We start from the raw sequence: 121,896 nt of genomic DNA on the forward strand, positions 1-121,896 counted from the left end.
TCAAAATAAAAAATAGAAAGGACTGGGCATGTAGCTCAGTGGTAAAGTGCCCCAGTTTAAAAAAAAAAGTGCTTGGCATATAGTAAGTGCTTCATTAATCATAGATATTATTATCTGTCCTTCGAACTTACCCTTCTTCCTGTCTTGGTGAACAAAACCAGCATCCAAGCCAAAATCCTGATCACTACCCACAATTCCACCTTTTTGCTTCTTCTTTACATTTAATTGGTAACCAAGTCCCCTCGATACTCCCTCCTTAATATCTCCACCAACCACTGCCTTCTCATCATAGCCACTACACCTTTCCTTCCTGAGAGAGTAAGTTGCTGTTCACCAAGACAGGAAGAAGGGTAAGTTTGGGGGACAGATACTAACACTTATGATTAATGAAGCACTTACTATATGCCAAGCACTTTTTTTTTTTTTGTACTGGGCACTTTACCACTGAGCCACATGAACATGCTGGATTGAAGATGCTCATGACCATCCTAACAGACTGAATTTGCCAGAACCAACCTGCAAGAGGTTTGAGGTAACTTGAGGACACAAAGAATATTTTAATCAAGGAGAGGAGAAGAACAGCACCCTGACTCAGTGGAGCAAGGGCTTCCTGAAAGCTAGGGGAGAAGAGGGAGGGTACCAGCAGCAGCTCCATGATACCACGTAGGAGGGGAATAGGGGAGACCATCAGTTGCAATGCAGGCTTATCTCATCCTGGTTCTGGGTGTGTGCGCTGCTGCTGCTACATCCAGATTGTGTGTATATTTGGGAGGCTGAAGTGAGGGTGTTGGTGGGTGTAAATGCTCCCCTCAACTATCCCTTGCAAATGTTTTCAGTAATTTCCAGGGACAGAAGCTGCAGAAATGTAAAAAAAAGATGAGATGTTCTGCCAGTGTGAGCCCTTAAAGAGCATTCACTGGTCAGGGTCAGGGGAACATGAGACTTGTCTTTACCAACCTCTGACATAGTGACAAAAATCATATGTTTCTCTGGAATCTGGAGGGAAAACAATCTAATGCATTGTCATGCCTTGCCTACTCTGGCATCTTAGGAAAAATATGCCCAGTATGATGGAGGTCTCAAGAAAATGTCCAGGATGCTTGAAAGGCCCAAATGTCTATTAAGGAATATTTCTATAGAAGCCTAATTGCAAGATAAGGGTGTTGCCTGTTGGTTAATTTTGGGTTGCATTGGGGCTCCTTCTGGGATCTGCTGCTTCCTGAGTGTCCTTTTCTAGCTTGTTCCTCCCGTCCTTGTCAGGCAGTGAGTGGCATGCCTGGGCGTCAGGCACAGATGGGAACTGGAGCTCTTGCTGTGGTCCAGAAATAGCTTTGCAAATATCTGACTGCAGGAGCTTTATGTTTCCATCCCCACCTCTCCCTGTCCCTACCCCCTCAATTTCTCCTTCAAGGCTTGTGAGTTTTGTGTCCTCCAGATCAGTGACTTGGTCATTGGCCCCTTATTCAAGTGTGGAATCCTTCCACTGTGGTTGGCAGGTGAGGCTCTCCATCCTCCTGGTCTTCCACATGCTGCTGGTTACCTGGGCAGGAGATGTGTCTATGGGCGCCATCCAAGTTCCTGTCTGGCTGCACCAACCACTCCGTCTGCTTCTTGCCCTTTCCCTCTTCCATTTCTGGGCTTTCTGGAATATGCTAGTGACATGCCCTGTACCTTCTGTGATGTCTGGGTGAGAGAGGAGAGAATGGATATAGAGAGGAGGTGCCTGCTGGAGACCTCTTTGCAAAAATCAGCAGGCAGGGACTCCTCAGTTCCTCTTCTTTCCTAGAGGGACAGCTTAGTAGAAAAGGAGGACTTTCCTAGATGCCTCAGGGCTATAGTCTGGTATCCCAGCCTTCAAGTCACATGGGATCTTGCCATTCACACTGCCCACATGGTGCTTCCTGGTGGAGCATTTCTCTCTGTTTAGATTTGGTGCTTCATAGGTTTTACTGCTGGTCCTCTCTCTCTGTCCCACCAGTGCCCACTACTTTGTGTCCAGGACCATGGAGGAGTTGGTCTTTCTGAACTTCCTGTTCAGGTGAGATATGCTGCTTCCTCCTGAACCAGATTGGGATGTACTACCTGGGCTGGGTCTTGGCTTGCCAGGAACTCTTTGTGGCTTGTGACCTACTACTCCAGCTTCTGAGGCTGCCTGCCTATCCTCTCCTGTTCCACTGTGCTGAAGAAGGACTCAGCTCCAGGTACACTCCTGCTGGTCAGTGCCTGGGCAGGGCAGGCCCCAGTGCCACCTGCTCACATCTTGGTGGTGAGAAGCAGCCAGCTGAAACTTAAGTTCTGACGAGGCAATGCCACCCAGTGAAAAATCCTACCATCTTGCTTGATCCTAGAGAGTGGGGGATGTGGGAAGCCCTTCTTCCTCTTGAAGCTGTTGCCTCTACAGATATAGTGTAGTAAAGTGTTTAAGAGCAAGGCCTTTGGAAACAGACTGTCTGGGTTCAAATCCCAGCTCTGCCACTTGCCATCTGTGTAACCTCAGAGAAGTTGCTTAACCTCTTTGCACCCAGGTTTCTTTACCTGAAAAATGGGAATAGTAATAGATCCTATCCATAAGAATGTCATGAGAACCCATTAATTCATAAACATAAATATTTTTAAGAGTTAGAAAAAAGGATGTCATGAGGATGAAGGTTTATGCTTGTAAAGTGATTACCAATTGTAGCAGATAACAGTAACATCAGTCCTTGTATTAAACGTAGCCATTTGGAGCATAGCTTTGACCTTGCTGCCTGGTTTGCTCAGAATGGTGGAATCCATTGTCAGCTCCTCCCTCGGTGACTCTGATAGCTATTAGTAGATAAGTCTCCATAGAAATCTTCCTTCTTCATCTCTCCTACACCTGTCCCCTGCATCATGCCCTGCTTCAGGCTGCCATTCTACTTTCGCTGGACTGCTATTTCTGAACCTGCCAAGCGCCTCTCTGCATTGCCTACTTCTTCCATTCCAACCTGCACTGCCTCCCCTTGAGCTCTCCTGGAATAATTCTCTTGAAGCTCTTCAACATCTCACATCTTCTGTGAGACAACCCAGACCTCTCCTGAACCAGATTGGGATGTACTACCTGGGCTGGTCACCCACTTTTTTCCATAGAAGCTCTCAATTTTGGCTGCCCGATGAGCTAGTCGGGAACCTCCATGGGCTTCCTCATCTCCCATCCTTTGCTGATGCATCTCCCAAGGAGCTTTGACCTTTGAGGTGTCAGAGCCAAACAGAGTTTAAGTCCTGCTGTGCCATGGCTGAGCATGGTGGTGTTTGCCTGTAATCCCAGAAGCTCTGGAGTCTGAAGCAGGGCGATCGGAAATTCAAAGCCAGTCTCAGCAATTTAGTGAGGCCCTGTCTCAAAATAAAAAGTGCTGGGGCTGTGGCTCAGTGGTTAAACACCCCTGGGTTCAATCCCTGGTACCTTATAAATATCTAAATCCTGCCCTTCTATTTGCTGGCCTTGGGCAGGCTATCTAGTGCTTTGGGGACAGTTTGCTTATGTATAAAAAGTGACTAATAATACCTGTGGTGAGGACTAAGTAAGAAAATGCAAGTAAGTGCCAGGCACATACACTCCTCAATAAGTAGAATTTTAATTCTGGGATGTTTCAGTGGTAGAGTGCTTGCCTAACAGCATGTTGATCCCAGGTACCAAAGGAAAAATTTTAAAAAGGAAAGAAAAAAGAAAGAAAGAAAACCCATCAGATGCTCACACACTACCTTTTTTTTTTTTTTTAAGCCTTTCTTGACCACTCCTCTGCTCCTTTTCTCCTCTGAGACTTCACTTGATAATTAGTCATGCATAGTTTTGTGACTTCCTCTTTGTTGCAGTCTTGAGCAGTTATTTAAATCCATCCTGTGTGTGTAACTCTGCACGTGTCTCTGACTGGCCTTTTCATCTCAGGGTCCCAGAGGACTGGTAGTAATGGGCTTTGCAGAAGGACACACAGTTCTTCTTCCACTTAGTGTTTTGCATGGAATAGGGGTTGCACTCACATATGTCAGTTTCATTCCTCTGAAGCAATTCTTGAGCCTAAAAATGACAAGGAGCAATATCTTTTTTTTTTTTTAATTTTAATATTTATTTATTTTTTTAAGTTTTCGGCAAACACAACATCTTTGTTTGTATGTGGTGCTGAGGATTGAACCCGGGCCGCACGCATGCCAGGCGAGCGCTCTACCACTTGAGCCACATTCCTAGCCACAAGGAGCAATATCAAATATAACTAGAGATGTGAAACTCCTGGTACCCAGCCGTTTGTGTCTTTAGATACAGAAAATCTCTTGCACTGTTAGCACCTGGAAGGTATGCTTAAAAATGCTAGGCACCTGTGGATGTAACTTAGTGGTACAACCCTAACCTAGCATGCATGAGGCCCTGTGTTCAATCCCCAGCACTCTGGATTCTCAGAAGGCTGAGGCAGAAGGATTGCAATTTGAGGTCAGCCTGGACAACTTAGTAAGACCCTGCTTCAAAATAAAAATAGAAAAGGGCTGGGGGTGTAACTCAGTAATAGAGCACTTGCCTGGCATATATGAAGCCTTGGGTTTGATCTCAGCATGGAAAAAAAAAGATTTTTTTATATGGAGCCATTTTCCAAGGAAAAAAATGAGGGTGATATAACATTTTAATTCACTCTGTTTGCAAGAAAAATTATTCCTTTTCCTTTATAGCTGGGAAGTCTGAGATGGAGAGGGTTTAAATGACATGCTAGAAGCTACGTGAGAAATCAGGAGACCTATAATGGTGCCTCTTCTTTGTATTTGTGGAAATTGTGTTTTTTGAGCTAATGAGACCTGAATTCTGTTCTGTTCTGTGTTCTCTCTGTCTCTCTCTCTGTCTCTCTCTCTCTCTGTCTCTCTCTCTCTCTCTGTCTCTCTCTCTCCCCTTCCTTCCTTCCTTTCTTTTTTTCCCTCTCATTCTCTTCTTCTCCTTCTCCTCCTCCTCCTCCTCCTCCTCCTCCTCCTCCTCCTCCTCCTCCTCCTCCTTCTTCTTCTTCTTCCTCTTCTTCTTCTTGCTGCTAGGGATTAAACCCTAACCCTTATGTGTGCTAAGCACAAGCTCTAGCACTGAGCCAAACCCCGACTCCCTGGACCTGGGTTTTAGTCCTGCCTCTGACACTACCTAGCTATTGGACTTGGCCAATCCCTTTAATGCATTAGCCTCAATTCCCCATTTATCTACCATAATGAGATCCAGCATGCAGAATTATTGGAGGATCCAAATGGAGATAGTTCATAAGGCATCTTGCTCTGTGTTCTGCATGTGGCAGGGATGTAACACAAGTCCCCCTTTCCTCAACTCATTGTTGGCTAATCAATGACCTTCTTCTCCTGGGCCCCTATTGTTTTCAGGGACCTTAACCAATTGCTTCTCCCAAACTGGAATTGGGGATCTCTTCTGAAAGGACAGCTACTTTTCATATGACTTTAATATCCTGGCACCATAAAAACAATTAATACATTTATTCTCTTGGGAAATATATTAATTCTCACCAGACACAGTGACGTATGCCTGTAATTCCAACAATCTGGGAGACTGAGGCAGGAGGATTACAAGTTCAAAGTCAGCCTTAGCAACTAAGAAAGACCCTATGCAGCTTAGCAAGGCCCTAAGCAACTTAGCAAGATCCTGTCTCAAAAATAAATAAATAGGGCTGGGGATGTGGCTCAAGCGGTAGCGCGCTCGCCTGGCATGCGTGCGGCCCGGGTTCGATCCTCAGCACCACATACAAACAAAGATGTTGTGTCCGCCGAGAACTAAAAAATAAATATTAAAAAAAAAAGTATTAAAAAAATAAATAAACAAATAAATAAGTGAAATTTTTTTAAAAAGGACTGGATAGGATGGTGGTAAAGCACACCTAGGTTAAATTCCTCATACCACAAAAATAAATAAATTCATAAAGTTTCTCAATAGCTGTTACTAGCCCATCATGATCCAGGCAATGAACTTGGCATGAGGAGGGAGGGAGGAAGAACTATGAGCAAAACTGGTCTTAAATATCATGGTTGAATGATGGTTACAAAGAAATGCACTCAGAATGATAGGTGTGGCAACAGAAACAGGTAGAAAGTGCTGGAATAGGTGAGGGAGAACCAATCCTTCCCAAAGGAGTTGTGGAAGTGATGTTTGAAATAGACCTTGAAGAATCATTAGACACCCTAGATTTAGGACGTGGGGAAGAGTGTGATGTATTCAGGGAAGAATAAGGCATTTCCATTTCTGCTGTAAAGGGCCTTTGGTTATGTGATGAAGCCTGGATTCTATTCCCGAGGCTAGAAGTTGGCAAACTATAGTTCTTAGGCCCAATCTGTCCCACCACCTGTTGTGTTTCCCCTTTCTTTCTTTCTATCATTGTTATTGCAGTGCTGGGCATCAAACCCAAGGCCTTCCACATTCTAGCCAAATGCTCTGCCACTGAGCTATACTCCCAGCCCCTACCACCTGTTTTTGTAAATACTGTTTTATTGGAGCACAGCCATGCCCATTCATTTATGTATTGTCTGTGGCTGCCTTTGATGCTATTTTTGAATAGTTGAGACAGAGACCATCTGGTCTACAAAACCTAAAAATTTTACTGACCCCTACATTAGACCATTGGGAAACTCTCAAGAAATCCAAACCAGGAGGCAACATGATCAGATTTGTATCTTAGAAAAATAACTCTGCCAGCCACATGGAGAACGGGTTGGAGAGGATGAAGTAGAAGCAGATAACTGTGGTTGCTGCGGTTATCTAGACAACAACTAATGAGTCCTGTAAAGAGGCAATGACAGTGGGGATAAGCAGATGATGCAGATTGGAGTGTTATTATGGAGTTGAGTCAATAGGCCTTGGTGCCTGAGTGGATGGGGGCTGAAGGAGATGGAGGTGGTAGGGAGAATGAACTTGTGCATCACTGACGGAGTGTTAGGGTCATTATTAAAGAAAGAAGTTGGAGAGTGGCTATACATTTGGCTTTGGGCACAACTGATTTGGGGACTTGCAAATGATGCTGGCAGTTTGACCTGTCACTAGAGTGGTGTCTGCTAATAGAGATTTTTATCCATTGTGTGGAAAGTAACTGGGAGGCCTGGGAATGATCAAGATCTCCTACAAAGGTATAGGATCATAAGAGCAGAAGACAAAGAAAGAAATTCTGAGAACTGCCAAGATTGAAGTTTGAATAGAAGATGTATATCCAGCATGGAAATTCAGAGTGGGTTTGGAGGCCAATTTTAGATAGGAGATAGATCAAATATGCAAAGGTCAGTGGGACTGAGAGTTCATTCCTAGAATTAGCAATTGAGAGATCACTGTTGTTTTGGTTTTTATTTTGGTACTGAGCCCACGAATGGTTTATTACTGAGCTGTATCCCCAACAATATTTATTTATTTAGTTATTTAGTTTTGGTATGGAGGATTGAACCCAGGGGTGCTGAATCCCTGAGCAACATCACCATCACTTTTTATATTTTATTGAGAGACAGGGTCTCACTGAGATACTTAGGGCCTTGCTAAGTTGCTAAGACTGACTTTGAACTCAAAATCTTCCTACCTCAGTCGCCCTAGCCACTGGGATTATAGGCATGCACCACCATTCCCAGCTTCCCTAACCGTTTTTATTTTTTACTTTAATACAGGGTCTCACTAAGTCACTTAGAGCTTCACTAAGTTGCTGAGGCTGGCCTCGAACTTGTGATCATCCTGCCTCAGCCTATCAAATCACTAGATTATAGAGCTGTTACCACACCCAGCAGGTGTTCACTGTTTGAAGTACTAACTCACACCTGGGACTTTCCCAGTTTTAGCACTGAAAATCCCATGTCCTCAGTCTCAGGCAAACCAGAACTGTTAGTCACTGAATTATTAGCCTTACTAAGAGTGATATCACAGGAAAATTTAGCTTGCAAAGTAGATGACAATTTTCCAATGAGTTTATAACCTAAATCCTAGGTTGATCCCCTTTGAAGCATTCCAAGCATAATAGTGAAAAGCTCTCTCTTTGTACAGTACTTGGCCATTATATGACCTAATTCAGTCTTTATAAAAACTCTGCGAGGTAAGAGTTTGTAGTCCAAGTTCATAGGAGTGGCAACTGAGTCATTTGATGAAGCTCTCATGGAAAGCAAGTGACAAAGTTAGGGCCCAGTTCCACCCTTTGGATTCCAGAAACACTTGCCCTGGCGACCTCCACAGTCCACCTTGTAGATGTCTGTGGTCTGGGATGCTGGGTTTATGGCTGGTGGGAATATGGATTGCTGTAGAGTCAGGCAGATGTCAGGAAGTTCTTGGAAGATAGAAGGAGTCCCATAGTTATGTGTAGGTAAGTACAGGAGTAAGGCTGCAGATTCAGAGAAAGGCCAGCACATAAATGGAGGCCTTCATGGGTTGTAAAAGGGGCCATATTTTATGCAATGACTGGGCTCTTAAAAAATGTATGTATGTGTTAAGGGGCTGGGGATGTAGTTCAGTTGGTAGAGTGCTTGCCTAACATGCACAAGGCCCTGGGTTCAATCCCAGCACCATAAAAATGTATGTGTGTGTTAAAGTATTAATAACATAAATCTTACCATTTTAACCTTTTTCTTTTCAGTGCTGGGGATCGAACCCAAGGTCTCACACATGCTAGTCCAGTGCTTTCATCCCTGGTTCCTTTTTAACCATTATTAGATGTACAAGTCAGTAGAATTCACCATGACTTATGTTAAGTACGTTCACAATGTCATATAACCATCACTGCTGTTTCCAGAACTTTTTCATCATCCCTAACAGAAACTCTGTACCCATTAAATAATGACTCCCCATTGCTCCCTCCCACCAGCCCCCAGTGACCTCTATTCTATTTTTTCTTCACATGAATTTGCGTAGTCTAGGTATCTCAGATAAGTAGAATCACGCCATATTTGTCCTCAATGTCTGGCACCATTCACTTAGCATGCGGTTTTCAAGGTTCATCCATGTTGTAGCATCTATCAGAATTTTATTCCTTTTTATGGCCAAATCATATCAATTGTGTTATATGCCACACTTGTTTACCCATTCATCTGTTGATGGAAGGGCTCTTTTTATATTCTTATATTTCAACCAAAGACAAGCATAAATTTCTGATGTCTTAACACATAATTTCAGAGACAACCAGACACCACGTGCTTCCCGATGAAGATGGTCTCACTTCTGAAGTGTTCTTGTCCCAAATATCAAGCTCAGATCTGATCAGGCCTCTAGATCTATGTACCAGTTTATAGGATATTAAATAACAATGTAGGGGCTGGGGATGTGGCTCAAGCGGTAGCGCGCTCGCCTGGCATGTGTGCGGCCCGGGTTCGATCCTCAGCACCACATACAAACAAAGATGTTGTGTCCGCCGAAAACTAAAAAATAAATATTAAAATTCTCTCTCTCTCTCTCTATCTCCCTCCCTCTCTCTTTAAAAAATAAATAAATAAATAAATAAATAACAATGTACTTGACCATTATATGGGGAGGCAATCAGCAATATTCAGACTGTGGAAAAATATATAGCATAAATTGATTATTTTTTTTTCCACAAATAAATTGCAGGAGGAAAAAGAAAGACTAGAAGGGAAACCTATAGATTAGAATATATTTAAAAGTCATATGAATTAATTCTAATGTGTGCATCTTTTTTTAAAAAATCATTTAGCTGTAGATGGACACAATACCTTTATTTTATTTATTTATTTTTATGTGGTACTGAGGTTTGAATTCAGTGCTTCACATGTGCTAGGGAAGCACTCTGCCACTGAGCTACAACCTCAGCCCCCAACATGTGGATCTTGATTCAAACAAATTATTTCAGAAACATGTTTATGTTCAAATTATTAGAATCTGAACTTTGAAGCCGGGTGTGGTGGCACATGCCTGTAATCCCAGCAGCTCAGGAGGCTGAGATAGGAAGATCTCAAGTTCAAAGCTAGCCTCAGCAACAGCAAGGTGCTAAGCAACTCAGTGAGACCCTGTCTAAACAAAATACAAAATAGGGCTGGGTATGTGGCTCAGTGGCTGAGTGCCCCTGAGTTCAATACCCTGTACCACCCCACAAAAAGAATTTGAACATTTAAGTATTTTTACATAATTAATAAATTATTGTTAATTTTTTGAGGAGTGACAGTGGTATTGTGGTTTTATATGAAAATAGTTTTTATGTTTTAGAGATACACAGTGAAATATTTTCGGATGAAAGAGCATGATCTCTGGGATTTACTTCACAGTTATACTGGGAGAGAGAAGTGGAGAGTTAGCTGAGAGAAGATTTCATGAGCTGATAACTATTGAACTGGTGTAATGCATACTCAAGGACTTATTATGTTTTGTTGTTTATTTTTATATGTGTTTTAACTTCCCCAAATAAAAAAAAAATTTAAATGTCATTTCAGGGATTTGCAACTTACTTTTGAATTAATCTTCTCTTAATACTCTAAGAATTTAGCTTTCAGTTTTCTAGAAAGCATTCTTCACCCACACTCCATGCTTCTATGAAAAGGAGTAAAAGATGATAAATTAATACATGCATTTTGAGGAACAATATTCAAAGATATGCTTTTGTCATCTGAAGAACATCAGATATGAGGGAGTTTTATAATTCTGTGGACCTTTAAAAAAACAGTCTTACTTCTTTTTTTTTTTTTGATGCTGGGGATAAAACCCAGGACCTTGTGCATACTTCCAGCCCAGCCTTATTATTATTTTTTTTACAATCTTTTATTATTGTTGTTGTTCCCCAGGCTGGCCTGGAACTCCTAGACTCAAGTGATCCTTTTGCCTCAGCCTCCCAAGTAGCTGAGACTATAGCCCTTGCCTCCATTTTTTTTTTTTTTTTTTGAGGGTTATGGTATGGTAATTTACCATGCAAGAGGTATCATTTTGTGTGATTTATATTTGCTGTTCTTTATTAGCCTAATAGTAACTCTTTTCCATACATAGTATCAGCCCCCATTTCACAAATGAAGAAATGGAGAGTCAAGAGAGATTAGTAATAGCTAACATTTATTTGTTAACCACTTACCATGTTTCAAGTTCTAGGACAATTGCTTTAAGTGAATTTGCTTATTTAATCCTCTCTCAACCTTCTTAGGTAAGCACTATTATTATTCCCATTTTATGGATGAGGAAATTGAGGTTTAGAGAGGCTAAGGAGCTTGCTGGCAGCTGCTAGGGCCAAGCATCCTCTCTGTGTGGTCCCAAATCCCAGGCACTCTCCATTCATCACTACCAAGATGCAGCCTAGCAAATGATTCTGAGCAAGGATTGGAGCTCTGCTATTTATTAGCCACACTGCCTTGGGCAAATTACTTGGCTTTCCTAAACCTGATTTCTAATCTGTGAAATGGGGATAATAATAGCAGCTCCCTAATAGGGTAATTGCAGAGATTAAATGAGACAGTGTGTTAAAGAGGTTAACATAGTGTTTGACCCATACTCAAGGGTCAGTTGATGTAATTTTTTGTGGTGCTTAGAAATTGAACCTAGGGCCTAGCCCAGGCTAGATATCACTTTACCACTGCACTGCATCACTGGTCCTTTTCATTTTCTAATTTTGAGACAAGGTCTCCCTAAATTGCCCGGGTTGACCTTGAATTTGTGATCCTCTTGCCTCAGCCTCCCACCTAGCTGGGACTACAGATCTGTGCCACAGTGCTTAGTGATGTTTCTGGGGAGGCTTCTCAAAGTCAGATTGCCTTACACCTTTAGGAATCTTCTGGAAGAACTGGCCTTTCCATGGCCATCTGGACTATTTCATGTGGACACTACTCTGGATTTTTTCTGTGAGGGGGAGAGAGGTTCTCTCTCTCTCTCTCTCTCTCTCTCTCTCTCTCTCTCTCTCTCTCTCCTTCCTTCCTTCCTTCCTTTCTTTCTTTCTCCTCAGGATTGAACCCAGGACCTTCAGAATGGTGGGCACTGTACCACTTTTACTTTAATTTAGATCCAGGACTGGTATTATTCTGACCTTCCAGAAATAAAAGACTAAAACCAAGTGACCAAGAACCAGAACCACTGTTGTCAGTATGGGTATTGCCCTGGTGTTTCAGTCTTGTCTGGTTCTCAATTCCAGCAATAGGAGCCCTTAGGGACACTGTGTGCTACCCCCAAGAGTCCTATGTGTTGACACATACAAATAAAAGAGTTGTTCTCATGCCTGTTCACTTCACTGCCATGGTATAAGGAAAAGAACATGGGCTTTGGAGGCTTGAGGGGACCTAGGTTTGAATCCCAACTCTGCTACTCACAGGCTGTGTGAAAGTCACAAACTTCTCTGTGCTTCATTTTTACAGCTGTGAGTTGGCAAAGATAATAAAGCCAATAGCCATAGACTGCTATCTGCCAGATACTGTTCGTTTATGTATTAACTAATTTTTTTAGTGAATGTAAGAATGTATAAAATTTTTATACTTTTATTTTATTTATTTATTTTTATGTGGTGCTGAGGATTACAGCAGGGCCTCACCAGGGCCTCACACATGCGAGGCGAGCCCTCTGCCACTGAGCCACAACCCCAGCCCCTGTACTAATTAATTTAATTTAAAAAATTAATAAACTTTATTTATTTATTTTTTTAGTTGTAGTTGGACACAATACCTTTATTTCCCTTATTTATTTTTTAATATGGTGCTGAGGATAGAACCCAGGGTCTCCCATGTGCAAGGCCAGCACTCTACTACTGAGCCACAACCCCAGCCCTAAACTTTATTTTAAAAGCAATATTAGGTTCACAGCAAAATTGAGTGGCAAGCACAGGGTTCCTCTGCACTCCTTGCCCCCAACCTCTCCCACTGTTATCATCCTATACCAGCAACTCATGGAACATTTATTACAATCAATGTCTACACTGATACATCATAATCACCCAAAGTCCAGAGTATATATGAGGGTTCACTCTTAGTGTACATTATGGGTTTTGGCAAATATATAATGACATGTATTCACTGTTGTAGTATCATACATAACAGTTTCACTATCCAAAAAAAATCTGTGCTCTGCCTGTAATCATCCCTTCCTCAACTCTAAACCCTGGTATCATTGATCTTTTTACTATTTCCATAGTAATATCATCAATTTTGTCTTTTCCAGAAGGCCATATAATTGAAATCACGTAGTTTATAGTCTTTTCAAACAGGTTTCTTTTACCCAGTAATTTTAAAGTTTCTTCTGTGTCTTTTCATGGCTTGGTAGCTCATTTCTTTTTAGTGCTGAGTAATATTCTGTTATCTGGATATACCAGAGCTTATTTATCTATTCACCTAATGAAGATCAACTTTGTTGGGCTAGGGTTGTGGCTCAGAGGAAGAGTGCTCGCCTAGCATGTGTGAGGTATTGGATTCAATCTTCAGCACCACATAAAAATAAAATAAAAGTATTATGTCCACATAAAAATATTAAAAAAGAGAGAAAGCTTTGTTGCTTCCAAGTTTTGGCAATCATGAATAAAGTTGTTATAAACATCATGCACAGGTTTTTGTGTGGACATAAATTTTTCAATTAATTTGGGTAAGTACCAAGGAGTGATATTGCTGGATTGTATAGTATTAAGATCTTAGGTTTTGTGAGGAACTCTATTTCAAAGTAACTGTACTATTTTGCTTGCCCACTAGCAATGAATGAGAAATCCTGCTGCTCTGCAACCTCACCAGCATTTGGAATTGTAGGTGTTGAAGATTTTGACTTTTTTTTCTTTTCTCCTCCGTGCTTGGATGGAATCCAGGACCTTGTTAAAGCCACAGGGGTATTTCAGACCAAGCCATTGCGATCCTGTTCCCACCTTGCCCTGTGAATTCCTGCAGTGCCACCTTGGAATTGGAAGACAGTACCTGATCTAGACTGAGTCATTTGGGACCACCCAGCGGGTACCTGTGTATGCCTCTGCAGAGCCACTCTGGGAAGAAGTGGCCAGAAAGACTCGTTGCTTCTGGAAAGCACTAGCCTGAACACAGGGAAGTCCAGAGCCTGCCTTGGACAGAACTTCTATACTTTCTGTAGGACCCTGGTGTTTGCTCTGGGCAAGGCCACTCCATATTTCGGACGTGTCCAGCAGCTTCCCTTGGCCAGTAGTGACAGGATCTACAGGCAGAGTCTCTCGGATACGGCGACAAGGACCTCAGAGCCCACTGCGGATAGTCTCCCTGGGCAGCCCCGGGTGCCCGCATGGCCAGCATCTGGCGGCGCGCCTGAGCGCTGACGGGCAGGCCGGGTGTTTATCCTCGGAGTCGCCAGCAGGGAGCTCCCTTTCGGTTCTGCTCGCGCGGTCGCGGGGGGCGGCGCTGCGCTGCGCCGCGCTGCGCTCCAGCCCCGACCGGGCCGGGGCCGTGGATGCCTGGTCTCCGCTCCTGCTGCCTGCCGGGCGGGCTCCGGCGGCCGGTGAGTGTGGGGCTGCGGGGGGCGGCGGCTCGGTGGCGAGCTGGGCCCAGTGGGGAGGTGGGGCGGGCTCTGGCCGACCGACTGGCCGTGCGGCGGGCCCCGCCGCCTCCTCCTCTCCAGTCCCCTGGAAGCGGCGGGCCCGGACTCCCGGCTCCTGTCCCCTGTCCCTGGCGGCGCTGCGGGGCTCGACAGCCGGGGGTGGGGGCCGACCCGGAGAGGCGGGGAGGGAAAGCACCGGCCCCTTTTGGCCAGTCTGGGGGGCGCTGGAGGCAGGACAGAGTGGCCTTACGTTTGGGGGGATTTGGGGCTTTGGAGGAGTCCAGGTGGCCCAGAGCTGCGGGATGGGGGCTGCAGCCTCGGGGCTGGGGGGCTTCTCGGGGACAGGCCCAGGCCCCCCAGATGGAGCAATCAATCGAGGGAGGCGCTGAGGAAGACAGCGGGGAAGGGGAGCACCTCCACCGAGCCCTTTATCCCTCCCAGCGGCCTTCACCCTTTCACTGCCAGGCCGACAGCGGGCTCTTCTCAAAGGAGCAGCTGCTAGACAGCTGGCAAAACAATGGAGACCCCGCTTCCCGGCCCCCTCTTCTTGGGACAGAAGATGGGGGGGAGGATGGTAGGCTTGGGGGATTAGATGGTGCAGGCGGTCCCCTGTGACTGGCTGCTCACCTCACCTTTCCCTGCAAGGGGTGGGGTGTGTGTGGGAAGGTCGGACAGCCTGCCCCAGGCCTCCGGGAGAGACCGCCCCGACGCCCCGCCCTGCTAACCTGTCATGCCAGTTGTTTCTCGCCAATGGAAGGGGAGGTGGTAGAGTCAGCTGCTCCCCCCGCCTCTTGATAGGGGGCACAGGCAACTTGGTAGCAAGCCTAGTGAGGAGTGGGTCATGCTCCTGGCTGAGATAAGGCCTGCAGGGACACACCACACATTGGGGCTTTGTTGTGGGGGTGGAGGTGGGGTGTCACTTGGTTGCAAGGCACATGTATCCTGCTGATTAGTTGGTAAAAGTGCTGCCAGAATGAGCCAGAGATGGGGAGGAAGATAGTCTGTTTTTTAAGTGGTACTCATTTTGCCTGATCACTTGGCAACTGCAAGAATGTATTTGGTGGAGGCCTCATAGTTGGTGTGTATGTGGAGAGGGCTGAAGGCTGCTTCCTGGAGGGACTCTCTTGACTAGGGCCTTCCAGTCCTCAGATGGTTCCCCAAAATGAGAATTGGGATTCTTCCCTCTTCACCTTGCCAATGACTTGGGCTCCTTTGCATGTTTTCTCATGGTGTCCCTGGCATGTCTGTGGCAAAGGAGATCATGTAAATGCCCTTATGGGAGAGGGAACTGTGGCAAGCATATATGTATGTATTATGACTGTATTGAAAGGTAAGGTAAGGTCATCCAGGCGAATAAGAACAAGATCACCTTAGCAGGATACTGAATCTAGAGGATATTGAATCAGGCTGGCTTTCCTTGTGCTTACAGGATGTGGAGCCCTTTCTTGAGCAGGTTGGTGTCCTGTTGCCATAACAACAGGCATGGCCTAACATTCTCCACCCTTTCTGGTTCAGGGGCTACTTTCTATTTGGGGATTCTGAAAGTTACTCTCCTGAGGTCTCTGGCTTCCTGACAAGCCTTGCTGGCTCTTTGTCAAAGGCCTGCCACCTCTCAGCTTCCCTTCTGTCCTTTTGTGATGAGGCTTTCCAGGAAACATCCTCCTGGTTGCTGGACATGACTTGGCTGGTTATATATAGCCTTGGGTGGAGGTATGCTTGTCCATTTGGGATTGAGGATATTTAAGTGGGGACTCAATTCCAGGGAGACAATGGCTTTGGGGTAAGCTGTTATGTTAAGGGGATTAAGGGAATGAGAAGGATTGTGGCTAGGGGTAAATAAATGGTGGGAGTGGGAGGGTCATAGGCTAGAGGTCACTTCCTTTAGGATCTTTGAACTTTGGACAGTTGATGACCAGGTGCCCAGCAGTTCTGAGTGTCTAGTTTGTTTACTCTCTCCAGACCTGGCTCAGGTGCCAGGGTGTATGCCTGAGGGTTTCCTCCCCTGCTCCAGACTCTTGTTAGAAATCATTACATGTATTATGACCTTCCTGACTCCTACCTGCTTTCCGTGCATTCATGGGTAGTCTGGGCAACTAAGCTGTTTCCCAGAACCCCTTTCACTGGCCTTGCTTGAGGCTGCTCATTGAGGTGGGCATGTCTTTAGAAGTTGGCTTGAAAACTCTGGGGTCCCTCAGAGGCAGGTACCTGAAGATGGACTGGGAAGGGCAGAACTTGGGCTTAGGTGAAAGGGAGAATCCACCCTGCTGGGGTGGAACAGGGAGTTGTTGGGATTCTGGAAGCCTTGATCCTGACTTGGTGTGTCACATGTCTCCAATGCAGCCGTGGGGTGTTCTTCCTCCTTCAAACCAGAGAGGTCTGCTCCCAGTCAGTCACCCTAGCCTTGAGTGAATGCCACGGACAGAAATCAAAGCATTCATGTGAGCTGGGTCCTGTTGGTGGCCCTGGGCTGCAGACTTGTCTCAGACCTACCCTAGTTGTGGGGGTGAAACCAAGGGGTTGGGTCCAGGTTTAAAGATTTGAAGGGACTCACTGTGGGCTATGATTGACAGATTCCCATAGGACTCAGGATAGGGGTTTTTCAGGTCTGCTTTGGGCCAGGCCCTGCGTGCTCTAAGATCTCTATGTAGTACCCCACTTTGATTCCCCCTACCCCAGCTTTACTGAGGTACCATTATCATTTTTTGAGGTAGTCTGAATTTGAGGGTAGGGTGGTGCCCAGGTAGGACTTAGTTGGTGGAGTGGGACTTAGACCTGGTTAGTTTTCACTTCTCCCATTCACCTTTAATTTCCCTGCCCTTTGAGGAGGTAGGAATTGTGTGGTTTGTAAATTATTCACATTTCCTTGACATTTCAAACTTGAGAGTCAGGCAGCAGTTCAAGTCTGATGATTTTAATAGGGCCAAGTCCCATTTTCTCTGCCAGATACTTCATCATCACTTGCAAGGGATTATTTTTATTTTTCTCTGGTATTCAAAAATGTTGGATGATGGGTTCAAGGTCACACAGCACATGGAAGGCAGAGCAGGATGAGAACCTGCAGTTTGTAGTAGAGTGCAATACCTATGCAGCAAAGGCTTGGAGATTGTATGGTTGGAATAGCGGAGTCTAGAGAGGAGATGCCACTTGCTCAAGGTCACACAGAAGGGGGCGTGTGGCAAGGGGAGCATAGCGGAACTGGTCTGCGGGCAGGCCCCGTTTTGGACCCGGGTTAGTACTTTCTCTCCCCGCACAGGTTCTGTCGGGGCTGGCACGTTGCTGCGTCCCAAGTGAGACCCTATCGCGGCAAAAGGCGCCACGGGGCTGCGGCTGTGGCTGCGCCGGCCAGGCCGAGGGAAAATGCTAAGGGCTGCCGGACTCCCGGGCTCCCGGCGCTGCGGCGGGCGGGCCAGCTGATGTCATGCGAGAAGCGTGCATTCGGAGCCGGGTGCACACCTGGAGCCAGATAAGCTCCGTGTGACCTGGAGGTGAGTCACGCGGCGCTGCGGAGCTCAGCAGAACCGGCGGGATCAGCGCGGCGGCGGCGACTGGCCGCTCTCGCTGGGGCCGCGCGGCGGGCCGGGCCAGGTGTTGCGCGACACCTCTGAGCCGGGGCTGCGATCTCCGGTGCGGGCTTGGGACAAGTTAGGGGCCTCGGGCTGTAGGGAGCCGCCGCTCTAGGAGGTCAGAGGCCAAGGGAGAGAGGTCGGCTCTCCTGGGAAAGTATTTCCTTTGTATGTATTTATGAGTGTGGTCAGCCGGTGGGAGGTGGGGAACTGACCTAAGTATTCACCCACAGCAGCCAAGTCTGGGTGCCCCTGTCTGTCCCTGTCCTGGGAAGCTAATGTTATAGTTTCCATTTCCTGGGGTTTCTGCTTTGCCAGCTGCAGGGTGACCCATTTAAATCTGTCCCTACTTAAAGCCATAAGATACCAGTAAAGTCTCTTTTAACCAGGTCCCCAAAGTCACTGAATTCAACTTTTAAGACAGGAAGGCAACTTTAAATTGATCCTTGCAAACCCTGTTTACAACTTTAATGCGAATGGATTGCTTGCCACTCTATCAGAACTACACTTTTTGTTTTGTTTTTTAAATCTTTAAAGTTAGGAAAGTAACATGGGGGGTGTGTAGTTGAATCATTAGGAAATGTATTCAGTGGAAAACTTAAGTGTGACTTTTCCCGTTGCCACCTACTCCCCAGGGACAACCAGATACATTTTTTTCTGGGGTGGAGGGGGATGAGGGTGGATACTGGGGATTGAATCTAGGGGCTCTTTACCATTGAGATACATCCCCAGTCATTATTATTATTATTATTATTATTATTATTATTATTACCATCATCATCATCATTATTATTTTAAGACAAGTTCTTATTAAGTTGCTTAGGATCTTACTAAGTTGCTGAGGCTGGCCTTGAACTTGCCATCCTCCTGCCTCAGCCTCCTGAGCCACTGAGACTATTAGTGTGCATCACACTTGGCCCCAGACTAATTTTTAAAAGCTTGTTTTGTGTGTGTGTGTGTGTGTGTGATATTTACCTATTTATAACTAAATATATTATTTAAAAATATTTAATGTAAATATTCAACATCTTTTTTGTAAGAAATAAAGAGCATACAGAAAGAAGAAAAATCACACATATTCCCACTACTCAGAGCCTCTAGGCTTAAATTTACACACACACACACACACACACACACACCTATCAACTTAATATTCTCGTTTTAAAAGCTTAAAACCATATAGATGAAACACAAATCTGCTTTGACTACTCTAAAATCCCAATCTCCTTCCCAGAGCATATATTTTTCTATGACTATGTAAATATTGTATGTAATATACCTGTTTATTATTCATATACATATATATAGTTTTAAAAATTTTAGCATGCATTCTGTCCATCTTGCTTTCCTCACTTAACAAGATAGTATAGAATTTTTCTAGGTCAGTATATACAAATCTACCTCACTCTTTTTAATAACTGCCTAGTTGTTTTATAATTTAATTATTTCCATGGTGATTCATATTTATATGTATAGATTTGTAATTATAAACAATTCTGCAAAGATTAGCCTAGTTTATTGTGTGACTATATCTATAGATGACCTATAGAGTTGTGGAATTGTCCAAAAGTTATGAATGAACATAAATGTTTCCATAGACATCACCAACTTACCCTCCTAAAAATTTATTCAAATGCTTACTTTGGTAGCACGTACACTAACATTGGAAGAATATAGGTAAGATTAGCCTGGCCCCTGTGCAAGGATTACACACAAATTCATGAAGTATTCCATATTTTTATAGTTTAGACCAACTGGCCTTTCTGCTGCAGATATGTATATGTCACACCAGTTTGTACTCCTACCAACACATATGAGTGTTCCTGCTTCCCATCCCATAATGTTATCCATCTTTATAGTTTTTATTGAACTGCTAGATCAAAAGCAGTATATAACTGTGGTTGTTACTGAGGCTGAATACCTGTTCATATGTGTTGGCTATTTGTATTTCTGCATCTCTGAATTGGCTGTCTGTATCCTCCACAGTAGCTATAGGGAGCTGTGGACTCAAACATGTGATCCAATTTGCCCGAGTGCTCACTAGGTTGCCTTTACTTCTTTGGGCTTTATTTTCCACATAAAAGGGGCTGAACTTATTTTAGTCATATTTGTGCTGATAGTCACTGTACACTCTCTTATCCTCTTCATCATCCCATTTAGGTTGGAAGAATGTACCACTCTTGAAAGCTTACCATGGGCTAGGCATTGTACATGTCATGCTTAAATATGCCATACATATGTGTGTGTTTAAAATTTAATTCCTGCTCCTTATGTGATAGAGGCTATTATCTCCGTTTTATTTTATAGATAGTGAAACCAGGCATACAGTGGCCTGAAGTGACTTGCCCAGGGCTTCATAGGTATTAACTCAGATTTGTTCTCAGTTTTGTGAACTGACATCCAAAGCCTCTGAGCTCTTTCACTAGGCTTACTTACCTTTACATCCCTTGTATTTAGTAGCTTCTTGATAGATACATTTTTTAAAATTTCTTACATACATGACAATAGTGGAATGCATTACATTCATAATTATCCATTCATAGCACAATTTTTTCGAAACTCTGTATATAAAAAAAGAGGTAGATATATTTAAAAACATATTTATTTTTTAGGTGTAGTTGGACACAATGCCTTTATTTATCTAACCCAGGGCCTTGCATGTGCTAGGAGAGTGCTCTACCACTGAGCTACAATCTCAGCCCCTAGACACATATTTTTTCTAATATTTTATCACAAAGATCTGCAAACATTTAGAAAAGTTAAAAGAATTTTACAGTCAACACCTCCCTACCTCATAAATTCAACAATTGGCATTTTCCCATCCTTGCTTACCATATTTTTATCCCTTGATTGATCTACCAAGCTGTCTTAAATTTTTGACATATCTCAAAGTAAATTGCAGCCATTGGTATACCCTACTCCACATCTTTTAGCCTATGTATCATTAACTGGAGTTCAATATTTGTTTACATTTTTTTTTTCTTTTGAGTAAATACTTATGTTCAATAAAATACACAAATCTAACATACACTATTTGATGACAGTTGACAAATATATAGATCTGTCATCTCAAGTCCCTACGCACATTCAGGACATGAACATCACTTTAGGAGTTCCCTCATGCCCTTTTTCATACATTCTCCCATTCCCCCAACCCCAGGATAATCATTGCTTTGATTTTTTTTTAACTATAGGTTAATTTTGCCTGTATTAGAGCTTTATATAAATAGAATCATACCAATATGCATTGTCAACAGCTTCTTCCCCACTTGCTTCAGATAATGTTTTTGAGATTTGTCCCTGTTATTGTGCTTATCAGCAGTTGTTTCCTTTTTGTTGCTAAGTAGCATTCCATTTTGCGTCAACATGTAAATTATTTATCCATTTTTTTTTTAAATATTTTATTTACATTTTAGTTTTCGGCAGAGACAACATCTTTGTTTGTATGTGGTGCTGAGGATCGAACCCGGGCCGCACACATGCCAGGCAAGTGCGCTACCACTTGAGCCACATCCCCAGCCCTTATCCATTTTTGTGGATAGACAGGTAGATGCATGTTTGAATTGAACAGTCCTTGCCTTCAAGATGCTCACAGTTTCAAAGTGATAAAGCAGCTGAGTTGACAGATTGTATTTTGTTTTGGAAATAGAAGGGTCAAGATAATTTTGGCAGATACCTGAATTTACATACTTACCTTTCCTCCACTTAAAGTTAGGAAAGGCTGGGGCTGGGGTAGTGGCTCAGTGGTAGAGTGCTTGCCTAGCATGCATGAGGCACTGGGTTCCATCCTCAACAACGCATAAATAAATAAAATAAAGGTATTGTGCCCATCTACAACTTAAAAAAAAAAAGTTAGGAAAAGCTTCCTGGAGTGAACTATTAAGTTTCCTTCACCTGCGTGAAGTGAGAAGGTGGGAGAGGAAGAAGAGGTGGATAGAAAATATAGTCTGGAATGGGGATCGGGTAGATGTTGGTTTCAGAGCTGCTGAAGGCCTTGGGCCCATGGACAGATGATGTTGACAAATTCAAGATCTACAAGAAGATGGTGGAGCCCAGCTCTCTAGTGAAATGAGGGCTGAGGAGCATGGGTACAGCAAATCTGATCTTGGAAGAGAAACCTGCAGGCAGTCAGATAGCTCCAGATGTGTGGCTCAGGAATAAACAGTCCATACCCAAGCCTGGCAAAAAGGGGAATGGCAGTGGGGAAGAGGTGCCTTTGTGAGCTGTGCAGGTAACAATGGCTGGATAGGGATGGTGAGTAAGGTCTGACATGTTTCAATCTCTGAAGCCCTGAGGGTTAGGATGACAGGGGTGACTTTGACAGAAAGTTAATAACTAACCTATGTCCACAAGGGACTTGGATAGTTGGAATTTTAGAGCTGGAAGAGGCCTAGATCATCTAGTTCAACCTTGAGCAAAGTGACAAGCCCAAGGTCCCCCCAACTGTGATTTCTTGGCAGATTCAGGCCTAGATATCAGATCTCCTCAAATTTCCAGCCAGCACCATTCCCTATCCTGCTGCTATGACTGACGCTCTGTTTTTCCTGCCTGCTGCAATGACATGAGGGGCAAGTTTTTGCTGAGACAGGAATTTACATGAACTTTCTTCTAAGGGACTTTTCTGGCTCAAAGACTCTAGAATTCTGGGGGCTGTTTTCCGTTGAGAGTGCCCAGCTACCTAACCTCCAGCCAAGAGCCAGAATTAGGTAAGGTTTGTAGAGTATCAGTGGCTTGTTGAGATAGAGTACTATAGGCAGGTAGGTTCTTTGTGATTGGGCTAAGGCTAAAATACTCTTGTTAGTCCCCAAGGATTTTTTTTTCTTCCTTCATATCCCCCACAGGTACCCCTGGAGCCATCTTCTAGACCAGTCAAGATGGTGTGGGTAGAGACCTGCCAAAGATCCCTTGTCTTGGTATATGATAGGTCTATGCTACATTTCTATCAACATTCAGAAGAGAGACTCCTCCGTCAAAAGTAGAGCCCTGAAGGGGTTAGGGTTTGGGCTCAGCAGTAGTGCACTTGCCTGCCGTATATGAGGCACTGGGTTTGATTCTCAGCATATAAATTTGATTCTTAGTATATAAATAAATAAAATAAAGGTCTATCAACAACTTTAAAAATATTAAAAAAAAAAAAAAAAAAAAGTAAATCCCTGAAGAAAGGATGCTGGTTGTCAGGCACTCCCTGGCTCCCACCAAGTCCAGACCCAGCTGGTCAATACTGCTCCTGGCTATATGCCTTTTGGACTTTAGATTTTCTGTCTTCCAAATCCCAGTGTTCACCAAGCATTTAGAACTAACAAGTCCAGAGGGAACTTTGTTTTACTAAGTTGAAACTGAGGTCAGAGAGAGAGAGAAGAGGCTCTTGCTATGCCCACAAGGAGCTAGTGACCTGGTCAGATTTCCTACCTCTTTGGACATGCTCTACAGCTAAAGATTTCTCCAGAATTGCACTGTCAAATCTAAGAGCTGCAAGCCCAAGGAAGTTGTTGAATACTTGAAATGTGGTTCGTCTGAATTGAAATATGCTTTAAGTATAAAATACACAGTGAGTTTCAAAGACTTAATATGGAAAATAGAATTTAAAAAGCTGGCAATATTTTATATAACTTACATGTTGAGATGTCACTATTTTGGATATATTGTATTAAACAGAATATATTATTAAAGTTAATTTAACTTTTTTTTTAGTATACATAACTGGCCTATGTTACCCAGACTGGCCTTGAACTCACAATCTTCCTGCTTCAGCCTCCCAAGTAGCTAGAATTATAGTCATGTACCACCATGTCTGGATTTACCTGTTTATTTTTTATCTTTTTAATGTGGCTACTAGGAGATTTTAAAATTATATATATTACTTGAATTGTCTTGTGGACAGCGTTGCTCTAGACTGAAGATGTGTTGGTCTGCTAGGAACCACAGGGGTCAGGGTGTTGTGCAGAGAGGTAACAATTAGCCAGTGCTAACTGGGGGCCTTAGGAGTTTCTGGAGGGAAGACCCTCTTAGTGGAATGGGTATCCTGGAGGCCCAGCTTGGTTGTGGGGATGGCTACGCAGAGAGAAAATACCTGTCCAGGGCCCGGTAAGAGGCCATTGCTGGAAGGGTAAGTTCATAGATCCTCTGTCTGGAACTCAGAGGGGGAAGCTTTCATGGAGAGAGAAAAAATTACAGTTAATTTCTACTTAGATGACATGGCCTATTTCTACTTCTTGTTCCTTGCTGAACAAGAAAGGCTCTCTCAATTCTACCCCCACCAGGTTTTTCTCAGTTCTACCCCCAAAGAGGTGCACGTGAGAGTGAGGGTAGGTTGATGCCTTCAGTATACACATCCTGGAGCTGGGGTTTTCTCTCAGGCGGCCACAACTTTCTTCCTGAAGCTATATTTAGGTGTTGGTCTAGGGAAAAGGATGTAAGTTTTTCAGGATCCTGTTTATCCAGCAGACCCCACACCACCCCCACCCCGCAGCTGTCTGTCCTCTGTTTGGTCTGGAACTTCCCCTTCCTTCCCTCCCTGCTTCACTTTGGGCATCCAGGTCATAGAAAGGATGTATTGGCCCCTGAAACTCAGCATTGCCACTTATTAACTGGGTGGCATCTAACATATCCTTAACTTTCTAAGCTCCATTTTTCTCATTTGTAAAGTGGAGATAATCGCACATAACTTGCAGAAATGTTATGAGAGTCAAGAGAAAGTCATTACATAAAGGTTGGATCCCAAGATCTTCTGGGTGTCAGTGGCTAAGTCTGCTGCTGTAGGGGACATAGGAAGGAGCCTGGTAGCATGTGATGTCTGTTGCTCTGGTAGACATGGCTGAAGGAGGTGATGGCAAAGAGCCCCTTTCCTTTGCCTTTTTTGCTTGAATCTTCAATCAGATTAAAGATGGCTTGACGTTTACTCTTGCTCGCAGGTCAGGTCTTTCCAGGTATACCTAAGCCTTGGTCTAAATAATTATATCACATGTTAAAATATTGTATAAAGCAAAGTACCTGATACATCATTAGCACTCAGTGAGGGGTAGTTGGTCATATCTGGACTGGAGATGCAGGAAGAGACTGCTGGAATAATCTTTTTTCCCTTTGTGTTTCTGTTTACAGCAGCAAGGTGGGGGTCCAAAGGTCCTGTGCTAAGCACCCATAATCCTCTAGGGGTGCCACCCAAAAAAACAAAACCCCACCATGTTTAACTTAATGAAAAAAGATAAGGACAAAGATGGCGGGCGGAAGGAGAAGAAGGAGAAAAAGGAGAAGAAAGAGCGGATGTCAGCAGCAGAGCTGCGGAGCCTGGAGGAGATGAGTCTCCGTCGTGGATTCTTCAACCTGAACCGCTCCTCCAAGCGTGAATCCAAGACACGCCTGGAAATCTCCAACCCCATCCCCATCAAGGTGGCCAGTGGGTCTGACCTGCACCTGACTGACATTGACTCTGACAGCAACCGGGGCAGCATCATCCTAGACTCGGGCCACTTAAGCACAGCCAGCTCCAGCGATGACCTCAAGGGTGAGGAAGGCAGCTTCAGGGGCTCTGTGCTGCAGCGGGCAGCCAAGTTCGGCTCACTGGCCAAGCAGAACTCACAGATGATTGTCAAGCGCTTCTCTTTCTCCCAGCGAAGTCGGGATGAAAGCGCCTCAGAAACCTCAACCCCCTCAGAGCACTCTGCAGCCCCATCACCACAGGTGGAGATAAGGACACTAGAGGGACAACTGTTGCAGCATTCTGGCCCAGGCATCCCTCGAGCAGGACACCGTTCTCGAGTCCTTGAGCTGGTGACTAAAAGGTTCCCAGCTGACCTGAGACTCCCCCCAGTGGTGCCTCCACCACCCCCTGCCCCCAGGGAACTGGAACTGCAACGAAGGCCCACCGGAGACTTTGGTTTCTCCCTGAGGCGTACAACCATGCTGGATCGTGGCCCTGAGGGCCAGGCCTATCGCCGGGTGGTTCACTTTGCTGAACCTGGTGCTGGTACCAAGGACCTGGCTCTTGGGTTGGTGCCAGGAGACCGACTGGTGGAGATTAATGGGCACAATGTGGAGAACAAGTCCAGAGATGAGATTGTGGAGATGATCCGACAGTCTGGGGACAGTGTGCGGCTTAAGGTTCAGCCCATCCCAGAGCTCAGCGAGTTGAGCCGGAGCTGGTTGCGGAGTGGCGACGGACACCGCAGGGAGCCAGCCGATGTGAGTTCTTCCCTGAGTACCAGGGGTGAGCAGGGATCTGGGATGTGGGCATTTCATGCAGTTGTACTTAGGCGGATAACTGAGAGTGCCCAAGAGCTGTGGTCAGACCCTAGACAGCATAGAAGTTGGAGGATTGTATCATTCCTTGGGCCTGTAGGGAGAAGTAACATCAGGAGAGGGTGTCCCATGCCAGATGCTTACTACAGGATTCATACCTTTGTCTTCGTCAAGCAGCTAAGTACAACTCCTCAAAGGTTCATTGTGATAGAGTTTTCAATAGTTTCTCCAGGCCTCATGGTTTGATGTTTTCCTCTAGCGTTCTGTTGGATTGACTTGATTGAATTCAGCATAATGCCTTTCTCAAGGGTGTCAGGCAAGAACAGGTTCTGCCTAAACTTTAGCTGTATCCCTGGAGCCCTCAGGAGAGGTTTTTATTGGTTGGTAAAATTGCCATGTCAGTGTTCAGTTTCGTGATATGAAGACGGGTTACAGTTTTGGTCACCTTATGTTCTGAGCCCTAAATTGGGACATGTAGGCTAACATGTGCTACTTTCAGATAGGAGGGACAATATGGACACTAAAAGATAGGAATTCCATGTTTATTTAGATTTTGGAGATAACAGAAAAATGACAAATGATTTCAAATTAGGGCTGAACATTTGGGGTGAAGAGCTGTGTGTACAGAGGAAGTCAGCTGGGAACCTTTTAGTGACCAGCCCTGGGGAAGATGACCTTCTCCAGGGCCTCTTCGTGCTCCTGAGTAGGCAAGGCATTAAATACCAAGTGAGATCTCAGAGTAGCAGGACAAGATCATGGAGGCCCTTGTAAACCATGGTTGGAGTTAGATTTTATCCCACTGAAGTGGGACCATCGAAGAATTTGAAATAGAGGAGTGATTGGGTGTGATTTATAAAGGCTGCAAGAATTTTAGGGGCTGGGGATGTGGCTCAAGCAGTAGTGCGCTCTCCTGGCATGCGAGGCGCTGGGTTTGATCCTCAGCACCACATAAAAAAAAGTAAAATAAAGATGTTGTGTCCACCGAAAACTGAAAAATAAATATTAAAAAAAGAAGAAGAATTTTTATTACTCTCCCAGAAGAATAAAAAGGATGACTCTGGAAAATCAATAGAAATCAAACCTCCAGAGATAATGTATCCTGACTATCCCTGAGATCCCTAACTCTGATCCTGCCCACGCAAAACTACAGAGGAAGGCATGAGAGCAGAGATTTAGATCAGATGAATGGGCAGGTCTCGATGGGGAACTAAAACCTTTAACCCCAGTGGTCTTTTGATGGGCCTGGGGGAGGGGTGACATAGTTTGGAATATCCTGCCTAGAGATAGGCATATCCTTCCCTCCCTGTTGTGGGTTTTAGGACTGTCCAGATCTGGGCCTTGCAGCCTGACCAGTGCACAGCTGGCTGGGACCTTTCAGCACTAAGTGGCCAGCCAGATGTGTCAAAGTCAAAAAGAAGAGGAAGTGCTAAGGAAGCAGGCAGAGTCCAGCTCCAAGCTTTCTCCCAGGGAGAGGAAATGGACATTCAGAATGGCTGTTCAACCTGTCAGTATATTGGGCCCAGAGTGGCAGGGTCATACTCTGGCAGGACACACTGAACTTGGGTTCAGGGTCTTCCTTTACCCTGGGGCTAGTTGGGTTTGGGTAGCTTTGTGGTCAGGGTGAGTAGTGAGTGAGAAGGAGCTTGTGTAGAATCCAGGGGAAGGCCTGACTCGTTCATTCTGAAAGCACACATTGAGCACTTGCTGCATGTTAGCTGGCAAGTTAGACTGAACTCAGGGAACTAAGATTTCGAGGAGGAAGACAAGGGCCTTCCCTTGTCTTCCCCTTGGAAGTCTTAGTTCCCTGAGTTCTTTATTTTTAAAACCAAAGGTTGTAATGCATTGCTATGTCTCTACTTTCTCCCAGGCTAAGATTGCTTTTAACAGATGGAATTTTCTTCTTAAAGCATAAATCCCCCTGGGTGTTGTTTCTAGCTCCCTGCTGAACCACAGCAAGGCCTCTGTGGGGCTCCAGGTTTGACATCCCAGATGCCATTTAGTTCTCTCTCTGTAGCCCAGGGATCATCCTGGCATCTCACATTTCCTAGCCACTCTTCCTTTCCGACTAGCTGCTGCTGTCCCATCCCTGGGGAGGTGGATGGTTTAGCTTTGGAGGCGCCGGTGGAATCCATGTTACAGCTGGTATCCCTGAAACACTGGCTTGCTCTCGCCCCAAGGGGCAAGCCCAGCTGTTACCCAGAGGACTTCTTCCCTAGGCCTCAGCTTGGCAGATCTGGCAGCAGACACAGTAGAAAACTCCATCCCATGTGTCTTCCTGGAGCTATCTGGCAGTACAAGGCACACAGGACTGAAAAAAGCCCTTTCCCCACCTGGGTGTTGGTGAGGACTTGAGCCACAAGCAGACAGAAGCAGAGCCTCAGCATTTCTAGCTTTCTGCGACAGACTTCATGAGCTGGAACGGAATAGGGGTAGGGATGGCAGCTCTCCTATGGCCCTCAGCCTCTATCTCTTTCTCTTCCTCCCACTCCGATTCCTGCTACTTTTCTTGGCATCAGTTCTAATTTCAGTTCTGCACCAAGAAAAGAATTTTCTCAGGGCTGGAGCTGTAGCTCAGTGGTAGAATACTTGCCTAGCATGTGTGAGGCACTGGGTTTGATCCTCAGCACCACATAAAAATTAAATAAATAAAAGTGTTGTGTCCATTTAAATCTAAAAAAAGAAAAATTTAAAAAAAAGAAAGAAAGAAAGAAAGAAAAGAGCCTTCTCACTTCCAGGCTCCTGGTCAGGGTACCCTGATGATGAGAGCTCCACAGGGATAACTTCTGGTGGCCACCCTGCCCATCAGGCAGTTCATCAACTGTGTCCACATGTTGTCTATCTCCAGAGAGCTCCCAGGGAGCTGACCAACTATCTGTTCTCTCTGACACACAGAGGGCGGCCAGGGCTCCACGGCTCCTCTCTGTAGCCTATTCCAAAGGCCCCAGGGAGACACACCCCTTCAGGTTTCCCTCTCACCCTGGAGTGTGCAGAATGCTTGGTTCACACTTTCTTCATGTGTTCCTGTAGCCACTCGATGAGGTTCCATGGGGAGTAGGGGTAAGCCACAGTGATAGGATAGATTCAGGGCCTGACAAATTCTGAGAGAAGCAGTTCTTTCTTCTGCCATCTCTCCTTCCATCTACCTACCCACAAGAGGCTTCACGTACAGTGTTGGGAATGGTCAGCAAAAGCTGCCATCTGCATAGGAGTTGAGTGATAGGAGTCAGGAGGAAGTGGAAGACTGTGATAGACCCATGCCAAGGCCTCAAAGTTGGAGAAAGAAGGACATGTTTGGGGAGCAAGGCATATTTTGGGAAGGACAGTGAATGCTGACAGAAGCAGCAGGAGAGAGAAGCAGAGGCTACCTAGGTCCCTGTGAATTTTGCTGAGGAGTGTGAACTTTAACCCAGGGGCCTCAAAACCATTCCAATCAGTAGGGAGTGACAGGAAAAGAGTTTAGAAAATCTCTCTGCCAGCTTCTGGATAATGCTTGAGGACATAGCAGGGGTCACCATGGGGAGGGCTAGTTGGGAGGCCTTTGAAATAATCCTTGGAGAGCAGATGGAGGCCTCGACATGGGAAGAAGTGGCAGGAATGAACAGAAGTATTTGACTCTGTGAACCAAGGTAGGCACTTAGTCTTGGTGAGTGACTGAGTGATAAGGGGTCAAGTCTACTGCTAGCTTGGTGCAGACATGCTCCTTCTTTCCTTGATTCCTCAGAGAAAGTTTCTGTGGGGGCATCTATGTTTGCTAATTGCCAAGTGTTCCCTGAGTCTGGTGAGGTCAGGGGAGGTGTTGGTAAAGATAAGGATCATAAAACCCAATCAGATCAAAAGTACTTCCTCCAGTTAGTTCCATGAGTCTGGATGGGAAAGTTAAGTCCTACAGTCTGGGCTGGGGACTAGGGACTGGGAGAGAAGGAGGCTGGCCCCTTTGGTTTATAAAGTGGGCCTTTACAATGTCCTATGCTTATTCTCAGTGGACCCATCCTAGGGGACAAGCAAATTGTCAGGGAGTGTAGGATGTTTTTTCTGGAAACATCAGAAAAGACTGTCCACCTAAACCCTGGTCCATGTGGTTGTCCCTTCCATAAAGAGCCAGAGGAGCCAGCCTGCATGGGCATCCTCCCCAGAAAGCAGTGTCTTTCTGGTTTTGAGAATGGGAGGAGTCAGGGGGTTTTAAAGAAGACCATGACTTCCTCCCAGACAAGCCAAGTTTCTGAAATCTCTGATGTGATTGCTTCTTCTCATGGAGCATGGGGTTTGTAGTCAAGGACTCAGGTTCTTTAAAGCTCCTTGTCCACCTAAACTACCTCCACCCTCAGGAGAGGTTGGGAGTAAGCAGATTTCAGTGGAAAGAACATGGGCTTTGGGGCCCAGAAGACCTGCTTTGTGTTTTACCCAAGTTAACTTTTCTGAGCCTCCACATACTCATTTCCTCAATAAACAGTTAATGAAGTCTGCTTATGGACCAGGCACTGTGCTGGGCACTGGGTGATTAAATGAACAGAATGTGATCTTTCCTTGAGGAAGCACAGGACTAAGTAAGACCTGCAACCAGGCACATAGATGCTATTAGAGAAATCTGTGCAAGTGCACAGTGGGACAGGAAGTTGGAAGTAGCAGTTCTGCCCTGGGGGAAATGGTGGCAATAAGGGGAGGCCTCCTAGAGGAGGTGACTCGTGATCCTTATAAAATGGACATATTTTTTTTCTCCTAGAGTTTGAGAAGGTTAAATTGGAGAAGGATGCACACTCATGTCCTATTTCTGAGGATAGAATTGAGGCTAACAGGAAAGACTTCTGTGTATCATATTTTGTGTGCTTTACTTAAGATAAGTATGTTTATGTAGTAGGTGAGATCACTATGTGAGACTGTGGCAGGTGGTATCTTAGAAAGAGCAGGACTCTTTCCCCTGCCCAGCCATCCAAGGAAGTTAATTTTGGGCTTCCTGATACTCTCCTGTCATTGTCCAAAGAGGACCTGTTGCTTTTGTCTTAACTTTCTCTTTTAGCTCTATCCTTTAATATAGTCAACTGAAGGAAGAGAGGGAATGCTGGGTGTTCCCTTTCCTTTTCTAGCTTTCTGGAGCCCAGCAGGCTTGGTCATGGGTGGCCCTGTAGGAAGGAGATTGGCCCTGTAGGGTTGCCTGAATCTGAGAGTTTAGGAAAGCCTCCCTGCTGGCTGTTGTGGAAGCCTGCGCCCCTGGGTGAAAATGGTATGAACCACATCTGCCTTGTCCCCAGGGTTCCTGGGTGCTGTCAGTGGGAATTTCAGGATTCAAAGGACAGGCTGGAAAATGTACTGCTTCCAGTTCTGCCAAGCTGACTTCTGCGCACCAAGCTTTCCTAGAGGCTTCTGGTGGTGGCAGAGCTGCTGGGTACTGCCCAGGCTCAGAGTTCTAGAATGCTTCTGTTCCTAATTTTACTTCAAATGATCTTTAGAGGGCTTTTTTTGTTTTGTTTTGTTTTTGTTTTAAACAGGAAATTTTTATTTCATTTTGTGCCAAAGCTTCAGGCACCTCTGGCATCAGAGAGTCTTGCAATGTGAGAGTTATGGCTTGGGGGCTCAGTGTGGAACCCAAACTAAGTCCTCATGGTAATGTGGAGCCGGTGGGAAGGTGTCAAGGGGGCAAGAAGTGGTGGGTGGAAGGTCTCTGGGACCATTTTGGGGGTTATCTATCCAGGATTAGTGGAACACGTGGGACCAGCAGGGTAAAGCAGTGGGCTAGGTCATTTCTGTTCTGCCAGGTCACCTTTTTCTGTCCTTGAAGGCACTATTCTGCCTTCTTTCCATTGAGATGGTAGACAAATAGCAGTCCCAGAGTGTCCTGGCCACATAGCCTGTGGGTGGTGGGCACAGTGCCCAGGCCACATTGAACTGGGTGTGGGTACATGTCCTGGTCAGTGGATATTTTTGCAGGCTCAGCTAGGAGCCCTGGCAAGGGGTCAGGGTCTTAAAGGTAGCTTTCTTTGGCTCCCTCCAGCCCTGGCCAGAATCCCCTCCAGCCTGCCCCGATATCTCCCAGCTACCCTGCCCTCTGCCCTCTGCTTCCTTCTAATCTCTCTTATTTACATTGAAATGGTTCTGGAAAATACCAGATAGGCAAACACCCTGACTGGGGGTGGCTGAGGAGTGGGGTGAAGGGGAGTGTGTGGCGGGTGGGAACACAAGTATTTTAAAAATGCTGCAAATCTCTACAGCGTTTCCCAGAAACCACAAGCACGCGTTCTGCCTGCCAGCAGGGTTCCCGCCACCCCACTGCACTGAGCTGCTAGACTGTCCTCACTTTGGCCCAGGGTGGAAGGCAGCATCTGGGGTGGCAATGGGGTCCCATAACCCAGATGGGGTGGGGGCTCCCCTGCTGCCCAGGCAGGCTGCTTGGTGCCTGCGTTGTCAGTCTGGGCAGCGGTATGGATGTGCCCCAGGCATCCGGCTGCACTGTAGACACTGAGTATGCCAGTCAGGCACTGTGAAGGAATGGTGTTTTAACAGCCTCCTGCCCCCTGCTGTGCAGATTTGGGGGGGCAGCCAACTCTAGAGTCCTGCATGGTGTTTGGCAACAGCTTCTGTTCTGTTAAATACAGGGGACAGTGTCAGCAAAGCTTATTTTTTCAGTTGTTGGCTCTGGTTTGGTTGGGAAACTATTTCCTTAGACCTAGGTCACCACTCTGGCTCCATTAATCTCCTGCCATATGTCCCTCAGAATCAGGGCATGGTGTTCTTCCCTGGCACAGCTCAGCCCCTGCACTTTCCATAGACTCTGGCCAGGGAAGATTGTAGAGGGTTCTCCATGTGGTGCCCAGCACAGCGGGTGCTCCTGGGTGGCATTCAATGGCCTGGTTAAGATTCTACTGAGAAGTACCTTGAGGGAAGAAGGCATGGAAAGTAATGGGAGGTGAGACTCATGGCATGCATTCACTGGGTGTCAGGCACTGTTCTAGATGTTTCACATGTTAACTCATTTAATTTTCCCAATAACCCTTTGCATTAGGTATTATAATAATCTGTTTCACAGATGAGAAAACTGGACTACCACCAATGATTGTATAATGGGTTAAGGTTAAGCAAGTTGTATAAGGTTGCATAGCTATAAAGTGACTTATTAGGATTTGAACTCAGGCCATTGACTCTTAATTAGTGTGCTAGAGCATACAGGAAAGCATTATGTGGCTAGCCTTACAAATCTCCTATCCAGCACAGACCTGGGCCCTTCTGATACCTGCTGCCTGTGATACTAGAAGCCTCTTCATCTAGTCTTCCTTCTAGAAGGAAGGGGAAGCCAGGGATGACTGGCCTCTCTTGCTCTGTGGACAGTGTTCAGAAGAAGACTGTGACTGGTGCTTTCAGTGTCTCTTGAGGGTCAGTCAGAGGAAGTGAACCCAAGTGGAAGCAGGCAGAGTTTAATCTGGTGGGGGCTGAGAAATGAAGGAAAGAATGGCTGAGGGAAACTTCAAGAAGGGATGAGACAGCTGCTTCGACAGGTTTGCTGTTGTCCCCCAGGGGTGGAGAAGGGACACACAGTTGGTTCTCATGCAGCTTCTTTGCTAGATCCTAGATCCAGCAGGCAGGGGGACACTGGCTCCCTCACCTTTTGTTGCCCATACTGGCATGCTAGTACTGATCTCCATAGCATTTGGGGTGGCTGGATCCCCATAGTGTCACTTCTGAACAGGAGCACTGCCTAAGACTGTGCACTGTTGTTCTGTGTGCATTGTGGGAAAAAGGTGGAGGAGCAAGGTTGGCCAAGGGTGTAACAGGTGGTGGGTGTGTAACCCAGAGTTCTCATCAGCTTCCATGGTGGATACCTGACACTCCTCTTGTTGATAGTGCCTTTCCCTGCCTACATGCTTACGCATGCACATTGGCCCCAATTTGAATGTCACTTCCTCAAGGAAGCCTTCCCGGATCCTCTCAGACCTTATGAGTTCCTCATCATGGCAGCACCCATCCTTCTCCTTCATAGCACCTATCAAGTTCTGATTGATTAGTTATCTAATGTTAGAACACTTCATGAGAGCAGCAGATGTTTGTTGAAGGAAAGATGATTCTCAAACTGTGAACTGGTTGCCCATTCTCTCTGTCTAGTCTTCCTTGTTCACTTCAGTTTTGGTTATTAGAACCCTCTCCTCTGACGGGCCCTGGTGACGGTCTGCAGTACATTACTATGTCCTGCCTCCACCCACTAGCTCTGTCTCTTCTGTGCTTGGGGACTTGGCACAAAGGAGTGCAGGAGAGTGGGTTCCATAAGCATCCAGGAGCAGAGGCCTGGGGAAGGCACCAGCTTGGGTGAGAAGGAGCTTCAGGGTTACATGGGGGCCGTAAAGTGTCCCATCCAGGGGACCTGAAGGAATGTGCCTGTCTGGCCACAGGTCTCTGAGGGTTGGAATGTGGCCCTGTAGGGCTCAAGGCTTCCTCTTCCCTCCTGCTGCTTTCCCTGGACTGCCTTCCTGCCGGAATGTCTGCAGACTGGGAATTTTCACGACAAAGATCTTTCCCAGTCAGAGCACAACAAATTCCAGCTGGAGCCTGGGGACAGCTCCCACATGGGTAGGGGCCACCAGAGAGGGTAGGACTGGTGCTAGGGCAGCTGGAACTGCTCTGCTCTGGGGGCCCGGCATAGATTCCATTTCCTACTGGGAGACACAAACATCTCTCTCCCTCTTGGGCTTCTGACACTAAAGGGCTCAAGAGAAGAAGTGGGAGGACTTGGAGATGAGAGACTTCACCTCTCGGAGCAGAGAAGTGGCTGGCCATTTCCCACAAGGCCTCACTTCCTCCAATCCATTGGTGATTCAGGAAGGGGAGTTGCCTCAGATTCCATCCTCAGGTAGGGCCTGCCTGCCAGACCCAGGTTCTCTGGCCTATAGCATCGACCCAGCCCCTGTAGGAGATGGCACTACTGAATTTGTCACACATGTCTGTCCTCTACTCTGTGGGCCCCACAACATCTCTAGGACCTGGTGTCTCTGTTAGGGACCTTTCTGGCCCCTGTACCCTTTGCCCTCTGATCTCATTTTTGCTGGCTCCTCCCTCTCATTCCCATTTCTTCAAGGAGCTGACTCACTTCCTCCTTCCCTCCCTGTGGCAAGCAGGGCAGGGCACTTCTAGTATGACTAGGAGGTTGCCTCTGGCTTTTGAGCAGGAGGGGGCTGAAGGTGAGGTGGGGAGCCTTGGCTCTGGGCCATAGGGAGATCAATGACCCTGGAGCCTTTGTGCAGTCAGGGCATGTCAGGAAGTCTTGAGGAGCACCTGTTCCATATCACACTGTGGGCTTGGTCTGTGGAGGAGAAAGTCTAAGGTGGTCCCTGTGATTAGGGAGTCTGTACTTTCTCCAGAACTAGACAGCTGTGAAAAGCTAGATCTTGGTGCTGGGTGGCATAGGCTAGAGTCCAAGCAGTGACAGCACTATCAGGCAGCATGAGACCATCATGATTCTCTGTGCCACCCAGTTTCATGCCCAGCCCCCTCACATGGAGGGGAGAATATCTGGAGATCTCAGTGGAACCTTTCAGGGCACAATGAAGTAGAAGGATCTGATCTATCTCCTTAATGAGTTCTTCCTGCTGGGGCCTTGTCTCCTGCTCCTCTTCACACTGCCTCCCTCACTTGTGGATTGGTTTGATTATGGAGCTGATTACAGAAGCCCTGGCTTCAGAGTGGTAAAAGGCCTCCTCCATCACTGGGCTGGCATCTTCCACCTCGCCCTCCCCGGAGCTGTCCAGGCTGCAGCAGCCTGTGTGCCTGGCACCAGGCGCTAGGGAATCCAGCCTATGCTGAGCCTGGCACAGCCTTGCCTTCTTCTCAGTAGGCGCCTAGGTTACCTAAAGGACACAGATATGGGGTAAGGTCCCATTCCCACTTATTTGGACATGCACTGAGATCAGCAGAGGCAAGAGGGAAACTGGGCCCATGGCCTGAGAAGCCTTGGGGGAAACGGCTGTGGTTTGACTTCCTGGAATTCAGTGACTAGCAAACATCCCTGTTCTCCTTAGTACTTGGCTTTGCCTGGCAGAACGGTATTGCACAGCAGCTTGAGATTCTGGCCTCAGGATTTCTGGAGAGTGACAGGAGTTTCTTGTTTAGCTGGGTGGATGGGAACAGGCAGGAATGAGGCCTAGGCTTGGAGAAGGTGAAGGGTGTCAACCTGACCACCTCACCCAAAATGCCCTCACCTTCCCTTGTGGGAGGTGAACCACCCTGTACAGGCACATAGATGCCTGCCTGCATTCCTCTTTATTATTTCTTTATGGTTCCTTGCCTCCACCCATCATTTCTTGGCTTTGACCTGAGGAAGAGAATCATAGAACTGGGATCTGTGACAGGACATCCAGCTCAGGAATGGCCTGAGTGCCATGCACATACCCCCTACAGAATCTAGAACTGTTTTTTCTTCTCTCTTTCCCCTCCTTCTGCCACCAGTCTTTAGTCCTTCTAAGCTGTCTTCACCTTCTCTGTCCAGGGGAAGGCTGGCTTCAAACCTGAGGAAATTATGGCCTTGGCTTCCCCACCCAGCCCCTTTGTCTTTCAACTAGTTTTCAGGCCTCTTTTCTGTGCCTCTAAAAGAGCGACCCATCCTATAAAGGCCCCTGTACCCTCATTCCCACCCATTCTCTTCAAAATGCCCAGTCTGCAGCTCTTATTGTTGCTGTAGGAACAGATGCTTGGTAAACAGGAATTGAACGAAAGGGTTTGGTTTTGCTTATAGGAACTGCTTTCAGCTCATTTAGGAAGGAGAAGGAGATAGAAGGCAGCACAGGCAGAAAGGCCCAGAAATCAGAAGCTATGTTTAACTGTGTGTATTGTCAATATATTGTTATGAGTTGGGTGGTGCATGTATTCCAGCTGGACTGCCTGGTCCAAATTCTAACTCTGCTATTTACTAGGTCAGTGACCTTGGGCAAGTTATTTAATTTCTTTGGGCCTCATTTTCCTCGTCTATAAAATGAGAACTATGGTAATTCTTTCCTTCTAAGATTTTTCTAAGGATTAAAGGAATCAATACATACAAAATCACTTATAACAGCCTCATAATAATGCCTCCTGAGTATGTTAGTACCCCTATCCACAGGGGATACATCCCAAGACCCTCGATGGCTGCCTAAAACTGTAGATATTACTGAACTGTGTGAGTATCATGTTTTACCTATACATGCATATATATGAAAAAATTTAATTTATGTTAGATAAAGTAAGAGATTAACAGTAATACTGAGTAATTACAACAGTATACTGTAGTAAAAGTTATTTAAAACTGATGAATTATTTATTTTTGGAAACTTCCATTAAATATTTTTGGATTGAAACTGTAGCAAGTGAAACCATAAATAAAGTGGGGGACTATCATGGTCATCATTAATCCATCTCTGATACCTTGGAAAGCATTTGGTGCCTGGTAGCATAGACCATCTGCCCATAGGAATGCCACAGGCCCTGTTCCTATTAATGACTCAGCTGTGAGTCCTTTACTCTTGTCCTCAGGCTGGTGCTTTTGCTCAATGTGTCCTTAGGGTAGAGATAGGGAAACAGGCCCAAGTTTAACTCAGGGTGGCAAATCATCCCAGAGTGGCTTTGCCCTGAGTTTCCAATCTGGTGTCTCGTTTGATGCCAGTTTTTCAAATTATGCTGCTTTTTCTGTGACTTCCCTCAGTCAAATTATTGGCTGATGCCAATACCTTTAGAGTGCCAGGCTTCTTCCTACCTATTTGTTTTCCAGTTGGACCACCCCTCCCTCCCTCCCCCCACCTCTATATTTTTTTGTCATTCCATCGTTTATTCTGTTTCTTCACACCCATCTTGCTCCTGGAAATCTACCAAGGGTTAGGGTTAAGCAAGAACTGAGGTATAGAACAGAAAGACAACCTTGACCTGCCAGTTCCTGGGTCTGTCCTCTGCTCCTTCATCACATATATGAATTCATCTGGACTCTCCTGTTGGATTTTCTAGCCACTATGGCAGAATCTCTCAGACTGAGTCCCTGGGATAGAATGTGAGAGTGGTTAGGTCTATTTCTCTTGACTTCTTCTCCCATGCATCCAGGCCTAGTGGAGCTTGCCTGAGCCTCTCTAGCTTGTCACAGGGTTTGGTTTATCCAGCTGGCCAAACAGGGAGGTGTCCAGTTATGGCCTTCATTGCCCATGAAGGAACTCCTAGCATCTTGACCTTGACAAGGTTTCAGAAATCTTATTTGCCCTTGAAAGTTCAGGGTTCTATGGGGACTTCTCTCTTTGGAGCACTAATAGCTGATGAGTCCTGCAGTGGGTGCCAGGGAAACCCTCAGGCCACTACATTCCAGATGTCTTAGCCATGCAAGGTCCAGAGACTGGAAACAAGGAACGATTGTGCAGCACTGAGGGGCTTTCTCCTGAGCCTGGGACACCAGTGGGGTGGGGGCAGGCTTCCATTCAGCCTTGCCTTTTCAGGCCTGTGGCATCTGGCTTCTGCTTTCCAGCTGGGTGTTAATTGTGACTTCAGTCCCCTCCCCCACTTCTTTTTGAAGCCTAAGAAATAAGACATGTGGGACAAGGGTCTAAGCAAATTCTGGGCAGAGATAGTAGAGAACAGCAGGTAGTCAGGGCCACCACCTAAAGGAGGCTTTGTCAAGAATGACCAGGACAAACTAGAAGGGGGAACCTCCGGACCAGACTTGTCCTACTGAACACACCGCAAAGATAGAAATGTTCTGAGGTCTGTGCTGTCCAACTCAGTAGCCATGAGTCACAAGTCGCTATTATGCACTTGAAATATGGCTAATGGGAACAGTCTTTTAAATTTGTTTTTTATTTACTGAGAAGTACCTCATTGTTTTGATTTAACTTCAATTAAACAACCACCCCTGGCTAGTGGCTACCATATTGAACAGTGTGGCTAAAACAGGAAGGTTCATCTCTTTCAGTGTTCCCCTGGAGATGCTGGGCTAGTGGCATTTCCCCTTTCTCTCAGGAAGGAAGGTTTGTCCTCTGGCTATTTCTCCACTTCACCAGCTTTGGAATCCTAATGCCCCAGGGCCAACAGGTCCCTGGCGGTGTGCCACCACAACTGGGGCTTCCTCACCTTGCCAAGCACATCTTCTGCCCAGCCCGGTAACACACAGGTGCTCACATGCCCATGGGTTTGGCAGACTATTTTCATGTGGGGGAGGAGGGCTGGTAGGCAAGGCAGGGGCTTTTGTTTCTTCCTACTTCCTTGGGACTGAGTGGGTACTTTTATTTCAAAGATTTCTAGAAATAGGCCCAAAAAGGGGTTCCAGAAGTGAATGCCCAGATCCTCAAATACTTACTGAATGTTTGGGGGAACTGAGGGACCTCTAAAGGAGCCTGACTTTGAGAATAAGCAGCATAGGTCGCCAGCTCTCACACCCAGGAAGGCCTTTGGGTACCTAATTTAAATCAGTATTGCTGACCCTTGAACTGGTTTTCCTCTATTCTTCTGTGGAAATTGAGAAGAGTTGTCATTTATACAAAAAAGAGAACAATGCTTCATTATGCTCATTCACAAATGTCTGCCAGAGGGGGTGGGATGGAAATATTGTGTATGTGGAGCATTTAGTAGAATAACAAGTGACCCAAGTCTTGATGAGATTTGGGGCAGAGGTGTGAAGGGTTCTGGGAAACCATCCCCAAGGCTGGCCCTTGGCTTTGGGCCTTTAGGGAGCTTGGCAAGACAAAGACAGTTTGGAAAGCCCCATTGGCCATGAGGAAATTCCTAGCAGTTGAGTCCCCAGAGAGCAGCATGCCTACTGGAGCTGCCATTCAGGTGGTCCCTACAGAAGCTGGGACCTGACTGCCTGGTCTTGGCAGAGAATAAGCTTACGGGTCTTCGCATGGGTTCCTTGCCCAAGAGCAAACCTCGGGTGTGCCAAGTCAGGGGCCTGTGGAATGCAGGGTCTGGAGGAGTGCCTGAGGCCTAAGTCTATGACCACCTCTGGGGCAGCGATCTGCCCATGCCCACTGACCCTCCTGATTCTTTGTCCCGGACCCCTGCCCACAACAGAGATTCAAGGCGTCCCCAGAATTTTCTTACCTGGATTCAGTTATTCATTCATTCATTTTATCCCATAAATAAGCACTTACTGAATGTAGACTACATTTAAGGATTGTTTTAGGCACTGTGGATAGGGTGATGATGAAAATGAATTGGGCGCCGAGCTCATCTCTGCCTTTTCTTGCCGCATCCCTCCGGGGTAAGAGGAGAGGCCATCTTGTCGCAGCATCCCCCACCCCCACCCTGTTTTGAGCTCCCCGGGGACGCCTCCTGTGGGCGGGGCCCGGAGGCCCGCCCGGCGGAGGTGAATTCCCGCGGCCTCGCCGGTGCCAGCAGGGGAACAAGAAGGGAGCTGCCGCCCTCTGCCGGGTTCCAGCAGCGCTGCAGGGCGGTGCAGCCTAGGCTCTCGGCGCATGCGCTGAGCTTGGCTCCGCCTATGCGCCGACGGACTGGCGCGGGGGCGGGGGGAAGCGCGGGCTGGGGCTGGGGCTGGGGCTGGGGCTTAGGTCTTGGGTTGACTCGGAGAGTACCCCCCCTGGCCCCGCCGCTCCGTTGAAGGAGCCGAATGGGCCATTAGGCACTCCAGGTTTCTTCTCAACACCTCCCCTCCATCCCCTTTAAGTCTTCCTTAGTCTTCTTCAAGGGGATTTGCTTTCTTCCACTTCGTGATTAACTGGTCATGTTGCCTAGCTGATTTTCTTTTTCTTTTTTTAATTTCGGCCCTTCAGAGGGATGCCAATCTCTGTCTACATCCTCATCCCCGCCCGTCCCACCCCCACAGAGGAATTAGGATAATTTCTCCCGAGAAAGGGAAGTCTCTCCTGAACTGGCATTTAAGGAACTGCCCTCTAGTACTATGCTGAGGAACTTCTGAAGTGGCCATCTGAGGGGGTGCACCTGTCACCATGGCAGCTGGTACCCTCCTACCCAGGAAGCATAAGTGCTGTAGGCGACCCTTCTCAGGCCTGAGGGCTGAGTGCTTGAAAAGACTGCCTGCAGCTTCTGCAAATAAAGAGTTCCATTAGTGACTTTTTTTTTTTTTTTAATGTTTTGTTAGTTGTCGATGGACTTTGTTTTATTTTTTATATAAGGTGCTGAGAATTGAACCCAGTGTCTCACACATGCTAGGCAAGTGCTCTATCACTGAGCCACAACCCCAACCCCCCATTAGTGACATTTTATACATGACATATTAGTAATACAAGTATTTGCAATTGGTATCCATTATGGGGACAGTGTTGGTAGAATTTTTTTTAAGGAGTTTTGATTTATAGGGGAATTAGAGAATAAATGGAAAATTTTTTGTTGTTGTTAAGATATTAAATAGAACTTTGGTCTCAGTGTTTTCCAAACTCTTTCCTGCTAAGCCAGCCTCCATCTAACATCCCTATTTTGCATAGTGGTGCCACATTGTCCTATCAGACTCCCCACTTTGAAATCTTGGTGTCTTTGAATATATATATATATATATATATATATATATATACACACACACACACACACACACACACACACTTGTAGAGGAACACAATACCTTTATTTTATTTATTTATTTTTTATGGTGCTGAGGATCAAACCCAGTGCCTCATATGTGCTAGGCAAGTGCTCTACTGCTGAGCTACAACTCCAGCCCCCTCTTCCCATCCTCTTGTGCCCATTTCCCCTCCTCCCGCAATGGCCACCTCATCTAGAAGATCGTTTCTCTTGCATGAACCCCTCTTTGCCATCGCCTGCCAGAACCCTAGACAGACCCTCTTATCCTTTATCTGGCTATTACCTTGCTTTTCTCATGGTCCTTCAGCTTCTAGCCTCCTTTCTTTCCCTCCACCCTTCTGTTAGATCAGCATTCCTAAAGCACAGGTTCAGTCATGCCCCCTCAGTCTCCAGAAATCTACCATGACTCCATTGTTTACAGGCAGGGAATAGCATGGAAGGGGCAGGTTTTCAGTGTCTGAATGACTTGAATCCAAATCCTGGCCCTACCAATCACTATCTGTGTGATCATAAGCAATTATGTAACCTCTGTAAACTGCAATTTCTTTGTCCACAATTTTCCTTTTAATAATTATCTCTCTAGGTTTTGTCAGGAAAAGTAAGCAACACTGTGTCTATCTTCTGGCCAGTGTGCTCAGCATGTGCCTTTTTTTTTTTTTTTTTTATTTCCCCCCCTTAGACTGCTTACCTTGCTTTTGTCTTGGATACACCTGTTTCAGTTGCAGGTTTGACAGCCCAGCTCAACTGGCTTAAAAAGATATGGGCTCAAGTGTCTGAAAAGTCCAGAGGTAGAACTGGCTACAGGCTCAGCCTTATCGGGAAACTTAAACATCATGACCAGGACCCAGGTCTGTCTTCTCTCTTTCAGCTCATCTAGGCTGAATTAGTCTTCAGACAAGTAATGGCAAGATAACTCAGCCCTAGGTTCAAGTCTTGTAGGAAAAGAAGTGTGATTCAGTAGTCCAAAAGTTTTGTTATAGGTCATTGATACTGATCGGTTCACTCATGAACCAACCCTGTAGTCTGGGAATATGATTCTCTTACTGGCCAGGCCCAAATCATATGTTGGGGTAAGTCCTCAGAGGAAAACTGGGGTGCTGTTATCAGAGGATGGACAAATGTATAGCAGGCTGCAGAAAGAACTGCAGGAACAACAGCACTTGGCTCCTTGATGGGCCCTGCCTACCTTCCCAGCTTTGTCTCTTGTGTTTTCCTTTATGTGTCCTACACATTATCCAGGCCCCCATTGGAGCATTAAGCATGTTCTCTGTATTCTAACTATTGAAGTACATTTGCTATCTCCTCTGGAACCAAGTCTGTTTCATCTCATTTTACTCACTTTTGTATCCAGAGTCATCTCTGAGCAGGGCCCAGAACTAGGTGGGTGCAGGGATTATAATGACACATACAACCTCTGTCTCAGGAAGCTCACAGTGTAGTTGTGGGGAGACTAAAGAGAAAGCATTGTGCTTCCCCACAGTGTTCACCTCAGGGTACTACAGCCATTGCTAGTTGAGTTAGTGAATGCTTCCTCTACCCTCACAGTCTGGCCTGCCCTTGCTCTGCTTAGCCTTTCTGCATGCCAATGACTTTTCACTCAACCATACTGCAAGTGGGGGAGAGCAGAGTAATTGAAGTTGTTACAGTAATTGTAGTTGTCACCCTGTAAAGGTATCCCCTTCTCCCCATTCTGTTCCACCTGCCTCATTATGTGTGCACCTTTCAGATCAGCTGGGTGAATCCAGAGGATTTTTGTTAAATACCTACTGTGTGCTTAGTGCTGGGGAATGGGATAGGATAGAAAGAAAATAGAAAATGGTTCTTGTAGGGAGGAATTGATTACAACTCAGAGCATTGGTTTATGCTCTGTAGTCCTGGCATATGCATAATAAACTTCAATAGATTCAACTATATATTTGCTTAAGAAGCTATATTATTGTAGCCAAAAATTGTAAAAATAGTTATTTTGTATATTTTCATTATAAATGTTATACATGACTATACATTATGCTTTCATGCAGATACGTATTATATAAAAAGCATAGAGGGCTGGCACTGTGGCTCAGTGGTAGAGCGCTTGCCTAGCATGTATGAGGCACTGGGTTCAATTCTCAGCACCACATTTAAATAAATGAATAAAATAAAGGTCTATCAACATCTTAAAAAAAAAAAAAAAGCATAGGAGTCCTCCCCATTTATCCACAGGGGATACATTCTAGTGCCCACAGTGGATGCCTGAAAGAATGGCTGGTACAAAATCCTAGATGTACTGGTTTTTTTTTTTTTTTTTTCCTGTATACATGCCTATAGTAAAGTTTAATTTATAAATTAGGCACAGTAAGAAATTAGCAATAATAGATAATAAAACATAACAATTACAACAATATATTGTAGTAAAATTTATATAAATGTCTTCTCTCTTAAAATTTCACTATTTTTCTTTTTCTTTCTTTCTTTTTTTTTTTGTGGTGCTAGGGATTGAACCCAGGGCTTTGTGCATGTGAGGCAAGCACTCCACCAACTGAGCTATATCCCCAGCCCTCACTGTTTTTCTTAAAGGAAGCACTGTGTAGCTTCTCTTTGGCATACCTGAGTTGCTACCATCCCTACTGCTGTTCCTTGGGACCATTATTAAGTAGAATAAGGGTTCCTTGAACATAAGCACTGTGATACTGTAATAGTCATCTGATAACCAAGACAGCTACAAAACAACTAATGGTGTGTAGCATATGCAACGTGGATATACGGACGAAAGGATGATTCACATCCTAGGTGGGACAGAGTAGGATGGTGCAGATTTCATCATGTTGCTCAGAACTGTGTTCTATTTAAAACTTATGAATTGTTTATTTCCAGAATTTTCTATTGAATATTCCTAGAGTATTACTGACCCCAGGTAACTGAAACCACAAAAAGTGAAACTGCGGATAAAGGGAGACCATGCATGTACAAAGCCATGTGTACTATACTCTCTGAGCAATTTAGTGGATTTTCAGGAGTTTTTGACTATACTCTATTTTTGCCTTACATGCTGACCTAAGACTCTATTCCGTATAGCAATACTCCACTGTATATAATAGTACCACACTTTATGTAATTAAGAACTACCATGTGTGTGATGTGTTTAAGTATAAACAGTGAGTGTTGTGGTTTTTAATGACAATTTAATGGTATTAATCATTTAGTCACTCTCCACAATTTGCCAAGCCTAAGATTACATAATATTCTTTCTGTTCTTACAACAACCCCATAAAGCAGCAATATTATTATTGTTGTTGTTGTTATGTTTTCTAGTGCTGGGGACTGAACGCAAAGATGCTTTGCCACTGGGCTATACTCCTTATCCTTTTTACTCTTCATTTAGAGATAAGGTCTCCTTAAGTTGCCAAGGCTGTCCTCAAACTCCTGCCTTAGCCTCCTGAGTTGCTGGGATTACAGGTGCACATCACTGTGCCTGGCTATAGTATTGTATTATTTTAAAGTTTTGGTTTTTTTTTAATGGAGACTCTTAAGAAGTAGAGCAACCTTTCCTTAGGTCAAACAGCAAGAAAGAAGCCAAGCTGGGATTCAGTCCCTGTTGAACACAACTGCCGGTTCCCTGCTCTTTGTACTACACTTCTTGATGGGTCTTGAGTTTCAGGTGGGCTTCATAAGAAGATGGACCTTTAGGAATGGGGAAGGTTGAGCATGGTGGAGGCAATGGTAGAGGACAGGCTCTGGGGAAGGTGCAGGCAGGGAATGCATGGAGATCTGCCTGAGAGAGGGCAAAAGAGTGAGAGTCAGGAGAGTAAAGAAGGTGAAGTGCTGAGGGGGATTCAGATTATGATGTCTGTCCTTGGAGACAGGTGAAGAGGCCTGAGAGCCTGAATGTCCCCAGAGCCATTCTTAAGTTTATTGAAGTCATGGGCCACACTGAGACAGTGCCCTCTTGGGGCATCAGAGGGACTGGTTGTGGCTGGGTGGGAAGGAGAGTGGGCTGCCAGGACTTACGCCTTCTGACAGAAGACCCTGCCTTTTTCACTAGGGGGAAATGAAGCTGATTTGAGATGATCCCCCTACATACACACTAACCAAATGTTTCAGAAACCGAATTGACAGGAGTTAGTCATCCGAATAGAAAAAGAGGCATGATAGTAACTCAGAAGAGACTGCAGATCAAGTGTCACCTCAGTCATTTCGAGAGCACTGCTGAATGGCAGTGGGCGTAGAAGGCCCTCAAGCAAACACAGTGGAGGGTACTTGTGTGAAAGGCCCTTCACTTGCAGGAGAACCTGCAGTTTCTCTGGCATCCATTTTTTTATGTTTTGGACACTCTTTTATCAGGCCTGGTTATTTGCCTTTTTAGCCTTTGGCAGAAATAGCACATTAGAAGGAACTGAGACTGCTGGACACAGGCACACTATCAGGTGAGTGACAGAGGATGGCTTGATGTCATAGAGTGTAGGGAAGAAAAGATCTAAAAAGCAAATATACAGCTACAAAGGGTGCCTGGATTTCCACATATAAGCATATCAGAGGCTTCAATTTGGCCACCAAGCCTTGGAAACAGCTGGTGCCCTCCAGGAGAGCCTGCAGCATTAGAGGGGCACAAGCCATGGGTTGTAGCCAGGCTGGGAAGTCAGGAGTCGTCACAGTGAGGGCAGAGTTTGAGACCTTTGAGTTAAGTTTAGCGTTTTTTTTTTTTTTAAATATTTCTTTTTCTTTTTTTAGTGTTTTTTTTTTTTTTTAGGTGGACACAATATCTTTATTTTATTTTCATGTGGTGCTGAGGATCAAACCCAGTGCCTCATGCATGCTAGGCCAACACTCTACCACTGATCCACAACCCCAGCCCACGTTCAGTGTGTTTTAATGAAGAAAGTAAGGAGTATTAATGAGTGTTTCCTAAATTGGGCATGGTGGTGCATGCCTGTAATGCCAGCTCCTTGGAAGACTGAGGCAAGAGGATTTCAAGTTTGAGTCCAATCTTGGTAATTTAGTGAGACCCTGTCTCAAGATAAAATAAAAAGGCTGCAAGTATAGCTAAGAGACAGAGTGCTTACATAGCCTGTGAACATGTGTGAGGCCCTGGATTCAATTCCCAGTACCAAACTCAAGCACACACCAAAGTTTATTATTTTTATGATTGTAAATAATGATAGATTTAGAAAGACACTTAAAATAGAAAATATTTGGTCCTTTAAAAGGAGTAGGCTTCAGTTACCTGGAAATTTTTCTTTGATGCCTTTTTTTACTCCCCTTAATGATCTAGACAGAAAATAATAGTTAAAATTTAATGAAAGCTAATGTGCTGGGCAATGTTTTTAGAACGTTGTATGCACTAATTCTTTTACCCGCTAAAATAGCCCTATGTGGTAGGTACCATTATTTTCCCCATTTTACAGGCAAAGAAATTGATCCACAGAGAAGTTAAGTTGTATAGTTTACTACATGGAAGAGCCAAGATTGAACCAGGAAGTCTGGCTTTGAAGGTTTTACCTTCAAAATAACTTCTGTCAAATCAGTGATTCTCAGAATTTAACGTGCATTAGAATCAACTGGAAGCTTGGTTAAGGGTGCTGGGTCCTATATTGAGTTCTTGATTCAGTAGGTCTGGGGTGAGGCCCCAGAATTTGCATTTTTCTTTTATCTATCTATCTATCTATCTATCTATTTATTTATTGGTACTGGGGATTGAGTCCATGGGTACTCTGCCACTGAGCTACAACCCCAGCCATTTTTTTCATTTTGTGACAAGGTCCCGCTTAAGTTGACAAGTGGAGCCTTGAACTTGCATCCTCCTGCCTCATTCTCCCCAGTTGCTGAGATTACAGGCACACACGACTGCCATCACAGGGGCAGAATTTGTATTTCTAACAAGTCCCCAAGTAGTGCTCATGCTGCTGTTATGGGGACCACACTTTGAGAAGCAAAGCTCTTTTACATCCATTCCATACCTGTCTCATATTAACTGGGTAAGTGTCAATATAGGCAAGGTCCTTATTTTATAGATGAGGGAGATTTAAATCATCTGCCTATGGTCAAATGGCTAACTCATTCATTCATTCATTTAACAAAGGGGAACATCTGTGTTAGGAAACAGTTTTCAGCCTTGGCTGCAAATAAGAGTCACCCGGGAAGTTTTAAAAAATCATAGTGCCAGCGGGCACGGTGGTACACACCTGTAATTCCAGCGGCTCGGGAGGCTGAGACAAGAGGATCACAAGTTCAAAGCCAACCTCAGCAACTTAGTGAGGCCCTAAGCAACTCAATGAGACCCTGTCTCTAAATAAAATACAAAGTAGGGCTAGGGATGTGGCACAGTGGTTGAGTGCCCCTGAGTTCAACCCCTGGTACAAAAACAAACAAACAAACAAACAAAAAAATTACAGTGTCTAGGCCTTCCTCCCAGATCAATTAAATCAGAAAATGGGAGGGTAAGGATGGGATCCAGGTATCAGTATTTCAGGCTCCTCAGGGTCTTTCAGTGAGCAGTTGTGATTTGCAACATTGTGCTATGTGGGCTATGGGGGTGCAGAAACCTATGACACGACACATGCCCTCAAAGGACCAGAGAACCTCCCTGGAAAGCAGAGGCACAAGCAGGTGTGCACGATAGTGTGACTCGGAAACTTGTACAGTGTCTGGTAGGTAGGTAGGAGGAGAGCTGAGTTTTGGTCCTCCAGAGTAGTGCTTACCAATAAGTTTTCCTGAAGAAAGTAATACTAGTTACAGGACCCACTGGCTCTTTGGATTGGCCAGAGGTGACAAGCCTGAGTTCCTGCCAGTCTGGTTAGGCAACAGCTCTGTCCCAGTGCTTCCTAGCACCACCTGCCCCTCTCCCTCTCCCCCCTCTTTCCCTCTTTCTTTTTCTTCTGGAGAGGAAGAGGGAGGTAATCACTTTTACTTTTTTTTCTGCAAAGCTGACAGCTTCTGAGACACACAGGCCCTGTCTTTTGGCTCCTTCCCATCCTGCTCCCTATAACCATTTCAGCCTCTTGGGGATCCCCATCCCTGATCTGGGCATCCTGTGGTGCTAACTAGAGTCAGGCCAGGATTTCTCCTGGGGAACACTTGCTCTTCACTGGCAGCCGCTGCTCATTGGCCAGATAACCACAGTTTCCTCTGTCTGCAAGGCTTAGGCCCACCCACTCGCCCCACCCACACCACCTTCCGCACAGCAGCTGGCTGTGCGTGCAGAGGTATATAGACAGAGGGAGAGTGATTGATTCCTTGCATGTCCCTGCATGTTTATTACAGTGAGACAGTGACAGTGGGCTTCAGACTGGTCTTGTGGATCCTGCTGGACTAAATAGGACTGCTGTTGGCTGCTATTTGGGCACAGTATATACTGGGCCCTGTGTGTGTGGTGGATGGGATGTTAGTGGCTGTCTTGGCCTCTGCCGCAGTAATTAGATAGCAGGGGTAGGCCTATGATTTGTGCATTCTCAAAAACACTGCACCGGGAGTGTGTATTCATGCATGCTGGGGTGTGTGTGCGTATGTGAATGCGCATGTGCTTATCTTAATCTCGGCCTGTGGGGCCGGGGGCTGCAGGTCTCAAATTCCTCTGCTATTTTTAGGGATCATATCAGCTCAGCTGTCCGAGAGTCTGAGTGTGTTTCAGAAGGAAAGTGCCACCTTCCCTGTCTCTTGCCCCTCCAACACTGCCTGCCCTCCACCACTTAACCTTACTTTAAGAGCCTCCTCCTCCACCTAGGCTGCATCGTCCTCTCGCTCCGCTACCCGCATACCTGGTACCCGCAGTCCTCTGGGCTCTGCTTTCTCCACTGGCTGGGCCTGGGTTGGGCAGCTGCGGCGGGAGGGGCCTGGGAGAGGGAGGAGAACAGGGGCGGGGCTGCAGCCCGTGCTATTTTGAGCCACTAACTGAGCAGCAGCGAGAGGAGACTCCTTGCTCTGGGCTGCTCCAGGCCAGGCTATGCGGGTGAGTGTTCCTCTGACCCCCCCACCCAGAAATGTCCCAGGCTCCTCATGCTGTTTTCTCAGTTAGGAAAGGAGGGGCCTTTTCTTATTTCTCCAGATGTGGCTGAAGTAGGTGGGGAGGAAGGGGTGGGGCTGCTTTGGGGCTCTTCTCTTAACCTCTTGGTGGAAGGGTATTACCCATTTCTGGCAGCGTCAAAACCTCTCATAGTTTAGGGATATCTTGGGCCAGAATCATGACTTTGGGAGCTTTGGGGGGGTACTGTCTTCTAAACCTCAGTTTCCTGGGACTGCATCTGCTATCCCATAAGCTATGACATGCCTTCCCCACAAACCATTACAGCTTTGCATGCCTCATTCCTCGGGACCCCAGCAACCCCAGGCCTTTGGAGGTCTTGTCCCTGCTTTGGATTGTCCATGTGGCCCACTGACCCCTCTTTGTCCTGGCTAGACAGAGGAGAGGGGATTGAGGCGGGATTGAAGTTGTCAGGGATCCTCCTTCTTACTGTCTCAAAAAGGGACCCAGCATGGCCTCCTCCATTGCCCATGCCTAGGACACTTAGAAGGGGCACAGATGGCATATTGGGGATGCCCTGACTGTTTGTAAGTCTCCTTTTTAGCACAGATTACTTCAGAGAAGTAAGTTCCTTTAAAAAGCAAGTGAGAAGAGACATAGATGCCTCCCAGTCCGTCTTGTCCCCCTCCCAGCCACAGAGGGTAAGGTTTCCAGTTGAGTCAGCAGTGGGCAGTGTGTGGGCTGGCCCAAGGCGGAGGAGCCTGAGATGTGCCCATGAGCATTTGTATCTTTTTATGCCCAGGTACTGCTCCACTCTAGCCCCCAAATTGGCACTAGTGTTGAGGTGTGTATGGGCAGGGTAGGAGTGAGGCCTGGGAGAGCTCTTTGCCCTGAAAGATTGATGCTTCCTGGTCTAGCTTACTACCCATCCCACCCTGCACCCCCAGGGTTACCAACACCAGGTTCATCACAGATTCAGGGCCACACACAATAATGGCCAGATAGATGGCAAAGTGCCCTACAGAGGGGCAGTGAACATCCCCAAGGAAGGAGGCCTCTAGTAGGCCCAGCCAGCCGTTGGAGGAGGAAACCCCGGCCCTTCTGCAACTGCAGTGGCAGCAGGAAGCCATTCCAGTGCACCTGCTTCCTCCAAGCTGGGCTGGCCGGTAGTGACCGAGGGCACTGGGTTGCTTTCTGTTCTGCCGTGGGGAGGGGAAGGGCTCTGGCTACAGGCTGGACCAAAAGGGCCAGGGTGTCACTGCCAAGCTCTTTTTCTCCTTCTCCTGTAGCTAGAAGCATGGTCTTTAATTCACTCTCTGCAGAGCTTCCTCTCCTTTCAAGCAACTCTGTGTAAAGCATGTTCAGGTTATGGGTGGAGGGAGGGGCAGGCCATATATGGAAACTCTTGCTTTCTATCCAAGCTGCTGCTCTGGCAACTGATGTGTGGAAGGAGCACAGTGCAGATGAACAAGGGAGGTGGGAACAGGGCTGGCCTCCTTCCTTTAGAGTGAGCCTTAGAGACTCTTGCCAGAGGACAGACCTGGGCTTGAGTCCTGGATCTGCCACTTGCTGCCATGAGGCCTTAGGCTAGTCACTTGACTTTCTGAGCCAGCCTTCTTTTGCTCAATTGTAAAGTGGAACTTCTACTGGTGTGCTAAAATTGGAGTAGCTCAATATTTCAGAGGGATGTCATGAGCATCAAATGGGAATATGCATGCAGAGAGCTTGGTACATCATAAAATCCTCAAAAAAGGGAAATTGTCAGGGCTCGGGGTGTAGCTTAGTGGTAGAGCACTTGCCTACCATGCCTTGGGCCCCAAGGGAAGGGCTGGGGTTGTGGCTCAGTAGTAAAGTACTTGCCTAGCGTGTGTGAGGCACTGGATTCGATCCTTAGCACCACATAAAAACAAATAAATAAAATAAAGGTATTGTGTCAATCTGCAACTAAAAAATGTTTTTAAAAGATGAACTGAGCTGTTATTGCTATGTATTGCTATTATTTCTTCACTTCTCTTTCATTTGTCCCCACCTGCCCACCTCCCATTCCTTAGATAAGTCAGGGCTAGGTCAAGACTGGCAGGGAGAGACCGCCTGAGAGCTGCCCTCTGTGTCTTAGAATGGGAGTGGAAAGAGGGAACTGGAGAATGCTGTGTTTCTTTCCTCCTCAGGGTGAGAGGTCCAGAGTGTTGCCAGTTGGCAGAAGGGGAGAGGCTAAATAGTGACCCTGGCAATAGGCTCTTTCTTGGCTCCCCCTAGATTATCTCTCAGGGTTACCTGACACTCTTTTTTTTTTTTTTTTAGTTGTTGATGGACCTTTATTTTATCTATTTATATGTGTTGCTGAGAATCGAACCCAGTGCCTCACATGTGTGAGGCAAGTGCTCTACCACTGAGCCACGACCCCAGCCCCTGACACTCTTTTTTTTTTCCCCCAGTACTGGGGATTGAACCAGTGTCTGGTGCCTGCTAGGCAAGCATTCTACCACTGAGCTACATCCCCAGCCCTTTTTATTTTTTATTTTGATACAAGATCTGCTAAATTGCCCAGGCTGGCCTTGAATTTATGATCCTCCTGCCTCAGTCTCCTGAGTTGCTGGGATTATAGGTGGGTGCCACTGTGCCTTTTCCTGCCACTCTTGAGGGTTCACAGTATGAAGATGTTGAACTTGGACCCTTAGGCCTTGATGCATCTGTCCTGCTGTGCATTCCAGACCTATGGGGCTACCCAGTGGGTGGAATTATTCTCTGGGGTCATTTGTGCCCCCATTTCCTCCCGGAGAGGCTCAGAGTATGGCAAGTTAAGGGAAGGTTTCTGTGGTGGAGTGTAAGAGAGTAGCCTGGCCCTGCTTTCTGAGTGACAGACCCCTTCTGGGGCAAAGAGTAGATGGTCTCTCAGCACATTTCTTGGAGTTCTCCTCTTTGAGAACAAATGCATCTAGCTATTATCTCCTTTGCTTCTTCTTTCTTTCTTTCTTTTTTTCTTTTTGCTGACTATTTAGCCATTTTTATAGTAAAAAATAATAAATACCAAGTCACTATTGTGTCCAATTCACACAATTTACAAGCTTATTATGATCACCATTTGCATACTATTTAGGTTCTAGTTTTTTTCAAAATTTTTTAGTTGTAGATGGACACAATATCTTTCTTTCTTTATTTTTATGTTGTGCTGAGGATTGAACCCAGTGCCTCACACATGCGAGGAAAGTGCTCTACCACTGAGCTACAGCCCCAGCCCTAGTTTTTTTGATTGATGTTATTCTATATGGAGTTTTCCATATGGTGCATTGTCCACATATCTGTCCATGGAAATGGCAATATAGCAATATGTTGGACTGAAGCTCTATAGTTTACCTAACCATTCCCTGATTTTAGGCACTTGGGTTGTTTCCAATTTGGAGTTGTCTATATATAGAGAATGCATCTACAAAAATATTTGTGTGGGTTTGTGGGTTTTCTCGTTCTCTTTAGGTCGGTTCATTGGACATACATACATTCCTGAAGAAGGGATGACTAGGCCAGAGGATGACAAATTTTGTTGCTATTGTTGTTTCACAAAGAGCTGTCACCTCCCCCTAATCCCATGGCATTGAGTTTACTATCTATTTGTTGTTGCTAAATTTAGAGATTACAACTCCCTTGTTTATACCACATCACTGAAATATTCTCTGAGGGAAGAGACTAGGTGGGAATAAGAAGTTTGGGCAGAGTGCCTGTTCCAGCTCTAGCATGCTGCAAACATTTGACAAGTGCTTGCAGAGTCCTATCTATGAGGAAATCAGTTCAGGAATGACGTCACCCAAACAGCTCATCAAGACCCATCTGTGTTGTGCATTGATACTTATTAGTTGTGGGGTTCTTGGCAACTTACCCTGTTTCCTTATCTAAAAAGTAGGTGGTTGTGAGGATTTAATGAGAGGAAAGTATAAAGTGCCTACCCCTGTGCCTGGCTCATAATAAGTATTCAGTGAGTGTTGGTTTCTCTTCCCTTGTCTCAACGGAAGAGACGAGAATTGCCACAGAGGGAGGAGGTGGCCAGAGCCTCTTACAGTGACAGGGTCATGGGTCATGATGGGATTTCTCTTTGCAAATCCAGAAACAACATTTGAAAAAGTTGAGCATCAGTGAGCATTGCTCTATCGACCTATGCTTTGGTTTGACCTGGATCTCCAGGACCTCAGCACTGATGGAGTGTATCCACCAGATTTGGCTACTAACAGTGATTTAGTCCCTCTGGTGCCTGCCTAATATACCAGAAAAAGTGGGCCACCAAGGAAGCAGCACAGGTTCTTGGAATCAGGCCAATTTGGGTTCAAATCCAAGTTCTACCACTTGCTTTGCCACAGATTCTCTTCTGGAATTCTTTTCCTCATCAGTAAAATGGGAATAATAATAATTCCCATGTCATGAGATTGTTGTAAGATTCTTACTAGAAAATCTATGTTAACTATCTTTTGCAGGGCTCACATCGTTGTAGGTGTTCCATATTCAGAAAATAATGTTGTTGTAGGAAGTGGCTGAAATCTCTAGAGAGGGAACAGGTCAGGGAAGAGAGACTTCGGCTGTGGGCACACTTGCTCCAAGGAGCCATTAGTTCCCAGCTCTGGGGGCCACTATAACAGAGACATTGCCACCACCTTTGGGGCCTGAGTTCTTTACCTGTTCCTTAGTGTATGAAGAGATTCTAAGCAAGGCTTAGTTAAAAGCCAGTGATAAGGAAGAGAGGGAAAATGTCCAGACAGTTCTGCACAAGAGCCCGAGAGCATTTCCTTTGGGGAGATCCCCACACTTGGATTCAGAGTGATGCTTATGAGGAACAGCTGATGTAGATAGAGGAACAGACCAGATGTCAATGGTCTGTGTCTTTCTGAGCTGGATGGGACCTCCTAGACAAATAGGAAGACTTGAACAAGAGATCAAGGAACAAATGAGCCAATTAAATTAGCTTAAAGTCTCCAGCATATTAACTGAATAGGCAGACAGTAGTCGGTGAAGCCATTTCAAAATAATTCGGGGTTGGGGGTATAGCTCACTGCTAGAGCACTTGCCTAGCATGTGTGAGGTCCTGGGTTCAATTCCAGCATGAAAAAAATTAAAAACAAAAAATTCTCCAATTTTTAACGACTTGTTCATTATAAATAGTTGTAAAGATGAAACAAGTTAAACTCCATTGAATTGAACCGATTCAGACTCTGACTGCTGATTTTCTAAGGGCTAGATGTGGTTCTTAAGCCTTAGATGAGGCAGGTTTATGGTTCCCCAGGCCTCTTGGCCTTGGCAGGCAATTGTGGGGTGTAGGTGAAAGGCAGAGTTGTTGGGGTTTTGGACAGCTTCTTTACTCCCCTCCCCACAACACACACACACAAGTATAAGGGCTTGAGTGACTCTCTGCATCCATACTGCTAGGGTGCCAGACCTAGAAAAGACTTTAGCCGTTATTTAGACTAGTCCAGCCCCTAATTCTCCAGAGAGGCCCAGAGAAGTGAAGTGGCACACCGCTTCCAACAGTGGGAGGTTCTTTGTTCTGAACCCACCTTGCCCTCACTTTCCTCTAACAGTTTATTTCTTACTCCTTCTATGATCTTTTGAATTTTGTAATTCCTCCTCCTCTCCATCCTTCCTTACCTCTTGTTGCCCACAGTGCTTGTCCCAGCAGGTCCTGGCCTTTAGGAAGACTCCAAGTCCCTGAGAGACCCTGCCCCCATTTCTTCTCTGACCATGGCCTTTTCATCAAGGTTCGCCTTCTGGGAGCAAAAGGAAAGTCTCGTTTCAAAATCTTTGTTTACGCTTATGTGTTCAGCATGGTGTGTCTGCAGGCAGGAGACTGGCTTGTGGAAGAGGGAGCTTTGGAAGCTAGGGATGGATTGTGCATTTGGGGGTGTGGGGAGTAAGGCTGGGGCTGGGGGCTGATGAACTTTCTCCTGTCTTGATGGGGCTCCTGCGCTGAGTCATGCTCCTCCCCTGGGTAAGCTGAGCTGCCTTTTGTCCCACTGGTACCCCTCCAAATTAACCCTTACATGTCCCTCCACCAGCTTGCTGCTCTCATGGCCCACACGCCTTAAGCTGCTGTGGAAAGGCTTGGCACCAAGGCCTCTGGAACTGGGTCTCTCTGAGTCTGGGGCTGAGGTGGGTAGGAGAAGAAAGGGGCTGAGAGGGAGGCAGGCTCATTGGCGCCTGGTCCAGAGAGTGATTTAGGCTGCGACTGCTGCAGACCTGGGCGTGCCTTTGTGTGTGTGCACAGTCCCCAGCTGGGCAATGACCTACAGTAGCAGCCAGAGCCTTTTGGGAGGGGGAGGGGGCAGTGAGTCAGCCAGAGGCTAAATACAGAACTGAGCTCAGATCTGGGCCCAGTGTCCCAGACACTTTGGGGGGCAACCAGTGTTCTCTCCAGTGCCTCACCTTGGGCAGGATGTTTGGGGTCCTAAACTCAACCCGCAAGAGGGAGGACATATTTGGAGCTGGTGAAGGACGTGGAGTGAACTTGGAATCTGGGCCATGCCTGAACCTGAGCTAACAGCACTGTGTGCAGTAACGAGTGTGTCTGTGTTTTGAGAACACTTGCTGTCCTCTAACCTGTGTGTGTGTGTGTGTGTGTGTGTGTGTATGGGGGGGGGGTTAATGCACGGTGTGATCCCTGGGTTTGGGTGGGGTGGGGGGCAGTGGCCCTTGGTGCGGAGCCGGAGGTGCAGACCTAGTTACTCTTCTTTATTCCCTCACCACCCTTCCTTCCCTTTAACTGCATCAACCCCAGTTTCTAAAGCAATGTGGTCTCTCTGATGAATATTTGCGTTTTCCCTCTGTCCATGGTAATGTGAACTAACTTTGAAGCTTGAGCCCATTGAACATAGCTCTGTGGACAAGATGCAGCTTTGAAGCTGAAGCAGCCATCAGGCTTGCTAGTGCCCCAGGCACTGCTAATTGGAGCTCAAAATTTACCATGGACCCTAGTTAAAAACAGAATCCCCCCCAAGTAGATAATTGATTCTGGATGTTTCTAAGTATCTTTTCCATTAAGAATCAAGGATTTCTTCCCAGGCTCCTACCCTCAAGAAAGGCATGCTGAGGGTGGGGTGGGGCTGGTAACAGGCCTAGGTGACCTGAGAAGGGAGGGAGATGTTGTGAGGTAGGAGAGGAGAAGGCGCTCCCAAACTTAGGGCCTGTCCCCTTGGAGTCCATTTTGAGTTGGTGAATTGAAAGAATTTTCAGAGCTTCCACATTGCCTGTCCCTTTCCCCCAGAGTTATGGTGTCTGCTGTTGCCCCTGACACTGTGTCTCCCATCTGACTGGAGCCAGCCAGCTCTCTGGTTCTAGCATAGATGGATGGCCAGAGAGTCCAGAGCTCAGGCATCTTCCTTCCTCTATACCCTGCCCCTAACCTTGGGATTCCTTCCCTTAGTTGCATGGCTGGCAGTTTTGTGACCATGAGATTGGAAAATATCTGTCCTTCTGAAAAATATCTGCCCTACTTCCTGCTATGGTCTCGGGGGCTGGTGATATAGCTCAGTTGGTAGAGTGCTTGCCTTGTATAGCACAAGGCCCTGGGTTTGATTCCCCGGCACCACACACAAAAATGAAAGCCTGCTTACAGTCTGATCTCAGCGGTCCGGCTGGGAGGGCACTAGGTTATGAGCAAGGGGAAAATGACACAAGACCTAGAAGCAAGCCAGAGCCTCCCTGGTGGGGACCACCCATTCGCTTACACTGAATTCTGTGAGCCAACAGGCACCCCACACTAGGGTTATTTCCTCCTCCTCAGTCACTAGATCAGGGGCCTTTTGTTCAAACCACTTCTTGTCTGAACTGGGAATGACCTGTAGTTTAGCATGAGTTGAATTAGCTGGATCTTTCTATGTACCAAGTGTAGCCAAGGCCATAATGTCACATGTAGATGGACCTCTTTAGACAGCCCCTTTAGGCACAGTGGCTTAGTCACTAAGCATCAGGATACTGGGCTTTTGCCTCCACAAAGACTCTTCATTCTTGAAGTTGTCCCTGAGCAATTTTTTTTTAAAAAAAAACTTTATTTTATTCATTTATTTTTATGTGGTGCTGAGGATCGAACCCAGTGTCTCGCATGTGCGAGGCAAGCGCTCTACCACTGAGCCACAGCCCCAGCCCCCTGGGCAATTTTGATTAGAGGAAAGGAAATCTTTTGCCTGGTCCCTGGCCCCAGTACTGCTGTAAACACAGGAGCTCTGCCTCTTAGGAAGAGAGAGGCCTGGCCATTTAGTACTGCATCTTTTGGTCCTGACCTGCCAATGACTTCTTTGTCTAATCCCTCAGGTTAAAGAGGAGGACAAAACTCTGCCCAAACCTGGCCCTCCTGGCAAGGAGGAAGGGGCTGTAAGTGCTTCTTTGAGGTCCCCGAAAAATGTGTGTGTGTGTGTGTGTGTGTGTGTGTGTGTGTGTGCTTCTGTTCAGGTGGGTTGGCCTTACCTCTGTCCCCCATCAATCTGAGATTAGCCTGTGAAGCAATTTCCAAGGAGTAAGGAGGTACACAGGGTCCTCTTCCATGTGACATGACTAGAGGGAATGCTGGTAAAGAGGAAGAAAAGGCAGTGTGTGCCATGCTAGCCTGGGGTGTGAGAAAGGTGGGAAAGCAAAGATACTTTGGGGGCTATCCTCTAACTTCCCCTAGACCTCTTTAGTTGACTGCCGTTTAGTTCTGGTTTCCTGAACCCTTTGGGAATGGAGGGGCTTAGGTGGGCACACTCTCAGGTTGGGGAACACTGAGTTCAAGCTCAGCTGTTCAGACTCCTCAGCCTGCTCTGGGCAGCACAACACAAGGGCACAGAGGGATTTCACTGCAGCTGCTGCTGTCCCTTCCAGGACCCTGTCAGCTGCCCAGTGCAGGCAACCTGGAGGCTGGTTATAGCTGCCCCCTGCCCCCACCACCCTGGGATAGAGACCCTAAATAAAGCAGTCCTCTTCTTAGAAGGAGAAAGGCCAGGCCCAAGGATGTGTAGTTAGGAGAGAGCTGTAGGTAGTTGGGACAGAGGTGTTCAGGGCTCTGGGGCAGGCTAGATCACAGATCAGATCCATGGTTCATTACCCCAGATGGTGGCTGTCCCAGTTATCCCTACTTCCTTGGATGATTTGATTAGCCAGGCATGGTGGCTTCCTCCGGATCTGTAAACAGTCATGCAAGGCCAGCCTTTGATTTCAAAGGGGTGTGTTTGAGATACATAAAGGAGGAGGCTCATAGTAGCTCAGATTTCTTTTTTGCAAAAATTACATATAAAGTGCTGAGAAGAGTGCCTGGCATACAGAAGTACTGTGTGTTAGCAATTCTATCATGTTATTGTCATCATCTTTGGTTAGGGGGTTTGGAAGGAAAACCAGAAGAGGGAGGGAGAGGGAATACGACTCAGCAGTTAGGGCCACTGCCAGCTCCACAGTGCCCTGGCAAGCCATTGAACATTCTTGGACTGAGAGGTTGAAGAAGAGCCACCTTTAAACACTCCTCCAGTCCTGCAGCAGAGCCTCCCTATAACTAAGGCCTGGACTAAGTCCCTTGCCTCAGCTCTGCTCAGGAGCTGGGGCAACCACTCCAGGTGGCAGGCAGAGGCAGCACCTCCCAGGTCTGTCACTCTGTGAGCATCTTCCTACATGCAAACAGGCATGACAGCTAGACCTTCATAAAGCCCAGTGCTAAGGTCCTGGTGTGCGGGGAATGCAGACTTGATCACAGCTTAGTTACTGGCAAGGCACTGCCTGACCAGAGAGGAGACCCCTAGTTGACCTTGCTTCCCCCAGGCAATGTGTCTGACTTTGCAGGAAACCCTGCCCTACCATTAGCCAGCATGGCCCTCCCAGTGGCAGTCTCTTGTAATTTCAGACAGTTCCCAGAAGAGTGTGGGGGAAGGGTGGGTGCCCCACGTGGAGCTCTTGGGTTCCCAGAGGCTGGGAGGCTGGCTGAGCCAGGGCCCATTCCATGGTAGAGTGGAGCTGTGACCACTTAAGTGCTTAACTGTTTGTGGGCTTCAGCTGCTACCTCTTCCTCCCATCATTCCATACATGTTCTCTGGGAACTTGAAGGTTTCCAAACCCTTGAGAGATGTGCAAGAGAGAAACTGAAAAGAGACTGGCAGAAAGCAGGATGAAGCGGAAGCTTCCAGGACCAGCACTGGAACTCTGCAGCCCTTGAGAATGTAGGTGAAGGGTAGACAGTGGCTGCAGGCCTGAGGAGCTGGGGGGAGAAGGCTTGGCATGCCTCGGAGCCATGAAGAACACCTGTCTCTTGCCTTCTTCAGAATGGGCATGCTCTGGAAAACTGCCTAGAAAACTGGGTGACAAAAGGAGTAGGGACTATAAATGTAGGAAGCTCTGGAGTTAGATGGAGAATTAGTGGTTGGACGTGGCTATTTGACCTCTCCACACCCCATCTCTACTGTGCATGAGCTGTGAGGGAGTAGGATTTAGTTGACTTGGGGATTGATTGCCATCCTAACATAAAGCCAGTAACTCTGGGGTATCCATGGGTCTCTAGGCCCTCTATACTGGCATCTTCCAGTTCCTTGCTCAGTCTGGGTATAGATACCAAGTGATCACAATATCTGCTTGAGCTTTGTGGGAAAGAGAAGCCAAACTCTTAGATGCAGTTGTCCTATCTGGAAGATACAGAAGAGGACTCCCCACATAGCCTCTTGGAGCTTTGTGTTGTCTGGTGGGTGAGATGACACCCTCTTACTTCCTTTTCATGGGGTGGGCGGGAATGCAGGGTTGATGCTGATGTGTACCTATATTTATGTGACTATAGCTAGAGGGCAGTTCCAAGGACAGTGGTGGTCCACCTAGGAGTCCTCAGCCTGCTACCAGCCCAGTACCTTCAGAGACTTCCCACAGAACCAAGAGCCCTGCACCCTCACTCGCCATGAATGGTCTGGGGGCTGCCTCAACAGAGGGCCCTAACGAGGAGACTCAGGGCCTGTCCCGGAAACGAGTGGCGAATGCGGTGAGGAAGGTGGTGAGCAAGGTGCTGCCTGGTGAGGAGCCTGTGAGTTCCAAGGAGCCTCCAGGCCGAGGGACCAAGTCCCCTGAGCACCCAGCTAGAGGCAAGAAGGGAGAAAAGGCAGCCTCTAGTCCCAAGCCACCACCGCCTCCTCCACCTCCTCCTCCCCCTACTCCACCAAAGCCTGAAGCAAAGAAGGAGGCAGCTAAGGATGAGCTCTCAGCGGGCCTGCGGGGCCTGATGTCTCGGGGCCGAGGCAAGGACCACAAGCCCCGTAGCAAGCAGTCTCCCTGGAAGGGGGAGAAACCCTCCAGCCAGGAGCCAGGCTCCTTGGGGAAACCAGGCTCCCCATACCTCATGGACTCCCCAGAGAAGGCAGCCAAGCCTGAAACCCCAGAGAAGCAGTGTTCCCCGGCCCCGCCAAGAGAGGTGGCGGACCCAGGCTCTGTTGGCCCGAAGTCAAACCTCACAGGAGAGCAGCAGTCCAAGTCACCAGGCTCTGGTGTGCAGCAGGAGGTACTTGAGTGTGACACTAACCTCCTATGCCCCTTGCCACTCTCGCCTGAGGGTCAGCTACCCTCACATCCAGCTTCCGCAAGCCTCACGACGTCCCACATGACAGATGCTGGCCCAGGGTCATGCGTCCATGGCAGGGGCTGCATGGCTGTGTGGCTTTCCTTAACTGAATGCCAGAACCCTGGGTTGGGTCTGGGCTCTGTCCCTGTGGCTGGAATGGGATCTGCTAACCAGCATGCATGCTGTGGCCTTGCCATGGGTGTTGGGCCTGGTCCCCAGCTACATGGTGCCCGCTTGAGGCCCCAGATCTCAAACTGAGGGTCAGATTCTTAGCAGATCAGTGCCTCATAAAAACACAGTATTTTCTCAAGTCAGCTTACACTCCCAGCCATTTGTCCTCATTGGACCACCTCTTAGCCTCTATCAAGTGGGGTAATTCAGGTCCAAAATCCCTTCTCCAAAGCCCTGGGAGCCAGAAGTATTTTGGCTATTAGTAAATTTTATATTTTACCGTGTCATACAGTATACATAATAAGCAGCAAACATTTAGCTGTTCCCAGAGCAAATCCATGAATATCTGTACTGAGGGAGAATAGAAGATCAACAGGTTTTACCATCAAAATAGTTGAGGAAAATCTTCTGTTTTGTGGATTTTGGAATTACAAATAAAGGGTAATGCTTTGAAGGACTGCTGTGAAGATTAGAAATGATGCAGGTAATGTGCCAAGCCAGGTCCTTAGCATGGAGGATCCATAAATGGTAGTGTAGACAGTGATGCTAATGATAGTTGTTATTAATGTCATCTCTGCCTTCTTCAGACCTTGCCTCACATCCCCACTGGCATCAGGACCCTGAAGGAGCCCTATGCCTGGGCGGCAAATGGGCAGAGTAAGCTCTTTGGGTCTGGGGCTACTCCATCTTCCCAGAAAGTGTCCTCTGGGTGGGAGACTGAGAGGCAGGGAGAAGACTAAGGATGACCACTCCAGCCCTTCCCTGAGGAAGGTGGTGGCTGCTTGGCTGGTCCTTGAGTTGGAGACCATTCTTTTTTAAGGTTCTTCATTTTCTAGACCCTGCTGAGGTTTCTGGGGTATGCAAGGAGTGGGGAGACATCAGGTTTTTCCTTCACTTCCTGTGCTTTCATAGGCTCTATGTAGCTAGAAAGAGAGGGGCCAGGAGGATGCTAGGGACAGAGCCTGAGGGTCCTGGAGGCCCTTGCTCTCTGTTTCCTTCTGGGAGCCAGGGTTCTGGAAGGTGCCTCGCTCTCCATTCTCCCTGGGCACTGCAGTACTTAGAAAAAAGGCCAGCTACAGCTCTCCCCACCCTCCTGGCCTGCTCTATGGTGATTCCTGGCATACAGGGAGGGGTTGGCAGGAGCATTCTGGCTTAATGGGCAGGGCAGGAGCTCAACTTCAGTCCTTTGGGAGCACCTATAAGTAGCCAGGAATATCACGTGCCTGTCCTGAGCTACTGCCCTCCCCTCTTACTAGGGTGGAGTTGGGGCTTAAGACATGTCCTGACCAGGACAGTGGACACCTGTTACCTTGGTCTGGGACATAGGCCAGAAGGACAAATGGCATAATAGGGCCATTTGGTGCTTGTAATGGTTAGGATGGTAGGGAAAAAACCCCAGCTCTCCCAGGCATTTGTTCTTTTATTCTCATCTGCTGGTTTAAAAACTCAAATTGGCACCTAGCTTGTCTCCCTGGCCCTCCTCTACTTTCCCATCGGGTCCCAGTGGCTTTCTGGGCTGGGAGCTTGGCATGTGTTGACTCCACTGTTCCCTGGGCCAGGACTAATAGTGGTTTAACCTTTAGACAGGAACCGCCCCTGAGGTCCAGCTGAGCCCTGCGGAGGAAGCCCACCAGCGGCTTGAGAGGATCTTCACTGCTTCTGTAATGCCACCTCTCTTGTGTGTGGGCCCCCAGTCCCTGGCCCTCCTCTTTCTGAGGCTGGCAGCCAGACTGTTTGTGTGTAGGAGTGCCTGACTATGGAAAGGAGACTCCATGGTGGTCCATAGACCCTCACACTGGCTCTCTGCTTAAAGAAATGAGACAAGGGCTCTATGGAGAATTGTCCCTCTAGGGACAATTGTACATATGGGAAGGGGCCCTTTTTGGCTGAGAGTCCAGTTCCCTTCTCTGGCCCTGTTCTCCTGTCTTGGCGAAATGCCTTGGTGCCAGGGCCTGGTGGGTCGCAAAGGTGGAGAGTCTGGCATGTTCTCCATTTTTGATTCCCTAGTTCGACATACCCGGGGGGGGGGGGTCTCTTTAACTCTTACCCATTTCTAACAGGCTACATCCCAGGCTGGCTGTCTTCCTTTCATGTCAGAAAGGCCTTTGAGGGCTTTAAGTAACAAGACAGAGACAGAAAGGACAAGGCTGTCCCTAGAGTCTGCCCACAGTGTTCTGGCTCTTAGGCAGGTGGCTGATGGCCTCTAGATTAGACCTGTATAGAGTGATCCTCCACTTGTCATGGGGTCAGTTTGCCTGCCTGGGAGTAGCAGGAGTGGTACAGAGGGCTTGAGGAAGGGGACCTAGAATTGAGCTAGTGGTGGCCTGGTTCCGGATATAGTAGTGACAGCCCTCACATGGGGAGTAGCACCTCCTTAGGTGTGTGTTTCCAGGTGAGGGGACAACTCTGTGCTGATTGGTGGCCATAGAGGAGCTGGGCTGAGGAATGCCCTAAAGATAAGGTGGGAGGCTTCCAAGGGGCCCAGAATCTGGGTTGAGTGAGATGGCCTGACCTGGCAGATACACAGAAAAGGGAGCCTAATTCAGGCTGGTTGGATGGCCAACCCAGGAGAAATTGGCCAGAGGCAGAGTGGCAGACTCCTGCCCAGCCATGGGGACTGTCTCACATGAATCTCTCCTCTGAGGGGTCTGATGATAACAACTGTCTCTTTACTTTCCTGGTCTGGCCTCTCCTGGACTGTGCAGTTCTTCTGCCCAGGCCACCTTCTGAGTCCTGGGGACATGCTCCCCTGACAGTCACTGTGGTCTTGGCAGCTGGAGACTGCTAGTCTATTGGCCCACAGGTCTTGCTAAGGGGACATGCCAGTGGTCTGCTTGTCTTCACCCTTCTTTTCTCTCTCTTTTTTGCTTGCTGCCGCTAGCTGGACCCTGAAGCTGCCTCTCCTGCCCACAGCCAGGTAGGGTGCTCCTATCCCCCTCAGAAGTTCTCGGCGTCCTCCAGTGATCACCCACCACCTCTGGCCTGTGCCTGGGCTGGCGTCTGTGCTCGGGCCTCATGCTGGAGCGTAAGGCCTCTTTCCCCTCCAGGCTCCCACCCTGTGTTGGGGTCAGGGGTTGCCCCTGGGGAGGCAGTGCCAGGAGCAGAGATGGCATAGCTCTGCACTAGACCCTTGGGGTGCATCACTGAATGTTTGGCCTCTGTGGCACACAATCTTTAACCATTGGAGCCCAAGGCCAGTTGAATTTTATGTGTTTTAACCCACTCCCTGGTTAGAGTCAAAAAATCTGATTCTCTCTCTCCCTGGCTGGCACCTGAAGATGAGACAGCCTTTGTCTCCACCTCCTGGCCAATGTGAGATCAGCTCTGAAAGAGTGAGTGACAGGTGGTGGCCTTTGGATGTCCTTCTCTACACCTGGCCTATAGAACATGCCTATTCAAGACAAAGGTTTCACCTGTCTCACGTGATATGGAAAAAAAAACAAACATTGTAGTGATTTTTAAAATAAATTTGTTTATCTTAAAATATTAAAAATAGCCTTTTAAAATGCCCTCACTTTAACAAATCAAAACACTGGCAACCTCATAGCGATTATCCTATTAAAGGATAATTCCCCTGGTCCAGTCCTCTTCATAGCTGGGGAAAGGGCCATCTGCACCAGAGGGGTTTATCAGTAGGACCCAGATCTCCTTTTCTTTCAACTCTAAGAAATGTGACAAAGAACATAAGTCCCTCTTGTTATGTATTCTTATCTTTTCCTGATCCCTCACCCAGGAAATCATTATCACAAAGTACTGTCTATGCCTCATTCTTGGGTCTCATAAGGAATATGAGACTTCTAGAGTGAGAGTCTTTTTGGTGACTAATTGTTCTTCCTAGCCAGTGCTCCCCAAAGGGCTGACCCTAAGGGTGGCTAGCCCTGTTGTAGGGGCCACTTAGTGACTTGGCTGCCATTTTGTCTACACATGACAAAAGAACCTGACAGGCTGTGGCCCCTGCACTCCTTTCCTGTTATCCCTGCTCCCCCAGGCACCATTGCTTCCAAACTCAAATGTACTTCTTAGGAGACACCAGGTTTGATTGCCTATACCCTAACAGTGCCTATGAATGCCTGTTTCTTGTTGGTGACCATTTTGGGCCACCTTGGGCACCCAGCCCCTTCGCACCCATTCCTGTGTCCACCTGTGTGGCATGGGAGTGCCTTCCTGAGTTAGATGAAGAAGTGCCATGCCGCCTACCCCCATTTCTGGTCAAGCTGCCTTATGCCCTTGTGGCGCATTAATGTGTTGACTAGATCTGTCAACTGCTGCCTTCCGAGCAGGGGACTTTGCTGACCATAACAAGGAGGAGGAACAGAGAGTCTGGCATGTACCCCCCGGGCACTGTCCCCTTGCCCAGATAGTAGCATCCTCAGGTCTGAGGTCAGATCTCAGGACCCACCTACATTCTGTACTATAAAGTCCTAGGAGGACACTTTTTTTTTTTTTTTTTCCCCAGGCCTGGAGAAATGGCCTTTCTTAGCATGGTGAAAGAGGCCTCTCACTTGGCTTGGCTTGGCTGTGGCCCAAAGTTTAGGTCTTGGACTCAGGATACTGATTTCACAGGCTTGGCAGGGAGGAGGGGCAGAGGGTGGCTGCTTTCCTGGGCATTCCCTTTGTGCCCTGTACTTCCACATCCTCAGTGCTGGTATGGTCCCTAGCTTTGACGTCCTTATCCTTAAGGTTCCTCAGATCCACCACAAACTGGCTTCCCCATCCTCCTTCTCTGACACTTTTGATGTCCCTTTATTCTGCATCTGCCACCTAACTTTTCTCCTTGCCCAGTGGCTCATCTCAAAGCCCTTTCCCTTACTTGCCTCCCCTCTCCTGTTGTCCTTGCCTGTCTTCCAGAGCAGGGTCTGACTATTTGTCCTTCCCCTCCCTCTGATAGGCCAAAACAGAAGAGCAGATTGCAGCTGAGGAAGCCTGGTATGAGACAGAGAAGGTGTGGCTGGTCCATAAGGATGGCTTCTCTCTGGGTGAGTCTCAAGAGGTTGGGTACAGATCTGGGACTCTTTGGGCTTAGGGCTGGAAGCGGGTATATCTCTGGGTCTGGTAAGGGCTGGGGGGCAGGGGTGAGCAAGGAGAGGCTAATGACCCAAGGGGAGGAGGGGAGGACCTAGAAGAAGCCAAATAGGGTAGCAGAAGCTTCCCAGGCCCATGATCAACTGTCTGTGCCTTTTCTGCAGCCAGTCAGCTCAAGTCGGAGGAGCTCAGTTTACCTGAGGGGAAGGTGCGTGTGAAGCTAGACCATGATGGAGCCATCCTGGATGTGGATGAGGATGACGTAGAGAAGGTTTGAAGGAGGGAACAGGAGGGAGGGCAATGGGCAGGACAGGACAGGCCTGTCCTTTATGGTGGAGCCAGGATTTGCTTCTTCATTGCCCACCTGCCTATCCTGTTCCATGCAGGCTAATGCTCCCTCCTGCGACCGTCTGGAAGATCTGGCCTCGCTGGTGTACCTCAACGAGTCTAGTGTCCTACACACGCTGCGCCAGCGCTATGGCGCTAGCCTGCTGCACACCTATGCTGGCCCCAGCCTGCTGGTTCTCAGCCCCCGTGGGGCTCCTGCCGTATACTCAGAGAAGGTGCCACTCCTTCCAGGCTACTGTGCTGACTTGTGGACCTACTCACCCATCATCCACTCCACTTCCCCTTGCTCTCTGCCCTATCCCTTTAGTGTCCACTGGGCTCCTGTCCACTCATGGTTGACCTTGGGAAGAGGAGTTATTTCAAAGGGTGGGGCAGAAGGATCTCCTGCAGACTTTAATGCAGTCTAGGACTTGACTAGTATCTACATTTCCATGCATACCCTTGGCCTCACAGTCCCTGGGTACCCCTGGAGTGAAAATTCAGAAAAAATGTAGACCTGGGGGTGAGGGGTGTCCAGGTGGAACCAGCTAAGAGCCTACCCCTTCCCTCCATATTTCTCCTTATCAAGGTGATGCACATGTTCAAGGGGTGCCGGCGGGAGGACATGGCACCCCACATCTATGCTGTGGCCCAGACAGCATACAGGGCAATGCTGATGAGCCGTCAGGACCAGTCTATCATCCTCCTGGGCAGCAGTGGCAGTGGCAAGACCACCAGCTGCCAGCACCTGGTGCAGTACCTAGCCACCATCACAGGCACCGGCGGGAACAAGGTGTTTTCCGGTGAGGCAGGAACAGCTGGGAAAGCAGAATGGATGAGGAGGGGGGTCAGGAGGGAGGATCCTCCTAAGTTGCAGCTCTTTTTCTCCCTGGCTTCTCTATCCCCTTGAAACCCTTCTGTCCCTGGGCAGTTCTGGTCTGAGTAGCCCCAAGCCTTCATGCCTCTGGAGCCCACAGCTGGGGGAAAGCTGTCCCTGGCTTTCCTGATGTCCCCTGGGCCTGTGTTCTGCAGTTGAGAAGTGGCAGGCCCTATACACCCTCCTGGAAGCCTTTGGGAACAGCCCCACCATCATGAATGGCAATGCCACCCGCTTCTCCCAGATCCTCTCCCTGGACTTTGACCAAGCTGGCCAGGTGGCCTCAGCCTCCATTCAGGTGAGGGGGTGCTGCCCAGGCCTTAGGGTAGTGGGAAATGGGCTGCTAGTTTCATGTCCTAGAAATCATTCTCTCTCCAGTGCCTCACTTTCCTGGGATTTAGTCCCAATTAAATGGACCTGGCACAAGAAGGGCTGGTCTGTGCTGCCCTCTAGGCCTCCTGCCCAATTTCCTTATCCCTCTTGATCCTGGGGCTGTGCCCACTATGTGAGATCCATGCTCAGGGCCTTCTCTCAGGCTGATGTCACCAGGCCCAGAAGAGCTTGTCAGTCAAGTAAGGCTCAGCCAAGTTTGACCTCCTCCCATGCTAATTGAACTTTCTCCCTACAAACAATCATTTCTCTAGAAAGGCTGGCCCCTAGGCTCTGGGCAGGGTGACAGACCTACAGGAACTGGGCCCATATTCTTCTACCTACCCCTGGTTTCTGCCTCCTGTTTGACCCTGGCGTGACCTGGCCGCTGGTTGAGCACCTTGGGAATAAGCTGCAGCTGCTTATTCCTAGGGCTAGAGGATCAGAGTCCTGGTTCCTTATGCTCTGGGATAGGAGGAGGTTGATCCACCACCACCCTCCTTCCTCATCTTGTGCTATGCTACAGACGATGCTTCTGGAGAAGCTCCGTGTGGCTCGACGCCCTGCCAGTGAGGCCACATTCAATGTCTTCTACTACCTGCTGGCCTGTGGAGATGGCACCCTCAGGTGAGGTTGGACAAGGGTGCAGGAGGGGCTCTGGACTTCAGCCCATGACTGGGCTCTTGGACCTCACTGACTGGTTACCCACAGTGCTGTATGTTCCTTCTCTACTGAGTGCCAGCCAGGCTCTCAGCTGGGCCTGGGGATGGTGAGATGAGGGAGACACAGGCCCTGCCCATCAGAGTTCCCTGGCCTGGGTACTGAGTCCTTGCTGTATGGGAGGGCTACAATAGACCCTTCAGTGTTCCCAGGGCCTTCCTGAAATCTGTTACCCAGTAAGACAGATCTGTAGCGGAAAGCTCACCAGGATGCAGGTGGTGGGTGACTTGCTCTCAGTCACACACTAGTTTAGGGCTAAGCTGGTATGAGTCCACCCTGGTTCCAAAAGCCCAACTCTTCTCCAGTGCCCCCAGGTGGCCCCCTCTGTCCTGCTGGCTACCCCTGCCATGATTTTCCCTTTAGACCTTCAGACGTGCTGTCTGTTCATTAGACAAGGATAAATGATGGGGCCAAGCCTTGGCCCCAGACATTATCTTCTTTAGCTCTTCTCATAACTGAGGCACAGTCTGTCCTGTTGGGACTTGTCCTTCAGGCACGTTCCCTGCTTCTTTCCAAGGGTCTGGCTGGACCCTCTCTCCAGGGCCTCTCAAGTTACCTGTCCTAGAGAGGCTGGTGCTCTTCCCAGGCATCTAAGCCAAATAGGAAAGGTAGAGCTGGAGTCTGGAAACTGCATCTGTTTGTCTCCATCCTGGGAGGGAGATGGTTGTGGCCCAGGGAACAAGCCCCTTGCTGATGCCTCATTTGTACCCCTAGGACAGAGCTCCACTTGAACCACTTGGCAGAGAATAATGTGTTTGGGATCATGCCATTGGCCAAGGTGAGGGGGCAGTAGGGACTGGATGGCAGCCGTGGACCTTGGGTATAGGAGGAGTCTCAATAGTACCCCATGGGTGGCTGTACCCAAGGTCTGCCCTCCCTGAGGGTCCAGCAGCATGGGGACATGCTGGGAGCCTCTCTGAAGTCTGACACCAGTATGCCCATCTATCCTTGCAGCCTGAGGAGAAGCAGAAGGCAGCTCAGCAATTCAGTAAGCTGCAGACAGCCATGAAGGTGTTGGGCATTTCCCCTGATGAGCAGAAGGCCTGCTGGCTCATCCTGGCTGCTATCTACCACCTGGGGGCTGCAGGAGCCACCAAAGGTAACCTGCAGTGGAGTCCCAACAACCTGCCTCATTTCCTGGAGGATGTTGTGGAGGCCCTGGCCACTCCCAATTTGTTCTTGCCCTGCATAGATTCAGCTGTTACGAGACACCCCTCTGTTGCTTGTGCCCCTTCTTGGTCCCTGAAGTTACGGCAGAAGACCAGAGAAGCATTTCTGTCAATAATGGCCTGAGGCGTGGTCATAGTGGCAGGCTGGGTGCAATGTGAGGAATGGGTGGTTGGGCTGGGGCTGAGAAAAAGAGAAGATGCTCTCTTGGAACAGTCCCTGGAATAACTTTCCTTCTTATTCCCTTCCTAACAGAGGCTCCCGAGGAGCAAGCGGGTAACTGAACTTGGCCCGCCTTGGGGCATAAGGGCTGCCTTGCCCAGTCTTGGTGCTACCCCGGGCTCTTTTTGGGGGCTGGGCTCATTTTCTCATAGCATAGGGGACTGGTCTTGGGAAAAGCCCCAGGGTTGAGGGTAGAAGGGGAGCCTGCTGGATGTGGGGCTTCTTGGAGTCCCTGGAATAGCTGCTTCTCCAACATGTTTTGAATCTGGATCCTAGAATATCTCAGGATGCTAATGCCCCTGGTGGGGCTTAGATCGGGTAGGACAGATTTGCTTCCTGGGGCTTCCTGAGGCCAGTTCTCTACAGTCTTCTTCCCTTTGGATTTGGTAGCCCTGGCTCTTGGTCTTGCATGTCAGGGTGGAGGCCACTAGGGGGCAGCAGGCACCATAGTGACGATGGTTTCTGCCAGCTTGTGAATGGCTATGGCTGGGTCTTGCTTGGGAGAGCTGTTGCCTTTCTGGGAGATAGCATCAGAGGGCCTCTTTACTCGCTTTCTCCTGCTGTTTAGAGAAAGGGGATGCTGGCTCTGAACAGCACCTTGCGCTTTGGCTTTGTCTTTTCTCTGGGGTACAGAGGGCCCCAGTGTGCACAGCAAGAGTGGGAAAGTGGTGGTGGTGTATGCATGAAGGAACAGGTTGTCTGGGTGTCCAGCCCCTTATGATCCCAGCAGGTGGCACACATGCCAAGAGGAAGCAGGCTCTTGGTTAAAGAAGTTGTCTGGGCAGGAGGGTGGACAGGCATATGACTGTGTCTTAAGAGTTCTTTACTGTAAGGGGTTCAAGCCTAATTTCCTCTGATCCTCCTCTGTGGTGACTGTACGTGGAGTGCTTTGAGTGATGAGCCCTGTTGTTATCAACTCAGAGCTTACAGTACTTTCCAGAGTTGTGTGTGTGTGTGTGTACGCACGCACGCGCGCGCGCGCACACACACACACACACACACACACAGAACATCATTGCAGGTCTCTTTCTGCAAAAAGAGTCAGTGTGAAGACATCCACAAGCATACTCCTTTGAGACTGTGAATGTGTGTGTTTGTCTCCAAAGCTGGATGTGGTTGTGTTTTCTTGCCTGCTCATCCTTATAAACCCCTACCCCCCACAGTCCCTTCCTGTGGGCCTGGCGGCTCAGTTGATGACTGTTTGCTAATACACTGTTTTTCTTTGCATGCTGCATGCTGGTCCTTTGCCTTACAGAAGCTGCTGAAGGTAAAACCTTGTTTCTTGTTAGCTTTCCCTAATTGCTGTGATTAGACACATGTTGGCTGAGGCACATATATCTGTGTGGGCTGTTCCGTTTCCCCTGTGGCTGTGTTGCCTCCCTACTGTTTAGCCTTTGAGATGTCTGGTCTCCCCTGGGGCAAGATAAGGAAGAGAGGGGGATGCTAATGCATCCAGGAAGGTGCAGGAGCTAGTACTCTCTCATGCTATGTTTACCACAGGCACAAGTGTTCTTCTGACTTTGTCCTTCTCCAACCCAAGTTGGGCATCCTTGGAAATAAAGGGATTTTTGCAGCCGACTGGGTACCCTCTGGTGACAGCCTATGGAGTTGCCTCCTTTTTTAGGACCTTCCTATTATTTCCACCCCCAAGGGACACATGAAGTACTGGCAGTGGCTGGCACTCCATATTCCCATGAAGGCCATTGGGTGTCATTAGGGCTGGCTTTTGCCTCCAGGAGATGCCTGCTCCCCAGTCCTATGGGAGCAAGGGAGTCAAAAGGCATAGTGGTCATCAGTCAGCCTAAGGAGAAAGACCCAAGATGCCAGATCCTTATTTCTACCCCACAGCTGGGCGCAAGCAATTTGCCCGCCATGAATGGGCCCAGAAGGCTGCATACCTGCTGGGCTGCAGCCTGGAGGAGCTGTCCTCGGCCATCTTCAAGCACCAGCACAAGGGTGGCACCCTGCAGCGCTCCACTTCCTTTCGTCAGGGCCCTGAGGAGAGCAGCCTGGGGGACGGCACAGGTACCCTAGCCCCTTGCCTGGTAGATGTGATTGGGAAGCCTTACCTGGGGCTTGTTGCCATTCTGGAGGTGGGAGGGACTGCTGGAATGAATAGATGTTCCCATCACTGGGAGAGGTCCAGCCCCAGGACCTCATGCTGGGCAGATGGAGTAGCCCAGGAGACAAGAGATAGAGCCAATCCTACTGTCCCATAGGTCCCAAAATGAGTGCATTGGAGTGTTTAGAGGGCATGGCATCTGGCCTCTACAGCGAGCTCTTTACCCTTCTTATCTCCCTAGTGAACAGGTGAGTACCAGGCAGACCCCATGGGGTTCCCTGCTTCCTGCTCTGGCCAAGGTGGTTTGATGGCTTTGTGCCTGTATTGGCTGAGGTAGGGCCATCATCCACCAGCAGAGGGCTCACTGTCCCTCTGGACCCTGAGGAGAGGCAAGTCCTCTCTGCTAGGGCCCGGGGTATCTGGGCAGGGATGGGGATTTGCTGCATGCCAGGGGCAGACCACTGGGGTCTGCTCTGTGGTGTGGCATTGGCTAGCTCTGATTCAGGCTTTCCCGGTGAAGGGCTCTCAAGTCCAGCCAGCATTCGCTCTGCTCCATGATGATTGTGGATACTCCAGGCTTCCAGAACCCTGAGCAGGGTGGCTCGGCCCGTGGAGCCTCATTTGAGGAGCTGTGCCACAATTATGCCCAGGACCGGCTGCAGAGGCTCTTTCATGAGCGCACCTTTGTGCAGGAGTTGGAAAGATACAAGGAGGTAGTTCTCTACCCCACCCTGGTTGGCCCCACCTCAGCCTCACCTTCTCCCCAGGACACCCCCAGAGAGGTCCTCTGTGAATACAGGAAGTCACCACCTTCCCTGCTGCCTGCTTCTTCCCAGCTCTCTACTCCCTCTTTATTTCTGCCTCCTTCTGTGCTGTGGAGTGGGAATCTATTCCTGCCCAGTGGCCCCAGCCCTTGACCTTGGCTGAAGCCTTACTTCATGGAAAGTGTGCTTTCCACAAAATTGAAGGCACACTCTGGGTCCCTGAGAGCCACTCCATGCCCTTCTTTAAGGCACCCTCCTGGGCCCTGTGAACTGCTACAGGGCGGTACCTGCCTCCAGATGTGTCTGGCCCAGTCACCACCCCCACCCCAGCTTTCCCCTAATCTGATAGGATGGTGGTTGATGACTTAGGGTCTCTCCCTAAAAGGGTGTCCTAGATGGGATCTGGAAATCCTTCCTCATGTGCAGGTGAATTGAACAAGCTGAGGAGGATATTTATCTTGGATGAGAGAAGACTTATGAAAATCACAACAGACAGTTATATTCATATGTCAAGGGTGATTATGAAATGGAGAGTAGGCATATACTGCATTGTCTAATCAACTGATTCAAATAACAGGAGAATGTAATTTTGGCCTAGTATAAAAAGAGGTTATGAGAATTTTAGCTGTCCAGAAATAGCATGTTACCTTGGGAGGTAGTGAGCAGTTTGTCATTTGGGACTCTGGAGGGAGCCCCTGCAAGAAATGGGGGAGGTTGGACTTGCTGTTCCCAGAGGCCCCACCCAACCTACTCATATGTTGTGCCCTGACATGGGGCCCCCATGATTAGTACTGCCCTGCCTTCTTTTCTTAGGAGAACATTGAGCTGGCGTTTGATGACATAGAGCCGGCCGCAGATGACTCGGTGGCTGCAGTGGACCAGGCCTCCCACCAGTCTCTGGTAAGAATGCTGGTGAGACCTCAGTAGCCTCGCCTCTCATCTCCCACTCCTCTGCCTGGAGTAGAGCCCTCTCTGGCCACGCTGCCACTGAGGCTGCCACTGTGGGCCAAGGGAGGACCCCAGTCAAGCCCCAGACATCAAGCACTGTACGGTTATAGGGCTCTGCCCCTCAGCACTCACAGCCTGGCCTGGAAGATGGCACTTTCTTCTGCCTGGTGCAATGGGAGCTGGAGTGCCAGCCAGGCAGGAAGATGTAGCTCCTCTCTTACCAGCTGAGGCTCTGGTCTGCTTGGGGGTGAGGACTGAAACCCAAAGGATGTAGTCATTGCTTTCCATTGTCCTCAAGAAGAGGACTGATGCTGCCTAGCAGAGTGGAGCAAGGAGATGGCGCTTGCTCAGTCAGGGAAACACCAAGCTATAAATGCCCTCTGGGGGGCTGCCATGGATGTGAGCCCTCACTCCTCAAGTGAGCCCTTGCTCCTCAACCTCAGAGGCAGGCTCTGTCACCCTTTGTACTAGCATCTCTGGTACCTTAGGTGCCTGGGGCACTGGCTGGCCTGATGAGCACTTGGCATTTGGTGATTACTTTCAATTAGGGGAAGTGCATAAGGTGCTTTATTGGAGAATGACATTTTTGCTAGGCTGCTAAACTCCCTCTTCTGCTTTGATTCCTGCTCTGCTCTCCCCTTCCCTGCAGTAAGGCCCTGCTGGGCTAGCAAAGGGGGTGGGACTTGGGGACAATGAATCTCCCTCAGGGACAAGTGCTTAAAGTGCTCAAGTGCTGTATCTCCCCAGGAAAGTGGATTTCCTTTTTCTGACACCTGTATTCCCATGTGGCCTCCTGAGAGAGCCTTTGCCATTCCCTGAACACAAGAAGTATTTGTACATGTGACTCATGAACAGCAAGGAGTCAGATGTGTATGGGCCAATCTTTCCCTTCCTTGGTGTCCCTATCTGATGGGCCTAGGGAAGGGAAGGGGCCCACAGTGCCACTCACTATCCAATGGCTTCATTGCTTCTTCCTGCCATTCACCTCTAGCTACTGGAGTCCTGTTGTCACCCACAAGTCCTTGGCTACGTTATGCTTCTTTCTGGTTATCATACTGACTCCCTTAGGCAAGCTGCAGTGAGGACATGTGGGTACCTGGGGTCGAAGAGAGGGAAAATATCACTTTCCCCATTTTTCTTGTCCTCAGTCCCTAAAGGCCAGGCAAGAATGTGGTGTGGGTCTGTTCAGTTCTTTCTAAGGAAGGCAGGGGAATTCCATAGAAAAGGCACCTTCAGGCCATATGTAGCTATAGGCCTAGTTTGCATGATCTTCAGGGGGTATTAGAAATCAGAATGCAGTATTTTTACCTTCTGTTGAAAACTAGATGATTTATTAACACTAGGTTAGTGCTACTCTAGGACAGCAGCTGAGTGGCAGTTGTTAAATGAGGACACTTTCTTTCTAGCTTGTTCCAGTCTCCACTTGTTTTGGCTACCACATCCACGAAGTCACCTGTCACACACTTTTGGCCCTTCAGTTTATACCCTGCGGGGATCCTGCAGCAATCTGAGTCCTCCCTAGGTTTTCTCCTTTCAGGCACCAGTGTTAACCCCACATTTGTCATTTATGGAGAGCTTCCTTTGGGTCATGCACTGTCAGAAGCTTGCTGACTTTATCCCACTTAATGTGCCAGGGAGTGAGGGCAACATGGGCCTCATAAAAGCCCCTGTACCCTCGGACAGGAGGAGAATGGAAGGGAGCCTCTGCATAGGAGCTCAAGTAATAAGTCTTTGGGGCCTTTGGATCCAAGTGCCAGGAATCATCTCTTTCTCTCTCCTGGCCCTTCTTTCCTCTCATTACTGGCCTCCTCCACAAGGTGTCAGCATTGAGTGGCCAGAGCTGCATTGTGCTGGCGGGCTGTGTGTAGTTGTTTCTGGTATGTGGTTGGGGCCAAGACTTTGCCTCCTCTCCCACAGCTCCATGTGGCAAGCTGGGATTTCTTCACTTCTCCATAGGTCCGTTCGCTGGCCCGCACAGACGAGGCAAGGGGCCTACTATGGCTGCTGGAAGAGGAGGCGCTGGTGCCAGGGGCCACTGAGGATACCCTCCTGGAACGCCTTTTCTCCTATTATGGCCCCCAGGAAGGTGATAAAAAAGGTAGGTGGGCATTCCTAGAGGGTAGCTCCTCTGCTTCCTCTCTAGAAGACCTACCTGTGTGGGTCCAGATGGTACTCCCTGGGGTGGCTCACTAAGTCCCTGGGCTGTATGCCTGTCCCCTGACAATATGAACCTTGCTTTGCTCACTCTTAGGCCAAAGTCCCCTTCTGCGCAGCAGCAAACCACATCATTTTCTCCTGGGTCACAGCCATGGCACCAACTGGGTAGAGTACAACGTGACTGGCTGGCTGAGCTACACCAAGCAGAACCCAGCCACCCAGAATGCCCCCCGGCTCCTACAGGACTCCCAGAAGTAAGGACACTATTCTGTCTGTCCATGTCCTGTCCCCACAACTATTCTCTGGGCCCCCTTCCCATGGAGGTGTCCCAGAGGCCTCTCACCAGCAAGGTAGATAGTCTTCAGTTCCTGAGAGGCAACAACCAAGACCAGTTGGCCTTGAGAACATGGGCATGGCCTTCTGGAATAGAGGCAGGAGGCAGACATGGTTGGAAATACCCATAGTTTTCAATTTGAATAACACCCTCACGTTCTTCAGACAAGGCAGAAGGAGCCTTAGAAACCACTCAGTCGTACAACCCATGTCATCCATTCATTGCATACATTATTGTGGGACATCTTCTCTGTGACAGGGACTTCAAGGTACTTGGCAGAAAGCAGTGAAGACTATATAAATCCTTGCCCTTGTGGAGTTTGCGTTCTAGCAGTGGGGGAGAGAGATAATGAACAGGAAATGTAATAAGTGAATTATACAGTGTGTTAGCAGATGTCGAACTCTGACCTCTCCTGCTGAGCTGGAAACCCACTGCCTGGTCCTCCCTGGCTGGGAGAAGAGTGCATCACCCCCCTCTGCCCCATCTTTGCCTGTTCCTTGATTTCTGCCCACCTCAGATTTTTCCCTTCTTGTTGTTTGAAAATATCTCTCTTGTTTCTCTGTAGGGTGTGGGACATGTGACTCCAGCCCAAATAGCTCAGGCCCCTGGCCATAGCTGTCTGGGGGTGGTTTGGTATCCTGGCAGGAGGAATGGCCACTGCTGCCCCATGAATGTGACTCCTTTTTCTCCCTTACCCTCCTGCCTCTGGCAGAAAGATCATCAGCAACCTGTTTCTGGGCCGGGCAGGCAGCGCCACGGTGCTCTCGGGCTCCATCGCTGGCCTGGAGGGTGGCTCACAGCTTGCACTGCGCCGGGCCACCAGCATGCGGAAGACCTTTACAACAGGCATGGCAGCTGTCAAGAAGAAGTCGCTGTGCATCCAGATTAAGCTGCAGGTGGTGAGTATTCAGCCAGATCCTGGGTCCCTTCCTTACCACTAGCAGGTAGGCTTGGGCACTCTGGACACACCCAGGCCGTCAAGTGCCCACCCAGCATCCCACCCTACCTGGTCACTGCTGGTGGGGTTCACCTTTCAGCCCTGCTGCCTCTGAGTGGTCAGCCAGACCTGGGGAGGACAGAGTTGTCCAGGCTTGGCGTGTCCCAGATGGTAGTGGGTCACCTGCTATCCTGTGAGCAGTGCAGGAGCTGGCATCAGTCCCTGCTCTCCTGAGCATGGGCCATCAGAGCCCACTGAAGGTGGTCCCTTCCCTTTTGGCAGGATGCCCTCATTGACACCATCAAGAGGTCCAAGATGCATTTTGTTCACTGCTTCCTGCCTGTAGCTGAGGGTTGGGCTGGGGAACCCCGATCCGCCTCCTCCCGCCGCGTCAGCAGCAGCAGCGAGCTGGACCTGCCTCCAGGAGACCCCTGTGAAGCTGGGCTCCTGCAGCTTGATGTGCCTCTACTCCGTGCCCAGCTTCGGGGCTCCCGACTGCTTGATGCCATGCGCATGTACCGCCAAGGTAAGGCACCTTCTCGTTTCATCCTGGGGCTCCCTTTCCTGGAGATTGCTGTATCCTGCCCTGCCTTCCAGATGGGACCCAGGAGCTGCTCCCCTCCCTCTCAAAATGGCTCAAGGTCTCCTTTCTTGTGCTCCTTCCTACCCTTGTGCCTTCTTCTTGAGTCTCTGTTCTCACCTCTCTCAGCCCAAAAGTGTTCCTTTCTCTATTTCTTTCCACCTGTGACTCCTCTCTTCCTCCTCTCCCTTCCGGATTTAAGTATTTATTAATCCTCTTTCTTCCCCGCCCCCCATGCTCCATTGTTTTTTTCCCACATCTCCCTCCTTTGACTAGTCTCTAGTGTGGAAGAGTCAGCTCTTCCTATAGCAGTAGACCCAGTGCCCTTTCAAAGCCATCTGTCCAGGGAGACGCCAGGTGCTGAATCTCTCTGAAGTACTTAAAATTCCCAAGAAATGTCAGGCATACCCTTTTTATGGACCCAGCAAGAGAAGGGAGAAGGGGAGGGCAGTAGTAGTAGTATACCATCCTTAGCGCATTTATAGCACACCAGGTTCTATTCACGACTCTTCCACACTTTAATTCACAACAACCTCTTGAGGTAGGAACTATCATCATCTCCAAATGAAACTGCAGCTTAGAGAAGCCAAGTAGGTTGCCTGAGGTCACACAGCTCATGGATGGCTGAACCAGATTGCATCCAAGCAGGCTGACTCCACAGTCAGGCCTCTCAAGTAGGGTTTTGTTTGCTCAAGAAGTTAGGAGTAGCCAGCTTTCTGCTTTTTCCCTAGCTAGAAGAGCAGACAGGATCTTGTCCACCCACAGCCAGGTCCCCTTGAGATATCCCTATGGGCACCATCACTTTTCCTTAGCAGCCAAAGCAAGGAAACCGGCTCCCTGCCCTGCTCTAAATAAATCATTGATCTGTCCCCACGTCTTGATATGGAGTTGGTGTTTATTATTTCAAAACCAGATTGTTACCGCTCTGAACCAAAATCAATGTGCTTTACTCAAACAAGCAGATCGATGAGGCCAGCAGCGGCAAGCCCCCCCCTCCCCATTCCCCATTCCCCGGCCCCCAGCCACCATCGATAGCACTGATGATTAATTAAGATGCCAAGCGTCCAGACCTGCTATCCCGGCCCATCAATTTAATTGCAATTCAGATACAATCAATAGCTCACTTTGTCTTGGCCTCTCAGCGGCCCCCGCCTCCTGTTTCAATTATCAGGCACATGCATCAGCCTCATCTCCCAGTTGGAGGGTTTCCCAGAGCTAGCTGGCCGGCCTGGTGCAGCAAGCCCCAGCTGGCCGACAGGAACCCAGGTGTGAAGTCCAGCTCAGCTTCAGCTAGAGCCTCCATGACCTTGGGCAAGCTATTGCTCCATCTTTCAGGCCAGTTTCCTTGCCTGAAAGATAAGGTGGATTTGGTCTAGGACCCTTTTCTGGTTTGAAATACTATGATTCTGTAGGAGTAGCTCTCCTGATCCTCTACTATGGGCTCTGGAGAGACCAGGTGACAGGGGGTCATTCCTGCTGGCCTCTGTTCTGACCTTGCTTTAAGCCAGAAGCCTCTCACCCTTCCCTTGACTCTAAGCCCAGACATTCTTTAAGGAAAGAATATCTACTAGTGTTTTTGGCCACCTGGCCTAGGGCTGAAGGTCAGGGTGGGGACAGGGAGCAGAGCCCTATTTGACATCCTGCTTCAGCAGAACAAAGGAAAGGAAAGGAAAGGAATATTTTACTGAGTATCCCATCAAGCTGTGTTTTCTACATATTTTCTCATTTTAGTCTCCATGACTACCGTGCAGTATAAGTGCTAGGGCCCCTTTTAAAGGTAAAGAAAGTAAAACTCAGAGAGGTGGAATGATTGGCCCAAGGTCACATTTTGGTAAGAGGCAGGGCCAGGATTCCAAGCCCTTGTGTCAGTTACAATCTGGTGTCCTGTTGTTTTTCTTATTGAGTGAGTCCTCAAGGCGTTGGTCTCTGCATCATCATGGAGTTTTACACTTGGAGGGCTGCAAAGCATCCTAGAAGTTACCCAGGTCCCCTCACCCGTCCTTCCAGGTGGTTAGTGCCACCTGATCCCCCTTACTTTAACCCTTTTTAATCTTTCTGTCCTGGTGTGGAGCAACTCTGATGGTCCTCTGGGCCTCCTCTCCTTCAACTGTCCTTTCTGGGCCTGTCTCAGCTGCAGGTTCCCCACCCCTGCAGTTTCTCCCCTTTAGGTGACTCCCCACCTGGCACCAGTGACTGTTGGGCCATGCTGGGAGGAGGCAAGTTGTTAAAGACCTTACTGTGGGCCATGTCCTCTCTCTCTCTCTCTCTCTCTCTCTCCAGGTTATCCTGACCACATGGTGTTTTCTGAGTTCCGCCGTCGCTTTGATGTCCTGGCCCCACACCTGACAAAGAAACACGGGCGTAACTACATTGTGGTGGATGAGAAGAGGGTAGGCCTAGGTTCCCAGACCACCTGCAGACCCCTCTCACTCGCTCAGACCCCTCTAAGCAGCTGCCCTTCCCAGACCCATCTGCCCTTCCTCCTCTGGAGACAGTGGGTCTGCCTTTGCTCAGGCTCCTGGTTTTGGTCAGCAAGGGTTAAGACAGGGACACTGTGTAGTGGAGAAGGCAGTGTGGGATATGTCTGTAGTAACTGGAGAGGAGTTATCCTCCCTGGAGGCTGAACCTGGGGATGTGTGCTCTCTGGTGAGCCAGGCAATTATCCAAGAGTGAGCAGGGCCAGGGTCTCCCAGTTGGCTGATTAGGTGCTTTGGGTGCCCTAATGATAACACGTAGATCCCTCAGCTTTATTGTTCATGGATCTGGTCCCTGCATCAAGAAGCTGTCTGAGACTGGGGCCAGCTCTTCCTAAGAGCAAGGTTGATATGGCAAGACCTCCTTGGTGCTTGGGTTAGTGTGAGGCTGCTGGGCCTCTTACCAGCCAAGATTGATAAATTCATAACTACAGAAGGGGGGTGGTCTCTGTCATTCAAGGCTATAACCTTGACCCCCAGGGGCAGCTCCTCAGGCAGCCAGAGGGCTCCTTGAGCAGAGGAACCCTCCTTCCCTCTGTATTGGCCTCAATTACCCAGCACTATTCTGAGGGCACCCCAACCTTAGGAGGCTTCCCTAAAAAGGAGGGTACCCTGCAGAATGGGAAGGATGCCCCACAGTGATGCCCAGATGTTCCCCAAGTGCCCCCTCCCCTTGACCTCTGAGTCACAGACCCACAATCATAGAGCCCTCAAAAACCTTTGCTCCATTCTTAGAGCTGCCAGTGTCCTAGAAGACCTTGGTGTGACCTGTCTCATACCCTCTTCTTACTGTCCCTTTAAAAAAAATTTTTTTATTTGCTCTTTTTAGATATACATAACAGTAAAGTGCATTTTGACATATTATACATACATGGAGTATAACTTATTCTAATTAGGATCCCATCTTGTGGTTGTACATGATGTGGAGTTTCACTGGTCATGTATTCATGTATGAACATAGGGAAGTTATGTTGGATTCATTCTACTGTCTTTCCTCTGCCCATCTCCCTCTCTTCCCTTCATTTCCCCCTCACTGGCCCTTGACTCCCATTCCAGTCTCCCACTCATGGCTACACCCTGCACCTTGCCATCCCTGGAAATGCTTCACCTCCAAAATCTTAAATTCCAGCGTGGCCTTCTCTGAATACAACCTCCTACCTATGGTTCTCATTCTTCTCTTCCTCTTAGGACAACTGGTCTTTGATGTCATCAAGACCTCTAATTTCTGGACCCCACTCCATTCTCTCTATTCTCTCAATTCTTTTCTGATTTTTTTCCCTTTCCCTTTCAGCCTTGAAGCCATGGTCCATCTTGCCATTCACTCAGCCTTTATCACCCCCAGCTCTCCTGAGCCTTCCATGGTACCTGCTCTGCCAAACCCCCATCCCAGAGGCCAGCCTTTGTGCACTACACTCTTCATTTTAAACTCCCAAAGGTTGTGGGAGAAAATGATACAACCATGTAGACTTGAATTCCTACAGATTTATGGTCTTCAGCCTTAGGTGGGCCTTCAGGGTGGCCCGGCAAGTCTTCCATCTGTCCCATCTTTATCTGGCCCTAACCCCCAAATCCTTACCTGCTATTCTATTCTTTGTCTTTCTCCTAAAAATCTTCCCCAACCCTCCTGTAATCTTGCCTTCAAACTCCAATAGAATCAAGCTCTTCCTCCTATCATCTTCAAACTTCTCTTCTGCTTCCTTCCCCCCACCCACCCCTCCTGTGTTGGTGGGAGAGTACCCCTTCTCTTTTGTAGTTCCTTCCTCTGTGCTTTGGAATCCATCTCTCCCCCAGGGACCATTCCATCAATGTTAACTCCTCTCATGCTTCAGCCTCTCTCAGTTCTTCTTGCCCTGTGAAGAAACATTCTGTAGACTTGTTCTCTGAAAGGAATCTCTGTCAAGCCTCTCAGGCTGGCCTACATTCTGTCTCTCCCTTGTCCTGTACCATCAATACTTACTTCTGCCAGGAGTGGTAGCACATGTCTGTAATCCCAGAGATGGGGGTCGCTCAGGCAGGAGGATCACAAGTTCAAAGCCAGCCTTAGCAACTTAGCAAAGCCTTAAACAACTTAGTGAGACCCTGTCTCAAAATTTAAAAAAATAAAATAAAAAGGGATGGGGATGTTGTTCAATGGTTAAGTACCCCTGAGTTCAATCCCCGTTCCAAAAAATTTAAAAAAACAACAATAAACTCCTCTCCTGAGCCCTCACCCCAGCCACCATCCATTTCTTTACCACAGCTGCCTGGTCTCCTCTCCTTGGTACCCTGGGACTGATTTTCTCATCTTCTCATTCCCTCCATGTTGCCAGAATCAATCCTTCAGTCACTTGAATTCTTGGCAACAAGTGACTTTGCTAATGGCTCTCTTCTTTTTGAAACCATCTCTGCTCGCTTCTTTGTAGCCACTCCTAGTTTCCCCATCTCTGTTCTCATCCCCGTGGAGCTGCTCCACTTCTACTCACCCCCTCAGTGAGGTCTCTCTCTCTCTCCAATACTCTCTTCTTGGCTGTATCTGTTTTCAATTCTACTCCCTCTTCTTGGACAGCCTCATTCACACCCATCACTTCAATTACCGCATATATATTGATGACTCCCAGATCGATACCTCAGCCCAGGCTTCTCTCCCGAGCTCCAGACAAGCCATTCATAGCCGCCTTTTGAACCTCTCTATCTGTGTTCCTCTTACACCTCAAACCCAGCATGTTCAAACCAAACTCATTCTCTCTCCTCCCAAACCCACTTCTTCCCTGTGTTCCCTGCCTTGGGAGTGACCCCATTATCTGTTTCATTACATAAGTCAGCAACCCCAGCGGTAGCCCTAGATTCCTCCTCCTTCTGTGCCCTCCTCCCCTGTCTTCTTATGTTAGGGAGCTCCCTCTCCTTAGCATCTCCTGCATTTCCCTCTTCTCTTGCCTTTGAGGCAAACTCTAGCCTCCTTTCCTCCTTACACACCTTACACACCTCCTTGGTCACCCCTTCACTCCAGGTGTTGTGAGGTGTGTGGAGCGTCCCCAGAGCATTCTGCCGAGGTGTGTGGAGCTTCCCCAGAGCATTCTGCCACCTTTGCTCCAGGCCTTTGCTCCTGCTAGTAGCACTACCTAAACTGCCCTCTCCCCTCCTTTCTCTAGCTAATTCTACATGTATCTAAATTCTCAGCCCAAACAATGCCTCTTCCATGGTGCCTTTCAGGACTTCGATGCTTCCTTCTCTATATATTTCCCTTGTCTCACTCCCCAGAAAGACAGTTTGTTCCTCTTGTAGTCACCTCTGCATCCCCAGAGTCAAACACAGTCTCCGACACTGCAGAAGCCCACCGGAAGGGCTTGTAGGAATAAATAATGGACTGCCGGGAGGAGGAAAGGGAGGGCTGAATCTGGAGCTGGGGAGGCACGAACTGGCCTCCTGACCCAGGCCTCTCTTCTCAGGCGGTGGAGGAGCTCCTGGAGTCCTTGGACCTGGAGAAGAGCAGCTGCTGCATGGGCCTGAGCCGGGTGAGTTGCTCTACAGGAAGGTAGTCAGGTCCTCTCTCCTTGGTGGCCTTTGTCAGGTGGCTGCTCCTCTCCTCCTGTTCTCTCTCCTCCTCAGTCAGTCTTCAGAAATCTTCCCGGCACCCTTCTGAGTCCTGCCTCACAAACTGCACAGACTCTCAGAGGCTGCTGCTTCTTGCAAGGTGCCCACTTCAGGGCCAGGAGCCAGGGGTGTAGGTATTCTAGGGGCAGCAACCTTGACTCTCTGCCCTCTGGACAACAGGGCTCGCTCTGGTGTCAGGAGGGAGTGGGTTGGAAGGTAGCCTGAGTCCTGTGTGGGGAGTGGAGGGACAGAAGGACTGGACTCAGAGGAAGTGGGCCAGGAGACTGAAAGGCTGTAGGGAGAGTGCCCCAGAGGGCAGAGCCCCCATTAGAGAGTCTTCTAGGGCTGCCAGGGTTGAGAAGAGCAAGCAGGACACGGAGAAGCAGTGCTGCTACCACCTGCCCACAGGCCAGATTCCTCATCTGAATGGAATGTGATGATAAAAGGCAGTCACACCCAGCCCTGGGTGCAGTGTGCTGTCTTCCACACCAGAGGGTCAGCCAAGCGCTCCTTCCACAGGCAGAGAGCCCTGCACGTCCCTCTCCCCAGACAGGGACACTTGGACAGGCAGCATTGGTGTATGTGCTCTGAGGGTTGAGGTGGAAGGGAGGGCAGTGGGGAGCCAGTTCTGGGCCCATCCTTCTGTCAGCAGAGAGGGAAGGAACTCTGGGCCCCAGAGCCTCTTGGGGAGTGGAAGGTGGAAGGAGGTACTGTGTGTTACTTGTCCCCTCTGTTCTCGGTCCTTCCTTTCTGCATTTTGAGTCAGGGTCTTGGTTTTCCTACCCTTCCTCACTGTGAATCCCTTTCCCTCCATCCTTGTGTCTTTGTGGCTTCCCGTCTGCCATCTTTGGCTTTCTGTCTTCCTTTGGGCCTCAGCAATCCTTGCTGCTCTCTGTTTCTTACTTTCTGATCCTGTTTGTTCCTGTCTCTCTCTTTGTCCTGTGTCTGTTGGTGGTCCCACCCTCTTTTGCTGTCATTTCTGGTTTTGGTCTCTGTCTTTCACCTCCTTTGGTCTCTGTTCTGTCACCTCCTTCTCTCTGGTCACCCCCCTTCCCAGGCTTTTCTTAGGCCCAGGGACTTTCAGCTGGGCTTCCTCTCTGGGGCTGCCTGCAGTTGAGGACATGCCCTAGGCTGCTTGGTGTCTCAGAGGTAAGCTCACACTCAGGATTTTCCACAGTCTACAGCCATTTCAGCCAGCCGCACAGCTGCTGGGTGACACTGGGACGGGTGGTACCCCTCCAAACAGGTTTCCAGGTTCCTAGGCATATCCCAGGCAGGAGTGGGCCTGTACAGACTGATCCTCTTCTGGTTGGTGTCTCAGACCTTCCATCCTGAGTCCTCCCTAAAGCCCAGCTAAGGCAGGGGAGCCCCAGGGCCCAGTCTTGGGGGCACAGCTTGGGGGCAAGGTTGAGTGTTTGCTCACACCTGGTTGGGTGAGAAGGCTCCAGTCTTATAGGCTGTGGGTTGTATCAACTGATGGGGGACAACTCCCTGTGTGGTCATCAGTCTTCAGAGGAGGGGTCTTCACACGAACCCAGAGGGTCCTGAGGTTTCAGGCAAGGACTTGGGCAGCCTGAAAGCCTCCTGACATTGTAAGATTTGTGTGAATGGCCGTGAGCTTTCACCTAATACTCAGAGGGACTCTTGGCCCCAGGAATGTCCAAAAGAGATTTGAAGCTCACTGCTGTAGCTCAGAACCATTCTTTCTCTGCTCATTATGTTTCTGGGTCATTCTCTGTCCCCTGTGCTGGCATCTCCCTCTTGCCCTGGCATAGAGATGGCTGTGTGTGCTAACCAAACATGTTTGCCCACCTCCGGGGGGAACTGGATATTCCCTCCCCACCCTCTCACTGGAATTTCAGGCTCACACATTATGGGAAATTTAGGATCATGTTAAGCTCGAGACCCATGGGAGACTTCACTTAGCCCTCCCTTGTGAGATTTGGGGAAGTGTCACAAAGGCCTGAGCTAGCTTTTTCCAAGACCAGACTCTGGGATGAGGCTTCTGTGAAGTTGCCAGAGGCAAAGCTTCCTCAGCAGAAAGTTTAGGCCCTCTTCCCATTTCTTTCCCAAAGAGGGTCTTGGGATTCATCCCTATGGTTCCGAGTACATTTTCATAAATTGGGTTTCCTGTGGAATTCCTATCTTCTCTGCCCCTACAAAAAGGGAGTCTTCCGTGTTCTGAGCCAGGTGTAGGTCCACACATACCAGGTGTATCTCTTTGCCCTCTCAAGGGCACCGGAGTCTCTCTTCACCTGACCAATCCCCGTCCCCATTTCTCTTTGTAGGGAAATTTTACCTAGCCCCAGCTCAGAGCAGCAAGGAGTGAGCCGAAAGGCTGGGTGTGGGGGTGTCCAGCTGGTTCCTTACTCTCTGTCCTCCAGCCCCCAAACCTGTATGACGAGTCCCTTGACAGAGCCAACTCCCGCCCACCTCACTGGCTTCTTCATGAGAAGTTGAAACCTGGGTGTGTGGGGGGTGGAGCATTGGTACATGAGAGGACACCTCTGGAATGAAACTGAGCAGCAGGGCGAGAAGGACAGGAGCTTCCCACCGCCCCATCCCCCTTCTTCCTGGACCATCCCACACCCAGACTTCACCATCCTCTTCACCTGGTCCCAGGCACCTGGAGCCAGTGGTTAAGATCAATAGTAAAGCCTGGCATAGGGGGCATTGACAGCCACCGATGTGGCTGAAAGGTGTCTCTTCCCTGTCTGACCCGTGATGGCTTCATTTCCCTCCTTGCCCCAGGTGTCTTCCCTTTGGCTTCCCAGCCTTTCATCTGTCTTTGATTTCCTACCTGGCTCCTCCTCCGGGTTCAAATCCTCCCCATCCCAGCCTGGCCCTTCCCCACTCACCCTCCCCGAGCTGCTTCCTGCTCCTTCTTGCTCCTCCCCTCCTCTCTTGGACAAAGTGGATTTTCAGGCTCTTCCCAAACCAGGGGCCACACTTCCTGACCTGCCGGCTCCCTGTGCCAGCTACTTACCCCTCCAGCTCCTCACCTTGCCTCCCTTTCCTTCCCTGGGCTGTCCTGACCAGTCTCAGGTGTTTACCTGGCTGCTTTTCCCCCACAGGTGTTCTTCCGGGCAGGCACGTTGGCGCGACTGGAGGAGCAGCGGGATGAGCAGACCAGTAGACACCTAACCCTGTTCCAGGCGGCCTGCAGGGGCTACCTCGCCCGCCAGCACTTCAAGAAGAGAAAGGTGCTTCTCTGTGGACACCCCACCCTACATGGGCACAGCTGAGTTCTGGGGGAGGTGGGAATGCAGGAAACATGTAGGACAGGAAATCTTGAGCTTATGGGTTTTCACCTGAGGAAGAGGCACCATGGCTACGTGGGATCTCCCATGGGTCTCAAGCTCAACATGAACCCCTCTCCCAAGGGCACCATGCCCTGGGCCAGGGTGGGGAGCACACTGGTATGCCCAGCAGCAGGACCATGCATCCTGGTTGGAGGGCTCAGTAGAGGGGGGGTGGGAAGTAGGGCCCAGGCAAAGGTGGGCTCTGGATCATGGGCTGCTCCATGAAGATTAAGGAGCTGTGTCAGCGACTCCTTTTCTTATTAGCAAGTCCATAAAACAGCCAGCACTGCCGCCTCTTGTGTTTCAGCAAGATTAGGTTTTATAGCACAGCTAGGCCAGGGTGCTAGAAATAATCAGGCAGCAAATAAAGCAGATGAAATTATTCCTAATGACAGTGGAGTGGTTAGTGCCCAGTATGGTGCTCCCAGGCTGCCCACTCTCTGAGAGATGGAGGGAGGCAGGGGGCAAGGTGGGGATGGATAAGGTCTGACTCTGGGTCAGGGGGCCAGAGGAGTAGGCCCAGGGGCTGTGTTGGTGGTGGGTAAATTCCCTGACCAGGCTTGGCCAGGGGACTGAGAGCCATCTTCACCTCAACTGCAGATCCAGGACCTGGCCATTCGCTGTGTACAAAAGAACATCAAGAAGAACAAAGGGGTGAAGGACTGGCCCTGGTGGAAGCTCTTTACCACTGTTCGACCCCTCATCGAAGTACAGCTGTCAGAGGAGCAGATTCGCAACAAAGACGTAAGCAACCACCTGGGCACGGCTAGGTCACTGCAAAGAACCCACTTGTGAAAGGGTTTATCTTGGGCTCCAAGATGTTTCTATGTCCCATGAGCTGGTGTCCAGTGTTCTTAACTATGCCCATCAAGCAGGTTCCCTCTGGGATTGTGCTAGGGCCCCTGGGTAGCCATTATTTTTTAATATTTATTTTTCAGTTGGACATATTACCTTTATTTTATTGTTTTATATATGGTGCTGAGGATCGAACCCAGGACCCCGCACGTGCCAGGCAAGCGCTCTATTGCTGAGCCACAACCCCAGCCCCCATTGGGTAGCCTTTTAGGATGGAATCTTGACATCCTCAGGTTATAGGGAAGGGCCTAGGAACAGGAGCCACAACTCTTCCTTTGAGAATGTGCCTTCCCCATGTCCTGGTCAGACCTGAGCTTCATCAGCTTTATTTGACACAGGTATACAGACCCTGGGCCCCAGCTCCTCAGAGTGTCCCACTTTGTCCTCCTTGCTTCACCCTAGGAGGAGATCCAACAGCTGCGGAGCAAGCTTGAGAAGGTGGAAAAGGAGCGAAACGAGCTGCGGCTCAACAGTGACCGGCTGGAGACCCGGGTGAGTGACTGCTGGCACCAGAGAAACGGCCCACCATCTAGGGCGCCCCGGCCTTCAGAAGTTCCCCTGCAATTCTGGCTGAGTGAGGCAGGTTTTTCACCTGGGTAGTGACCCCCCTCCCCCAACCCCAGATCTCAGAGCTGACATCGGAGCTGACAGATGAACGTAACACGGGAGAGTCCGCCTCCCAGCTGCTGGACGCAGAGACAGCGGAGAGGCTCCGAGCTGAGAAGGAAATGAAGGAGCTGCAGGTAAGGGCAGGGCCAGGGTGAGCCCTGAAGGCTAGTGACTGCAACAGTCTGCTCCCTCAAGGCCAGTTGGCATCTTCTCCACTGGCTCAGATCCCCGTCTGCCCTGGGTAAGCGTGTGGTCTGTTGGGGGTCAGGGTGTGAGTGGGTCTAGGGGAGGGTCAGGATGTACACCTCATAATCCCCTCTCCTGCAGACCCAGTATGATGCACTGAAGAAGCAAATGGAAGTGATGGAGATGGAGGTGATGGAGGCCCGGCTCATCCGGGCAGCTGAGATCAACGGGGAAGTGGATGATGATGATGCAGGTGGGTCTGACACAGAGGAGCTGAGCAGTGGCCTGAGAGATACCCACCCCTGGGCAGTTGTGCCCCTTGTCCAGGCCTGTCTCCCCTCTGAGGGCTATTATAGGACTGAAATAAGTAGATGAGAAAACAGAGGTACTGATAAGTACAGGGATTAACAACCATAATGACAGTGTCTGAGGGCCATCATCTTGACAGTCCTTAGGAAGGGGTCAGCACATGTCACCACAGCACCCTCCTCTAGTCTTCTCCCTTTTAGTGCCCATGGCTCCTTCCTGCCCCTCCTTCCCCTCTGCCCCTTCTTGGGGATTCTCAGCACTTCTGTCCTCCCTTATCTGCCCCCCACCCCACAGGGGGCGAGTGGCGGCTAAAGTATGAGCGAGCCGTGCGGGAAGTGGACTTCACCAAGAAGCGGCTCCAGCAGGAGTTAGAAGACAAACTGGAGGTGGAGCAGCAGAGCAAGAGGCAGCTGGAGAGGCGGGTGAGGCTGGCCAGGGAGCAGGAGTCTGTGCTTGAGAGGGCTGGGGCCTCAGCACCAGTGAGTGTCAGCCCAGTGAGTGGCTCGAGGCAGGCAGGCCTCAGGAAGAATAGGGTGGGCATGTTGGCCTGTCCTGCAGGGACAACCAAGAGCAAGCTACTGTTGGGGCATCTTAGTTTCCCGCACCTCATCCCTCATCCTGGGATCTTCCTCTTTTCCATCTATCTCCCTCACCTCTTTCCACCAATACTTATGAGTCTTTCAATGGCTGCTGACCTTGTACCTCATCTCGTCCTCTAGCTTGGGGACCTACAGGCAGATAGTGATGAAAGCCAGCGGGCTCTGCAGCAACTTAAGAAGAAGTGCCAGCGACTAACAGCTGAGCTGCAGGACACCAAGCTGCACCTGGAGGGCCAGCAAGTCCGCAACCATGAGCTGGAGAAGAAGCAGAGGAGGTGGGTGGCCCCCTGCCCTGGGCTCAGAGAGTCTTCTAGAGTGACTACAGATAGGGTTCCCTCATCCTTTCAGGGAGGAAAGGACCCGAATTTGACCAGGAACCTGGCCTGCATGGTCATTGGTCCTGGCATGTGAATGGGGACTCACTCCTGCCTCCAGCGATATCTTGGATCAGATCCCCACACTGAAGGCCTGCACAGGCCTCTGCTCAGATATGCTCCTCCCAGTGTGTTCCTGTCACCCTGTCCCATGCCTAGTGAGGACTGGCATTAGCCAGGCCCCATGCAGAACCACCTCATCCCTGTCCCTGCCCCTTGCCCCTACCCGGCTCTGTCTGCGTTGCTCTCACTTGCCTCAGCTACACAAACACACTCTCCTGACGAATGTCGTTAAACTACCGTGCCACTTCCATCTCATTATGGTAATGACACAAAGGAGGGGGGCAGCCCTCACAGGAGAAAATCCAATCTAAATTAATTTCCCTGGCTGGGGATGGGAATGGGACGCCTTTATTAGCAGCACCGAGGAGCCCACACACCCTGGGAACAGCAGGGTGCCCTAGGGAGCGGGAACAGTGCCCATTTCCCCTCTGCTGAAGGGCTTCTGGCAGAGGCATCAGTTGCCTTTGTGAAGGGCAGACACACCCCCTGCCCCGGGAGTGAGGGGGCAGTGTGGAGCCCTCCCAGCTCCCAACTACCAGGGTCACCCTGAGCCTCCTGGACTCCCTGCTGCCTTCTCTACTGGCTGTCACTCTGAGGAGAGTGAGGGGAAGTAGGAAGATTTTCTGTCCCTCCCAGCACATGATCCATGTCCCCCATTCTTATCTTTACCCCTACTCTGCCCTTTTATCCAAAGACTGGCACCCTTGCTGGACCCCCATCCTGAGCACCCTAATGACAGTGCCAGCTTGGCCTAGTTACCATGTCACCACACTCCCTGCTGGGCAACTTATTAGGTTTCAGCTGCCCGGAGTTTTCTTTTCTTTTTTTATTGGGGGGAGGTGTTCAATTTCCACAGGAACCTGATTAGCTATTCAGAGAAGGTGTTAAGAGGGATTTCAGCAATTTGCTCCTTATTTAGAGTCACTGGGCGGGAAATGGAAGGCTGAGAAGTGAGGAGTGGAGAAGGAGGCCCCCCGACTGTGTGCCTGTGGAAGCACGCTGCCAGCTGGGCCTGGCGGGAATGCTGGCCTCCAACCCAGTGTGGGGTGTCCTGGTGGTGACCTAGGTACTGCTGGGGCAAGTGGCCCTGGCCAAAGGCAGATGCCCAGTGTCAGGGTCAGGAGCCAGCAGCCAAGTGCACAGAGGCTGAGTTGAATTGTGAGATGTGAGCAGGATGAGGCAGGACGTCCATTCCTACCCATTCCCATGCCCACTCTGCCCTCACCCTGGCTCCTCATTCTTTGATCTTTTGAAATGGCAAAGGTAGAGACTTAACTCCAAAGAAGAGAGTCTGTCTGCCTTTTTCCCAGGAGCAGACCCCACAGAAAGGGCCTCTTTAATGAAATGCCCCAGACCAAGGCATGGCTACTCAGCAGGGCTTCAGTAGCTTGACCTATTACCTCTGAATATCACTCCCACCTCACTGCTGTCCCAAAGTTAGGGCTATATGCCCCCCAACCCTGCTTATGCCTCATCCAAATACGGGGTACCACTTCCCAGCAGTCTCTGTGTGGGGGACCCCAACTCCACCTGTACCTGAGGAGGTCACGATGCTCCCTCACAGGTTTGACAGTGAGCTCTCACAAGCGCATGAGGAGGCCCAGCGGGAGAAGCTGCAGCGGGAGAAGCTGCAGCGAGAGAAGGACATGCTTCTTGCTGAAGCTTTTAGCCTGAAGCAGCAACTGGAGGTATGTGGTGCCACCTTCCATGTCCCATCCCCCCAAGAGGCTGGGACCCGCCCTGCGCCATCCTCATCTTCTCTTTTGCTCCAGGAAAAAGACATGGACATTGCGGGATTCACACAGAAAGTCGTCTCATTGGAGGCTGAGCTCCAGGACATTTCTTCCCAAGAGTCTAAGGACGAGGCCTCTCTGGCCAAGGTCAAGAAGCAGCTCCGGGACCTGGAGGCCAAAGTCAAGGATCAGGAAGAGGAGCTAGATGAGCAGGCGGGGACCATCCAGATGCTGGAGCAGGTGCCTGAGGCTTGGCCAAGGGAGGGAGGAGGCATGGCAGGAACCACTGTCATCCCACCACTAACCCAGGGTATGGGCCAAAGGAGTGCAAGATCCACATTCATTTATTCATTCACCTCTTCACTTATTCACTTACAAAATGTTGAGTGAGCCCAGGATCTGTGCCAGCCACAGTGTGAAGACAGTTAAGCTTTTTCAAAAACAAATCTTGATTGAGCTCTAGTAGTGAGGGGCTCAGGAGGCACTGCAGCCAGCAGGCCATGAGCTCACCCAGCCTGCCACTGAGCTGCCAAGTCCATTCAGGGAGCTAGAGCCTGCAGACCAAGTAGAAAAGCTGCAGGATTGTCCCCAACCCCAGCAGTCTCTCCCTGGGCCTGTGCCAGACATCTAGTCAGGGAATCCAGCTTCTCTGGAGAATCCTGCTGCCACTAGAGCAAAAATGTGAGCAAGCAAAGGGAACTGGTGGCAGAGATGTTCCCTGCTCCTAAGGTAAAACCCAGGCCCAACTCCCAATCACCTCCAGGCCAAGCTGCGTCTAGAGATGGAGATGGAGCGGGTGAGACAGACCCATTCCAAGGAGATGGAGAGCCGGGATGAGGAGGTCGAGGAGGCCCGGCAGTCATGTCAGAAGAAGGTATGGTGTCTGGGCCCTTATTTACCAGTATAAACACCTGTTGCTCCGTAACCACTTTAGAGTGAGGGGCTTTGTTTCCCTGCCTTAGCCACCCTATCTTCCACTGAGATTCTAGACCTAGAATCTCTTCTCAGAATACCTGCATGGGCTGGGATGTGTCCCTTAGAGCCTACAGACTCTGTCTACCTGTCCTGATCTGGGGGTGTCCATCACCAGCTAGCCTGGCCCAACAGGTCCTCACTCTGCAATGAGTTTTACTGTGGCCCAGGTAGCTGTGTGATCTGCCATCCTGTCCTCTTAAGCTTCTGTGAGATTCTAGGAATTTGGAGTTTGGGTTCTGACCTCTCTGGGGTCACCCATGCTCTGCCCTGCCCTACTGTTTTCTTGCGGTGGGAGACCCATCAGGGAAGGGGACTGCCTGACCCTGGTCTCCATTCCCCATGGCACTCCAGTTAAAGCAGATGGAAGTGCAGCTTGAGGAAGAGTATGAAGACAAGCAGAAGGCGCTGCGGGAGAAGAGGGAGCTAGAGAGCAAGCTTGCCGCACTGAGCGACCAGGTATAGGGGCCCGCCATCTGCCTGTCCCACCAGCCTGGGGATGAGAGGGCAGTCTTGGGGCCAAGAAGCTGGGATGGGTGAGGTTAAGGAGAGCTCTAGAGTACCCACCTGTGCTGCTCTGGGGCTGTCTATCACCTATGGGATGGGGACATCCCCGTACATTGGCACACCCAGGCCAATGTATGTTGGTTGGTGTGATCCTGGCATATTCAGTATTCTTGCTCATTTGGGTGACCCTGAGAATGAGGGCAGGGATGAAGAGTGGACTTGGGAAAGACAGGAGGAGGCCCTGTGGTAAAGCCCAGAGTCCCAACTGCTGGTGTCTACCAGGTGAGCCAGCGGGACTTTGAGTCAGAGAAGCGGCTGCGGAAAGATCTGAAGCGCACCAAGGCCCTGCTGGCAGATGCCCAGATCATGCTGGACCACCTGAAGAACAACGCCCCCAGCAAGAGGGAGATCGCCCAGCTAAAGAACCAGGTATCTTTACTGAAAGGAAGTTATTGGTTCCAGGAACAAGGGAGCTTGTTTTTAGTTGTTTTTTTTTTTTTAATATCTCTCTCGCTTCCCATGGGTTCTTGAGTTCTTGGGAAGGAGAGTGACAGGAATGTGGGGAGAAGTCCTCTGTAGCAACCAAAGCCCCCAGGGTCTTTGTATGTTGTGCAACCTGACTGCCAAACCCTGGGGTGGTGTGGGCATGGCCTGGTGCCCACACCCCTGTTGTGGGAGGAATGCCTGTGTGTGCACCACAGCATGGCTGTGGCCTTGGGTCTGAAGTGAGTAGAGGAGGAAGAGAGCATCTGGGCCCCCTCTGCCCTTTGAGCACCCTGCACATCCCTCCTGCCTCCTGGGAGTGGCTGATGTTTCTCCCTGGGGTGGGGTGGCTCTGTGTCCAGCTGGAGGAGTCAGAGTTCACTTGTGCAGCAGCCGTTAAAGCACGGAAAGCAATGGAGGTAGAGATCGAAGACCTTCACCTACAGATTGATGACATCGTCAAGGCCAAGACAGCGGTAAGGGTCCGGGTGTCCATGGCAGAGATTGGGGGGAGGGAAAACAGAATCATGACAGTGGCTGCCTTCACCCCAGATGGGTTTCTTCATGACAGGGCTTTCTGCAAAGACAGTGGTCTCCTATCCTCTGCCTCTCTCCACTCAGAGCACAGGCCCTGGAGGAGGGAGCCATCCAAGGCCCATCTCCCTGTTTAACCACCTGCTTTCGGGAGCTTGGCCACTTGGCCACAGGCCCCAGCACCATAAATAAAGGCAGCTAATGTGGCTGAGGGATGTAAACAGGTGCCTGGAGATTAGCAGAAGCACCAATAAGAGGATGGGATGGCTCAGCTTCCCTCCCCTCCCCCTGCCCAGCCCACTGACAAGCCCAAGCGGCAGCTAATTAGAGCTCTTATTTAATGCCTCTCTTTTAATTCCCCACTCTCCCACGGCCCATCCATCGGCAGAGAATTCACTACCGGGATGCGGCCACGGGTACCTCCTTGGGCTGGAAATGGGGCAAGGGAGGAGGCTGGGTTTGGCCGTTGGCTTCATGGCCCCCTAGCTAGTCACCCTGCTGCCCAGAGATGCCAATCTCATGGGCTTGATTTATCCTCCTGACATTTGTGCTCTTCAGCAGTTTTCAGGTGAGTAATTCAAATTCCTTAATTGTGTTAAAAAAGGCTGTTATAAAATTACCATTTTATTTAAATCCGAGTTAATAAATTTCTTGGCGGAGGCTTCCCCAGCTCCCCACAGCCCAGTAACAAGATGGATGGGGCAGAGAAGGAGCCAACGCAGTCATTTTGGTTTGGAATTACAGGCTAATAGATTCATTCATTTCCTGAAGCTGCTGTTGGCTGTCTCTTCCCCTCCCCCAAGAGTGGACTGGCTGTGGGGGCTGGATGACCCAGGGGAAATGAGAATCCAAGCCAGGGGTCATCATCACCTTGAAGGGTCCTTCTCTGGGGCCTGAAGCAGGCAGAGTACACATAGGTCAGGGGCTAGGTTGATAGTGCCAGGATGTCGGGTCATTTGTTCTGGGAAGAATTTTTCTGTCTTCTCATTAGCCTCAAAAGAGCTGCCAGAAAGCAGCTGTCATTTAGCACAGAAGCCAAGGGCCTGCCTATCCTGCCCAGACAGCCCTTTCCCTCCTCTCCCTACCCAGAGCATGTCAGGCAGCTCCCTGGTATCACTGGTCCTGGAACTCACTCCAGCCAGTGACCCAGCCCATCATCATCTCCCCACCTGACTGCCACCCCTACCTAGAGGAGGTGGCATGGGGGCAGGTTTGGACTTGCCACCTGGGGCCTTCAGGCATGCCAGGCCTGCTGCCCTCTGAGCTGTCTCTGCCTTCATCCAGCTGGAGGAGCAGCTGAGCCGCCTTCAGCGTGAGAAGAATGAGATCCAGAACCGACTAGAAGAGGATCAGGAGGACATGAATGAGCTGATGAAGAAGCACAAGGCTGCAGTGGCTCAGGTATCCCTTCCTCAGGAGTGTCCCACCATGCAACCCACCAGTCACTGCTCTTCTGGGTCACCTTCTGGGTCCCCCTTTTAGCCACTTTTTTTTAGGATGGCTACAGTGTGGGAGTCAGGGTGCCCAGGCCCTCAGTGGAAGCGGGGGCCCTGGACTTGTGTTTAGGGGGACCCTGTACACCATGTTCTCACCGTTTTCTCAGGCTTCCAGGGACCTGGCACAGATGAGTGATCTACAAGCTCAGCTAGAGGAAGCCAACAAGGAGAAACAGGAGCTGCAGGAGAAGGTGGGCACTGGGGACTCCCTTGATAGAGATGGTGCAGGGTCACTCTGTGAGGATGGTCCCCTAAGCTCAGAGTATGGAAAGTGTGTCCCTCTACCATCTGTGTTCCAAGTAGTAATATAAACTAGCAAGAAGAACTAGGCTTGCAGCCATATCACCGTAGCAGACATTTTGGCTTTGGCTGCCTCATTTCACATTTCTATTCCCTCTCTGGTCCTTAGCATTCTCCATTCTCTCCAAAGGGCAAGATCTGTGCCAAGCGCTGGGGCAGTGAGGGATGCCTGTGGCCCCCTCCTCCCACCTTCCCCTCAGCATGCCTCCCTGCCTCAGCCTTCCGGTCACCATGGTGATGTCGCCTGCCCCAGACTCTGCCCCAGACTTTGCCCCCCCGCCCATTTCTGGGCTCAGTTTTTTCTTCCTTTGCTCCCCCCACTCCACTCCAGCTACAAGCCCTACAGAGCCAAGTGGAGTTTCTAGAGCAGTCTATGGTGGACAAGTCCCTAGTGAGCAGGCAGGAAGCAAAGATCCGGGAGCTGGAGACACGTCTGGAGTTTGAAAGGACCCAAGTGAAGCGGCTGGAGGTAGGTTCAGCCTCGGGTCCGCAGCAAGCAGGGGAGAGCTGCCCCAGTAGTTGGAGGCACGCATGCTCCACAGGGCTGGGCAGGCCAGGAACACTCCTCAGAGGCCTCTGCCAAGCTGCCAGGCCAGCTGACGGAGCGGGGACCCTTCTCCCACCTGCCTGGCCTGCTCTCTGGGCACCATAGAGCCTGCCTGCTTTACATTCTGTTTCCGTGCTTGCTTTCTGCCAAGGGACCAGAGCAGCTTAGCTTTTCGTCTTCATATTTTCCTCCACCGCGAGCTCCCCCCCCCTCCCCCCCCCCCCGCCTGTCCCCCTCACTTGGCTCTCTGGCAGGGTCATAAATATGCAGCGGATGGCGCCACTGCTCCAAGGGTTGAAGTCTGTTCTCATCTCACCGCTCTCTCCTCCTCTCCCCTTCCCTTTGCATTCCCTTTTTCCCTTCCTTCCACCCTTCCCAGCTCTGCTTTTTCTCCGCCTCTATTCATTTTTCTCTGTTACTGACCTATTATTTTTTTTCCCTTTATATTTTTCCTCTCGTTGATCTTGTCTCTCTTTCTTACCCTCTTCCCCTTTCTTCTTTTCTCCTCTTCCCATTCCTCTTCTCTCTTTTTCATTTTTTTAACCCTCCCCCCCAACACTCTTGTTGTGCTTGACCTCTTTTCTTCTCTATCTGTTTATCCCTCCTTTCTCCCAGTGGAATCTCTGTTCTCCACGTCAGTCCTTTCTCTCCAATCTCCCTAAGCCAACATGCTCCAGCCCTAACAGATAGAGAGAGGCAGGCAGAATTCTTTCTCTGTGTTTATGCCCCTCTTGCCTCATTTGGAAGTTCTCCTCCTTCCCAAGCTTATCAACATTTGTTTAAGCCGTCCTGCCTCAGAACTGTGTTCATGGGCATGGTCACCAAAAAGCATCCCTGCTACCTTGTCCTTCAGCTGCTCAGTCATCAGAGCAGGCACAAGAGGAGGAATGGAAACAGGTGGACACCTGAGGGCATTGATAAACTTGATGTAAGAGGGAGTCTGGCTGAACTTCTCCAGACAGGATCCCAGTCCTCATGAGAGCTAGCAAGAGTTATAGAAACTTAGTAGTTCATTTTCTGCCTTCCACTGCTCCAAGACAGTTGGCAATATTTCAGTCACCATTTCACATACAGGAAAGCGTTATATGGGTTGCCTGAGGTCACAAACCTGTCAGTGGGCAGGCGGAAGAGGCCATTGGACTGGTGGCAATAGGGCCGACCTGCTAGGTTTGTCTCCTTTTCTCTTGGGCCCCAGACCTTCCCTCAGGTTACCTTTTGCTCAGAAAGGTAATGTTGTGGTTTACACCCATCAGTGATAATCACAAATGGCCCTTAGTCGTCCTATAACCTGGGTCTGTTACTTTAGAGACAGGGATTAAGAGGTCCCCATCAGCGGTAGAGCAGGATTAGATCCAGATGCAGGGTCCTTCCCTCACACGCTGTACTCCCAGCTCATTTCTTGCTCAGTGTCCTTCTTCCTGTCCAGGAAAAACATGTTCAGATTTCTGGGAGTAGAGAGATCCATGGGTTTAGAGAGATGGCTGTCAGCTTGGAAACTGATGACTGCTTAGTTTCCTCTTAATCTGGGAACTCTAAATAAAGCCAAGTATCTCTGAGCATAGGATCTAGCTTTTGGGGCTTCTGGGTTCAGTGTCTCTGAATTGGTTCAGTGTCTCCTCCGTGGTCCTACTGACCACAGAGGAGACTTTTACATGATAGGCCCTGGCTCTGCCCAGAACTTCCCTCAATCTTGTTAGTGATAATAATGACCTCAGCACTTTCTCTTCTGAAGTGCCTTGACATTCACTGCCTTATTAGATCCTCAAAAGACCATCAGGACAGTTGTCATCCTCCACATTTTTCAGAAAAGCAAAGGAACCCCCCACCCCTGTTTTCACTTGCTTGCCCACAGAGCCAGTGAGTGGCAGAACCAGAGCTTAGCCAAAGGTTCAGAACCCTGCTGCTCCTACCCTGCCTGGCCCATGGGCCTACCTGCTGGTCTTTCTTTCTACCTGACCACCCAGAGCTTGGCCAGCCGGCTCAAGGAAAACATGGAGAAGCTGACTGAGGAACGGGATCAGCGCGCTGCAGCAGAGAACCGGGAGAAAGAACAGAACAAGAGGCTACAGCGGCAGCTCCGGGACACCAAGGAGGAGATGGGTGAGCTCGCCAGGAAGGAGGCTGAGGCGAGCCGCAAGAAGCATGAACTGGTAGGCCTCCTGCTCCCCAGACCCCACAGTGGAGGCCCCCTGAGTAGCACTGGCTACACACCTCATTCTGGTCTAGGAGGTGGGATTGCAAAGACACCATGGTTCAGAGAATGGGAGTGGGGAGGAGCATGTCAGGAGGACAGTCCTGAGGGCAGGCTGGAGAGCCAAGGGTAGCACCCAAGTCTCCATCAGGTAAGGCCAGGCCCTACCAGCCCAGTGGCCCTGGAACTCACAGCCACACCCAGGTAGCTCCTGCCGGCTAAGAGAAACTTGCTGTAGACATCTATATCCACTGCCCAGCTCCCAGTGGGCAGAGAAAGGGAAAAGAAGGGAAGGCTGGATTTCCTAGGCTTCTAACACCTGACTGTACAATACCCAGAGTCCCCACCTGAGGTGCCCACAAAGTAAATATCTGGGGCTGCTGGAGGAGAGAATGGCCCTCTGCACACTGGACTTCCCACCTTCCCTCCTAGGAGATGGACCTGGAGAGTCTGGAAGCTGCTAACCAGAGCCTGCAGGCTGACCTGAAGCTGGCATTCAAGCGCATTGGGGACCTGCAGGCTGCCATTGAGGATGAGATGGAGAGTGATGAGAATGAGGACCTCATCAACAGGTGAGGAGTGGCCTCTGTGGCATTACGGCCAGCAAGGAGGCCTTCTTGACCACCTCTGTAATGAGGCCCCAGGTGACAGTTGCAACCTCTGTGTCCCCCACCAAGCCACCAACCCACCCTCCCCTTGCTATCAGATTCCAGCCTGGACCCTGGCCTGAGGGGCAAAGGGTAGGCTAGACGCTAGGTAAGGGGTCTCCTCTCCTTCTCTCCCCAGGCCTCTGAAGGACCTGGCTCTCTAGCTCTGCCTGTTCAAGATGAGTTATTCCCCCGTTTAGCTGTGTTTCCGATGGCGCCTGCCCCACTCTGGGGAGAGCAGAGATTTAAAGGCTGTGATGCCTTGTTACTGTGCCAGAGATTTTCTCCCATAAAACCCACCCGGGGAATGGCTTAGGAGAGAGAGATTTGTAGTCCCAGGCTGAGGAGAGAGTCACAAAGTGAGAAGACCAGCAATGCAGGGATGAGGCCAGGCCCTGAAGAAGCCCCCGAGGGACCTCAGACCTGCTCCTCCCACCTCCAGGCCAGGCCCCATCCTGCAGGCAGATCTAGGTGGCCCAGAGATCCAGCTCCTTGGGGTGGGGGATGGCTTCTAGGGGTGGTCCAAGCCAGGTTCTAAGGACAACATTATCACTCATGCCCTGGCCTGGTCTCAGCTAACCAGAGCCCTCTCTTGATGAGGAAAGAGAGGGCCTTGGCTGAGGGGCCCACCTCCATTTGCCCATTGATTTTTTTCTGTCTTCCTTTGGCTTCCCTGCCTACTATTGTTTTCTGTTTCCAGTTTGCAGGACATGGTGACAAAGTATCAGAAAAGAAAGAATAAACTGTGAGGACTGGAGCGCATGCGCTCTCTGCCTCTCCTGGCGGGTGTCTAACCACCCCTAACACGGGGTTCCCTCCAGGGGTCCCTGCTGCATGCCGCATGTGGACACACGGGTCTCCCCACACTCTCCTCCTTAGCTGGTCTCTAATGCTAACACTGCTGACTGTCCTCAGGGGAGGCGGGAACTGTCCAGAGGCAGAAGGCGGGCAGTGAAGCGTGCTCCTCGGAAGGATGGGGCACAGGATGGAGGGAGGATACGGGCAGGATGGAGGCCCCATCAGAAAGCAATGCTTCGCTTCTTGGGGCAGCACTCCAGCCTACCTTCCTCAGTTCCAGCCCTCCCTCCCTTATAGCCAAGTGTGCCCACCTCCCTTGCCTGTCTCCCTGGAGCGATGCCTGTTCCGGCTCAGTTTGTCTACATCCTTTGGCTCCTTTGGAGCCTGAGCTGCCTGAAAAGAGCAGTATTCTTCGTGTTTAAGGTCTGCCACCTTCCTTTGGCAGAGAAGGGTAAAGGTGAGGGGTATCCGAAACTGCTTGTTTGGAGAAAGCGCTCAGGCAGCTAATCACTGGCCACTCTGCCATGGCAGGGGAAGGAGACAAGGCCAGTTGTATTTACTTTGCTTGCTGTGGGCCCCTGGGACAGAGGCCCTGGGTGTCTGTTGGTGCTGTCTATCAGACAGTAGAAGCCAGGAAATCCACCCCTCTCTTCTTTTCTCTCTTTCTGGGTGGGAGCTGGACAGCAGATGCTGATGTGTAGGCCTTCAGGCAGATCCGGCTGATCCTCTGTCAAGTTCGACAGGGTTGTTTTTGGAGGTTGTTTTTTCAGCATGGCACTGGGTTTCCTCCCCCACTCTCTTGCCTGGCAGGCCTCCTCCCCTGGCCAGGATGGGCTGGCGGCCGTGCAAAGGACTCAGTGAGAGCTAATGATAAATGTAATAGTGTGTAACAGTGATAGAGGGCCGCTGGAGCCCAGTTGTCACACACAATTAATATCCCCCACCGTTCTGTCTCCGTTTGTTTGTTCCCCCGCGATTCTGCTCCCAGTTAACTAATAGCACATGAGCCTGGACATAAATTGTATTTGACACAAGGTTTAATTCCAACCATTTAAAATTTCAACTGCCCCCTGAGCCTGCCTGCCCCTGGAGTTTGTTTACAGGCCTGATTATTTAAGGAAAAGAACCCGAACATCATTTGGATGCTTGCAACTAAAGGGGAGGTGAGGGCAAGCAGGCCAGCCTCTCAACCCATTTGCTGTTCTGAATGTAAGGAGGAAAATTCGTATTCTGGGCCCACATCTATGTGTCCCATGTGTGTTCCAGCCTTGCCATCCTTGGGCAGTCGGAGCTTCAAGGGCTGATAAAATGCGCATTTAATATCATATTCCCAACCAGTGCCAGGCACACACACATTCACGCTTGTATGCATACACACACACACACACGCCAGCATGCACTCAACGCAGGCGCACGGGAACGTGTGGTTCTGACTGGGTCCCGCTGATGGCAGAGAGGTGGTATGGTTCCTTTCTTAGCATCTCTGGGCCCCAGCTCCAAGTTATCGAGCGAGCATGCTAAGGCGGGCAGAAAAATAATGTTTCGATTTACTTAGAGATACAGTTGTTATTGCCATAACCTTAATGAAAGCAGTAAACAGCGCAGTATTAAGGGAGATTTATACAGAAACGCTTTTAACATGTAGACATAGATTTCGCGATGCATACAGCACCTCCTTTCTAAGGGCAATCAATACGGTTATGAACGGTGGTGATAAATTACCAGCTCTGAAGCTACAGAGGGAGGTTTTTTGCCCGGGTGTATAAATCAGGTGGTATTGGCGTTCCATGGGGCCCATGCACCACAGTAAATCTGCCAGGCTCGGATGGGCACAGGGCTTGCATTAGCGGTTTTGGGGCTGTCTGCTAAACTCCTGTTTACCCGGGGCATCAGCCAGCCTCGTCTTTGTTATAATTCTGTATTTGACGGAAGCCCATAAAATATGCCTCTTTATTCCCCTCCCCATGAGTCAGGCTCTCTCACGGTCCCCAGAACTGAGTCTGGTGGTTTCCTCTGGTGGCAGTGGTAGTGGTGTGTGTGTGTGTGTGTGTGTGTGTGTGTGTGTGTGTGTATGTGTGTGTGTGTGCGTGCGCACGCATGGGCTATGTGGCTATTTATTCAAGAACATAATTCAGGAACAGGGCAGCTTCTGTTGACACAGATGAAAGGAAATTTTTATCAAGGAGAAATCCCAGCCTATCTGTAGCAGGGGAACTTGGTGGGCAGACATTTTGCAGAATTTGAAAAGCATTCTCACTTAGAAGCTGTCTCTAAGACCCAACAGCTTCATGAGGGGGTCACCTGTGACTCCAGCTTCAGAATCTGCCTTGTTGGGGCTTTCCTGTAAGTCCTGAGGTCAGCCTGGCTAGAAGCTAGGGAGCAAGGGCCAGAGGCCGCCTGAGGGAGGGAGGAGGAGGCTTGGAGAATCAGATGGATGGCCTCCTTGTCATTTTCATTGGGTTGATCAGCTGAATAGCCTGGGACTTCCTGAGCCCAGTTGGGCTTCTTGGGGTAATCTGGATCCCGAAGCCTTTGCCGTCCCTAACCTGGAAGATGCAAATGTCTCCCTGTTCTCCCTTTTCTTTCTCTATTTATAAGGGCCAGGGAAGCCACAAGGTGGGTCTGGGATATGGCCAATACCTCCTTACCCTAGTGCCCAGGTTGGTATTACCAACAGCTAAGGAGACCTCCAGGTTCAAGCTAACTTGAAGTCATGTGAAACCCTTTTTTCCTACCCTGGGGCCTGCAGCTCATCTATAGTATGCATGCAGAGCCAGGTGTGGTGCCACATGTCTGTAATTTCAATGACTTGAGATCACAAGTTTGAGGTCAGCCTTAGCAACTTGCCAGCCCTACGCAACTTAGCAAGACCCTGTCTCAAAATAAAAAGGGCTGGGAATGTAGCTCAGTGGTAAAGCAACTCCAGGTTCGATCCCCAGTTCCAAAAATAAACAAACAAATAAATAAAAACACACAGAACGGCTGCAGCAGTAACCACCATCTAGGGCGTGGCAGACAAATAGCAGCACAGGACTCAAAAAACAGCTGAAGGGTCTTGATTTTAACCAAAAAGAGCCATTTGGATGTAATTGCTGATGGATGACCTCCTTGTCATTTTCATTGGGTTGTTCAGCTGAATAGCCTGTCACTGATACCAGGGATAGGGTTGTCTCCATGCTCTCAGGATCTTCTTGGTGTCTCTCATGCAGTGTGGCCTGCCAAGTGGGGACAGGCTGCTTGTGAGTGGTGTGCTGTCTAACCTTTCTGTTCTCCTCCCTAACTCACCAACATGCATGCTTCTCTTCTCCCACCCCTGCCCAAGACATACCATCTCCCCCTTCGGCTCCCTCTCGTGGGCAGCAGGTGGTCACCACCTGCCTAGCCTTGCCTACCTTTCTGCTCCTCACACCTACAGTGAAGGGGACTCGGATGTGGACTCAGAGCTGGAGGACCGGGTCGACGGGGTCAAGTCCTGGTTGTCAAAAAACAAGGGACCTTCCAAGGCAGCTTCTGATGATGGCAGCTTGAAGAGTTCCAGGTGAGCACGTGGCCTTGAGCTGGGAGGAAAGCCATCCTGGGGCATCAGGAGTGACTGGGCAGTGCGTTGGTGTGGAGAGGGCAGGCCTCACACTATCTGTGTGGCTCTCCTGCTGTCCATATGAGAGGCTCGGTGTCTGCTGGCCCACAGAATAAGCACAAGAGGAGGCTGGCTTTTTAGCCAGGCGTGTCTCCCTTATTTTTCCCAGGTAATGTTTTCCTGCTAGATTCAGGGCTCGATAAACTTCACCCCCCACTTATTCATTCAACAAGTTTGATAGGGCTACATGATTGTTTGAGCCCTTGGAATCAAGACTGGGATGTGACACAAGGGATTCTGGACCCCACAAGCCTGCACAGGGGCACTCTGGATCTCTGCTATTCTGATAGGAATGGTATGAATAGGCACCAGTTCCTGAGTCCTGTCATTGCATGGGTACACTTCTATCTGCCCATTCTCTCCTTCCTCTAATCTCTGGCCCCCACAGGCTTCCTACTAACACCCATCCATAGGGACACTTGCACCCTATTTTCTAGCCAGTCATAGTCTTCTGATGGTATAGACAGCTACCCTAGGAAGCCAGGTCTCACCTTTCTCATTTCCTACTCACCAGTGTAGCTGCAGGCAGGAAGAGCTATCCTCCTCTGCTCCCTCCTCTTTCCCTCCCATAGCCACTTCCCTGCTTGCTTTCTCTCTTTCTCACACACACACACACACCTCCCCCTCCCTATCCTTAACCTTCAGGGCACATCCTTCCCTAGCCTCCAACCCCAACTGGGTAGAAAAAGTAGTATTCCTCCCCCTTCTGCAACTCCCTGAGGCCCCGTCCCCAAGTCCAGGCCCTCACCACCAGTACCCAGTGGCCCCCTCTAATTGGTTTAATTTATTCGGCCAAACAGCATTTTGTTATTGCAGATAATGTCGCCTTCCCCCGCCCCACTGCCGTTCACCACAGTGTGGCACGAGGCTCCAGGTAGTTGACAATGAAATAAATTGAACTAAACGTTTTAGAGGGGGGAAAAGTGATGAAATAGAACAATAGTCTAATTTACATGACATTCTCCATGAAGCTATTTTCACTGACGCAAATTATTTTGCTTCATTTCCTCCAACGCTCTCACCACCACTTTGCCAGGGCTGCTGCGTTTTCTCCTCCTTTTGCCTCCCACCCCCTGTGTCTTTATTCTCGAGGTTTAATGCCTGTTCCTCTCTCTCTCTCTCTCTCTCTCTCTCTCTCTCTCTCTCTCCCTCTCTCCCTCCCTCCCTCCCTCCCTCCTTCTCTGCATCCACTCCTGGTTATCTCCTCCCCTCCCCACTCAGAACGGCCCTCAACAGCCTCCCCAGGGATGCCAAGGGGGTGGAGGAGAGGCCAGCCTCGGTGCTGAGCTCACTCAGCTATCGAAAACGGCTGACCCTGAAGGACTCCATTGGGGGCACGGGGGACGAGGACTCACTCTTCACCACCCTGAGTGAGCGCGCCACCTCCCCAGAGAGGCCCCCCCGCAAAGCCCGCCAGGGTCCCAGGGAAGAGCCGGTCCAGGGCCGGAGGTCCAAGGAGCCTGATGAATGTGGCTCCATCTTTTCAGAGGTTGGAAGCCGTGCAGGCCGGGGGCTAGAAAAGCGGTGGGGTTCAGATTTTGACCGGTCCTCCACGGTCTCTGCGCCCGTCAGCCGGGCCTCCTCGGCCACACGGCATGGCTCTGGGGAGGATGGGGCCCGTTCCGCCCTGAGCTTCTCGCTGTCAGGCTCACCCAGCTCCCGCCGCAGCACCTCCCGGCTTGAAGGCCTGGCCAGGACTCTCAGCCCATCCTGGAGCCGAGCCTCAGGCCTGGGCCGGGAGAGCCCTGACTCCCGAATGTCCCTGGGCCGGAGCTGCCTGGATGAGTGGGATGATGGAGCCAGTGTGGCCCTGAGCGAGGCACACTCAGAGTTCAGCCATCCATCGCTGGCCCGAAGTCTGTCCGTGCCACCCCAGCCACGGGGCTTGGCCTCAGCCACTGATGAGCCGCTCAGTTCTAGCGTCCGTCCTGTCAGCCGTCGCTCCTACCTGGACCCAGACCTGGAGGCTGCCATCAATGAGGTCTTGAGCTACAAACCTGTCCCATTCCAGAGAAGCAGCCTAGAGCCTGACTCTGAGGAGGACGATCGCAAGAGTATCCAAAGTGCCCGAAGCGCCCGACTGGGTTCCCCAGAACGTGGCACCAGCATCCGCCGCTCTGCCTCAGCTGCTGATGTCTCTAGGACGCGCAGTGGACACAAGAGCCGGAGCAAGCACAGGAGGAGAAGGAGCAGCTCCAGCTCCAGCTGCAGCTCCGAAGGCTCCTCAGAGCACAAGCGGAGGAGGAAGGGGCGCTCTCGGAAGAACAAGAAGAAGTCCAAATCGAGAAGAAAGAGAACCGAGACAGAGTCTGATTCCTCCTCATCCTCATCCAGTGGCTCAACTGTCTCAGGTCACAGTGGGTCAAGCGTGAAGAAGGGTCCTGCCACCGAAAGTGAGGAGGCGGGGCAGACGCTCCGGCAGTCGAGGAAGGAGGAGAAGAAGCGCAAGAAAGAGGTGGACAGTCTGATGATGCGGTACCTGTACCGACCTGAGAGCGACTAGTGTAGTAGGTGGCATCTGGCGTGGAGTGCAGCATGGTGTGTCCCGCTCAGCACAAACTAACTTGCTCCCTTCCCTACCTGCCACCTTCTCAGGTCCTATCTGCATTCCTCTTGGTCTGGCCTGGCCTGGCCTTGGAGAGCCTACATGTGGCTACCTCAGAGAGCAGGGACCAGCTAAGCCGGTTAGTCACTCCAAACCCTGAGCCAGTCTCTCAACTCACTGGTGATGTGGATTATAGCTCCTACATACCAAGTCCTTACCCTGGACCAGGGACTGTGATATTCTTTTTTATCTTTTTTAGTTGTAGATGGACACAATACCTTTATTTTATTTATTTATTTTTGTGTGGTGCTAAGGGTCAAACCCAGTGCCTCAAACATGCTAGGCAAACGCTCTACTACTGAGCTACAACCCCAGCCTCCCATGCTTTATTCTTGATCCTCATGATAACCTCATGACAAAGATGTGAAAAGCCCTGTTTCAGAGAAGAGAAAGCCGAGGCTCAGAGAAGTTAAGTCACTTACCAAGGTCACACAGGTGGGAACTGATATTGTCAGGAGCTGAATGGCATGTGTTTAACTCCAACACTCTTGCCCTTAACTACTTCTCCATTCAGTTCAGTGCAGAGCACGTGGGCAACGTGTGAGTGCCAGACAGCACCTGTTTGAGAGCTATTGTTCATGTCCCCATAGGGCTGGGCCCAGAAAAGGGCCCTCCCTAACTGATACCCTGGCTGTGGGTTAGTGCATCAGTGGCCACTAGCTCTTATGTGGCCTTTTGGTCTGCTCTCCCACCAGCTCCCAGAGCCACCTTCCTCCCTGGCATGAATCTCAAGTCTGGGAGGACAAGGGTCAGAGGGCTGCAGCCCACACTGCACCACACCCTACAGCAGACCCAGGAGATGCCCGATGCCCTCCCCAACCCTCCCACCTGCAGGCAGCCCACACATGGGCGTCACCTCTGTTCTGCTCATCTTGTAAAGTTCTAATGAATAGAAATTAGCAGCTGCTGAGTGACAGCCCCCTCCTGGTTCTCCTGCCTCCCCTACCTCCCCCAGCTCTTCTCCCTGTGGGGAGGGAGATCTAGCAGTTAGGCCCATTATGCCCACACCCCCACTATGGAAGAGAGGCAGAGCCTGACTCACTGGGATCCCATTGTTGCCAGTTACCCTGGTGGGCGGTGACATTTTAGATCATCCTGGTAATATGAAGCTGTTTTTGACATGGTACCCTCCCAGGATAAGCTTACTGCTTCCCAGGAGGTATAACCCCAAAGTGTACCCCCCTGAGGCTCAGGCAGTTGTTCCCCAGATGCATGAACTAACACACACCTGTTGCATGCGTGTACTGTGAAGCAGCTGGGCAAATACTGACTTTAGCTTAGTTATACCAAAGGGGTTCAATGGAAGGTCCCTTTAAGGAATGGAACAAATGGAAGTGCAAGTTACCTTAGGCAATGGAATGGAATTGGGGGAGTGGATGGAGTGATGGAACTTGAACCCAGATCAGGCTCAATTCGTTCCTTGGGCATGAGCTGCTCTGAAACCCTTGGGCTCAGCTCTGCTCTGTCACTTTCCCCACGTGGCAGATGGTTGCAGGGTGCTTTGTAAAGCATCTCAATTGCGTTAGGGTCTCCTTGTCAGCTCCATTGTGGGAAAAAACAGGAGTCAAAATATTTGGCCTACTATTTCAGCCTTCCCCTTAGCAGCCCTGCTAAGTGCCCCAAACCCCCATGGCAGGAAGTCAGTGGGTGGATGGAGGAGGAAGTCTAGAAAGCATGGAAGGCCAGGCCCTTCTGTGTATTGCACCCGTTCCCAGAGGAAGACACAGGCCATCTCACCAACTGGTGGGCAACTAGCATATTTCAGACCCTAGTGCCCTCAGCCCACCGTCACCCTTGACCTGAAAATCATTAAGAACAAAGACACAGAAAGCTTCTTTCCTCCTCCACCCATCAGCTCAGTTCCTCTTGTCCAACTAGAAGCCAGAATAGTCCTGAAACCCTCTCCTCAGGCTCTGAGGAGGATTGCATTCACTGTTGGTAGAGTGGCCCCCAGCCAGAACCTAGCCAACCAGCACGGAGCTAGAGAGAAAAAGCAGCAGAGGGAGGATCTCCCTGGCACTCAGCATTAAGTGGCTTTGGGGTGAATACTCTGCCAGGGGTGAGGGTGGGAGTGGGACAGGACAGAGACAGAGCCAAAGCCAAAGCCAAAGCTTAGCTTCCCATCTGGTGATGAGGAACAAGAATTCGGAACACGGATTCAGCATCCATAGCAAAGTCAAGGGGAGGGGAGCTGACACCCTGGGCTCTCCCAGCGGGAATTAGGTTATGTACCAAATTGTTTGTGACATTGCTGAGCAGGAGACACTGGCTTGTGGAGAGGAAAGCTTTTTAAACAATTTGGTTAAAATGTTCCAATTGCCAGCCGTGACTCTTGCCCTGGGGAGGAAGGGAGCTGCCTGCTGTTGGCCCGTCGATGGCTGTGGCCGTATAAGCTACTAAGGAGACTGGCTAAAGAGAACCCAAGGAAGAACCAAACAGAGATCTAGTGCATCATCCACAGCCCAGGCAAGACAGAGACGTGGGATTTACCACCTCTCCAGCTGCTACCACCTCTGCCTATCACCTCGACAGAACAGCGTAGAAACCTGGCTGTCATTTACCCAGGTGTCTGAATGTGGGAGTGGTGAGGGAATGACGAGGAGCACAGGGCTGCAATTGATTCAGAGGGCTGGGCTCTCCAGCAGTGCCTCATTTGCATCTGGATCCCAGCCCTGGCATCTATCTCACCCCCTCTGCCCACAGAATAACTCCACTGTCTTTCCTCAAAGCCAGGCCTTCCTTTTCCTAACAGCAGATCTTTAGCACTGGGTGCCCAGAAATTCTGTATAAAAAATGAAAACAAAACCCGGCTCCCGATAATGTAGAATTCAAACAACCCCAAAGCTACAATAATCCCCACCCCCGTTTTTTTTTTTTTTTTTTTCTGTGTTGTACAGCCATCATTGAGTTTCACAATTTTGTCCTAGAGTCACCTCAGAGTCCTTTAGTACCTCTGCTCCATCAAAATAAGACTCATTTATGTTCAATGTAGTTTGTACTAAGTGTGTTTTGTGCTATTCTGATTCCTTTAAAAATGTTAATTCATTCATGAGAACTAGAATAACTATTAGCCAGACCTCCCCATTCCTGAGCCATTTTGCATAATTGAACATATATTCTCTCAGGCTCTTCGGGGAGGGGAAGAGAGCGAGATACATGTCTTTTACACCCCTTGGACACTCACTCAGGCCAGCAGGAGAATGCAGGTTTGATCTTGTTTTCTTCTCAGGTATCTAATCTAGCGGCAGAGTGGAGTTTTCTCAAGGCTTTGAAGTTCAGGTTCAGGTTTACATCCTGACTGTGTGACCTTGGGCAGGATGCTTCATCTCTTTGAACCAGCTTCTCCATACCAACCTATAGGGTTGCTGTGCAGAATAAGACACCATATCCAGGGGGCCTAGGCCTGTGTCTCATACAGAAGAAGATCCAGTGATGGAATTCTTTCTTCTGGATCGCTCACTGACACCTTGGGGGAAGCTAACAAAGTGACTTTTTCTCACAGAACCTTGTTTCCTCCGATAGAACTTTAAAAGGACCAGTAAATCAAGGGCCTTCCTCAGATTCTTAAATCAGAATTGCAGGCAATAGAGATCATGGAATTCCTGTTTGCCCAAGTAGACTATATCTAGGATCTGTAGGCAGATCTGTGTGCCTCTGTCACTTGGAGCAGTGGGCAGGGCAGCAGTTCTAAGGACCCAGCCGAGAGCAGGGACCCAGTAGGAGTGGTGTCACACTGGGCTATATTTTCTAAAATGGTGTTGAAATTACAGGGCACTTTAATAGTCAGGAGGGGAAGGTAGCTCCTGGGCCTTGGGAAATAAACAAAAAAGAAGGTGAATGGAACTGGGTAGAACATGATCCCATCTTTCCTTGTGAGAGGTCATGATCCTGCTTCATCCAGTAGATAATGCTTCTTCATATCTTCAGAGAGATAGCTGGAGGCTTCCAGAGCCAGGGACCTGATGAAGACTCAATGGGATTATGAGATTTTTTCCATTGAGCCACCCTGAAACAAAGGTCTTGGCAGCCTGATTCCTGAGGCTTCATTCTTTATTGTTAACAGAGGATGCCATGATCAACAGTAGAAGTTCCCACAGGCCTTAGGAAACCCTGATTAGGAGAAAAAAATTCAGATCTGGGAATATTCAGTGGGGAAAGCTCCTCTTTCTTAGAAGCCATCTTTTTTTAGAATAACTTGCTTAAGAGAGCCCCTACCTTAGCCAGGCTGTAAGCATCCAGTCTCCATCACTGTGGCTCATGGATGGCCTGCATCAGAATCTTCTGGGGAATAAGCTGAAGATGGGAACCCCTGGGTTCCACCCAAGAGCTATCAAGTCAAAAATTTTAAGAGGAAGGACCCAGGACTTTGTAGGCGATTCTTATACCCACTCACGTCCCAGATCTCTGCTCTCCAGTACCCGTGTCCTATGTCCTATGGGGTTTTAAAGGTCTCAGAGTTGAACTGGTGTGCTCCTTTCTCTAACTATATTGAATGTCTTCTAGGTGAGCCAAGAAGTCTTTACCTAGCAACGTCTGGTGTTTGGAGTGCTCTAACAGGGATTTGGTACTCCAGGGTAGAAGTGTCCTTTGTCCTTGACCTTGTCCTTACTCCTCTCTCCCTGCAGCCCCACCAGCCACTGGAAGCCCCTTCCCCCTGACCGATCCGATGATGAGCACGACCCTGTGGACGGCACCTCCAGACCCCGATACTCCCACAACTGTCTGAGTGACAGCGATACAGAGGCAAAGCTGGCGGAGACCAATGCATAGCCCAGGGGAGTGGCTCTCAGCCCTCACACCCCACAGCCTCTGCCTGCCTGGGCATCTCTCCCAGGAACCAGTGGGGCACTGGTCCCCCCGCTGACTGCTGATCTGCATGGGAAACACCCTGACCCTCCGCTATCAGGGGGACTTTCCAGGCTGTGGGTGTCTGACATCCCCACGTGGAAGAGGTGGGAGAAAGAGGAGTTTCTGAAAAGAGAACTTTTTGCTCCTCCCTGCCTCAAAGATGCCACACTCTTGGCTTCTACCCAGGGCCACCATGGTCAGTGTCAGGTGGCCTGGCACTGCATGGAGCCAGCAAATTGACCTCCATCTCAGCCCCCTGCTCAGGGATGATGGACAGATTGCCTACTGGGCCACTCAAGGTTGCTGGGTCCATGGGGAGGAGTCGGGGAGGGAACAGCAATTCCTTCCCACTGGTTTGGGACGAGGGCTTTCTCTTCTCAGTGCCTGCTGTCTTTTTACTTCTTAATTTAAATATCCAACTTCTCCATCACGGCCACATCCCTGAGAGTGGGAGCCGGCTGCAGTGGCAGCTGGGGCCCCCAGGAACAACTTGGAAATCTCTTCATCTCCACTTTTCTGGGTGCAGTCCTTTCTCTGTGCAGCCAGGGAGACTGGTGAGCAGAGCTGGGGCCAGGTTCTTAAGAGTCAGTGTGGGGAGGGGCTGCCAGGTGCTTCTGGTTGGGCTGAGCAAGCCTCCACAGATGGGGTACATAAATGCCATCGAATTTCCAGCCCCCACCCACCCTCTCCATCTCATCAGTGCGTTAAGTGCAATGACCTATTTAATAGTAAACCCATTCCACCTGCACCAGCTTGGGGACTTGTCCAAGCACTGCCTCCCTCTACTCTGTACCAGTTGCCTGGGTCATAAGCTCAACTTGAGAAGAAAGGCCTGGGGTTGAGGGCTTGTGGTCAGAACCACTGAAGATGGGAGTGTCCGTTGATACTAGTGTGTGTCAGACACAAGTCCTCACCCAGTGTCCTGAGCTGGTATCATCTCCCTGCCCCCACACACTTATCCCAGACCTGGAAACAAGCGGTCCCAGCCCCCTCACACTTATCCCAGACCTGGAAACAAGCGGTCCCAGCCCCCTCCAAAAGTTATCCCCTCAACTCCACCAGACTTGGGGGCCAAGGGCAGTGCCTGGAGCTGCTCCCATCTGCTGTCCCCATTCTCTCCTGCAATTGGTTTGTACTCACTGGGCTGTGCTCTCCCCGTTTACCTGATGTATGGAAATAAAGCCCCTTTTCCTCCTGGCTATGCCAGTTTTCCTGCCTCTTCCTTCAGGCCCAGGGAAAGTCCCTTGTGATCACAGGGGTGAAGGCAGAAGCAGGACTATTGGGGACACCAGAGAGTCACCTTGTTCTCACCTTCTCCCATGTCAGATTGTGCCACCCAGAGAACCCTGGCAGGTCATCTGGGGCAGGCAGGATGAGGAAATTAGGAGATTAGTCTAGGATTACACAACCCCAACTTTTGCACTGAGAGCCTGTGGATTGTAATTCAGGTTGGCAGAGTTGTCCAAGCCTCATCTCCTCTGGCCTCCATGAGGAAATATTATTGTCCACCAGCTGCAGGGATTTTATCTTCTCTTACCTTTTTTTCTTTTTTTTTATTCAAGCCCTTTTTAAAAATTTGTTCTAATTAGTTACACATGACAGCAGAAAGCATTTCGACTCACTGTTTGCAAATGGAGCACAACTTTTCATTTCTCTGGTTGTACAGGACACACAGTCACACCATTCGTGCAATCATACATGTACATAGGGTAATAATGTCCATCTCATTCCACCATCTTTCCCACCCCCGTACCTCCTCCCCTCCCCTTACTCTGCCCAATCCAAAGTGCCTCCATTCTTCCCTTGCCCCTCCCCCATTATGGATCAGCATCCACTTATCAGGGAAATCAAGCCCTTCTTAAAGCTTAATTTTAGCCATTCCAAAGGTGACTTTTTGATCAGAACTCTGGCCCTCAATCCCCCTTGGCCACAAGGCAACTTGAATGGGCTGAAAATGCTGTCTTCTTCCCTGCCCACATGCCCTAGTCCATGCCTTGTCCCCAGACTGATAGCTAAGAGGCTCCTCATGCACAAGGGGGAGAAACGACACCCACTTGTTCCTCTTCTACCTTCTGTAATGTGGCCAGTTATAATCACTGCAGGAATCAAGTGCTTTGGCGTGGAAGCAGGAAGGGTATCAGCCCTCATGCTGAGGCTCCAATGATGTCAGTCACCCAGAAAGTCAAAAAAGGGAAGGAGGAAGAAAATTCAGAAAATGAGCAGGAGAGAAATATGAAATGGATCCATTTTGAACAATAGAGACTTTCCCCTCTGCTGCCTCACAATAGAGAGGAGAAGGTAGTAAAAACAAAGTTGTGTTTTTTTTTTTTTTTCCCTTTAACTGCTGGTTCATGTTCAGTTCTGTCATTCACATCTTTTACTCCTGCTGTAAAACAGGTGCATTTTCTGTTTCTCCCAGGAGATAGTATGACCAACTCCCTACCACCTGCCCAAAAGTTCACCAACACCAACTCCAGCTTCTGGTTCACTGGAAAGTCCAACCTCAACCTCCATTGCCTGGTTTGGAGTAAAGGACTTTGCTAAAGTTAGAAAACTTGGATTATTCATTTATTCATTTGCTCACCAGTTGAGAAATATTTCATAACTGCCTACTGTGCTCTAGGCATGGCCCTAGATGCTCAGGATGGATAAATCCCTCCCTTTTAGTAGAGGAGTCAGAAACACAAAATATGCACTACACTTGCTAGTATGTGCAAGTCTTAAGTGGGCAAAGGCTTGTACAAGGAAGACCAATGTGGAATAGACTATAAGTTCAAATAAGTTGCTTTGGGCATGTTATATACAGAGATATTCTCTTTGGGAAAGGGGGACTGGAAAAGATTCTAAAAGGAGCTGGTATTTTGGACTGGGACTTGAAGACAGGATAACACTTACACAGGTGGATATTGCTGGGACAGGCCATGTTGGGATGAAAGAAGATTTAAGACAAATTTTTTTTTTTTTTTAGTTATAGATGGACAGAATGCCTTTATTTTATTTTTATGTGGTGCTGAGTATTGAACCCAATGCCTCAAGCATGCTAGGCAAGAACTCTGCTGCTGAGCTATAGCCCCAGCCCTGGAAGAAAGAGGATTCTATGCAAAGGTCTTGAGTTTGAGAAAGATAGGCGGTGGTAGAGCATGCTTCAGGCTATCTGGGGAAGCCAAAGGACATCACCTCATATGACCAATCTTTCTCAAAGCTTCAGTAAAACTCCTTAGCCAGGGTGCTAGCCTTTAGGCTGGGAAGAAAACAATTCCCTTGGCATCAGCAACTCCCCAGAGGAGTCCTGGGACCTACAGGGCTACTGAAACCCATCTTCATTTGGGGTGCAACTTGAGAGCTCTATTAAATTCCTGCCCTCACCTGTACAGTCACGGTAGCTGTGGTCCCTAAGATGTGTGTGATTCCTGTGAAACAAAGCAAATCTTTCCCTGCTCCAGGCTCAAAGCTGCCCTACTAGATCCTCCTTTCTAATTGCAGATCCTCAGGATTGCTTTCGCTCCTAAATAGGAGGCAAGGATGGGAACTAAAGCCTGTAGGACTCCCCATAGTGTCTAGAGAATACAGAAGCAGGCAGTGACCCCAAAATTGCCTCCTTTTGTCCTTGCATCCCCTTGGCAGATTATCCCAGTTGTCCTTCCCCCATCCCCCTCCCCTGTGCCTGGTGGCACAGACACTTAGCGATTTGCTCCTTAATTGTCCCCCAGCTAGGCTGTGCAGATGCCGCTCTTTAATCTCTCCTGATAAATGAATCGCGCCGCTCCTTTAATCATATGTTCATATCCAAGCCAATTTGAATCAATTTGGCAGGGAGCGTGTTGCAAGAGATGCCATGACTGCTGTTTCTCCCCCAGGGCTCTGGAGCCAGAACGACTGCTGTCCGCACCCTCAGTAAAGAGCCCAGGAGACCTGTCTGGAGGAAAGATCTCCCACCTGAAAGGTGGAGACTTTTTAAAGTCATTTCATTCATTCCTGTTCTAAAAGCAGGCTGTAGGGACTAGAAGATGGATTCCCAAAGGCCTCAAAAGTGGAAGGGAGGGGGATGAGTCCACAGCCTTCCTTGGTCACTGAATAAGGGGTCCCATTATCATCCCTGGGAGAAACTGCTGCCTTAAATCTAATGTTAATCCTTCCTGTTTCCCTTTCATTTCCTCTAAGCTGGTTCTCAGGGAAGATGGAGCAGTTCATCACAGCAACACATTCCAGACCAGTCTAGGATAATTTGTTCTTGCCTACAACTGGTGGCCAACCCAACTCCTTTTATCTTCCCCTAGGACATGTTCTTTCCTGACACCTCCAGGCAGATGGGCAGTTGGGGACATGCTTGGAGTGTACCAAGTGCTACTAGGTTTGGGACTGCTGCTTTTGCATGTCTCACATGGGGTTCACATGTAGTAGTGAAAACAAAGCAAAAATACTGCTCAACTGAGGGTTTCTGTCACTAGCACTGTAACCTTGGGCTAAACCTCTCTGTGGAAAACAAGGTGATATTGCTGACAAGAACCTTTGCCTCCTAAGTCCAGAGCTCCTTACTGCAGCCAATAGAATCTCCTTCATCGCCATCGATTACTCCAACCCTTCATCGCCTGGTAAGAGCTAGAGGGACCCACGGTTGGCACCAGTGGAGCTGAGAGTTCTGAGATCCCAGTTCTAGGAGAGGAACACCTTCTCCCAGAATATGGTCTGTCTGGGGTCGGTTTCATCCAGCTGCCTTTTTGTACTTTAGCATCCTCTTGCATTTCCTAGTCTCATTCCCTGCAGTGGCAGGTGGGCCCAGCCATTATCAGTGAAATCAAGAGATCTCTAGCATCTTCATGTGCAAGTCCACCACCTTTGGAACTTTGGAATCCAGCAGCCTCAGGATCTGTGGGCTTGGAAGTTCTTCCCGCCCTTCCCAGAAGCCATGCCCCTTAAAAGGGCAACAGAACAGTAGTTCTGTCCTGAACTGATGTTAGGGCCAAACCCATAGTGTTGCCCTTTCAATTATTACAGCAGGATTGAGGTCCAGCCTACTCTCAGCAACTGGAAATATTTTTTCCCCTGCCCTTGTAAGGGCTTTTGGAAGCCCTTGGTTTGAGCCAAGATTGAAGGAGGTGGCTGAAGCTAAGGGAACCCTTCACAGTCTGTCAATAGTGACGGATGGAAGATGAAGAAGGTAATAAAACCAATTCCTATTTGTGGAGCAGTTACTATGTCTCCAGCGTTTGTGCACTTTGCCTACATTGTCTCCTTTAGCATTTGTCACAATTCTGTCAAGTGTCATTGCCCAAGGAGGACACTGAGGCTAAGAGAGTTGATGTCAGCCAGGTGCAGTGGGTACCTGCCTATAATCCCAACCTCTTGGGAGGCTGAGGCACGAGGATCATAAATTCAAGGCTAGCCTGGGCAACTTAGCAAGACCCTGTCTTGAAAGAAAGAAAAATTAAATAAATAAATAAGTAGAAGGAGAGGGAAGTGACTGGGGATGTAATTCAGTGGTAGAGTACCCCTGGATTCAATTCCCAGTGAGTGTGTGTGTGTGTGGGGGGGGGGCAGAAATAGAAGGAAAGACAGACAGGCACACACACACACACACACACACACACACAATGTCATCTTTACAAGCAAGGTCTTCAGCTTGATTCCAGAAGAGGTGGCCTGGATTCTTAAACTATTCTGGCCTTGTGGAAGAGTAGAGAGGCAAGAAAACAAGAAATCACTATCATGGCCAGTGCTTGGTATTCACCAAAGCCTGGCTTCCCCCATGGAAACACTTCTTGGCAATTTGGGGAAAAAAATACCTACCTCTCATTTGTGTTGCTCTTTACAATTTCAGAGCATCCCCCGTACATTATCACATTTCACTTTACTCCCACTGTGCCAACAATATGAATAACAGTTCCACATGGCCGGGAATGCATATTTTAAGCTATATTCACTTCAGTCTAATTTCATGACAGTACAACAGAACAATCCAGACCGTTCCCTGCTATTTGATTGGGGAGAAGATATCCAGAGCAATAGCCATTTTGGAGTTACAAGGATGCTAGATTTGTTTAGAAGGAATTTTACAGAGAAATTGAGTTTTCTGCAGTGTATGCCCCCGTGATGGGTCATATAAATATGGGAGATTCTAAAAAGGCTGTGTGCTTTGTGATTGAAGTCAGTGACATAAATCTCCCAGTGGAATACTTATATGTGCAGATAGAATTTGCTTTCCATATCAAAAGTCAGCAATGAGTTTTATAAAAAAAAAAAATTTAAGGATATTAAGTTTTGACACCATTCAGGCAAATTATATTTGAGGTGGCTTAAGAGTCAAAGAGTTTCCACATTTTAATAAATTTTTATATGTTTTGTGTCACATTTATGATCTGACTAGATTAGGAAAAGAAGCAAATGGATTTGGGGAAGAGAGGACACTAGGGAATTTGAAAGTAGAATATATATATATATATATATGGAGAGAGAGAGAGAGAGATCCTGCTATGGGGACAATGCAGTCAATAGCTTCAGAAACATTAGATTTTAAAAGACAGGTCAACGACTGACAGTCAGGCAAATGTAAAATTGTATGTAATGAAATAAGTCTCATTCATGGCTCATCTTCTTTTTTTTTTTTTTTTTTTTTTTGGTGGTGGTTGTGGATGGTACCAGGCTTGAACTCAAGGGCACTCAATCACTGAGCCCCATCTCCAGCCCTATTTTGTATTTTATTTAAAGACAAGGTCTCACTGAGTTGCTTAACATTTTACTTTTGCAGAGGCTGGCTTTGAACTCAAGATCCTCCTGCCTCAGCCTCCTGAGCCACTGGGATTACAGGCGTGTGCCACTGTGTCTGGCAGCATGGCTCATCTTAACCCTAAAGCCTACTATCAATTACAGGTTGGCACCGTTGCTGGAGGACAGCTTCTGGTCCCCAAGGGAAGAACAAGGGAGAGTGACAGTGCGGAGTGACACTCCCTGGAAGGTTCTGCCCTGGAAGTAGAAGCCTCATGGCCCGCCTTTTGAGGGCCTTTGAGCTCTTCTGTGGGGGCTGTTCTTTCTGGCAATAGGATATAATGGTAGGAAAGGAGGTTCTACTCCCAGAAACTGGTGAAATAAGCCTAAAGAACCAACTAGAAAGTGAGGCAGTCTTATGGTTCTGCTAATGAGCTCTTAAGATCACCTAGACACATGACAAAAGTACATGTGCTATTAGGATATTAGGGGGCTGGGGATGTAGCTCAGTGGTAGAGCACTTGCCTGTTGTGTGTGAGGCCCCAGGTTTGATCCTTGGCACTGAAATACATACATAAATAAATATTAGAAGGAGTGAGGCACTGTAGCTGTGCTTACAGTCCCAGTTACTTGGGAAGTTGAGGAGGATCACTTGAACTCAGTAGTTGGGGCCAGCCTGGGCAACATTGCAGACTCCCTCAAAAAAAAAAAAAAGGTTCTTTGGAAACTGTAGTCTTATTTTGGGATGAGGGATTATAGATACTGTATCTCTTAATATCAAATTTTCATGCAATTTTTAGATCAGTACAAATGTATCTACCAACAACAAAGAAGGTCCCCCAAATTGTGATGTGAGGGTGACTGTCAGAGTAGCTTCTTTTCCATATAGAAATCTTAGCAGTGGGGGGTACACCATGTGGCAAAGCTGCTTAGAAACTGCTTAGATCCCTTTCTCAGGGAAAGTGGTTCTTAAAGCAGCAGGCAGCTCCTGGCATGGCTGAGAGTGGAAGCTGGAAGAGGAACAGATTGGAGGGTGGAACTTGAACAGTTTTTTAGGGTCTTTAGGGGAAAGGAGCAGGGATTAGGGAGAGATGATTGTCTAGACCTTGCTCTTTCAAGCAGCCTGGAGCCCTCCGTGCAAGTGACCGGTTTGAGGACATTTGTGTTGATAAAAGGGTTGGTGGTGGAGTTGAGAAGGTCATTTAGGATATTTGTGTCATGGTTATGTTGAGAGAGAGAGAGAAAGACAGAGAGAGACAGAGAGCTGTAAGGGAACATAGATCATAGATCACTGGCCAGACTTCATACTTGGCTAATAGATTTGTGCTTCTAATACCTGGTTCCATCTGAGGTTTAGCCCCTTAAGGAAAAGTGTTGTTGCTGAGCTTAGTGACCAGGGAGCTTCTCTGAGAAAATGAGGCTTCCTTGTGGAAGGGCTCACCTGGGGCTTCCGGCATCCCCAAAGATCTGGAAGGAGTAAGTTTCCTGGGGTGTGTGATCTCCATGTCCCTCCCCACCCCCATCCTTTGCTCCCCAGTAGAAATCAGCTACAAATCTCAGCTTGTTGGGAACAGATGGCCTTGGCTGACGAATAAGCCACCGCAGGCTGCTCCACCTGTTCTCGGGCTGGAATAATCAGCTCGAGACAAACATCGGCGCTGAAATAACTCATGGCAACGGGTGATGCGCAGGCACAGATTCCAAAAGCCTCTTAAGCAGACCCCCTCCAACTCTCCCTCCTCCCCAGCCCCTAGAGGCCATCGGGAGAAGGTAATGGAGCGGAGAAGACTGATTGAGCCCCAAACCGAGCAAGAGGCCAGAGCTGGTGGTGCCATGGGCCAGGCTCAGTGACAGGCAGGGCTGGGTGGCGGGCAAGGCTGAGTTCTGTGGCAGGTCGGAGGCATTCACCTTGAAAGGGCAAGAATTAATTTTTCTGGAGCGTGTGAACATGGGAATGGCGGGTCCACGGGCAAGCCAAGGCTAGGGAGACCTATACAATCCAGGATGGAAAAGACCTGGGAATTTGGGATTCATTTGGATTTGCTCATTTAAGGAGTGATATGCAAATAGGATCTGCTACTGGGTGATGGCTCCGCAGCTCAGACAGCTCTGGTAGCAGCCACTGGGACTTTCATCCCTGAGTCTGTCTGGGTGGCCATGCTTCTGTGGACTCATGTTCAGTCTCTCTTCACTTCCCTGATGAAATCAGCTGGGCTACTGTTCCCTGGCAGATGCAGATGAGCCCATGCAGGGAGTGACAACCCAGGGAGCAGCGGTGAAGGGCAATGGAGGTCTGACTTCCTGAGGAGCCAGTCAGGAGAAGGCAAGGAGACGGAAGAGTGAGATGGCGTACATGAAGTGCCTCAGAGGCTTCCCTAGGTGCACCCACCAGGCGCTGTTCACAGGGCACCAGTGGGGGTTCTCAGTCCCCAGAGACTGGGTGGGCACCTGAAGAAGAAATCTGCAGAGTCCAGGGTACCAGGGAAGTTACATCTCTAACAGCCAGTTATTTTTGTTCCCAAGTGCCCCACTCTGTGCTGCCTGTGGGGAGAGGGAGGGCAAGAAATAGGAGGACCTGTTATGTAGGGTCCTGCAAATATTTTTCTCCTAGGTGCCGTGGTGGCCACATCCTCCTAAGTGCCTGGCTCTGCTGCATGACAGAAACATGCAAGGAGTGTTGCTATTTTGGTTTGTATATAAAAAGTAAAATTCAAGCAGCTTCAACAGTTATCCACAGTGAATCTCGCCCCGCCCACTTCTCCTTTCCCTTTACTGGCTTGTTTTGAGACTGACTGAAGATCTGGTGATGTTTCATCAGGGAATCCTTTAGTATTGATCCTTCAAAGAAAAGAAAATTACTCCTTAAAAAAACATAATCACAATACTCTTATCACACTTAAAAATGATCAATAATTCCTTAATATCAAATATCCAACCAATGTTTTTTTTTTCATTTTTATTTTATTTCTTGTTTGTTTGTTTGTTTCTTTGGTACTGAGGATTGAACCCAGGGGTGCTTTACCCACTGAGCCACATCCCCAGCCCTTTTCTGCATTTTTTATTGAGAGACAGGGTCTTGCTGAGTTGCTTAGGGCCTCCCTAAATTGTTGAGGCTGGTTTATGAACTCATGATCCTCCTGCTTCCGCCTCCCAAACCACTGGGATTGCAGGCATGCACCACAGCTCCTGCCTGGCCCCACTCCTTTTTTGTTATGAGATGAAAGTCTGGCTAAGTCGCTGAGGATGGCCTCAAACTTGTGATCTTTCTGTTTCAGCCTCTGGAGTTGCTGGGATTACAGGTAAACACCACTGGGCCCAGCTCCAATCAATGTTGAAATTTCCCTGATTTTATTATAATTTTTAATATATATTTATATATGTGTTTTATTTACATATTTAGTATACATATGTATGTGTGTTTATACGTAAGAGTGTGTGTGTATGTGTGTGTGTGTGTGTGTGTCCGTTTGTTTAAACCAAGATTGAGACGAGATTGAGCAGCTTTAGAGAAAAAAAAAATACTGTGCTCAGGGCTTTTTCTCCCAGGAATTCTGATTTAATTGGCCTTGGGTGGGACCCAAGCATCATATTTTTTAAAGCTCCCCAGGTGGCTTTAATGTGCAGCCAGGGTTGAGAAATGCTCTACCTTTCCCCCCATCAGGAGTCTCCTGCCAACTCCTCCACGTTGAGGCTGTTAAATACTTCTCCCTGGCTCGAGCCAGGAGGTTCGGCAACTCCCAGGGCAGTTGGCACTAAGATGCC

The 121,896-nt window shown here is 49.1% G+C and overlaps 1 protein-coding gene and 1 non-coding gene across 9 annotated transcripts; both read left to right on the forward strand.

Moving 5' to 3' along the window:
- Positions 1-14,282: 14,282 nt before the first annotated feature.
- On the forward strand, positions 14,283-112,633 carry Myo18a (myosin XVIIIA). Of its 8 annotated transcripts, none has more exons than XM_071603677.1 (42): positions 14,283-14,359; positions 25,060-26,139; positions 64,189-64,332; positions 66,196-66,283; positions 66,494-66,600; positions 66,716-66,892; positions 67,246-67,459; positions 67,689-67,831; positions 68,429-68,529; positions 69,337-69,400; positions 69,577-69,721; positions 71,860-72,036; positions 72,231-72,321; positions 72,594-72,786; positions 73,651-73,737; positions 75,742-75,883; positions 76,037-76,196; positions 76,989-77,175; positions 77,496-77,739; positions 80,074-80,183; positions 83,693-83,758; positions 86,912-87,040; positions 87,740-87,883; positions 88,397-88,486; positions 88,618-88,737; positions 88,931-89,042; positions 89,393-89,520; positions 89,818-89,972; positions 91,699-91,822; positions 91,907-92,107; positions 92,631-92,741; positions 93,194-93,298; positions 93,629-93,775; positions 94,192-94,305; positions 95,648-95,764; positions 95,967-96,050; positions 96,491-96,628; positions 98,671-98,856; positions 99,330-99,469; positions 100,245-100,289; positions 103,758-103,880; positions 111,210-112,633. In XM_071603677.1, the coding sequence occupies exons 2-42, from the start codon at positions 25,141-25,143 to the stop codon at positions 111,352-111,354; spliced, it is 6,297 nt and encodes a 2,098-aa protein (XP_071459778.1). In that variant the 5' UTR covers positions 14,283-14,359; positions 25,060-25,140; the 3' UTR covers positions 111,355-112,633. The 8 variants fall into 8 exon arrangements, with proteins under 8 accessions (XP_071459778.1, XP_071459781.1, XP_071459780.1 ...); XM_071603680.1 differs by having other exon boundaries at positions 64,189-64,224; XM_071603678.1 differs by lacking the exon at positions 14,283-14,359 and adding an exon at positions 17,843-17,883.
- On the forward strand, positions 19,595-19,701 carry LOC114083316 (U6 spliceosomal RNA). Its single transcript, XR_003581118.2, has one exon. It is a non-coding gene; the product is annotated as a U6 spliceosomal RNA (small nuclear RNA).
- Positions 112,634-121,896: the final 9,263 nt, after the last annotated feature.

This window comes from Marmota flaviventris, chromosome 17 (assembly GCF_047511675.1).
Source record: "Marmota flaviventris isolate mMarFla1 chromosome 17, mMarFla1.hap1, whole genome shotgun sequence".
NCBI lineage: Eukaryota > Metazoa > Chordata > Mammalia > Rodentia > Sciuridae > Marmota > Marmota flaviventris.

Excerpts from the sequence above, each read along its gene's own strand:
- Myo18a (XM_071603677.1), top strand. The coding sequence starts at position 25,141 with ATGTTTAACTTAATGAAAAAAGATAAGGACAAAGATGGCGGGCGGAAG. Across the intron at positions 67,832-68,428 it reads TGGCCTCAGCCTCCATTCAG|ACGATGCTTCTGGAGAAGCT; the intron begins GTGAGGGGGTGC and ends GCTATGCTACAG. Across the intron at positions 92,108-92,630 it reads CCATCCAGATGCTGGAGCAG|GCCAAGCTGCGTCTAGAGAT; the intron begins GTGCCTGAGGCT and ends AATCACCTCCAG.